Source organism: Plecotus auritus (assembly GCF_963455305.1).
Source record: "Plecotus auritus genome assembly, chromosome: 2".
Taxonomy (NCBI): domain Eukaryota; kingdom Metazoa; phylum Chordata; class Mammalia; order Chiroptera; family Vespertilionidae; genus Plecotus; species Plecotus auritus.
Genome location: NC_137771.1, coordinates 71,980,671 through 72,124,849, shown reverse-complemented (window position 1 = coordinate 72,124,849; position 144,179 = coordinate 71,980,671). Strand labels below are relative to the sequence as shown.

General features: G+C 38.6%; 2 protein-coding genes and 2 pseudogenes across 4 annotated transcripts; 2 read left to right on the top strand and 2 right to left on the bottom strand.

Annotated features, from left to right (window-relative positions):
• Positions 1 to 27,826: 27,826 nt before the first annotated feature.
• HFM1 (helicase for meiosis 1) lies at positions 27,827 to 122,127 on the top strand (the record flags this gene model as incomplete). The annotated part of the gene is made up of 38 exons (XM_080655944.1): positions 27,827 to 27,897; positions 34,650 to 34,762; positions 36,116 to 36,425; positions 38,694 to 38,959; positions 39,200 to 39,247; positions 47,352 to 47,422; positions 47,869 to 48,001; positions 48,899 to 49,050; positions 49,625 to 49,702; positions 49,921 to 50,079; positions 53,379 to 53,579; positions 53,663 to 53,751; positions 54,876 to 54,919; positions 55,026 to 55,127; positions 55,519 to 55,664; positions 56,575 to 56,669; positions 58,489 to 58,622; positions 59,374 to 59,421; positions 64,054 to 64,134; positions 72,314 to 72,405; positions 74,293 to 74,399; positions 74,495 to 74,542; positions 83,603 to 83,700; positions 83,783 to 83,914; positions 86,637 to 86,722; positions 87,209 to 87,292; positions 87,420 to 87,577; positions 89,388 to 89,491; positions 90,683 to 90,829; positions 104,709 to 104,789; positions 105,234 to 105,349; positions 107,374 to 107,453; positions 108,386 to 108,489; positions 117,843 to 117,953; positions 119,463 to 119,553; positions 120,959 to 121,070; positions 121,226 to 121,380; positions 122,058 to 122,127. The coding sequence occupies 38 exons, from the start codon at positions 27,827 to 27,829 to the stop codon at positions 122,125 to 122,127; spliced, it is 4,317 nt and encodes a 1,438-aa protein (XP_080512070.1).
• LOC308242169 (small nuclear ribonucleoprotein E-like) lies at positions 70,594 to 70,868 on the bottom strand (annotated as a pseudogene). The gene has a single exon. The product of its transcript is annotated as a small nuclear ribonucleoprotein E-like (transcript).
• On the top strand, positions 101,897 to 102,550 carry LOC308242074 (PRELI domain-containing protein 1, mitochondrial-like; the record flags this gene model as incomplete). The annotated part of the gene is made up of 1 exon (XM_080655945.1): positions 101,897 to 102,550. One exon carries the CDS (start codon positions 101,897 to 101,899, stop codon positions 102,548 to 102,550), a length of 654 nt encoding a protein of 217 aa, XP_080512071.1.
• On the bottom strand, positions 111,031 to 111,421 carry LOC308242075 (chromatin accessibility complex protein 1-like; annotated as a pseudogene). Its single transcript has one exon. The product of its transcript is annotated as a chromatin accessibility complex protein 1-like (transcript).
• Positions 122,128 to 144,179: the final 22,052 nt, after the last annotated feature.

Below are 144,179 nucleotides of genomic sequence, written 5' to 3'. Positions count from 1 at the left end.
GATGGATTGTGACAGTGTGACACAAGTCCCCAATGCTGCAAGTCCTTGCCCACCCGCACCTGCTGCTCACGCAGCCTGCTGATCAGTCGTTATGCGTGAGGGCATCCTGGCCATTTGCATATTACCCTTTTATTAGTATAGATAACCAACTTGTGAACATGTTTCTAATATGAAAAGAAATACAAATATAAGTCACGTAACTTTATAAGAAGGAAAACACATCCATAATCAGTGTTAACTGATTACATTTATACATCAAGATAATTAAGTTAATAACCATAATCTAATTTTGTTGAAACAGAGAGAGTATTCTAAAAGATAGGAATGAAAACACACACACATACACGCACATACACACACCATGTTTAAAAACATCCACATAAACTTTCAATTAATAAACATTTAGGGCTTTAGTTCTTTGACTTGCATTAGTGAAATGGAGACTGTGGCTCTGGCCAGGTAGTTCAGTTGGTTAGAGTGCCATCCCCATATGCTAAGGTTGCGGGTTCAATCCCTCTCAGGGCACATACAAGAATCAACCAATGAGTGCATAAATAAGGGAACAACAAATCAATGTTTCTATCTCTCTCTCTCAAATTAATAAATAAAAGTAAAAAAAAAAAAAGGTGACTATGGTTCTTAAAACCAAAAGATCAATGGAATTTAAAACTGAAGGCTGAAACTACAATAACATGGCTTTGCTACAGATGCCTCTCAATAGACAGTTTCATGAAACATATTTTAGAATGACAAGGAATGTGCTTGCAAAAGATCAGAAGTTGTAAGTACACTGTGGGTGACATTAATTATATTTTAGATTTACCAGTGATTGTTTTGATAATGGCTTTCTTATATGAAAATTATAATTTGTTTTCTGTTTCTGAGAAATAATAGTGAAGACTTGATTAATTAAACATTAGCTTACTTCTCTGTGTGCCAGGGACTCTACTATGAATATAATGCAATGCCTTCCAGGGACAGATATGTGTGCCGCGCCAGCACAGCCAAGGGTTCAGCGAGCCTGAGGGAGGGCTGGTGAAGGATGAAGAAAAAGATAGACAAAGAGAATAAGCTGGGTCTAGGTGGATCTTCTGAGGCCACAGAACAGATCCACACTGCAAGCTGATGGTTTATTTTATAGTCAGGGGTAAACAAGGTAATTTACAATGTTCTTGTGAGTTTCACTTGTTTTGGCAGCACTTGCTGCCCCTCCCACAGCCCATTAGCTACTCAGGAAAGATCTAGGGAGCAGTCACAAGATCAAACTTAATTATGCTTAGAGGGCTGTGCCCTCCAAACTGGGACTTGTTTGCGACTTTGCCAGCAGGTCAGTCCGAGGCTTAACCCTATAACTGCTCCCTACAGATATCTAAGCAAATCATAACAGCACAGTACAGGATGCTACAAGGATGTTTGAGCTCTATGAGAAGAGAAAGGGTGGATGCACCCCAACTCAGGGAAGTAGAGTGGAGGGAGGAAACAAAGGCAAAGTAGTGGAAGACTTGCCAGAAGCAGTGAAGAATATTAAAAAGAACAGAATATTGAAAAGAAATTATTTACCAGAGAGATGAGTGGGGGAGAAAAAAGGCATTTAGCTAGAATGTTCAAAACATGTAAGAGCTTGAGACCTTGTCTCTCATGGCAAGTATGAAGAGTGACACATGATTAGTATGGCTCGGGTATGGAAGATCTATATTGAGAGGTCAGTGATTAATTTCACTTTGTTTCTCATCCTCTACATCTTCATTTGTCAAGTCCCCTTGTTAATACCTCAGAAATATCTCTGGAGTATGGCTAACATCTCTAATTCTTTTTTGTTTGTTTGTTTGTTTTGTTGTTAATCCTTACCCAAGGACATTTTTCCATTGATCTTTTAGAGCTGCCGTCACCAACTGCTGGTCCGTGAGAAAATTTTGGTGGCCCGTAGAAAAATCTGGATAATATTTGCATTTTTAATGTTTTATTAATCCTAATAAATAATAATAAAACAAAAAATATTCTAAGAAGTTCTTATATTCTGACTGAATGACAATTTTCGCCTTTACATTGCAATAAATTCACAAAATGTCTAGTACATTTCATTAATTCCCCTTTCTAGTATCTGGAGACGGGGAAACAAGAGAGGTGCAAGCAGCTTCAGTATTGTTTCAACCATTACAGCAGTCACCCACTATGCGATTACCGATTCTCATCCCATTGTTTTATTTTATTTGTGCACTAGTATTGTATGCAACTGTGTATTTCCTTTAACTGTTATATTTAATGCATCAAATAGTTTGCCTTTAATAACTATCATTTCTTGTTTGGTTTTAGATTCGAATGAAATAAACCCATAATGAGTGAAAAAAAGCAAAGGAATATTTTGCATTTCTTTAGTAATACAAAAAGATAATGTAACTAATGATAATAGTAACAATGATAATATGTGTACTTCACTTAACCGTGAGCTGATCAATGAATCAGAGTCCCCACAGTCCTCGTCAGGCACCATTAGGAGGGACATTCGAACTGGAGGAGGAGAGAAGAAAAAACTCAACGTATCAAGAAAATATGATTCGAACTACTTGAAATTTGGATTTGTTCAAGAACCTGGTAGTGAGCTGGATCCACAACAGCTTTGTGTTGTGTGTTCTGAGAGTTTATCCCAGCCGTGGGCAAACTACGGCCCGCGGGCCAGATCTGGCCCATTCAGCTGTTCTATCTGGCCCGCGGAACCGAAAGAGCAGAGGGTTCTCTTGCTCTCCCCTCCGCTCCTTTACTTTGAATTTATATTAGTTCACACAAACACTCCATCCATGCTTTTGTTCCGGCCCTCCGGTCCAGTTTAAGAACCCATTGTGGCCCTCGAGTCAAAAAGTTTGCCCACGCCGAAACCGGTTTGGCTCAGTGGATAGAGCATCGGCCTGCGGACTCAAGGGTCCTGGGTTGGATTCCGGTCAAGGGCATGTACATTGGTTGCGGGCACATCCCCGGTGGGAGGTGTGCAAGAGGCAGCTGATCAATGTTTCTCTCTCATCGATGTTTCTAGCTCTCTATCCCTCTCCCTTCCTCTCTGTAAAATATCAATAAAATATATTTAAAAAAAAAAAAAGTTTGCCTACCCCTGGTTTATCCAATGATGCCATGAACCTTCGAAACTCAAAAGACACTTGCAATCAAAACACCCGGACTTAGCTAAAAAACCACTTGAATATTTTCAAAGAATGCGTGAAAATATGCAAAAGCAAGTACTTGCTCTAACAAAAATGACTGTTGGAGATAAATCCTTGTTAAAGGCTTCTTATCTAATAGCACTTCAGATCGTGAAAAATAAAAAGCCGTATATGATTGGAGAAGAATTAATTCAGCCTTGCATATTACAAGCCTGCAAAGAGGTTTTGGGAAAGCAGGCTGCCCAGAAACTGAAAGCAATTCCTATGTCTGCTAACACTGTCAAACGCAGAACTGAAGACATGGCTGAAGATATTGAAAATCAAGTTATAAAAATGGTGAAAAATTCTCCGTTGTATTCAATTCAACTTGAATCAACAGACTTAAATAACAAGGCACTTCTTTGTTTTGTGAGGGTTGAGTGTACAGGGGAGTTGCAGGAAGAACTGCTCAACTTGCCGGTGAACAACGAGCTCTGAGATTTTTGAAGCACTTAATAGTTATTTCCTGGAACACGGAATTGAATGGAAAAAATGTATTGGAATATGTGCAGACAGTGCCGCAAACATGACTGGACATCTTCTAGGAACTGTTGCAAAGGTGAAAAATGTTGGTCACCCAGACATTTTGTCTACACACTGCATTATACATCGTGAGCAACATGCAGTGAAAAAAATGTCCCCAGAACTACACGAAGTATTGTCAGATGTTATTAAAATTATAATGAAATTCGGCACAAAGTGCTCCATTCTCTAATATTTGAGGCACTTTGCGAAGAAATGGGTTCCCAGTATACTCACCTTCTTCTTCACGCTGAGGGGAGATGGCTGTCGAGGGACAAGATACTAACCCGACTGTTAGCCCTGCGCGAAGAAGTCAAAATATTTTTCCAGCGGCAAAATAATCCGAAATGACAAGAACTCTTCTCTGACGATGAGTGGGTAGCCAAGCTTGCATACCTGGCAGATAGTTTTTCGCTATTAAATGAACTAAACATATTCTTGCAAGGACAACCTAAGGACGTGTTCACACTACGAGGTAAAGTGGATACTTTTCAAAAGATAATATTACTGTGGCAAACACGGTTGGCTGAAGACGATCTGCAAATGTTTTCAAACTTTGATGAATATATGAGAGAGAAGGATGTCAACCTGCAGGTGGTAACCATTGTTTAACAGCACTTACAATTACTCAGAGAATCTTTTGGTCATTATTACCCAAAGAAAGAAGATTCCAGACATGGCAATATGTGGATAACAGATCCATTTGCAGCAAACATTGAAGATAGCATTTTAAGCATGAATGAAAAAGAAAGCCTCATCGATCTATCATCCAACGACAGTCTCAAAGCTAAATTCCATTCATCCTTATCAAGACCTCATTTGTGGATCTCCATTAAAAGTGAATACCCATTGCTGAGTGAAAAAGCAATGAAAATTTTGATTCAATTTTCAACAACATATCTGTGCGAAAAAACATTTTCATCTGTCACAGCAACTAAAACTCGGTACCGGTCTCAGCTTGAAATAAATACGCTCTCTGTCTTGCAGTAACATCATTGGAGCCAAAAACCCATAAACTTATTTCAAGCAAACAGGAGCAAATATCATACTCCAAAAATGTTTGATACTTAAATAAGCTTCAATTATTTCATAAAAATTAAACTTACTTTAGTAAATTTGTTACAATTAAACAACATTTGAAGATTTTGTTATGGTTAAATAAGTATTTATAATGTTGTTATATCAAACTAGGGCCCAGTGCACGAATTTGTGCACCTTAAAAGGAACTGTGGGCCGCGCGCAAGGCTGCAGTGGACATAGGGGCAGGTCTCAGCCCATCCTCTGCACCCCCACCCAGCCCCTCACACCATGGCCCCTGGCCCCCTGTCTGCCAGAAGCCCCACTCCTGCTGCCACTGCTCCCACGCACTGACAGAGCCAGCCCCACTCACACCTGCTGACGACCAGCAGCGGGTGCAAGTGGCGGCTGCTGCCCTGATCACCCCTCAGAAGCAGGGGAAGGTGAAAAAGACCACAGGGGCAATCAGGGCCGGCAGCCACCGCTCTCACCCGCTGACTGCCAAGCAATCAGGACCAGCACCAGGTGCCGACAGCGGTGTGAGCGAGGACTCTGGTGCCAGCTACGGATGTGAGTGGAGCCGGTGCCGGCAGTGGGTGTGAGTGGTGGCTGCCGGCCATGATTGCCCCTCAGGAGCAGAGGGAGGTGGAGAAGCCCTGAGGGGCGATCGGGGCCAGCAGCCACCACTTGCACCCACTGATGGCACCGGGTGTGAGTGGGGCCGGCACCGGCAGCAGGTGAGAGTGCCCGGCAGGACCACGGCATGCGGGAGCAAAGAATTTTCAGTGACCACCAGAGGTTCACCCTGATGACAGCGACCAGTGCCCCACATTGGTCTGGCGCCCCCACTCACCTGCTCCACCATCCTGCTGCAGCCGATGCCCACCATGTTCTTCGCGTGTCCCCTGGTGGTCAGCGCATGTCATAGTGACCGGTTGTTCAGTTGTTCCACTGTTCAGTCTATTTGCATATTAGGGATATATATATATATATGTGCATATATATATATATATATATATATATATATATATATACATATACATACATACATACATACTAGAGGCCCGGTGCACAAAATTCATGCATGGGGGCAGGTGTCCCTCAGCCCAGCCTGCACCCTCTCCAATCTGGGACCCCTCGAGGGATGTCCGACTGCCCGTTTAGGCCCGATCCTGGTGGGCAATCAGGAAGGCAGGCAGGCAAGCAGTTGGGAGCCAGCAGTCCTGGTAGGATTGGGCCTAAATGGGTAGTTGGACATCCCTCTCACAATCCAGGACTGCTGGCTCCCAACTGCTCACCTGCCTGCTTCCTGATTGCCCCTAACCGCTTCTGCCTGCCAGCCTGATCACCCCCTAACCACTCCCATGCCAGCCTGATTGATGCCTCACTGCTCCCCTGCCAGCCTGATTGCCCCTAACTGCCCTCCCCTACAGGCCTGGTCACCCCTAACTGCCCTCCCCTGCAGGCCTGGTCACCCCTAACTGCCCTCCCCTGCAGGCCTGGGTCCCCCCCAACTGTCCTTCCCTGCAGGCCCTGTCACCCCCAACTTCCCTCCCCTGCTGGCCTGGTCACCCCTAACTGCCCTCCCATGCAGGCTTGATCGCCCCCAACTGCCCTCCCTTGCAGGCCTGGTCCCTCCCAACTGCCCTCCCTTGCTGGCCATCTTGTGGTGGCCATCTTGTGTCCACATGGGGGCAGGATCTTTGACCACATGGAGGCAGCCATCTTGTGTGTTGGAGTGACAGTCAATTTGCATATTACTCTTTTATTAGATAGGATAGGTGTATTTCATATTAATAAAATGGAAGTTCTCTGATCATTTTACAAATGTATTTATCTTTTTTAAAAAAATCATATTAGTGGTCTGCAGGATTTAAAATTATGAATTTAGTGGTCCATGAGGTCCGAAAGGTTGGCTACCGCTGTTTTAGAGAGAGTGGAAGAGAGAGGAGGGAAAGACAGAGAGAAACACATTGCTTTGTTGCCTTCTGCATGCACCCTGACCAGGACAGGGAGGAGCCTGCAACCGAGGTACATGCCCTTAATCGGAATTGAACCTGGGACCCTTTGGTCCAAAGGTAGACGCTTTATCCACTGAGCCAAACTGGCTAGGGCTAATATCTCTAATTCCATCTTCACTACACCAGCTCAATCCAAACCACTGTTATCTCTAACCTGAACTATTGCAATAGCTTCCTTAATTGACACTTCTGCTCCCATTTTTATTCCCACTAAGAAAAATATTTAAAAAATAAACAAACAAAAAGAAACTCAGGTGGAGTTAGTTACTCCTTACTATGGCTCTGTTTAACATAGCTTCTGTCTGTCCAGTATTCATGCTCATCCTAGCATTTATCTCAGCTATAATATCTAATTAATTCTTTTGTTAACTTTCCATTTTTAGTTTTCATCTCTAGACTTTTTTGTTGTCATTGCTAATCCTCACCTGAGGATATTTTTTTCCCAATGATTTTTAGAGAGTGTGGAAGGGAGGGAGGGAGGGGAAGAGAGAGAAAGATAAACATCAATGTGAGAGAGACACATTGATTGGTTGCTTCCTTCATATGCCCCACCAGGGCCAGGGATCAAATCTGTAACCCAGGTACGCGCCTTGACTGGGAATCAAATTTGAAACCCTTCGGTGCACAGGCTCACACTCTAACCACTGAGCACATTGGCCAGGCCCTCTCTAGACTTTTTAAGGAAAAGCTATGTTTGTTTATATGCCCACAAGCAATAAGGAAAGAGAAAGAAAAAGGAAAAGGGGAAAGCGATAAAAAGAAAGAGATATGATGACTTAATGTGATATGGTATCCTAAATGAGATCCTCTGACAGAAAATAGGGAAAAAGAAAAAGAAAAGAAAGTAAATCTGAATAGTGAATGGGCTTTAATTAATAATAATGTATCAATACTGGTTTGTCAACTGTGATAAATATGTTACACTAATGTAAAATGTTAATAATAAGGAAAAACTGGGTTCACATATATGGGAACCCTCTATACTAACTTTGCAATTATTCAGTAAATTTAAAAGTATTATAAAATTAAAAGTTTATTTAAAAAAAGAAAGGAGAAAAGCGAGAAAGTAGGCAATATACAGCTGGAGAAACAGACAGGAGTTAGTTAAGAAATTCCTCATTGTCATGCTAATAAGTTTGGGTTTTTTGCTGAAATAAAGGACTAACATGATTTGTACTTTAGAAAAGATGACTCCAATGCAAGGGTCAGCAAACATTGTCTTCAAGGACCAGATAGTGAATATTTTAGAATTCTGTGTTGCATTAATTTCCTAACACTATGATAAAAAATTCCCAACCTTGGTGGCTTAAAATATCAGAAATTAAATTTCTCACAGTTCTGGAGGCTTGATGTCCAAAATCAAGATGTCAGAAGCGCTATGTTCCCTCCAGTGGCTCTAGGGGGCAGATTTTGTTCCTTGTGCCTTCCAGCTTCTGGTGGTGCAAGGCATTCCTTGCTTTCCTTGGCTTGTGGCCACATTATTCCAATTTCTGCCTCCGTCCTCACATCACCTTCTCTGTGTTTTCTTCTCCATGTGTCTCAAATAAGAACACTTGACATTGAATTTAGGCTCACCTGGATTATCCAGGTTGATCTCATTTCAAGATCCTTTATTTAATCAATCACATCTGCAAAAAGGTAACACTTACAGGTTTCAGGGATTTGGAGGTGAACATATCTCTTGGGGGCCCATTATTCAACCCACTACACAGGCTGTATTGTCTCTTTCAAAACTACTCAGTTCTGGAGTTGTAGCATCAAAGCAATCGTAGACAACATGTAAATGAAGGAGTGTAGCTGTGATCCAATAAAATGTTATGGGCCGGCCTTGGCCCATGAGCCATAGTTTACTGACCCCAGATGGTAGTGTGAAGGGAGAATTGGAAGGCAGCAAATGAAGGCAGTTAAGTCAGGAGGGAATGGAACAAGACAATGGCAGCAGAGGTGAAGGGGAGAGGACGGAATTGCACATTATAGATTAGAATGAACAGGATTGGGTGATAGACTACAGGGGAGGGATTATTAAAGTTCATTACGGAGGAGGAAGTCATTCTTTCACCTAATAGATTAATATTTTTTTAGTTTTTGAAAGAACAACTTGAGACTTTTCTACTTTCATTACTTGAAAAAATATTGTTTTATCAAGGCAAGTTTATGTAACCCCTACAGACGAGTAGTGAAAAATAAACAGGCTCAAAAATGCTAAGAGAACCCAAATAAAAATAAACAATACCCATATACTGTGACGTAAAAAAAAATGTTAAGAGATTTTACTGTTCAGCCATAACTACATGTATGGGACATTTTGAAGTCAAGGAGACAACAGTTAGCCAGTTGACTTATTTCTTAGAAGGAACAAAGCAGTGTCAGGGAGGATGTCCTTTCTCATCAAACACCACACTGTGTAAATAGTCCCTCCCATCATACAAATAGTTGAATGGTTGAGGTTATAAATTATAACTAATACTTATATATCCATCTATAGTTTATAAAGTTCTGACATGATACATGATGTTATTTGACCCTCACAACATTTCTGAGATAGGGATGGCAGGTATCATTGTACCTGGAGTGAAGAGTGACATTTTGAAGGTCACACAGACAGCCAATTGTGGTTTCCCGGTTTAAAATTCCCTAAATCTTGGGCTATTCCCTTTTTACTGTCTCTGAAGTTGGACCAGAGAGCTGTGACAGTGTGTGGCCTCTGTAGCCCGGGTGGTCAGCATGACCAGAAAGATAAAGCTGTGATTAACGAGGTTTGTAACTAGGCAGTCAGGGTGGCCTTCCAGCTGTCCTTGAAGGGCAGATGGCCAAAGAGAACATGCAGCCTTGAGAGCAGAAGCAGAACACACATGGGCAGGGATGATGAGAGAAACGGGACCCAGAGCAGTGTTACAAAATCATGGAGTGCAGAGAGATAGAAGCAGCAGTGTCATGAATGTAATGCAAAGAAGTGCACCAAACTCATCACTGCACCAGTTACTCACAGAGTTTCTTAGCAATGCAGCCTCCTGAGTTCCGTTTTAGTAGAATCTTCTGATTCAGCCAGTCTGGGTAAGGGTCATGAAGGACTCCCTCTCTACCCCACGATATCTGATAGGAAATTTCATCAAATAATCCAGAGGATGAAAGCAGAAAGCATCTAGAGAGATTTTTTGATGTTATGATATCAAAGCATTAGCCTATAATAACTTCTATTTTTAATAAACAGTAGAGGGAGTCTAGGCCTCTTTTAGAAAATAACTTCATTTTTTTTTTTTTTTTTTTTTTGGCACTTGCCTGTGCACAGTGCCAGGCCAGGTAACTTCCAGTTACCTGGAAGTATAGCAGTGAATAAAATTGTACTCACAGAGTTTACATTCTAGATGGGAGATTGACACCAAATAATCATATAACATTGTGTAATAATTATTTTTGTTGTATAATAGTATGTAGGTAAGTGCTAAGAAAGAGAAGTACAGGATGTCATAACAGGGGACTGATAAGAGGGAGGCCTGGCCCAGTCTGGACATCAGGAAAAAGTTCCCCCGAAGAAGTGGCATACGATTTGCAATTACCAAGGAAAAGAGGAAAGGAAGATAAGTGGCATTTCAATAGAGTATTAATTAACTACTTCAAAAAATATTTATCGAGAACCTACAATGTGCTAGCTTTTGGGATGGAGCAACAAACAAAATAGATAAAATTCTTGCTCTCATGGAACTAATATCACAATTCACAAAACAAAGAAAATATAAATTAATAAACAGGAAATCACCGTATAATAACAATATTGTATGATTTCCATTTTCTCCGAATTAATCTATCAATTCAATGCAATGCTAATCAAAATCCCAGTAGCATGTTTTTGGTAGAACTTGACAAACCAATTATAAAATTTATATGGGAACACGTATAAAATGGAAGTCTTAAAGATGAATAAAGTTGGAAAACTTTTATTACCAAATACCAAGAATTATTCTAAAGTGATAATTAAGACAGTGTGGTCTTATCACAATGATAGACAACTAGTCCAATGGGAAAGAATAGAGTTCAAAAATAAACTCACACTTTGTGTATGGCAAAGGTGCCACTGCAGGGCAGTGGGAAAAAGGATGCTCTTTTCAATAAATAGTGCCAGGACAATGTAATATCCACACAGAAAATCAATACACAAAAATCAGTTCTTGTAGAAACCAAAGTAATAACATTTCTAAAGGATAACATAGGGGAATATCTTTATGAACATGGAGTAGGCCAAGATTTCTTAAACTGGGCACTAACCAAAATGGGAAATATTGATAAATTGAAATCATTAATATTAAGAACTTCTGTTTATTAAGAGTCACTGTTAAGTGGGTGAAAAGACAAGCTAAAGAGTGGGAGAAAATATTTACAATATGCATAGCTGATAAAAGACTCATGCCTGGAATATACATACAGAATGCCTACATCAGTTTAAAAGAAAAGGAGGGGGTAAAAAACTGGGTTAGGCATTTCACATATGCAAAAAATAGATGATATAAATGGCCAATAAACATATGAATAGATGCTCAGACTCCTTAATCATAAGAGAAATACAAATTAAAACTGCAATGGGATAATATTCACACCTATCAGGATAGTTGACATTAAACAATTAACAATGAATTAGCTAGGATGTGGAGCTATTATAGGGAAAGTCAATTGGTATAACTGCTTTGAAAATGGAGTGGCAGTATTTGCTAAAACTGAACATGTGCCAAACAGGGAAATGTACCAAACAGAGATACATTCATAAGTACACCAACAGACATGTATATGAATGTTCATAGCAACACTATTAGTAATTGCTTCAAAATGGAAACAAATAATGTCTGTCTTAGTCTGTTCCATATACTATAAAAAATACCATAGACTGGATGGCTTAAAAACAGTATTTATTTCTCACAGTTCTGGAGTCTGGAAAGTCCAAAATCAAGGTATGGCATATTTGGTGTCTGGGCTGCTTCTTGGTTCAATATCCATCAACAGAAGAATGCTTAAAGAAATTTGGCATATTCTTAAAATGGAATACTAGACAGCAAAAAACTCAACAAATTTACTACATGCAACAACATGGATGAGTCTCATAAACATAATATTGAGAGGAAGAAGTTAGTCACATAAGAATACATATTAGCCCTAGCTGGGTTGGCTCAGTGGATAGAGCATCGGCCTGCAGACTGAAGGGTCCCAGGTTCAATTCCTGTCAAGGGCATGTACTTTGATTGCGGGCACATCCCCAGTAAGGAGTGTGCAGGAGGCAGCTGAATTGGTGTTTCTCTCTCATCGATGTTCCTAACTCTCTATCCCTCTCCCCTCCTCTCTGTAAAAAAATAAAATAAAATAAAAATATTTTTAGAGGGATAAGAAGACAGAGAGAGAGAAACATTGATCAGTTGCCTCCCGTACAAGTCCTAATGGGAGCTCGAACCTGCAACCTAGCTATTTGCCCTGACTAGGAAATGAACTTGTAACCTTTTGGTATATGGGGCAACATTCTAACCAACTGAGCCACCCGGCCCGGGTGCTCTACTTTTATCCAGAAAAAATTTTTTCTAATTCTCCATATTATACATATATTATAACTTACAAAATAATTTCTTTAGTCAATAATTTCTTTCTATACATATATTATAACTTACAAAATAATTTCTTTTTTTAAAAATTCCTTTATTGATTAAGGTATTACATATGTGTCCTTATTCTCCCATTACCCCCCACCTCCCATTCATGCCCCCACCCCCTGTGATCTGTGTCCATTGATTAGGCTTATATGCATGCATATAAGTCCTTTGGTTGATCTCTCCCCCTTTCCCCCACCCTCCCCTACCTTCCCTGAGGTTTCACATTCTGATTGATGTTTCTCTGTCTCTGGATCTATTTTTGTTCATCAGTTTATGTTGTTCATTATATTCCACAAATGAGTGAGATCATGTGATATTTATCTTTCTCTACCTGGCTTATTTCACTTAGCATAATGCTCTCCATCTCCATCCATGTTGTTGCAAATGGTAAGAACTCCTTCTTTTTTACCGCAGCATAGTATTTCCTCGTGTAGATGTACCACAGTTTTTTAATCCACTCATCAGTTGATGGGCACTTAAGCTGTTTCCAAATCTTAGCTATGGTGAATAGTGCTGCTATGAACATAGGGGTGCATATATCCTTTCTGATTCATGTTTCTAGTTTCTTGGGATATATTCCTAGAAGTGAGATCACTGGGTCAAATGGGAGTTCCATTTTTAGTTTTTTGAGGAAACTCCATACTGTTCTCCACAGTGGCTGCACCAGTCTGCAATCCCACCAGCAGTGCACGAGGGTTCCTTTTTCTCCACATCCTCGCCAGCACTTGTCATTTGTTGATTTGCTGATAATAGCCATTCTGACAGGTGTGAGATGGTACCGCATTGTTGTTTTGATTTGCATCTCTCTGATGATTAAATGACTTTGAGCAGGTTTTCATATGTCTCTTGGCCTTCCTTCTGTCTTTTGAAAAGTGTCTATTTAGATCAGTTGCCAATTTTTTGATTGGGTTGTTTATCTTCTTTTTGTTAAGCTGCATGAGTTCCCTGTAAATGTTGGAGATTAAACCCTTATCGTTGATATCATTGGCAAATATGTTCTCCCATGCAGTGGGCTTTCTTGTTGTTTTACTGATGGTTCCTTTGCTGTGCAAAAGCTTTTTATTTTGATGTAGTCCCATTTGTTTATTTTCTCTTTAGTTTCCATTGCCCTAGGAGCAGTATCAGTGAAGAAATTGCTTCGGCATATGTCTGAGATTTTTCTGCCTGTGGATTCCTCTAGTATTTTTTTTTGGTTTCCCGTCATATGTTTTAGTCCTTGATCCATTTTGAGTTTATTTTTGTGTATGGTGTAAGTTGGTGGTCTAGTTTCATTTTTTTGCATGTATCTATCCAATTTTCCCAACACTATTTATTGAAGAGACTGTCTTGACTCCATTGTATGTTCATGCCTCCTTTGTCAAATATTAATTGAGCTTAGTGATTTGGGTCAATTTCTGGGTTCTCTATTCTATTCCATTGATCTATATGTCTGTTCTTGTGCCAGTACCAGGCAGTTTTGAGAACAGTGGCTTTGTAATACAGCTGGATATCTGGTATTGAGATCCCACCTACTTTGTTCTTCTTTCTCAGGATTGCTGTAGCTATTTGGGGTCTTTTTTTATTCCAGATGAATTTTTGGAAAGTTTGTTCTAGGTCTGTGAAATATGCCGTTGGTATTTTAATGGGAAGTGCATTGAATTTATAGATTGCTTTGGGTAGTATGGACATTTTGATGATGTTGATTCTACCAATCCATGAACATGGTATGTTCTTCCATCTGTTTATGTCTTCCTCTATCTCTTTTTTCAGTGTCATGTAGTTTTCCGCGTATAGGTCTTTTACCTCCTTAGTTAAGTTTATTCCTAGGTATCTTAATTTTTTTGGTGCGATGGTAAATGGGATTGCTTTTTTAGTCTCTCTTTCTGTAAGTTCATTATTGGTGTATAGAAATGCCATAGATTTCTTGGCATTAATTTTGTATCCTGCTACATTGCTGAATTCATTTATTAAGTCTGTTAGTTTTTTGATGGAGTCTTTAGGGTTTTCTATGTACAGTATCATGTCATCTGCAAATAAGAACAGTTTTACTTCTTCTTTTCCAATTTGGATGCCTTTTATTTCTTCTTCTAGTCGGATTGCAATGGCTAGTACTTCCAGCACTATGTTGAACAGGAGTGGTGAGAGTGGGCATCCCTCTCTTGTTCCTGTTCTTAGGGGAAATGGTTTTAGTTTTTGCCCATTGAGTATGATGTTAGCTGTGGGTTTATCATATATAGCTTTTATTATGCTGAGGTATGATCCTTCTATTCCCACCTTGTTGAGAGTTTTTATCAAGAAAGGGTGTTGGATTTTGTCAAATGCTTTTTCTGCATCAATTGATATGACTATGTGATTTTTATCTCTCAATTTGTTTATGTGATGTATCACGTTTATTGATTTGTGGATATTGTACCATCCTTGCATCCCCGGGATAAATCCTACTTGGTCATGGTGTATGATCTTTCTGATGTACTGCTGGATCCGATTTGCTAGAATTTTGTTGAGGATTTTGGCATCTATGTTCATGAGGGATATTGGTCTGTAATTCTCTTACATTGTCTTATCTTTATCTGGTTTTGGTATTATGGTGATGCTGGCTTCATAGAAGGAGCTTGGAAGTGTTCCTTCCTCTTGAATTTTCTGGAATTGTCTGAGGAGGATAGGTTTTAGTTCTTCCTTGAATGTTTGGTAAAACTCCCCTGTGAAGCAATCTGACCCCGGGCTTTTGTTTGCTGGAAGCTTTTTGATGACTGCTTCAATTTCTTCCATAGTTATTGGCCTATTAAGATTTTTAGAATCTTCCTGATTGAGTTTTGGAAGGTTGTATTTTTCTAGGAATATGTCCATTTCCTCCAGGTTGTCCAGTTTGTTGGAATAGAGTTGTTCATAGTATTTTTTTAACAATCCTTTGTATTTCTGTGGGGTCTGTTGTTATTTTGCCTTTCATTTCTGATTTTGTTTATTCGGGTCCTCTCTCTTTGCTTCTTGGTGAGCCTGGCTAGAGGTTCATCAATCTTGTTTATCCTGTCAAAGAACCAGCTCTTGGTTTAATTGATCTTTTGTATTTATTTATTTATTTATTTTTGGTCTCTATGTCATTCATTTCTCCTCTGATCTTTAATATTTCCTTCCTTCTGCTCACTGTGGGCTTTTCTTGTTGCTCTCTTTCTAATTTTTTGAGTTGTTGAGTTAGATGATTTATTACCATTTTTTCTTGTTTTTTGAGGTAGGCCTTTAGAGCTATAAACTTCCTTCTCGGGATTGCTTTCATTGTGTCCCATAGTATTTGCATTGTTGTGTTTTTATTGTCATTAGTCTCTAGGATGTTTTTAATTTCTTCTTTGATCTCATTGATAACCCAATCATTGTTTAATAACATGCTATTCAGCTTCCAAGTGTTTGAATTTTTTGGAATGTTTTTATTGTAGTTTATTTCTAATATTATGCCATTGTGGTCTGAGAAAATGCTTGATATGATTTCAATCTTTTTGAATTTGGGAAGACTTTGTTTGTGACCCAATATGTGGTCTATTTTTGAAAATGTCCCATGTACACTTGAGAAGACTGTATATTCTGTGGCTTTGGGGTGAAATGCTCTGAAGATGTCAATTAGGTCCATCTGATCTAGTGAGTCATTTAGAATTGCTCTTTCTTTGCTGATTTTTTGTCTAGAGGATTTATCCAGTGATGTCAGTGGGGTATTAAAGTTCCCTACTATGATTGTATTGTTGTCAATCTCTCCCTTGATATCTTCCAGGAGTTTTTTTTTATGTATTTGGGTGCTCCTGCATTGGGTGCATATATGTTTATCAGGGTTATATCCTCTTGTATCGATCCCTTTATTATTATGAAGTGGCCTTCCTTATCTCTTGTTATGGCCTTTACTTTGAGGTCTATTTTGTCAGAAATAAGTACTGCTACCCCAGCTTTTTTTTCATTTCCATTTGCCTGAAAGATGTTTTCCCATCCCTTCACTTTCAGTCTGTGTGAGTCCCTTGTTCTGAGGTGGGTCTCTTGTAGACAGCATATATATGGGTCGTGTTTTTTTATCCATTCAGCCACTCGATGTCTTTTGATTGGAGCGTTTAGTCTGTTTACTTTTAAAGACAAAATAATTTCTTTAGGTGACTTGTGATAAAAAGCATCCTGCTGGAAAAAGCAGTGTTCTACTTGTCATTCACCAATTCCTACATGGGTGAGTGGAAGGGAAAGTGTGAACACAGGCTATGGGGTTGGGCAAGACTTCTTTTTAGAGTTAATTCTGTAATTTCTTTTTCTTAAGATAGCATGTTTTAAATGTTCTGTCAATTAAGGACATAAAATCCTATATAATAAAAACCTACTATGCAAATTGTCCCCCTTGACATGCCCTGACCCCCAGGGGGCAGCGTGGAACATGGCAGGCATCGGGGACATGGCACTGGCAGCAGGCGGCAGTGGAGGTGCTGCAGGCCCCATTGGGCCCCTACGAGAGCGGAACTGTGGCAGGATGGTAGAGCAGGTGAGTGGGCAGTGCCAGGCCAAGGTGGGTGCCAGCAGGGCCCGATTGCCCTACCAATCACCCCACAGACAGTGACCAGCGGCGGTGGGGGGGGGGGAGGGGCGCCGTCTAGTTCCCAGGTGCTGAGGGAGCCGGGCAGGGGCCTGATGACTCAGCGGAGCACATGGGGGCCCGGGGACCCAGGTGCTGCCCAGGGCCCAGAGGTCAGCTGGGACCTGCCCTTCCATGCCACACGCTTGTGCTTTGATCACCGGCCAGGCCTAGGGACCGCACCCATGCACTAATTTCGTGCACCGGGCCTCTAGTAAGTGAATAAAATTCCTAATATTCAACAACACCTTACAGTTTGACAGCTTTTATTCCACAGTTATCTAGAAAATTTTCTAAAAATACACATTAACTTGTTTCACTTTCATGTTAATCATTCTCTTACCTTATGTGCTATTTCCTAGGCTTATAGGGTTTTTACTTCCCTCTCAATATTCATGTATTTTCTTTAGTCTGTGGTCTTCACCTTTTGGAGTGTGTTCCTGGCCAGAATGCTTTCATCTGGATGTGCTTGAACCCACACTACTATATTTACTAGTGGAAGGACAATATTCCTTCGGCTTAAATATATAATTTAGTCTCCTTTCATTTGGTCCCACTCTACCTTCCTCATAGTGCACATATATAATGCATCTACTCTCTCACCCCCTCTCTCAGACATGCACACACACCATTTGTATGAGTTTTCAGACATTTTACTCATCCATTAAATTAACAAATATTTGTAAAGTGTAGAGTGCTATATGCATTATGTTGTGACACTGGTGTTTCAGAGACCACTAATCTGAGTTAGACAATGCAGGTAACTCTTTCCCCATCTCCCATCAAAGACAACAAAATAAATGATTACTCTGAAACCATGCCCCCTAATGGCTGGAATCCCAGTTTCTCTGGCACCCCCCACCTAATAATTATCTCTCCTATTTCCCAGCTGACAACTGGAGGATGAGGCTTTATCAACTCTCCTGCCTTGAGTAATCAGTCCAATTAACTTTTATAAATAGCATATACTTTTATAAGCCAGGCTCACTTCTGCAGCCCCTTTCACCACCTTTGCCTGGGCAATGTGTTGCTCTGAGTCCAGCAGATCTCTCCCAAGGCAGGATCTTTCATTCTGGAAGGCTAAGTGGGACTGGGCCCAGGAATGGTCTCTGAGCATTGCTTAGCTGCCTCTCCTCCAGAGCCTGGTCCATACAACTTCTCTTGCCGCTTCTTGCTGAGTCTGTTGATCCTTGGTTGCAAAAAAGTCTTTCTTAGGATGCCCTGATTTGGGGGTGAGGGGATCCCTAACCGCACCACTGAGCTAACTTTATTACTTATGCATGCCCACTCAATATGTCCACTCTTCCTTCAGAAAGCTATCTCCTGTTTACAGGCCTGGCCAGAGCCATGAACAGCCAACATTTATAGAGAATATTTTTAGATTTAGCCCCTTCCCTTCTCTGGTGAGTGTTGATGGTGGCAGCTGTTGTGAGAAAATTGACATGTCTATTTCTCTTTGTGGTGGCTTCAGACTCTGGGCAGACATGGATACAGCTCTTCCAACTATGTTCCAGGGATCATAAAGAAATTTAAAAATATATGCTATTATATGCACTGTCCTTTCTCAATGCTTTGACCTATTTAAACATAAGATAATCCATTCTTAAATGTATCCTAACTCAATGCATATCACAAATGAATGAGTGCTATATGCATTAGGTTGTGACACTGGTGTTTCAGAGACCACTAATCTGAGTTAGACATATCACAAATGAATGATTCTCTGCAAGTTGCAATAGCATCTCTCATGACTCCCTTCCGCTTCCTGGGAAGGATTCTAGGCAGATGCATTATACCTGTTTCTTCCTGGTGTTTCTTACCTCCATTATTCGGCCCATACCCCAATCTCTCCAGTATATTAACTGGTTACTTTGTAACATTGCAAATCTCTTTATTAACTACAAAATTATATCACCTCAAAAACTATCTTATATCTAAACAATCTAAACTAATAAAAACCTAAGCCCTCGTACCCTCGCACGATGCCCTAATGTCATCACAAGATGGCCACTCACATGTCGTCACAAGATGGCTGCCACAAGATGGCCGGCAGGGGAGGGCAGTTGGGGGCAACCGGGCCAGCAGGGTAGGGCAGTTGGGGGTGACTGGGCTGGCAGGGGAGGGCAGTTGGGGGCAACCAGGTTGGCAGGGGAGGGCAGTTGTGGGTCAATCAGGCTGGCAGGGGAGCGGTTAGGGGCAATCCAGCTAGCAGGCAGGCGAGCGGTTAGGAGCCAGCAGTCCTGGATTGTGATCCCTGTGGGATCAGGCCTAAACTGGCAGTTGGACATCCCCTGAGGGGTCCCAGATTGGAGAGGGTGCAGGCTGGGCTGAGGGACAACCCCCTCAGTGCACAAATTTCATGTACCGGGCCTCTAGTATATAAATAATATTAATTAGTCTTTGATCATATTACTATAAGATTTAAAAAACAAAACAAAGAATGCCTGTTCTTAAATTCTATTTTATATTCTGATTCCTGACACGTAAATATCTTTATAAATGTCTTTCAGTGGCTTTTAAAAGTTCCTTTAAATATTTTTTGCTAATGTAATGTATTCAATGTTTCATTAAGATAGTCTTATGTAAGACTAGAGGCCCGGTGCACAGATTCGTGCACTAGTGGGGTCCCTCGGTGTGCCTGTGGGGTTTGGCCAAAACCAGCAGCCCAATGCCACCTGCCACTCCTGCCTGCCGCGTCTGCTCATCCTGGCCCTGCTGTGCTTGCCACCGCTGCCAATCAGTAGGCTGCTGCTGCTCTGCTGTGGTCTCTGGGCTGGCACCTGTTGGTCAGCAGAGCGGTGCTCCCACTGTGGGAGTGCACTGACCACCAGGGGGCAACTCCTGCATTGAGCGTCTGCCCCTTGGTGGTCAGTGTGCGTCATAGCTACCGGCCGGTCGTCCAGTTGTCCTGTCACTTAGACTTTTATATATGTAGATTATATAAGATTCTGTATGCCCGAATCTTGATTATAATAGTTATAAAGTATACCACATTTAGATACTAACCACTCAAAGGAATATATTAATTCCTATTTACACAGGGACTTTATAATAATGGCAAAAGAATTTGGTAAGAATGTCTAAACCTAATATACTCTGTAAGGAGATGTGTGTACAATTTGTTACATAAATCTAAATACAACTACCATAGAGAATATATACTGGTGACCAGTCAGTCTCCACTTACTCCTGAAGGAACTGATATTAATTTTTAATTAGGAAATAATTATATTCCAGTATAGAATATTGCTCTTGTCCCAAAGTTTCTGTTCTGGGATGTTTGCTTTTTACTTCAGGGTTTGTATTACCATATTTTAGACATATGTAATTACATAAGCCATTGAATACTGAATCTTTATCAACTGATTTCTATGGGAAGCTGGTACTCTTTATAATAATACAATCTGTTTGGCTGTGGCTGTGGGGTGCTTTGGTCTGGGTCTAATTGGAACACACTGTCTGGCAGTCCCATTAGAATCAACATTCTTGGCTTTGGAAACAGAAGGTATTTTAAATTCATGTTGGCTGGAGCAGTCAATTTCTGCCTGAAAAACAAACATGTTTTCTGAAATATAGATAACAAGTCTCTTCTGCCTCATCATTAAACATACTCCTGCAACTGGAACTCAAGGAATTACTTTGTAACCAACTTATGTCATTAATTTTCTTGGTTACATAGAGAATTACTAAGTGTTTCCCTAAAGAAAAATGTATCCTTTGATTTTCATTCATTCATCCATTTGCTATTTAAGCATTTACTAAATACATCGATAACATTGGACTCTTCCACAGAGAATTGTGCATAACTCTTTAAATTTTTCTTTCCTCCCAAGAATTCCACAATACCAGATTTAGGCTTCTGTTTCTCCCTCTTCTTTTCTTTCCTTCCCTCAGACATTAATTCTACAATTTTCAGAATTGATCTTACCTTTCTTTCTTTTTTTTTAAATCTTATCTTTCCCCAAAGTCTGACAGCAATTACACAACACATTTCTGGCTGTCACCCAGAGAGAAATAGTCCTGAAACTTCAACATTTCTTGGTTCCTGCTTATCTGGGGTCATCAGCACTAATTTTTCCATATTTATTCTTCCTGATCAGAGTTTAAAAGAAGGAGATTAGAAAGCAGAAAAAAAAATTGGCTATGTTGAAGTTATGAGCCAGAATCCATGGCCGCAGTTGTATTAGCAGAAGCCTATCTTGTTCCTGTGTCATGAATACCTATTATATGTCTTGCAAGCTCTTCCAGTCTTTCTGGGAACTATATATCTACACACACACACACTTGATTTGAAATAAACACACTTTATTGGTCCATGAGGTGCCCCAAATGAATCATAGATCTAAATGCAAGAGCTAAAACTGCAAAATTCTTAGAATAAAACATTGAAGAAAATCTTCATGATATTGAATGTGGCAATGATTTTATAGCTGTGACACCAAAAACACAGGTGACAAAAGAAAAATAGGTAAATTAGACTTAATGAAAATTAAGAATTAAGAACTTTTGTGCATCAAAGGATACTATCAAGAAAGCAAAAAGGCCCTGGATGGTGTGGCTCAGTTGGTTGGAGCATTGTCCTGTATACAGAAAGGTTGTGTTACCATTGTAATTAGCTAGCTAATATTACTCATAGAAAAGGAACACAGTGGGTGGCAGACATTATAAGCATGGTCATCTGGGCAGCTTCACCAGGAAGTGCAACTTTACACTTCCCAGGGAACCATCAGTCCCTTCCCATAAACCACTAGGGGAAGGGGTCCAATAAAGGGGAAGATGGGCTCATGCACAGTGAAGTTGGGGTGATGTAGGAAGGTGCTTGTCTGTCAGTCAAACCTGGGAACAAAATCATTGGCTAGAGGGGGAAGAGCCAGTGCAAGGAAAATCCTGAAGGATTCATTGGATAAGCTTCCAGCTAAAATCCCCAGAGACAAAGAATTCTCCCTCTCCCCGCCCCCTCTCTTCTACTTGTGCTCCTGTTTCTCACTTGCTCCATGACCCGAACTCACCGTGTCATGTGGCCCTAGAAGCTGCATGGCCCAGGGTCATCCAGGCCCTACACCCAATGGACTGCAGCTAGGAACCCACCATAAGCTAGCCAGATGCTAGACTGGATTGTGCTTCAACATGGAATGGAAACTCTGGGCAGTGGCTTTAATCCTACCTCTGCCGAAGACCAAAATGGAACTTTTTCCATGGTGGAACAGAAGGAGATGGGACCTTGAAGGGGAACTCCTTTTATGTTGTCTCATCAATAAAGCTTTCCGTGATACCTCATCCTCCTTGGGGCGGGGTGGGGGGTGGGGTGGGGACGGGGACTCAGGAAATTCTTGTTCCCATGGCATCCCAAGAGCTTCATTTTCACCAGCAACAGGTGGGGACACAGAGGACACGCCACTGATAAGAGTTGCGGGCTCAATTCCCAGTCAGGGCACATACCTATGTTATGGGTTTGATACCCTGGTTGGGGCACATATGGAAGGCAACCACTTGATATTCTTTCTCACATCAAAGTTTCTCTCTTTCTCCCCTTTCCACTATCTCCAAAATCAACAAGCATATCCTTGGGTGAGGATTAAAAAAAAAAAAAAAAAAGCAAAAAGATAACATATTGAATGGGAGAAAATATTTTCAAATTATGTATCTGACAAGTGATTAATATTGAGAATATTAAAAAACCACAGTTCAGTAATAGATAAATAACACAAAATAATTGCAAAGAACTTGAACAGACATTTCTCCAGAGAAGATATTCAAATGGCCATTAAAACATGAAAAGATGCTCAACATAATTAGTCACTCACTGTAAATTCCCTTCAGTCAAAATATGCTCAAATCAAAACCACAATGAGATACCACTTCACATCTACTAGGATGGCTATAATTTGTTTTTTAAAAAAGGAAGATAATAAATGTTGACAAGGATGTAAAGAAATTGGAACCTTTCTGCTCTACTAGTGAGAATATAAAGTCATACAGTAGCTGTGGAAAACAGTTCAGTGGTTTTTTTCAGAAAATTAAATTTAGAGTTACCATATGACTCAGCAATTCTCTTAGGTATATAAGCACAGAATTGAAAGCAAGGCCCCCAGCAGAGCAGATATTTGTGCACCAATGATTATAGCAGCATTAGTCACAATAGCCAAAAGACTAGAAACAACACTAATGGCCATCCATAGGTGACCGGACAAACAAAATGTGGTATATACATATAAGGGAATATTCAGCCTTAAAAAGGTATTCTCACACATGCTACGGCATGGATGAACTTTGAAAACATTATACTAACTGAAATCAGCCAGACACTGAAGGACAAATGTATGATTCCACTTACGAGGTACCTAGGATTGGCAACTTTGTAGAGAGGGAAAGTAGGATAGAGGCATTACAGAACTAAAGGGGTTCACCCCGGGGTGTTCCATCCAAGAACTAGATGTGGTTGTCTACAGCATCGATTGTCAACTGGTGTGCTCCAAGAATTTTTAAAACATGCAATACTTGACTGTTTAGTCAGAGGCACGGACCTCTTTCCCCTTAAATTATTAAAAAAAAAAAATGACAACAATAGCTGTCCAGTGTGAATGAGTCAAAACTATACTTTTCTTTTTGTCAGATTGGCAAAAAATAGGTGCTGCAGAATTTCAGTAACTCGTTTATGTGTGTCAGGACATGAAAAAGGTTGAAAATCCTGATAATTTTATTTACTTGCAGCAAGTAAAAAAGAAGGGGGTTTCACATTAAACAAAGCTCTATCTCCTGGAAGAGAGGCTTAGCCATTGCTTACGGTATATACACTATTCGGTTAATTACATGTTCATTTCTTCTTTGCAGTTGGCTACAGTTACCCTGTTGGGTTCAGGTTCTGGCCAAGCTCATCCCGTTACAGCTGCTCCACAAAATGCTGTGCTACATTGCAACATTTAGCAAAATAACATTTAATAAGAACCGCCCAGACCTTGAGAAACCCTTGTCCTAACGAAGTTACCAGGGTTAAAAGCTTTATTTAATTCGTGCTGTAGCCTTATTTAACAGGCTACCTTTATGCTGCCAGCGCCATATTAAAGACTAATTATAAACTTTTGGAGTAAAAAGGAAGAGGTGGGAAGGGAGGGCTTGGGGAATCTCCAGGATCCATTGTTTGGAACTGGGCTTAGCCAGGCTGGGGGTCTTGATGGGCCGGGGAACAGGTGCTCCTCTGTGAACTCCTGCGGGAGTGAGACCTAGGAGCCCGGATGTCCCGGGGTGGGAAGAGAACTGAGGGAGGGGGGAACTGAAGGAGGGGGGATCTGAGGGAGGGGGGATCTGAGGGAGGAGGGAACTGGGGCCCGGATATCTGGTGGGCAGGTCAGAACTGGACAACCCGACCCGTGGGCAGCCTTCCTGGTAGGGGTGGCCCTTTGAAGCGGGCTCCTGGGCTGCAGCGGATGCGGAGGGGAGTTGTAGCCGGCAGACTTCCGGCCCCTGGCCTGGTGCACCTCAGCCACGGTCCAGTCAACGGCCCACGAGGCCTGGGCTTCAGCTCGCTTTCGCGTGGAATCTGGCCGCGGCGCACCCACGGAGCTGGCTGCGTGGCGGTTTTGGTGGCTCCCGGAGCCCCTAGTGTTTACTTCCAGGTGTGTTGCCCCAGAGCGAGAGCTGGTGGGGCCTGCGTGTGTGGTGTAGCCATTTTGTTTGACGCAGTGGGAACCGAGGCCCGCGGGGGAGTGGAGTGGCCCGCGCCACGCTCGCTCAGGTGTTGGACCGGGCCCAGAAGGCTCCTGCCTTGCGGCCGCGAGTCTGCTGGGGGCTTGCTTGGATATAAGGTGTTCCTCAGGAAATCCGCAGGGGGGTTTTTGCTTCAGGCCCTGATTCGGTTCTTGTGGGTGCCCCAGGGGCGGTGCTGGGGACCAGGGGCCCCGACTGTGTGGATCTCTCCCTGCCCGAGACTTAGAGACCGTCTTAATTTGTTCCATGTTTATTCTCTTACGTTATCAAATTCCCAACCATGAAATTCATTTGTGATGGTTCAGGTTTTTCCAGCGAATGCTGGTCTTGGCTTCTTCGGTGACTAATCGATTTCTGGCACATCGATATTTTATAAGAGGATTTTTGCACTCTTGAAATAAAGAGTATATTTCTGAGAGTAGAAACTGTAAAAGATAACTAATAGATCTGAACATTTTATTCAGTTAGGATTATAAACTGTAAGAAAGTTCTGAATTGTCATTAAGATAGATAAGGTACGGGTCATCTCACCAGACAAAAATTATGTAGTCACAGAAAGAGTTTAAGTATTTTAAGAGCGACTAGAGGCAAAGCAAACACAAAAACATAAAATAATTGTTACAATATAATTTTATACCACATGCTGGAATGAAAACTTTGTAAAAAATAATCCAAATGGAAACTTACTCAGAAAATCTGACTGTAAACCTAAAATTTTAATGAATTCAAAATCTAGGGTCTCCTACAATTACAAACTCTTAGAAATGTGCTAAGGTCCCTTGTAGGGCCTGTGTTTTCAAAAAATATTTATTTACGTACTGAAAGTTTCAAATTCATGGTCTTTTAGAACCTTCATCATTTGATTACATAAATACTGAACTAGAAAAAAATTCACATTTTAAAACTGAACATTAAAGGTTTGGGGGTAGAATTTTGTTTCAGAGTTGATGGAAATTATTTTTATTTAAAATTATTTTTATAAACCGATCATTGCTAAGGCATTTATTCCACACTAATTCTTATGGACCTCTTACTATGTGCCAGGCACTGTTCTGGGTTATTGAAATACATTGAGCAAAAAGTCCCTGCTCAATCTAGAGAAAGCAAAATAAACAGTTAAACGTATAAGATCATTCCAGTTATCAATTAGTGCTATGAAGAAAAATAATGCACATCATGGGGATGGAGAATTTTAGGTCAGGGGTGTTTTCTTTAATAGGGATACATCAGAACTAAAATAATGCATAACGTTTTTATTCTGAACTCAAACAAATTATATTCTCTTTTATGCTAGAACTAGAAAACAAATCACAAGGGTTTTGTTTTGTTTTTTTGTTTGTTTGTTTTTTGTTTTTTAATATTTGCTGTGCATTTAGGGGGGTTTTCAATTTATGAAGTAATTTTTTTCTGAAACAAGTATTTTTAATTTGTAGTTTTATCATTGTTTTGCACTTTCTTTTAGAATAATAAATTCAAACAGATATGGTAGCCTTAATATTTCTACTTAAATTCTGAGGTAGCAAAACCATATAAAAGTGGTCTGGTGAATTTTAATTTTGCAAAATTTTTTTTGTTATTTAATATTATGTAGTTCTCCTAAGACTAGAAAGGGAACGTTTTTTAGGTTACTTTTTGGATAAAAAAGAAACAGGATTAGCATTTTCATTTATACTTTATCAGGTAATTATTTTCAAGTTCTGAAATTGTTTACTTAAATAGATGCTAAAGACTCTGTTAGCATATTTCTGACTCCCTTCTGCCTCCCACTTTGTTATCCTAGGCTTCTATTGTTCATCTAGTCAAAAATTATTTTAGACACTTAAAGAACCATGCTAATTTGTTTCTGTTTTACTATTTCTTTTTGTTGGTGACTACATGATTAATACCTTGAGAAAAATGCAGAATTAAGTCAAACAGATGGAAGTGTGGAAAACACAATAACTAAAACACTGAAAAACCTCACAACTTACAGAATACACAAATGTAGCCCTCTGTGTAATGTGTTGTCAAAAGGTGCATGTGTCTACATACTCCCACATGTGTCTCATCCCACATCAGGGAGGACTGAAAATTGGAGGGACATTATTTGGTAATGTGGATTTCTCCATGAGATGGCACTCATATAGTTTCTTTGATTTTAGCTTCTATTCTAAGCAAAGATTTGCAGTGTACATATTATCACAGAATAAATAGAATTGTGATTTATGTTTTATGATTAGTGTATCTGATTCATGTTTTGTTATATAGAATTTTCTATCATGTTTAGAATTTAGAAAAATGGGATGTAGTGTTCATGTGCAGGGGTAAGAATGGCAATGTGAAGGAAGCAACATATGTGTGTAGAAATGGTTCTATTTCCTATCAAATTTGAGGCTTTTTGTGCCCTATATTTTTATTCTATTCCCAGGAGCCAATGCTGAATGTTTTTAGCCTTTAGATAACATTTCTGAATGTAAAAATTATATTTTAAAAAGGAATGTAAACATTTATATATGTTATGTAATATGAATGTAAATTTAAATCTATATGTTAAACTTGTAAATTTTTTTTATATTGGAAAAGTTCAAACATACATACCTAGGCAAAACAGAGCATTATAATGAACTCCACATACATATTACAGAGCTTTAGCAATTATCAAATAATTGCCAATCTTGTTTCATCAATACCGCTCTACCTCTCCACCTATATTTTGAAGCAAGTCCCTGCATATGTACATAGTATTACTGTTAGAGACATACACATTCACAATATAATGCACTATCCTAACTGAAAATAATGGTATGAACAAAGTATTATAAAAGCCCTAAAGGCATGATTAATTCTGTCTTGGTAAAGAGGACAAATTTAGAGAAGCTGTTGAAGGATAAATGACCTACACTGTGCCAGGTGGAGAATGAAAGAAAACACATTCTAAGCATTGGTGCAGTATGAAGAGAGAGGTACAAGTGTGAAATGCATGAAAGAGTGGAGAACAGAGAATAATGTATTTGAATATTGAGGTGCTTTGGAGGAAGTTGCAGGAGATGCAGCTAGGAAGGTAGTCTGTGGTTATTCTGAGAAATTTATGATTATAGTTAATGTGGCCAGAAATGTTTTTCTATATTTTTGTAAGTAAAATATAAACTTCTTTTTCTATATTTTTTAGATTTATGACAAAATCCAGTTTTTGACATGTCGAAATCAAATGACTCCTTGTTTTCTTTGGATAATTTGTTTTTTGAAAAACCAGATGAAGCTGGAAAGTAAGTCTGCCTTTAAGAATGATAGCACAGTATATTGCTTTAGGCTTTTTTGATGTTTAAGGAATTATAATTTTCTCTCTGGTAAATATGTACATAAAAATAAGGGATAAACAGAGTAATGTCTTAGGTATATATTTGGTAAACATGGAATTCAGATATAAAGAAGTAACTAAAGTTTAACATCTTACATATTATAATTTAAAAAATAGAGTAATGTCTTGCCTATTTGGCTTTTATTTATTTGCATTTCTGTTTAAATTGTTTTTGGCTAAGGTAAAGATTGGAAGTAATGGTCAAAAAATAGCTCACTACAAGAAGTACTGATGATATCTTTTGGAAATAGAAAAGGCAGTGTACCAAAAACCAAGTGGCATAGGCAACTTCAGTGCAGGCAGGAAGTACAAGGGGAAATAAAGATGTGGTAATAGGGGAAATAAGAATAGAGAATAGGTAGTCTGTTTATGGATTTTCACATATGTATTATTGCTCTTAAATTGTAACATTTCTATGCATTTGTTCTATTATCCTTTTTAAATGAAACATTGAATAAATTGCATACTTCATTTATTCTTTTTTTAAAATATATTTTTATTGATTTCAGAGAGGAAGGGAGAAGGAGAGAGAGATAGAAACATCAATGATGAAAGAGACTCATTGATCAGCTGCCTCCTGCACACCCCACACTGATGATCAAGCCCACAACTCAGGCAAATGCCCTGACCAGGAATTGAACCATGACCTCCTGGTTCATAGGTCGACGCTCAACCACTGAGCCATGCCAGCCTGGCATTTCATTTATTCTTTCATTCATTCAAATATTCAATTATTGACTGAATGCTGAAAAGGATATAAAAAGGTTAACACAGACTTTTACTTAAAAAAAAAACACCACTAAAATTTGCTTGAGGAAATTAAGCACAAATATGGGAAGTTCATTAATAAATTATGTGACCATGTAATTCATCATTTAGATTGGGATAAAAGAGTTGCAAACTGGGGCAACAGGTGTTAATCAGGACTGGCTTAGATAAATTGGGACATATGTTTGACCTTCTAATAATACAAAGTCAAAAAAGAGTGCAAAACAAATGATAAGCTTGAGAGTGAAAGAGTTGCATCCAACTAACTGGGACAACCAGTATTAATCAGCACTGGCCTAGGCAAACTGGAACGTATGTTTGACCTTCTGACAATACAAAGTGGAAAAAAAAAGAGTCAAAGCAAATGATAAGCATTTATGTATACGCAATGAAATTTTAGATTTGGAAGGACACTTGGGCTACACTGATCAGGTCACACTTTGTAGAAGTGGTGGGAGACTTCAGGAGGCTTTGAAGGATTTGCTAATTCTGATACAGAGAGGAAGTGGGCATTTAAAGGCAGAGTATAACAGCAAGAGAAAAAGAATGGACATGGATGATTCACAGTATTTTTAGGGGCTAGTATCCTATGTAATATCCTATATAATAAAGGACTAATACGCAAATAGACTGAACTGCGGAACAACTGGTTGCTATGATGTGCAATTACCACCAGGGGGCAGACACTCAACGCAGGAGCTTCCCCCTGGTGGTCAGTGTGCTCCCACAGGGGGAGTGCCGCTCAGCCAGAAGCTGGGCTCATGGCTGGTGAGTGCAGCGGCGGTGGTGGGAACCTCTCCTGCCTTCACAGCAGTGCTAAGGATGTCTGACTGATGGCTTAAGGCCACAGAGAGTGGGCCTAAGCCATCAGTTGGACATCCCCTACGGCTCCTGGACTGCAAGAGGGCACAGGCCGGGCTGAGGGAGCCCCCCCGCCCAGTGCATGAATTTTGTGCACCGGGCCTCTAGTATAGAATAGAAGATTCATAAAAGGATTAAAAAACAAACAAACAATGGGATACAACATTAGAAAAGTAAGTTAAGGATAGATTGTGGTGGAGGTTAAATGCCAGAATAAGGATCTTGGACATGACTGTTTATGTGTTAAAAGTCATGTAATTGAATCAACAAACATCTATATATATAAAAGCCTAAGTGACCAAATGACCAGTTGCTATGACATGCACTGACCACCAGGGGGCAGACGCTCAACACAGGAGCTTCCCCCTGGTGGTCAGTGCACTCTCACAGTGGGAGTGCTGCTCAGCTGACCGACCCATCCGGGCGGCTCACCACCCCAGTAGCAGCCACTCACTCCCTCAGTAGTCCTGCAGGTCCAATCTCCAGAGAATGGGCCAGGCACCAATGGACCAGCGCCGCCGGCATGATCTGGAAGTCGGCCTCAAGCACCATGGCTGCTTCCCCTTCCTAGATGCTCCGCAAGGAAGAAATAATATAAAAGCGGCTGCCAGGTGGCTTCCAACAACCAGTGCGAACGTCAGTGGGATGGATCCAGGTTCCGGTCCCGCAAGGGCATCCCACTGCCTGCCCGCCCAGAGGGCTGATCGCGTCCCAGCTTCCCCCCAACACCCTCCTTGGGATGGGTGTGAAGCCACGGCCCATGTGGCCTCGGGTTCAAAGACTTGGAGAAAGGGCTGATGTGCAAATTAATACACAAGACGAGATATAAATTTGGAAGTTATGAGGGAAGCCAATTGTGCACTTGGTACAAGGGACCAAGTTCCACTGAATCTCCGTTCCTATCTGCTTTTATTTACTAGAGTACACAATTGCCTTTCAGGAATGCAAACAGACATATTAAAGGTGATTGTTTAGTAAATAGTAGGATTATCAGGTTGGGGGAGTTTGCTTTAGGCCACTGAGTCATCAGCAGTAGGTAATCAAATGCAGATATTCACCCTGTGAATATCAAAGAGCCCCATTCAGCCTTCTGACCAGACTTCTGGCATTTATATTAATTACTGTTGGTATTGGTTCCCAGCAACGGGCACCAAACGCAGGGCTCATGGCTGGCACCAAATGCAGGGCTCACGGCTGGCGAGCACCACTGTAGCAGTGTGAGCCTCTCCTGATCAGGACTGACTGGGTGAGAGCCCGTGGCAGGCACAGCGGACCAGGATGAGCAGTAGTTCCAGGCAGGAGCGGCAAGCGGTGTTGGACTGCCGGTTTTGCCCCAATCCCTGCAGGCCACGCCAAGGGATCCCACCCGTACACTAATTCATGCACTGGGCCTCTAGCTTATTGTATAATATGCCTAATTATACAAAGCACTGTGCTCAATACTATCAATGTAAATGGAAGTAAAAACAAAACCCTTAGGTGTTTACAATCTAGAGGGGATAGCAGATCTATCTATCTATCACCTTTCTATTGTCAATACAAGGAGGACTGTGATAAATACATAGGTTCAAACAGTACTTAAGAAGAGGGAGGAGAGCCTCTGGCCAGTGTCCTCAGTGGTTAGAGTGTCGGCCTGTGCATGTGAGAGTCAACCATCGATGTCTCTCTGTCCCTCCCTCCCTCTCTCCCTCCCTCCCTCCCTCCCTTCTCTCTAAAAATCAATGGAAAAAATATCCTCAGGAGAGGATTAACAAAAAATAAAGAAAAAAGGGAGAGGAGAAGAAAATCTTAGAGAACCAAGGGATTTCATGAAGGTAGGACTTGAGCTGGAATTTTTTAAAATATATTTTTATTGATTTCAGAAAAGAAGGAAGAGGGAGAGAGAGATAGAAACATCAATGATGAGAGAGAATCACTGATTGGCTGCCTCCTGCACGTCCCCTACTGGGGATCAAGCCTGCAACCCAGGCATGTGCCCTTGACTGGAATCAAACCCGGGACCCTTCTGTCTGCAGGCTGACACTCTATCCACTGAGCCAAACCAGCTAGGGCTTGAGCTGGAATTTGAATGGATATAAGCTCTAGTGCCTGGCACACAGTTCTTAGTAAATAATTGTTGAATGAATTCATGAGGAATAAAACAGTTGAACAATAGTAGAAATGGTGCTAGGGTCAGGTATAGGGGAAATCTGAGTAAAGGAAATGTTTCTGAACAAAGATGAGGTGGGACAAAATGCATTACCTATCACTTTAGTCTGGACTATAAGATACATGTAGGAGAGTTAAAACTATAAGGTGGTCTCTAAACACTTGGAAGTTTGGCATTATTTGGATACCACTGAAGGATTTTGAATGGAATAATATGATGAAAACAATTCTAAATTAATGTGATAAGAGTCAATAAAGTATATTAGAGAGAGAAAGCCTGGAGCCAGTGAGACCAGTTAAGACACCATTGTTCTCAACCAAACATAAGTTGATTAGATCCTTGATTAGGAGAATGACAGTAAGAAAGAAAATGATGAATTCAAGAAAATTTATAAGATGCAATAAGACTGGTTAGGTGTCTGGGTATACTGAGGAAAAGATTATACTATGGTTTAGATTCTGGGTGACTGGGGAAATTATGGCACCTCTGGAAAATAGGGAAATCATAAGGAAGATTTGACTTTATGGGAAGGCTGAACAGTAGAGCTAAATGTGTGTTTTTTGTATCTTGTTAACATCTTTCTTGGATTTTCTAGAATAGCCTCTGTGCAGAAAAGAGTTAACATATTAGTTCTATATATAGAACTGATCAGTTCTAAAGGCCAGCTGCTTGCAAGGTTGGCCTTTAGCTGGACTCTGACAACTTAGATTTTAGGAAGTTTTTCACCATCTATATATTTAAAAGCCTAAACTACCATTACTACCGAACGACTGGTCACTATGACATGCACTGACCACCAGGGAGCAGATGCTCAATGCAGGAGCTTCCCCCTGGTGGTCAGTGCGCTCCCACAGCCAACCTCCCATGGCCGGTGGCCAGCCAACCTCCCGCAGTTCCTCCCCCAGGCCGGCCAACCTCCACAGCACCCCACCCCCAACGCCCTACCCGGCCTGATGGACCCCAATTAGGGGTGGGGCCAGTCGGCCAACCTCCCTCGGTTCCTCCCCCTGGCCAGCCCTGCCAGGCTGGCTGGGCTGAGGGACCCCACCCATGCATGAATTCGTGCACCAGGCCTCTAGTTAACTGATAGAGTGGCTCACAGTGCATAAAATGTTTATACAAGTAATATTGTTTATGCTGAACATCTTCCTTTGTTTCTGGGAATCTGGAATGTGCCATAGAAAGTATGCCCATATGATTAGCCCCAATAAAAACCCTGGGCATTGAGTCTCTAATGAATTTCCCTCATTGGTATCATTTCATGTGTGTTGTCACAACTCATAGCTGGGGGAATTAAGCACATCCTGTGTTATTCACTAGGAGAGCACCTTTGGAAACTTGTGCCTGGTTTCCCCAGAACTTCACCCCATAGTCATGAGTTCTTTGTATCTATGAGTCTGTTTATATTTTGTTTGTGTGTTTATTTTGTTCTTTAGATTACACATATAAGTGAAATCTTGCAGTATTTGCCTTTATTTGTCTGACTTATTTTGCTTAGCATGATACCCTGTAGGTCTATCCATGCTGTCGCAAAAGGTAAAATTTCATTATTTTTTATGGCCAAGTAGTATTATGTTATTTATATGTACCACAACTTTTTTATCCACTTGTCTATTGGTGGCCACTTACATTGCTTACATATCTTGGCTATTTTAAATAATGCTGCAAAGGGGTGCAGATAATTCCCTTAAATTAGTGTTTCGGGTTTCTTTGAATATATACCTAGAAGTAGAATTGCTGGGTCATAAGGCAGTTCCATTTTTAATTTTTTGAGGGCCCTCCACACTGTTTTCCTTAGTAGTTGGATCAATCTGCATTTCCACAAACAATGCAAACTAGGATTCACAGAACAAACTAGGGTTCTCTTTTCTCCACATCTTCGCCAACATTTGTTCGTTGATTTATTGATGCTAGCTATTCTGACTTGTTTTGTTTTGCAGCAGATGCTTTGGCCTTTTGTCAGTCTATCGACAACGTCAGATAATGTGTTGTAGATTTTTTATTTGGAAAATATAGCCATAATACCTATGTTTTAGGTGCTGTAAGATGCAGAAAAGTAAAGAGTCTTTCATTTCCAAGAGTTTGAAATCCTAAATGAAGAGATAAGAAACAAATAATAAAATCCTTGGGACTTGGCATAGAAAATACATGTGGTGCTATTCTCAATTTTATTGCCTGTCACCTACGGTAGTACTTAACATTTTGTTCTAAGGAAGGACAAGTCAACTTTGGAAAGAAAACATTAAAGCATTATCTGTTAATAGGATCACAGCTGAAAGATAAGGAGATTGTTAGTTATCAATGCTAACAGGATGGTAATAATCTGGTCAGTTGCTATAGGTTTACAAAAAGATTGTCACTTTCAACTGGCTTCTTGGATTTTCTGTGTTTTTTTGATGGTTCTGGACCAAGAATATTTGGATTAGGACATTAATTTGTAATAATGCTTTCGGAATACTCTAGAATATCAGCAATTGTGTCATTTACACTGATGACCCATGATTAGTTATAAGGTATGTCAAAAGTAATTTGTCACTTGTAATAGTTAAGGTACTAAAGTTTCAGAATGATTTACTACTACTTTTTAAACAATATTGGAACATATTTAAGATTCCTGTCACAAGAATTTGAATTGGAGAAAAGGAGATGGAGATATAGCCATTATTCAGGTAGCATATCTCACATAGCAATGTCATTAATGTTATGACACATAAGGAAAAATATTGAGAACACTGCTACATAGGGATAAATCAAAGTTACTATTACTACAGTCAATTTATAGGATGTATAAGAGTCTGTGATAATGTTTAATTGATAAATACATACTTTCTGATGTTATATCATATTAACATGTATATTTACATTTTTTGTATTTTATATAGCTATCCAGGTAGTGGAAAATCATTGGATTGTTTTCTCCCGCCTGCTCCATTGGTTTCGGAAATTCCAGAAACTCAGGCATTGGAAGAAGAAATAGAAAGTCATAAACTGTTAGGTAAATTATCACATACTGCATCTGTTATAAAGCCAAACCCATGCAGTTCATGTCAATGTAAAAACAATTTAGTAACATTTTAATTCCTTTTATTTTTAATAGAATAAAATGAAAGTTAGAGACTGCTCTTATTCAGATTAGTGTTCGCCAAATCTGAAAATCTAAAACATTTTCCTTCTCTATATATACATATACATACATATACATATCACATGCACACAATATACTATCACATATACGCATTCTGTTGTTCTGTGAATTTTGTTTCCTCTTACCATCAAAACTATCACTGCTATTTAGTTTTCGCCTTGCCCTTTACTAAAAGTAGGATCCTCTGGTTTAAGGAAACAGATTTATTGAGTGAAAACAACAAGAGGCAGATGATCATATATAGTTTGATACTATCATTTTGTAAAGCTAAAAAACAAGCACACTCAAACAGTATATGTGATCTAATGTAATATTGTTGGCATAATTTTCATTTTTAAATTGGGCGGTAGGTTCATGCATTTATATTTAATTAATTAAGCTTCATAATTTATATATATTTATAAATGCAAACATATATGTACTACTGCATGTACCAAATAATATACAGATTATACAATATATACGTATACCATAGTGCATATATATGTGGACATATGTGTGTGTGTGTGTGTGTGTGTGTGTGTGTGTGTGTGTATATATATATATATATATATATATATATATATATAGTAAAGTAAATTCAAACCCTGCTAAAGCCTCCAAACTCCTCCCAAACCTCCCAAAGATGCTTATAAAGTCTCTGTAAAGAAACATACAATTTTGTAACGCTAATGAAAGCATTCCTTTATCTTAATTTTAGAGGCAACTTTACAAAGTTAAAAGCATTGTATCATGTATTTTAATACTGAATCATAATCAGTAACATTTTATATGGTGGGTCATTGTATTTCTGTGTATAAATTGTTTATGTAAGTTTTAAATCTTTATAATTACTTGTATAATTATATCATTTGTAGTAGATAAAATACTTAAATATTACAAATATGGTTATTTCTATGGGTCAGGAATTAAACCTATTTTATAATATCTATAGATTTTGTATAAATTTCAAATTTAATTTCAAGAATTCTTAATTTCTGAGGGCCCTTCGGTGATATGATATACTGTAAAGTGACAGTCACCTATATTTCAAAACCTCACATAATATTTCAGATTATCTTATTATTGTACTAATACTTTTCTTTTTGCTGTCATATTTACCCAGTAAACACTTTTGAAAATTTTTATTTAATTTTTCATCATGCTTTTGAAATTTTATTTTCATGGAGAACATGTAGTAATTAATACATTCTATTTTTGTAGGTATGGAAAAGAGGCAAACAATGTTAACATCAAATTTAAAGATAACTAATGAAAACACAAATTATATTTCACCAGTGCAAAAATTCCAGTTTGCCTTTTTCTCTAATAAGTCTGAAGAAGATGATCTAAATTTAGGAGGGACAGGCAACAATGGCTTATTGCATGTTTCTGGCAAGCTGACATATGGTTCTCAGAAATTCAGAAATCACATTGGCACTGACATAGCACCTGAGAAAAATATTCCAGATGATACAAAATTAGTTAATTTTGCAGAAGAAAAAGGAGAGAGCACATCAGCCTTCAGAAAAAGGTAATTAATTAAATGAAATAAATAACCTTCAGTGATAAAGTTGAATAGTTATGTATATGTCCAAAAGTATGAAATATGGTAGAATCTGAATGAGAAAAACATCAACAACAAATAGAGTCTATTATGTACCAGACACTCCATTAACTTTGGGATTCTAGTGATAGGTTCTTGCCTTAGGAGAACTTACAACTTAATAGGGGAAAAGACTGATAGTAAATAACTAAATATAATAGTACAACAGTTATTTTTGCTGAAGTATATGGTTAGATTAGAGGTTCTCAAACTTTTTGTTGTTAGAACTTCTTTACACTTAAAAATGATTGAGGATTTTCAAAGAACTTTTGTTTATGTGGGTTATTTTTAATATTTAAGTATTAATGTTTAACCATATTAGAAATTAAAACAAAATATTTGAAAAATATTTATTTACTAATACATCTACACTAATAAAACAGAAAGATGCAAATTGAGCATACCTTCGTGACGCCCACTAGCCAATCAGGAGTGAGTATGCAAATTAACCCAACAAAGATGACAGGTTAATTTGCATACACAGGCGCTGAGCGGCCGGGGGCGGGGCGGGACGCTTGCGTCATCACCATGGTGACGATGCAGGCATTCCGCACCGCCCCAGCAGCTCCAGGCCTCTGGGCAGCATGGGAATGCTGAAAGGCGGCTCTGGGCAGGAGCAAGGAGCCAAGGCAGAAAGGTGGCTCCGGCCGGAGCGAAGGCAGTGCCAACAGCCAGGGGAAGGAAGGCCCATTCTTGCATCAGTCTTCGTGCATCGGGCCTCTAGTTTAAAAATAATAAATATATTTGTTAAATTAAATAATATATTTTTATTAAAAATAATTATTTTCTGAAACAAAAAATAATTCTGTGAAGAAGAGTGATTTTTTTATGATTTTGCAAATGTTTTAAATTTCTAACTCATAAAAGATACTTGGGTTCTCATATATGCTTTTGCATTCAGTTTGTTGTAATATCACATGACTTGGAGCCTCTGGAAAACTCCATGTTAACTAGTGAGAATAAGAGAGAAAAGGACAAATAATGCCTTAGTAGTATTATGAAAATAGTTTTGATTTTATGAACTCCTTGAAATAGTCTCCACCATCCTTTGAAAACTGCTGTTAGAGCATATAGCATGGGGACCTAATCTACTCTGGACTGTCAGGGAATTCTGGCTTTCCTGAAGAAATGGTATTTAAGTTTAACTTTAAGGAGGAATAGAATAAAACTAAGTGCAAATAACGGATGTCAGCAGTGGGGCTAAAAGTTTCAAACCTGTAACCACGTTTTTGTCTTTCTGGCATCGTCCCCATCTTAGAAGGGGCCCTAGAAGAGTCACTTCATTAGCATAAACTCAGATATGATGGAAAGGGGCTTCTTATAAATAATGAAAGATGCTTCTATCACACAGGAAATTCCAAGGGTTCCTCTGTGCCAGGAGCTGGGAAAAAGACCAAATTTATGTTTCCTATTATACCACATAAAGGTTTATTTCTGAACTCTCAATTCTATACCATTGATCAATATTTCTGTACTTATGCCTGGCATAAGGATATATCCCATACTGGCATATCCCACATATCTTAATTGCTCTAGCTTTGTAGTAAGGTCTTAAATCAGTAAATGGTGAGTCCTCCAACTTTGTTCCTTTTTTCAAGATTGTTTTTGGCTATTCTTGGTTCTTTGCATTTTCATATGAATTTTAGGGTAAATTTCTGCAAAGAAGCCAGCTGGGATTTTGATAGGTATTGTATTGAATCTGAAGATCATCTTGAGGAGTATTGCTATCTTAATAACAGTAAGTCTTCCAATCTATGAGCATGGGATATCTTTCCATTTATTTAAGTTTTTACATTTTTTTTCAATGATGTTTTATGGACAAGTCTTATACTTATTTTGTTAAATTTATTCCCAAGTATTTATTGTTTTTTATGCTTTTATAAATTTGGATTCCATAGTACTCTACTAGACACACAGCTAGTCCTGATTTGAAGTAGGAAGCTACAGAAAGGTGTGAATACCAGGAGACAAGGATCAGTGGGGCTATCTCAGAGACTGGCTACCCCAAAAATTTATCTGAGTTTTAGGAAAGTGAAAATACATAATTCAGAGGTAAACTTACAAATTATGTTTTAGGATAATGATTAATTTTTGTGTTTGAATAATCCACAATTTACAGGTATTTTTAAAGAGACCAATTTTATGGTAGTTTTTCACATGCACACATGTTTTTCCTTTTTTTTTTTTTTTTTGCAGATTATTTAAAATATCTGACAATACACATGGGAGTGCTTATTCCAGCGACAGTGCAAACTTGGATTCTCATGTTGGCTCAGGGAAAATTGCCCAAACAGAAATGAACAAAGGGAAATCCTGGAAATGTAGCAATAGTAAGCAGAAACCTCAATATTCAAATGTTAACATGTTTACAGCAAGTGATGCTTTTTCTGCTTCTGAAATCAGAGAAGGCATATTCAAAGCACCATCTTTTTCAATTGCACCCCAGCCTCATGAAGCTCAAGGTAATTCCTTGCTTTTTCACTTGGTTTATAAAAGTACAAACTAGTCTGCATTTCTTAGCATAGTGAAGAATACAAAAATATAGTAAATTTGAATAGGTAACACTCTATGTGCAATTGCTGCATTTTCTAATTATATTGCATTATATTCTAAACTGTGGGGAGCGGGCCTAAGCCAGCAGACACCCTTAGCACTGCCGAAAGGTTAAAAAATATCTATATACACATGGATTTTCTTTTTAGGGGTAACAGGAAATGATTTAGATTCCTTGAAGGCTGTCACAGAAATTCGTATCCTTTAAATTATTGTAGTACAGTAGCTTTTATTTGAAATCATAATTTTAAAACACTTTGTTTCATTGTGTCTGTTTATTTTGGTTGACAAAGAAAAAGAGGGAAAAGTGAATATTTTGGCTCATGTAAGAGACCCAGTGTGCGTGATAGTGCTATTCAAAGTGTGGTCTGCAGTCTGGTGCCAGTTTGTAAACTGCTTGTTACCAGTCTGGGACAAGATACGTACAGAAATGAGTTTGTATTATTGGATGAACTCTGAGCATATTTACTTACAAATTGATACAATTTCTTATACTTTGGGAAGGAAAACATATTGGGATCAACATGGGAAGGAGAAAAATGAATGAGAATGGGGCATACAGTGGATTGGGGACATTTTTCAAAATCTAGTATTTTTTGAAAGAACCTAATTAGTGGTTTATACTTATAATCTGATTTACATATTTAGAGTGCATATGTATGTTCTGGAGATAACATCTTTTTTTGCTTCTTTGATACCCTGTGTTATGTCTATAAGAGTGTACTTATTCTATTTCATTATAATTCATTAGCTGTTTTTATGACTATTTCCCTATGATCTATGGACTCTATGAAGGCAAGGACCTTATTTATCTTCCTATCTCCAGATGTATACATACTTTGAATAAATATAAAGGCAGTGTTTATTAAAATACTTTTCATTTTCAAAATTGAGTTATCAGCTGTTAAAGTATGTATACATTTTTTGGGGGGGACACCCTATACATTGAAAGGCCGATTAACAAAGATGTTCTTGCAAAAGTGTATCCATGAGCAAGGATGGGAGAGGGTAAAAGTGTGGAATGTGTTTGAAAGAGCAAGTTTGGCTGAAATGAAAGTTTTGATTAAGTCGGTAGGAGGAAATAATGTTGGATACGTATCTTAGGATCAAAACATTTACTGCCATAAATACCAAGGTCAAAAGTTTTTATTTTTATTTTTAATAAATTCATTAAGCAATGAGGAGAAACCATGCAGAATTTTTGAGCAGGTTAAGTTATATCATCAAAATTGTGCTTTAGGAGTACAAAATTAGTGACTCAAAAGCTGGGGAAAGGTACTTAAAATCCACAAAAAGTTATGATCTAGTTGTCAAAACAGAAAGTAAATTCCAGATATTGGGCGGTTGAGCTAGAGAAATCTGGGGGAGAGTGATTCTAATCCTGAGTACTCTGAACATTGAGATAATTCTGAACTACTAGAGGCCCAGTGCACGAATCGTGCATGGTTAGGGTCCAGCCAGCCTGGCCCCATTTGGGGAGGATCAGGGCCAGGCCTTTCAGGAGGAGGAGAAGGTGGGAGGTTGGCCGGCCTGATCGGTGCCCAACCATGGCCGGGTTGGCTGTGGGGAGGGGCTGTGGGTGATTGGCCAGTGGGCCCCACCCCCAATTGGGGTAGTGAGGGTTGATTGAGGGTCAGCCACTGGGGGAGGCGCCATGGGAGGTTGGCCGGCCAGCCACACCCCCAACTGGTGTGTGTGGGGCCGATTGGGGGTAGAGCTGGCTGGGGAGAGGGGCTGCGGGCTGATCAGGGTGGTGGGGGCTGATTGGGGGTGGGGCTGGACATGGGGAGGAGCTGTGGGCAGTGGGCTGGCTGGCCCCGCCCCAGAATGAGGCTGGCAGCCTGAGGGAGGGGCCATGGGTGGTTGGCTGGCTGACCCTGCCCCTGATTGGAGTGGTGGGGCTGATCGGGGGTGGAGCCTGCTGGGGGGAGGGGCTTCTGGAGGTTGGCCAGCTGGCCCCACCCCCTATGGGGGTAAGGAGTGGCAATCAAGGGGGGGGCCAGCCGGGGGGGGGGGGGGGGGGGGCTCTGAGTGGATCTGGGTGGTGGGGGCCCATGGCGGGGTGGGGTCATCTGGAGGGAGGGGCTGCAGGAGGCTGGCCCGCCAGCCCTGTCCGCTGATCAGGGTGGGAGAGGCCAATCAGGGGCAGGGTGGCTGGGGGGAGGGGCTGTGGGAGGTTGGCCAGCTGACCCCACCCTCTGATTGGGCCAGTTGGCTGGCTGCAGTGTGCGTCATAGCAACTGGTCATTGGCATTATGGTCACTGGATTTTTATATATATATATGGTTAGAAAATACTTGCCTGGCCCTAAACAGTTTTTCTCAGTGGATAGAGCATAGGCCCATGGACTAAAGGTTCTCAGTTTGATTCCGGTCAAGAGCATACCTTGGTTATAGGCTCCATCCCTACTCTGTCAGGGCGCATACGGGAAGCAACCAATCCATATGTCTCTCACAGTGATGTTTCTCTCTCTCTGTCTCTCCCTGTCTCCCCTGTCTCTCCCTGTCCCTTCCACTCTCTGAAAATCAATGGAAAAAATATTCTCTGGTGAGGATTAACCAAAATGAAAAAAAGAAAATACTTGCCTGATCCCTTGTGAAAAGTTGCGTCCAATGCAGATAACTGAACTGTGTTAGAATGAGGGAGGGAACGATAAGAGGGTTACATATGATGATGTAATAACTTTAAACATAGCCAGCTTTTAGTGCTTCTGTTCAGTGTGTGGTCTCATTCCTGCTGTGCTTCCTTCTCTAAGGTGATCTAAATAGGGTGGGAACATAGGAAATAGGTTAGCAGTAAACACTTGAAGTTAGTTTTATTGTCTGTGTGATGGGAAATTCTTCCTATCCCTTACTGGAACTTGCCATAATATGACAGTAACTTTTGGAGAATTTTAGAGATTTTTTTGGGGGGGTAGAAATAATTTAATATTAATAGTGTTAAAATTTTGACATTTAATTGTTTTGTTGCCCTTATTTTTTCTATTAAATATAGTATTCTTTTCCTTCCTCTTTTTTTTCATGTTATATTAGTATATATAGCTCAGTGATCGGCAAACTCATTAGTCAACAGAGCCAAATATCAACAGTACCATGATTGAAATTTCTTTTGAGAGCCAAATTTTTTAAACTTAAACTTCTAATGCCACTTCATCAAAATAGACTCGCCCAGGCCGTGGTATTTTGTGGAAGAGCCACACTCAAGGGGCCAAAGAGCCGCATGTGGCTCGTGAGCCACAGTTTGCCGACCACTGGTATAGCTGAAGTGATTCTATTGTTTAGGTCTCTTTGTTGATTAAGACTACTAGCTACTATTGTGTCCATTGTATTGTTCAAAAAGTTCATTTGCTGTCAAGCTCACTGAGTTGCTACACTTTATTGTTTCCAAACATATCTATATATATATTAAAGCCTAAGAGATTGTACGACCTAATGACTGGAATGACCAGAACGACCGCTTGACCAGTCGCTATGATGCGCACTGACCACCAGGGGGCAGATGCTCAATGCAGGAACTGCCCCCTGGTGGTCAGTGCGCTCCCAGAGCCAACCTCCTGTGGCCCCTCCCCCCAGTTGGCTGCCCCCCCCCATAGGCCTCCGATGGCCCGCCAGGCTGATGGACCCCACCCATGCATGAATTTGTGCCCTGGGCCTATAGTATTCAAATTACAGTTGAGTCCAGCTGGTGTGGCTCAATGGTTGAGCATGGACCCATGAACCAGGAGATCACAGTTCAATTCCCAGTCAGGGCACACACCCAGGTTGTGGGCTCAATCCCCTGTGTGGGGCGGGGGGAAGGGAGAGGGCAAGCAGGAGGCAGCCAATTGATGATTCTCTCTCATCATTAATGTTTCTATCTCTCGCTCTTTCTTCTCTCTGAAATCAGTAACAAAAACATATTTAAAAAAATAAAGTTGAATACTGAAGACTATTGATGATAATTTTAGAGTTTGGGGATACAACTTATGTTCTGCTTCTTTTCCAATATTTTACTGTATTTGAATCCTCAGGACAATAGAAGTTTGGTCAGATTGATGTTGCCACAGTAATTTTGTCATTTTCAGTTCTGCAGACATTTTCCTACATGTATTAACATAATGGCAGTGACAACTGCTGAGAGTTTGTTGAATGAAAGGAAAAATTTGATATCAAGTGTTGATAGATAGTGATGATAAACAATGTTAGTAGCTGAGTTTTCCCATGAGTAGAAAACTGATTGTATATCTACTTGGAATTAGAGATTCATTTTTGTGAATGTGGAACTACCTAATGAGAGAAAAACCAGCATGATGGCCCACATGTGGGCTTGTTACAAATAAATATTTTATAGGAAGAGACGTCTTTTGAGGAAAAATGAGATTTCTGCAAAAGCTGCTGGATTAACAAATTCAAAATTACATTTTGTTTTGGCACAAATATTCTGACACTGCAAAACTAAAAGTAAAATGAAAATTTGTAAATTATTTGCTTGACCTAATAAATGCAAATTTATATTAATTGGCTGCTTACTATGTGCCAGGCACTGTGCCAGGCACTGTTCAGGTATTTGGGATCTGTCAGTTAAGAAAACAGACAATGAATCATTGTCTTTGAGGACTTAACTTTCTTTGGAAAGAGGATAGATTTGAACAATTATAAGTGTATAAATAAGTCATATAGTATTTTAGAAGGTGATGAGTAATAGGGAGAAAGGAAAAAGTGGAGCAGAATAAAGTTGATTAACTTGGCAATGCTGGGATCAGGGATTCAGGATTATAATTTTACTAGAAGCCCAGTGCATGGATTTGTGCACCCGTGAAGTCCCTCAGCCTGGCCTGTGGGGATCAGCTAAAACTAGCAGTCCTACATCCCCCAAAGGATGTAGTAGTGCCCAGAGTGGCAGGCGGCCAGGGAGGAGCCTGAGCCTGGGCCAGGTGCGCCACTCCCGCTCATCCCAGCCCCCCTGCTCCTGCCTCTGACACCGCTTGGTAGGCGCGCTGCCACTCCACTGCAGTCTTCATGCGCCTGTCCTAGGGCGATACTGGTACACGCATGACAAAGCAGCAGCCACGGACTCGTGCCCAGTCAGTCCTGATGCCAGTCCCCATCCCAGTCCCAGTCTGGATGGGGAAGGGGCGCACAGGGGGAGTGTCCAAGGGAGAGGATCATGCTGCCACAGCTGCACTCGCCAGCCATGAGCCTGGTGTCTAGTGCCCATTGGTCAGCTGAGCGGTACACCCACTGTGGGAGCGCACTGACTACCAGGGGGCAGCTCCTGTGTTGAGCGTCTGCCCCCTGGTGGTCAGTATGTGTCATAGCGACTAGTCATTCTGCTGTTGACCAGTCACTTAGCCTTTTATATATATAGACTAGAGGCCCGGTGTATGAAATTCTTACACTCGGGGTCCCTCAGCCAGGCCTGCGCCCTCTCGCAGTCTGGGAGCCCTAGGGGGAGCAGGCCTAAGCCGGCAGTCAGACATCCTTAGTGCTGCCAGCCGTGAGCCCAGCTTCTGACATCCTTAGTGCTGCCAGCCATGAGGGACTCCCGCCACTGCCGTTGCGCTCACCAGCTGTGAGCCTGGCTTCTGGCTGAGCAGTGCTCCCCCTGTGGGATCGGGCCAAAACCGGCTCTCTGACATCCCCCGAGGGGTCCCGGATTGAGAGAGGATACAGACCAGGCCAAGGGACCCCACTGGTGCACAATTGGGGGTGGGGAGGGAATCTAAAGAACTTAGCATAAATCTAATTAGTTCTGAATATGGTAAGTTCATTGAAGGAATGAAGACATGAATGTAAAGAATATGATATCATTTAAAAATTATTGCCTTTGTTCTGAAACAAAACTATATGTAAATGATATTATATAAAATAATTGATTTAATTAACATGAATCATTTTAAAGGAAATTTTATGTATTTAGTTATGTAAAAGATAGCATGGACTAGGACAGTGATCGGCAAACTGCGGCTCTTTGGCCCCTTGAGTGTGGCTCTTCCACAAAATACCACAGCCTGGGCGAGTCTATTTTGAAGAAGTGGCGTTAGAAGAAGTTTAAGTTTAAAAAATTTGGCTCTCAAAAGAAATTTCAATCGTTGTACTGTTGATATTTGGCTCTGTTGACTAATGAGTTTGCCAACCACTGGACTAGATAACAAAATTAAATTTTTATCTGTTCATTTATACATATGTTATTTTCCAAGGTAGGTAAATATCAATTATTGTGGAAACATTGTTTTTATTTTTATGCTCATGCATAAATTTTCACTTTTAAACTTTTTTCCTTTGCATTTTTCATTCCTGGGCTTATTAGACCTTTTAGTTCAAAAGGCATAAAAGTATAAGAGATATAAGAACAAATAAGTGATCTCATGTATGGATTTATGTTACTTAAACTAAAGACCTGGTGCACGAAATGCATACACTCAGGGAAGCGGGGGTTGCTCAGCCCAGCCTGTGCCCTCTCGCAGTCCAGGAGCTCTTGGGGATGTCTGATTGACGGCTTAGGCCCGCTCTCCCAAGGGGGGAGAGGGCCTAAGCCGTCAGTCAGACATTCTTAGCACTGCTGTGGAGGTTGGAGATGCTACCGCCACCACTGCTGCGCTCACCAGCCATGAGCCTGGCTTCTGGCTGAGTGGCGCTCTCCCTGTGGGAGCACAATGACCACCAGGGGGCAGCTCCTGCATTGAGCGTCTGCCCCCTGGTTGTCAGTGCACATCATAGCGACTGGTCATTCTGCTGTTGGGCCGAAACTGGCTCTCTGACATCCCCAAAGGGGTCCTGGATTGCAAGAGGGCGCAGGCCAGGCCGAGGGACCCCACCAGTGTACAGTCAGGGCTGGGGAGGGACGCGGGAGGTTCAGCCGGGGAGGGACCATGGGAGGGCTCCAATTGTGTCCGCATGTCTCGCTCAGTCCCGATATGCCGGACCCCAGCAGCAAGCTAACCTACTGGTCGGAGCATCTGCCCCCTGGTGTTCAGTGCACATCATAGCAACTAATCGACCAGTCAACAGTCTGCCCCCTGGTGGTCAGTGCATTGCATAGTGACTGGTTGACCGGTCAACTGTCTGCCCCCTGGTGGTCAGTGCACGTCATAGCAAGTGGTTGAGAGGCCTTATCATATCATTAGCATATTACACTTTGATTGGTTGAACTGCTGACTGGTCAACCAGACACTTAGCATATTAGGCTTTTATTATATAGGATAGACAGAGTAATTATATAGGTCTTTCTAAGAAGGTGAAATGTAAGCAATAGAAGGAAGTGAAAGAGCCAAGGAAATATGAAAGGAAGAACAGTCTGGACAATAGTCTGGGTGATGCTTTTGAAGACCAGAAAAGAATTCAATATATGTAGAGGAGATTAATCAGGCAGGACATGAGGTCAGAAACACAAAGGTGGAGGTGAGGAGGCAAGATTATGTAGGGCTTTTTAGCCATACACTTTGAGAGAAAGGGGGGAATTTGAGCAGAGAAGTATATGCTCTTATTTATCTTTTAACAGGGACACATCACAATCCAGCAGGTTTTGTATGTCTTCATAAAAACATAATTGCTTAAATAACTATGTATTTGTGTTATGATTAGAAGCTAGAATCTCAGGCAGCAGCTGAGAAAGTATGCAGTTATATTTCTTCCAGGGAGAAACTGAAGATGAGCCTGTCCCTTCTGTATTGAGCTTGGATGTGTACCTCCGTGTGTGAGTGGGGGGGCCAGTGTGTGTGGGGAGGGGCCAGTGTTCCTGTGCCCATTTAAAAAGTACTTCTTTGCTATGGTCCTGTGGAATGCAAGCTCTATTGGTTCACAGCAGTGGGTGTTTTGGGGGACCTTCAGGTGGGAGTCTTAAAAGTTGATCACTAGATGTATGTTTTAAACCCCTTGCTCTTCAGGGAAAAGGTGGGGGTTGGGGGTTCTTTCCCACTTGTATGGTGCTGTGCTAGGGGTAGGATTTGTGGTGAGAGTTGTTTTGGCCTTTCCTATCTATTTTAATTCATGTTTTCTCATTCATCCAATGTATAGGAATCACTCAACTTGAAGTTTCAGGATCTCTCTCAGAGGGAAATGTTCTGTGTGTAGGTACAATCATACTTATTGCTTGTAGGTGTGTATTTGGTGGATCTGTGGAAGGGGAAAGTTCATGAGCATACTATGTTTCCATCTTGGTCCCTTCCTCTATTTATGTTGATTCCTTTCTTATGATGTCAAAATAGCAAGTATTAATGGCGCATCATTAAATATTGTCAGTCAATATTAATTCAACTTAATTTTTAAATTAAAAGTAACCAATTTTTATAATTCCCAAATATTTCCTTAATGTTATTTTAAGCGGCAAAATTTAGAAGTATTTTCAAAGAATTCCCATATTTCAACTATATACAGTCCAAAGCCTTTGATGATGTAAGTATTTTATTATAATTATTTACTTATCTGCTTGTTCTTACTAGGTTGTTTGCCCTCTAAGGGCAGGGACTAGATCACATTCATCTTTATGATCCCAGTGCCACACTCAGTGACATAGGAGCTCAAAAAATGTTTGTTAAATGAATGCATGTGATTTTTATAGGGGGGTTGGTTTGTATTTATTAGATTTATGAAACTTTCTCTGGAAGCTAAAGAAATCATTTTCTTCTAGGTCTGGCATATTACTTTGACAAATAAAACAAGATGGTAAATTTTTAATAGTTATTTTATGAGGGTGGTAACAATTTTAATAAATTTAAAGATGAAAATGTTTGAGCTATTTATTATTCCTTAGAGTCTTCCTATGGCATAGTTTCTAATAAATTGAGAATGGGAGTGAAAAATTCTCTATATCCCATGATTGATCAAATTTTATATTTTAGCTTCTTTACACAGATAGGAATTTTGTGATTTGTGCTCCAACTGGTTCTGGGAAAACTGTAGTGTTTGAACTTGCAATAACAAGATTATTAATGGAAGTACCATTGCCATGGTCAAACATTAAAATTGTTTACAGTAAGTATTTATAAATTTAAGAGTAATAATTATAATAATGAAAAACCAGTGAGGATAAAGTAAGAAATAAATTCAAATTCAACCCATAGGCCGTAGTATTTGGTTTTCCATACTTTTTCATAAAAACATACCACATTTTCTGTCATCTGTTACATTAAATTCAAAATACATTTTCTCAGTTACACATACAAAGTAATATTTGAATTGAGAATTTGGCCTTTACAAGTTTATTTTTTAAATATATGTTTTATTATTTCAGAGGGGAAGTGAGAGGGAGAGAGAGATAGAAACATCAATGATGAGAGAGAATCATTGATAGACTGACTCTTGCACACCCCCTACTAAGGATCTAGCCTGCAACCCTGGCATGTGCCCAGACCGGAAATTGAAGTGTGACCTCCTGGTTCATGGGTCAGTGACGCTCAACCACTGAATCACCGCAGCCGGGCTACATGTTTATTTTTAAAAAGACAGGCAAGATGAACAAATAAAATTAAACATTTTGTAATTCTAGAAATTTCCACATGAACTCTTCTTTCTTAAGTATATATATGTATATATATATTATAAACTTTTCATCAAATTAATTTATGCACATGGTTAAAAAAACAAATTATTACCAAAGGGATTTATAATGAAAAACAATAATCTCTTGTCCTACCTCTCTTTACTCTTAGTTACAATTTCTTAAGCAGTCACTTCTTTTTCTATTTTTAGTTTTGTTTGGTGATTATGTTTGTAACGCTAAATGATATGCTTCTATTGTTAATTTTTAATTTATAAGTATTAGGTAGCACCTAGATATGTTATTTTTATCATAACTTTATTAACCAACATTTTTTGTGAAAATTTTAAAATTTTACTGACATTCAAAATAAATATCTTACATTATTATAGTGGCACCAATAAAAGCCCTGTGTAGTCAGCGTTTTGAAGACTGGAAAGAGAAGTTTGGACCAATAGGATTGAATTGTAAAGAACTCACTGGTGATACACTAATGGATGACCTATTTGAGATTCAGCATGCCCATATTATTATGACAACTCCAGTAGGTGTTATTTATACTTTATTATTTCCTTGGTTTATTAGAAAATATCTATTTATATTCATCAAGAAAAAAGTTAAAAGAAAAATACAAAGTAGAAGAATAAACATATTTGCATTATAAAAACAAACAAAAGGTAATAGTATTCAGGGTATATAAGGGATATTTACAAATTAATAAGCAGAAGACAACTAACCAAATAGGAAAAATAGACAAAAGATATGAATAGGCTATTTGTTACTGTAGATAATTTGTAATCATACTTACTGCTTATATTCTTCTATCCAAGTATTATGTATTACAGAGGGAGGATCTTGCTAGAGCTTAAAAGAGGTAATTAGACTATAATTTTGAATATTTTGGTTAAACTTAAAAATAAATGGGGTCCATTTTTTAAATACTTGTATGACTGTCATAATCCTTACAAATTTTAAAAATATTTTTTCAGGATACTTATAAGATGTTAACTAAAACACTACCAATTATTTGTCACATGTTAGGTTAAAAATTTTATTGATATATCTTAATAACATTCATTATAATCCCTTACATTAAACCACTTGCATCTTTTCTCTAGGAGAAATGGGATAGCATGACTAGAAAATGGAGAGACAACTCTTTGGTCCAACTGGTTCGACTGTTTCTCATTGATGAGGTAGTGAACACATTATTCATTTTCAGAGATAAACATAAAAAGATGACTAGAATGAATAGACAAAAGCAAGATATTTCAACCAAACTATATGTTTGTTTTATCCCTTCAATTGGAAAATGCTTATTTTCTTAAAGAAGAGTGTTAATATTCTTTCACATTTTAATTGATTAGATTCCTATTTTTGTTGCTAATGATTTTTTCCTTGATTTCTTTCTTAGGTACATGTTGTAAAAGATGAAATTCGTGGACCAACTCTTGAAGTTGTAGTCAGCAGAATGAAAACTGTGCAGTCTTTATCTCATACTTTAGAAAATACCAGCACTGTTATTCCAATGAGATTTGTAGCTGTGTCTGCAACAATTCCAAATGCTGAGGATGTGAGTTAGAATTTTAGTTTATAATATTTTTCATAACTAGTGAAATAGTTAGACATTTTAATCTTAGAAAAAAGTGAGGGTTTTTCTTGTTTGTTAATCACCTAGCCAATTAAATAGGAAAGTATGTTGTAGAAGGTAATGATTAAAGTTCATAGGGAAGGCAGAATTAAAGCCATAAAATTTGGATGATTCTTTTTAATACAGCATTTTTGGTACAAGTCTGTTGTTTACTAGTATCTAAAAGTCTTAGTTTTATGAGTTTCAAATACCTTGTAATAACTTGGCTAATAATATGTTATGGTTGTTGTAACCAGTTGAATTCAATTTTATAACAAAGTATGGTGGGAAATAAAAATAATTGGTTAGATGATTACCATCCACCTCCCCTAATTCTGTGTGCCTAGCATTGTGGTAAGATAAGCACTAATGAGAGATACAAAAGTGAAAACATATAGACCCTGTCCTTGAGGATAATCTTATGGTTACTGGAGTTTACGGACATGAAAATAAATAATTATATGCATTTTTTATATTTTCTATAATGTATATGTGGCCTGTTTCTTTCTTGATCCTTTTTGGAAACTTAAAAAATAGTACAGTCTCGCCCTAACCGGTTTGGCTCAGTGGATAGAGCGTCGGCTTGCGGACCCAAGAGTCCCGGGTTCCATTCCAGTCAAGGGCATGTACCTTGGTTGCAGGCACATATCCAGTAGGGAGTGTGCAAGAGGCAGCTGATCGATGTTTCTCTCTCATCGATGTTTCAAACTCTCTATCCCTTTCCCTTCCTCTCTGTAAAAAAATCAATAAAATATATTTAAAAAATAGTATAGTCTCACTGCTTTCTTACTCCTATTTACTTCTCAGCCCACTATAATGTGACTTATTCCTCTTGCTACTTCTTAGAAATTGTTTTCACAAATAGCTGTTTTAGTGCCTAATCCAATGGAAAATTTTGTTTTTATCTTTAATTTGACACAATTAATCATTTTTGTTCTTAAAATGATAGCTTATTTTGTTCATATTCAAGAGAATATGAACAAAATAAGCTGTTCATATAGAGAAAATTATAAAGCATATATAAACAACAAAAATCCAGTGTTTGTCTTTCCAGATATACATGTATAGATGGAATCATAATATATATACTCTTTTTGATTTGCATGTCACATACAAATGTTTCCATGTCATTAGTTTTCTTTAATACAATTTTTGCAGTTTTATTATAATTTATCCAATGTTTTAATGTTTTCACTTTTTGCTATTATAAATAGTGCTGCAATTAATTTATCTTTAAAAACATCATAAGTAGAATAACTAAGTCCAAGGGTATATAAAACTGTAAGTACACAGTGCTTTCAATAAATGTTAAACTCATTTATACTTCTACCTTCAGCCATTTCTCTGTGTTCTAACACTGGACAGTATAATAATGAAATTATTATTACTTTTGAATAGTTGTCAAATTTCTTGTTTAAAATGGTACTTTATTTGAAAATTTTTATTTCATTTCTACTTTAATAAATATTTTTAATATATTCTCTACTACTTTAAGTTCTTTAGTTCTTTTTTTGAAATTTGCTAAATTATGTCCTTTACCTTTTTTTCACAGTGGGATACTAAATTTTTCTTATTGATTTGTAAGCTATTATTAAATATCAAAATCCTGTAATTTTTAAAGAAAATTTTTATGAGTTAATTTAAGATAAACTGATGACACATGGCAGGGAGCAAGATCATAAATGCTCCCAATATCATGTGATTCCTTTTTAAAAAAAATATATTTTTTATTTATTTCAGAGAGGAAGGGAGAGGGAGAGAAAGAAACATCAATGATGAGAGAATTATTGATCGGCTGCCTCCAGCATGCCCCACACTGGGGATTGAGCCTGCAACCTGGACATATGCTCTGATCAGGACATATGCTACGTCCTCCTGGTTCATAGGTCGACACTCAATCACTGAGCCACGCTGGCTGGGCTATCCTGTGATTCTTGAAACTCTTCCCTGTTGTGATAATCACTACTTCTGTGAAAACTATTTCCCTATCTCTTCCTACAAGTCCTCTTTCTCAATTTCCCCGTAAATTACGGTCTTCATAATTGGCCTTTTGCTACTTTCAAACTGTAAGTTCTTATGTGATCTCATTCCTAACCATGATAACCTTGAAAATGTTTTAATAATTCCTTCCTATGCAACTAGAAACTCATTAATTTATCTTTCAGTCAAAGCAATGGTCAGGTTCATACAGGGCATAAAGTCCGATTGCTAAGCAGGCTATATGAAGATAAGATTGCTCACCACAGCTCACCATTGCTCACCACAGTTCCAGCTAGTGACTCTAGCATTTAGTCTGACATGCTTTTGGCCCTGCCATCTCTCAAGTATTTATTTGTTCTTTGTTTAGTCCTAACAAAGAACAAATAAATACTTGAGAGATGGCAGGGCCAAAAGCATGTCAGACTAAATGCTAGAGTCGCTAGCTAAAGAATAGCAAAGTAATGGTTGGCTTAGATTGGTAATTGTTCTTTGTTTAGTAAGTCCTAACAAAGAACAATTACCAATCTAAGCCAACCATTACTTTGCTATTCTTTAGCTAGTTACTTAGGACAACACCAAAGTGTCAGCTGTATCTAGACATAGTTCAGAAAAAATAGCAAAGAAATTACAATGATAGTGAGAAATTCAGTTTCTCTTCCAAAATCAATTTAATTTTACTTTGGACTCATAAGAAGGAAAATAAAACAAAATAATAATAATTGGAAGTTTATCATGGTGAAAAGTGGGTATAATCTTGAAATACTGCTATGGATCATATTTACCAAAATATTAATAGGATAGTGTCAATGAAATATGTAATATTGAAAAAAACTACCTACAGTAGGTCCTCGGGTTATGTCGGAGATCCATTCCTATGGTGTGATGTAATGCGATTTTCGTTGTAAGTCGGAGCCCACCTACGTAAGCACCTATGTCAACTCACATGGAGCACATACACAGCAGTAATGAAGTGAAACAGTAAAAAAAATTTAAAAGAAAGATAATTCCTGACCTTTATTTATGGTAAATAAATAATAAAAAACATAAAGCACATATGTACATACGTAGAAATGATGGAACTTTTTTTTTTTAATAAATAAATGGGAGATGGCGACATAACCACAAAACGACGTAACCCGGGGACTGCCTGTATTTGATTAAATATTTTTATACTTTTACTTTAGTCTATAATTTGGGTTATATTTAGCCATAAAACTTCATTAGAAAAAAACTTTTACTGCATATATTTCTATTATTTCAAGATTGCAGAATGGCTTTCAAATGGTGAAAGACCTGCTATATGTCTGAAAATGGATGAGAGACATAGACCAGTGAAACTTCGGAAAGTGGTCCTTGGATTTCCCTGTTGTAGTAACCAAACTGAATTTAAGTTTGATTTAACCCTCAACTACAAAATTGCCAGTGTTATACAGGAGTACTCTGATCAGAAACCTACACTTGTGGTATGGATTGTTGTTTGCTTATTATTTAGTGTAATGCTCAGCTTTTTATATGAGTAATACAAAAACTATTCATTCATTTTTAGTTTTGTGCCACAAGGAAAGGTGTGCAACAGGCTGCTTCTGTTCTTGTGAAAAATGCTAAGTTTATTATGACTGTGGAACAGAAACAGAGGTATATTTTTTCATTTTTTTTCTTGGAGGTAGAAAGACTTTTAGGGATTATCTAGAAGAGATAAGAAAATTGGGTTCATTTTGTAAACTTTTCAAGTGACTTGATCTCTCCAAGCTTCAGTTTCCTCATCTGTAAAATAAAGATAATACTTATTCAGAGGATTAAGTGAAATAATGAATCTTTGTGCAGCTATGATTCTGTCTTTATTTCATAGCTAGGTTTCTTGAAATGTTATTTATATTGCTGTTTTCATTTTTTAAAAATCCACATTCAATCCCACATCTGTTGTAATCTCTCACCAAAAGATTAATCTCTCGGGAGTTTCTAACACATTTGAACCCTCCAGTTTCATCCATGTTATTGAAAAAGGTAGAATTTCCTTCTATTCTAAGGCTGAATAATATTGCATGTGATATCTATATCTCTATATATCTATATCTATATTTATATCTATATCTATATCTTCTTTATCCTTCATCTGTCAATGGACACTTAAAGTTGTTTCCATACTTGACTATTGTGAAATAAGGCTGTAATGAACATGGAATACAGATACTTCTTTGAGATACTGATTTTGTATCCTTTGGATATAATCCAGAAGTGCAACTGCTGGGTCTATTTTAAGTTTTTAGTAATCTCCATACTATATTCCATGGTGGCTGTACCAGTTTATATTCCCACCAACAATGCACAGGGCTCCCATGTCTCCATATGGTCTCCACCATTTATCTTGTCTTTTTGGTAATAGCAATTCTAACAGGTATGAGGTGCAATCTAACTGTAATTTTGATTTGCATTTCCCTGATGATTAGTGAAAAAGGAAATTTGCATTTCCCCTTTCATCTACGGGATTGGCCATTTTGTATGTCTTCTTTGGACAAATTTCTGTTTAGGTCCTTTGCCCATTTTTAAATTAGGTTATTTGGTTTTTGGTGTTTTTTTTTTTTGCTGAGTTGTAAAATTAGGGATTTTTGACTATGAAAGTTAGATGTTCTCTACTTCTTAAAAATGGTTTTCAAATAATGATATTGTGAAAATATTTTTATATCTGTTAGCCTCAAAATAAACTATTTAAGAGGTTTTTCTAAACTAACTCACAATAATTTTATGGTATTTTAAAATAGGTTACAGAAGCATGCGTATTCCATAAGAGATTCAAAACTGAGAGGTAGGTTTAAAGGTAATTTTTGAATAGTATTTCAGCTGTAGTTAAAAAGAGTCAATTACTGATTAAATCTTAACAGTACATAACAGGTGATATATTTCTATTATAGATATCTTAATACATGGTGTTGCTTATCACCATGCTGGTATGGAGCTGTCAGATAGAAAAGTAGTTGAAGGAGCTTTTACTGTTGGAGATCTACCAGCTCTTTGTAAGTAAAGTATATTCTTGTGGGTATTATTAGATATTTTGGAAAATTATTTTTAAGACAATAAAATAAAAAGCTCAAGTATTCTGACTTATTTATGCTTTTTTCTCAAGTCCAAAATTATGTAACTATTCATGTGCTAATACATGTTATAGCTAAACTTGTTGCCAGTTTTAGTTCTTTATCATGTTACTGCACATAGTGCAATTTGAAAATTGAGAATTTAATAATTTTAAAAGATGTATTATTTTACATTATAGTGTTTTCTTCGTTTTTAAATAAATTCCATATGTATGAGTCTGCTACATTTATAAAAATACATCTTTTATAAGAAAATACCTACCTGAGCATTAAAATTATTGGCTTGAATGTAATATTTTTTAATCTGATGCAGTTACTACCAGTACTTTAGCTATGGGAGTAAATTTGCCTGCTCACTTAGTAGTTGTAAAATCTACAATGCATTATGTTGGAGGAATGTTTGAAGAGTACAGTGAAACAGATATTCTACAGATGATTGGAAGAGCTGGTCGACCTCAAGTAAGTGACAGTACTTTACTTTTTGTAACTTAGTTTAAAGACAAAGTAAACGTCCAAATCCTTTTTTTGTGTATTTTTTGTTAAACAAAAGATTAAGATTTCATATTTGGATTTTGGATTAGCTTTAAAAATAAATGTAACTTAGACAATCTACTTTAATGGAGGAGTAGAAGTAAAATAAGTCTCACTAAAAAAGACATACTCCCTCCACTCCATCTAGCATTGGTTGGTAAATGGTTGGGTTTATGAATGTGTATGTTGTTAAAGTTTCTTTGTTTGGTTTTTTTACTCTAAATGGAGATGCTATTGGCATTTTGTATGGGACAGTTTTTCATTGTGTAGGACTGTCATGCATTGCAGAACATGTAGCATCCCTGGATCCTAGCACACAATGCCAGTAATGGTCTCCAGGTATTGTGACAATTAAAAATCAGCTCATACATATTACCAAACATGCCTCTGACAAATACTTGAATAAAGAAGTCATTCATATAGGTACTAAGGGAATATTTAGGAAGAATATCTTTTCAAAGAGTATTAAAATACTGTGTTAAACAAATCTCTAATTTTATAGGATAAATTAGATTATGTATGAACAACAAATACTACAACTTTTATATAGTTACCTAAGATTGTTTTAATTTCACCACTACCAAAATTATGTTATATTGAAACCAAAGTGGTATTTTTATATCTATATTCTTAGGAGATTTTGAATTAAAATTTCAGTTAACATTCAAATTCAGAAGTATTTTTAAGGTCATTTTGACCTGTTATTTAATACAAGGGACTGTTTAATATAGAATCAAAGTCTTGAGTTATTGAAAAGGACTGGTATCAACACGTGCTCATGTTTATTAAATTTCTCTCTCTCTTTGTGTGTGTGTGTATGTACGTTTTTCTCCCCCAGTTTGACACTACAGCTACTGCAGTTATTATGACTCGGTTAAGTACAAAAGAGAAGTATATTCAGATGTTAGCTTGTAGTGACACTGTAGAAAGCAGGTAATAAAATATTCCAACAAGATATTGTTACTATAGCCAATATTTTAAAAATATATTAAAGGGAAATTTGAGTGGGCCATTTGCTTGAAACTTTTCAGTATCTTAACTAGAAAATGTATGTCCTTTTAAGAAATTTAATAGTTAAAAAATAATACAATATTTTTATTCATCAGTGTTTCTTAGCATGCAGTATCATGTGTCCTTGTTATAAAAGTCTAAATTAGTCATATGAAGAGGAATATAATTTTTACTTCTCTTTACATATTTAAAATTTGTTTAATTATAGAGAGATAAGCAAGCTGAGTCCTTTTAGTAAAGTATTTGATTATAATCCTCTTGGAGGGAATAGGATATAACTCACACCCTAGCTTTTTTTAAAAAATATATTTTATTGATTTTTTTACAGAGAGGAAGGGAGAGGGATAGAGAGTTAGAAACATCAATCAGCTGCCTCCTGCACACCTCCTACTGGGGATGTGCCCACAACCAAGGTACATGCCTTTGACCGGAATCGAACCCAGGACCCTTCAGTCCACAGGCCGACGCTCTATCCACTGAGCCAAACCGGTCAGGGCCACACCCTAGTTTTTTTTGACATTTTATTTATTTATTTTAATTTATTGATTCAAGAGGAAGAGATAGGGTTGAGAGAGAGAAACATCTATTTACTTTTCCACTTATTTATGCATTAATTGTTTGATTCTTGTATGTGCCCTGCACAATTGAACCCACAACCTTGGGGTATCAGAATGATGCTCTAAGCAACTGACCTATCCAGCCAGAACAGATTTTATTCATTTTTTAATTATAGTTGCCATGCAACATACAATATTATATTAGTTTCAGGTGTACAACAGTGATTCAACATTTATATACCTTACAAAGTGATCAACACAGTAAGTTTAATAACTATCTGTCACCATACATAGTTACTGCCATATTTTCAACTCTATTCCCTATGCTATACATTACATCTCTGTGACTCATTTTATAACTGGAAGTTTGTACTTCTTAACCCCCTTCCCTTTTCTGCTCAACTCCCCGGCCTCCTCCCCTCTGGCAACCATCAGTTTATTCTCTGTATCTATGAGTTTGTTTTTGTTTCATTTTGTTTTTTAGATTCCACATACAGGTATAAGTGAAATAATATATTTGTTTTTCTCTGTCTGACTTATTTTACTTAATGTAATACTGTCTAGGTCTATCTATGTTGTCAAAAACGGCCAGATTTCATTCTTTTTTCTTGCTGAGTAATGTTCCATTGTATATATGTACCACATTTTCTTTATCCATTTATCTATCGATGGACACCTAGGTTGCTTCCATATCTTGGCTATTGTAAACATAAGAATGCATATATCTTTTCAAATTAGTGTTTTTTGCTTTCTTTAGATAAATACTCAGAAGTGGAATTGCTAGGTCATATGGTAGTTCTGTTTTTATTTTTTTGAGGACTCTCCATACTGCTTTCCATAGTGGCTGCACTAGTTCACAGTCCCACCAACAGTGCACAAAAGGTTCACTTTTCTCCAGGTCCTTACTAACACTTGTTATTTGCTGTCATTCCCCACTTCTTTTTAAAACAATAATGTCTTCTAGAACTATGGAATAGAGAGAAATCTATAATATTTCTAAAGGTGGAACTGACATAATGGTTTTCTCTTATATTTTTGAAAATTAAGTTATCTTAATGAATTATTAAAGTAGTAATAAGTATATTATTCAGTTATTTAATTATTCAAAATATTGAAGTTTAAAACAGCAAGAGCTATGGCTTTGAAATACGTATTATTAATGCAAAAATTCTTTTTCCAATTAGTTTGCACAGACATCTTATTGAACATTTGAATGCAGAGATAGTATTGCATACCATCACAGATGTAAATATTGCTTTGGAATGGATACGATCAACTTTGCTTTATATCAGAGCCTTGAAAAATCCATCTCATTATGGTTTGTTACTTTTACTTGGAAAAGTAGTAATTTTTCAAACCAGTTGGAACTATATTTATTTTAATAGGTCACAAAGTAGATTACAAAAACTGATAGGTAGCAGAAACAGAAGTAACAAGAGTCATAAATATATTAGGCAAGAATAGACAAATGTGAAAAATCATTATTATTTCACCTCTAGTCTTTCAGTAAGGTTTGAAATCAGACATTTTAGGGAAAAAAAATTAACTCAAGTAAAAATAACAAAAATGCCTAAAATTATTTAAAATAAAGTAAAAAATGTCTTGAATTTTATTTGAACCAGCAATCATATCAAAGTGTATAGTACTACCATTGCTGCTGGCATTTTCATTCTGCTTCTAAAGGTAACACACATCTGGTTATGTTGCTTCTAGAAGGTTCTTTCATGTGGTACAGGTTATAAAATAAAAATACTTGAGATTGTTGAATATCAAATTAAAACCTGACTTGTTGCAAAACATTCAGATCTCTAAGGAAAAATATTATGTAGAGTATTCCAAGTCACTGTTATACAATCAAGTAAGCAAAAGATAAGCCATTTGATATTGAAAGAATTTCAACACTGGTTATTGTCTATAGATGTAAGTTTTGTTTAAAATCATAAGCTATTTTTTAATTTAATATTTAATTGGACTACACTTTTCTAGTTAACTAGGGTATAAACTGAGCCTATAAAGATGAATTCAGTCCATTCTATTTTATTTTTCACACATTTTCATAACTTATACAGGTTTTGCATCTGGTTTGAACAAAGATGGAATTGAAGCAAAATTACAAGGTTAGATGTATTTTCCTCCAAAAAAAATTATATTCTATAAACTTTAATGAAAAAGGTCAGTTATTGTGAAAGTAAGAATACTCTTTGGGAATTATTTTTTTAAAGTAACCTATTGTTTGAAGAAAAAAATAACATGAGTTATTTCTTTTTCACACCAAATTAAGTTCAGCACATACACCTTTTTCTTAATCTATGTATTAATTCCATCAGAATATCTTCCTTTCCTTTATTTGTTGACCAATTTTGTAATGGAATTTTTAAAGCATATATCATAATCATGGTGATCAAATACACAAGAAATCATAGAGTCCAAGAAATAATCTTGCTATATTCTGGTAACTGTAATGATTTAACTTTTGTTAAATTGGCAGAATCACATTTTATATTTGCCTTATCTTCAGTCATTATAGAGTAGCTAAGTTTTGTCTATATTTGAACTGAATATAATGTTTTGGTATCCTTGGAGGTCTGCCTTAATTCTCTTAAGAAGGCTCCTTAGCATATAATGTGCTGTTTCTAAATTTGGTTATACTTTCTTGCTCAGTTTCTTCCAGTAGCTCCCCATCACTCTTAGAATAAAATACATACTTTCACCAGAGCCCAGAAAGTCCTACTTGATATCTTGCTGCCTATTTCTCTGACTTCATCTCTTGTAATTTCCTCTCTTTTATTCTATTCTCTTTCCCAGTTGGCTCCTTTGCTGTTCCTTAAACACACCAAACTTGTTACCACTTCAGGTTTTTTACTATCTGTTCCTTATTCTTGGAATACTTGTCACATATTTTACATGGCCTGCACCTTCCTTTCATTTAGGTCTTTGTCCAAATAATCTGCTACTCAAAGAGTTTCTCCTGGACTACTAGTACTTTAGTTAAACCCACCCTTAAGCGGGGAAGGCAAAATGATTTCCATGTTGTTATTGCTATTTTTGTGTTCTTAGGAAAGCTGATGTGTTTATGTATGTTGAAAATTAGGATGACTATACCCTTACTTTATATCAGAAATTATGTAGCTTTGTATCAGAAATACACATAAGCTTTAGTTAAAAGCTAAAATCTGTAATTCACTAGGTCCTTTCTCAGCTTTATTTTCCTTCATAGTTAGTACCTTTCAATACCTGAAACTGTATTATTTATTATTTGTGTATTGATTGCTTTCTTCATTAAAAAGTTCTATAGAGAAGGAACCTTGTCTTGCCCACTGCTATAAACCTGAACCTTAGAATAGTGCTCAGCATTAGTAAGCATTCTTCTTTAGCAGATTAATTTTCTGAAGGTTAAATTAATAGTGGGTAATTAAGAAAATTAGCAAAACCTTCCAAAGCCTTACTTAACAGAACAATTAAAATGATCAAGCTGCCTAAGCTTGAACAGGTTGTGGCAATCCCAGGCTCTGCTCTGAACTGTTTCCAATCTCCTGGGCCTTTATAGCATGGGACAGAGAGGGCACTCTAAGCAGTGGCCTACTACTCTGATCCCCATCCATCAGTTCAAGTGACTTGCATTGCTTCCTATCAGAGGTTCCTTCCAAGTAGTGATAGTGCCATAGTCAGATAAATACCAAAAGCATCAGTTAAAATAATCATAAGTGGTTGCCCTAAGAGTGGCAAACTCAGAGAAGGGGAAAGACTGGTGTTTTTTGGAACAATCTTTTAGAACTGTTTGACTCTTTATCTTTTAGAACTATTTGACTCTATACTTTGTGTGTATATATCTTTTTTTTTAAAGATCATTCCAAATTTATTTATCAATTTAACACAATTTCAAATTTCATTTTAAGAATACATTTTTAAAATTTCTACTCATGTATTTATTTTTACTTTTACTTTTTCATTTTTTTAAATAAATCTTTATTGTTCAGATTATTACAGGTGTTCCTCTTTTTTCCCCCCCATAGCTCCCCTACACCTGATTCCCCACCCCACCCCATGCCCTTACCGCCTGCCACTGTCTTCATCCATAGGTGTAAGATTTTTGTCCAATCTCTTCCCATCTCTTCCCGCACCCCTCACACCCCCTTCCCCCTGAGAATTGTCAGTACACTCCCTTTCTATGTCCCTGATTCTATTATATTCACCAGTCCATTCTGTTCTTCAGATTTTTTTATTCACTTGATTTTTAGAATCACTTCTTGATAGGTATGTATTTGATGTCATTTTGTTGTTCATAATTTTTATCTTTACCTTTTTCTTCTTCTTCCTCTTCTTAAAGAATACCCTTCAGCATTTCATGTAATTCTGGTTTGGTGGTGATGAACTCCTTTAGCTTTTTCTTATCTGTGAAGCTCTTTATCTGACCTTCAACTCTGAATGATAGCTTTGCTGGGTAGAGTAATCTTGGTTGTAGGTTCTTGCTGTTCATCACTTTGAATATTTCTTGCCACTCCCTTCTGGCCTGCATAGTTTCTGCCGAGAAATCAGCTGACAGTCGTATGGGTACTCTCTTGTAGGTAACTAACCGTTTTTCTCTTGCTGCTTTCAAGATTCTCTCTTTGTCTTTTGCTCTTGGCATTTTAATTATGATGTATCTTGGTGTGGTCCTCTTTGGATTCCTCTTGTATGGGGTTCTGTGCGCTTCCTGAACTTGTAAGTCTATTTCTTTCACCAGGTAGGGAAAGTTTTCTGTCATTATTTCTTCTAATAGGTTTTCAATATTTTGCTCTCTCTCTTCTTCTGGCACCCCAAAAATTCGGATGTTGGTACGCTTAAAGTTGTCCCAGAGGCTCCTTACATTATCTTCATATTTTTGGATTCTTTTTTCTTTTTGTTTTTCTGGTTGGGTGTTTTTTGTTTTCTCATATTTCAGATCTTTGATTTGATTCTTGGGGTACGTTGATCTACAGTTGAGTTTCTGTATATTCTTTATTTTAGACAGTGTATGCTTAATTTCTGACTGGTCCTTTTCCATTTTTTTTTTTTTTTTGGCATTCTAATTAAGGTCCTTGAAGGTCTCACTAAGCTCCTCGGAGGTCTCATCAAGTTTCTCGGCGGTTTTTAGAAGATTCTTGAGTAACCTTATAAATGTGGTTCTGAACTCTATGTCGTCCAGTAGTTTGCTTTCCTCCATTTCTTTCATTCGTGACATGTTTCTTTGTCTCCGCATTTTGCTGCTTCCTTGTGTTGATGGAGTGGCTTTGTGTGGTAGGTGACCAGTAGCTCAGGGGCCAGTAGCTCAGCCTCCCCAATGACCTGAGGTGGACGCCTTTGGTACACCCCTTTGTGGGCTGAGTGCAAAGTCTTGGTGTAGTTAAGCCTTGATTGCTGTTGGTACACTGGGAGGAATTGACCTCCAGGCCAATTGGCTGTGAGGACCCGCTGTGTCTATAATGGAAGAACTGCTGCGCTGGAGACACACTTATGGTGCAGGACTTGTTTCAGTGGGGCTTTGGTGCTCACTGAGTCTGCCTCTTGAATGTGTCACTTATGGATGTGAGGAGTTGAAATCTGGTGTCTCACACTGACCACTAGGTACACTGGCTTCTGGATCTCCAATGGGGTGCAGGTCAGCTACTGTCTGAGGCTACCAAGCAGGCGCTACAGTGAGAACTACAGTTTTCTCCTCTTTGCTTGGGGTTTGGAGGTTTTGGAGCTGTCTGACCCGGGCTGCAAGTTTGCTAGGTTAAGCTGCAATAGGGCAGGCCATTCATATGCTAAAGCCGCTGCTTGGAGCTTGGGTGGGTTTGTAGATTGTGCGGAGCGGGGTCTCAGGGCATCACTAAGCTAGGGCGTGGCAAACAGTGATGGCTGCCAGTTAGCCGGCTCTGCGTCTCCGACTGCACCCCAGCACAGTAAACAATTAATTCTGCACGCAGCCCTGCAAGCAAGCCACCCTCACTTTCCGACCCCATGGCAGACAGTCCAGCTTCTTCCCATAGGAGTTGGGGTCCCCCGCATCTCCCCAGAAACTGGAGTTCAGAAAATTGGGAGCTTGTCTCCCTTTGGGTTGAAAAAAGCAGCACTCCCAGTCACCCGCCGCAAGCCCGATTCACGCGCCTCCGTAACTCAGCTTTTCAGCACTTGTGCACGTCTCACTGCTCTTTTCTCTTTCCTTCTAGTTGTAGAACTTCCACTCAGCCAGCTTTCCCGTGGTTCTGGGTGATAGACGTTTTGTCTTTTAGTTGTAGTTTTGAAATTGTTGTGCGAGGCAGCAGTTTAGGTGTTTACCTACGCCCCCATCTTGGATCCTCTGTGTGTATATATCTTTGATAAAAGTTAAAAAAGGAGACCAATGCCTTTTTTAAAGTCATATAACAAAGTGGTTACTTAGACCTACAGCAAGTTACTTAGCCTATTTTCTAGTTTCCTTTAACTTGTACAGGAAATAATATTAATATACCTACCTTATTGTGTTATTTTGAGGATTAAATGAATTAATACATATATGTTATTTTAAAAGCTCCAAGTTGAAAATGCTATTTTATCACTTGTTATTTGTTTCATTGTTACTATTAGAAAATCTTTTTAGCATATTATCAACTCTTTTATTAAAATAAGCTTTTTATTACCACTTAAGTAGGGATTACAGTTCTTCCCAGAACAATTACAAATATAACTTTAGCATATTTAATAATAAATTTTATTTTGTGCTGCTTCCTTATTTTGCTAAAATAAAAATGTTTTCTACAATTGAACAGATTTATGTTTGAAGAATCTGAATGATTTATCATCTCTGGACTTGATAACAATGGATGAAGGTGTTAATTTCAAACCAACTGGTAACTTTTCCATCATTGCTAATAAATTTTTTTAAATAAATCTTTATTCAGATTATTACAATTGTTTCTCCTTTTTCCCCCCATAGCTCCCCTCAACCCGGTTCCTACCCCACCTTCTGCCCTTACCTCCCCCCTCACTGTCCTCATCCATAGGTGTATGATTTTGGTCCAGTCTCTTCATGAACCCCCCATACCCTTTTCCCCCTGAGAATTATCAGTCCACTCCCTTTCTATGCCCCTGATTCTATTATATTCACCAGATTATTCTGTTCCTCAGGTTTTTAATTCACTTGATTTTTAGGTTCACTTGTTGATAGATATGTATTTGTTGTTCATAATTTTTATCTTTACTTTTTTCTTCTTCCTCTTCTTTAAGAATACCTTTCAGCATTTCATATAATACTGGTTTGGTGGTGATGAACTCCTTTAGCTTTTTCTTATCTGTGAAGCTCTTCATCTGACCTTCAATTCTGAATGATAGCTTTGCTGGGTAGAGTAATCTTGGTTGTAGGTTCTTGCTATTCATCACATTGAAAATTTCTTGCCACTCCCATCTGGCCTGCATAGTTTCTGTTGAGAAATCAGCTGACAGTCGTATGGGTGCTCCCTTGTAGGTAATTAACTGTTTTTCTCTTGCTGCTTTTAATATTCTCTCTTTGTCTTTTGCTCTTGGCATTTTAATTATGATGTGTCTTGGTGTGGTCCTCTTTGGATTCCTTTTGTTTGGGGTTCTGTGCGCTTCCTGGACTTGTAAGTCTATTTCTTTCACCAGGTGGGGGAAGTTTTCGGTCATTATTTCTTCAAATAGGTTTTCAATATCTTGCTCTCTCTCTTCTTCTGGCACCCCCATAATTCTGATGTTGGTACGCTTGAAGTTGTCCCAGAGTCTTCTTACACTATCTTCAACTTTTTGGATTTTTTTTTTGCTTTTTGCTTTTTTGGTTGAGTGTGTTTTGCTTCTTTGTATTTCAATTCTTTGACTTCATTCTTGTGTTCCTCTAGACTGTTTTTGGGTCTCTGTATAATATTTTTTATTTCAGTCAGTGTATGTTTAATTTCTAGTTGGTCCTTTTTCATAACTTCGAGGGTCTCATTATATTTATCGGCCTTTTCTAGGATATTCTTGAAAAGCCTTATAACCGTGGTTTTTGAATTCTATATCCAGTCATTTGTTTTCCTCCATTTCTTTCTTTTGTGATCTGTTTCTTTGATGCCGCATTTTCACTGCTTCCCTGAGTTGGTAGGGTAAATTTGTGTGCTAGGTTTCCTATATGGCCCAGTGGGTCGGCCTCCCCAGTTAACCTGAGGTGGACACTCTTGGTGCACTCCTTTGTGGACTGTGTGTACAGCCTTGTTGTAATTAAGTCTTGATTGTTGGTATCACTGGGAGGAATTGACCTCCAGGCCAGTTGGCTGTAAGGATCAGCTGTGTCTATGCTGGGAGAAGTTCGGTGCTGGAGACAGCCTTATAGGATTAGACTTGCCAAATTGCAATAGCCTCTGTGCTCAGCTTGGATGGGGTGGAGTCTCAGGGCGGAGCAGACGGTCTTGGCTTCCAGTCAGCCTTGCCCTTGCGTGCACGCGCGTGCCTTCAGACCTCTGCCTTCCCCGGCTCCTAAGTCTCGGCCCGAGAGTCCAGATTCCCCCCACAAGAGTGTGGGTCCCCAGGGGCTCGCCTGGAACTGGGGTTCAGTGTAGTCAGAACTGGGGCTCAGTGCAGTCAGGAGCTTCTGACTCCCTTCCACTAGGGAAAGCCTGTGGCAACCTCTGCACCCTTTGTGCGCACTGGCACGCGCACGCCTTCAGACCTCTGCCTTCCCCGGCTCCCGAGTCTCCACCCGAGAGTCCAGATTTCCCCCACAAGAGCGTGGGTCCCCAGGGGCTCGCCTGGAACTGGGGTTCAGTGCAGTCAGAACTGGGGTTCAGTGCGGTCGGGGGCTTCCTTCCCCCTTCTGCCAGAGAAAGTCAGCCAGGCTCTCAGCTGCCCTTCCTCTCTGCATGCACAAAGACCCTTTGCCGTACCTCCAATTCTCTGTGAGCTTTTCTCTTTCCTTCTAGTTGTAGAATTTTCACTCAGCCAGCTTTCCTGTGGTTCTGGATGGTGTCCGTTCTGTCTTTTAGTTGTAGTTTTGAAATTGTTGTGTGTGGCAGCAGTTTAGGTGCTTACCTATGCCGCCATCTTGTTTTCTCTCCCATTGCTAATAAATTTAACAATTGCTTGCCCTAGCCAGTTTGGCTCAGTGGATAGAGCACTGGCCCACAGACTGATGGTTCACTGGTTTGATTCCTGTCAAAGGCACGTACCTTGGTTTCAGGCTCAGTACCAGCCCCAGTTGTGTGTGGGAGGCAACCAAATCAATATGTCTCTCTCACATGGATGTTTCTCTTTCTCTCTGTCTCTCCCCCTTCCTTCTACTCTCCCCCAACCCAAAAAAAAATCAGTGGATAAAGGTCCTCAGGTGAGGATTAACAACAAAACACACACACACACACACACACACACACACACACACACACACACACACAAAACAACAAGAAAAACAAAATTGCTTACTTAAGACTAAATACGAAATTTTGTTCTGCTAAACTTAGGTGATGGTAAAATTAAATTGTGATATGAGTTCTCAACAGGGTATCATCATTAACATGATAAATTAATACAAGAATCCTATTTATAAAATTATAGAACTTCTTTTTGACCGGCATAGAATTTGTCTTCACTGAGTCTGGTAACTTTTTGCAGAGGAATGAAATGCTCAAATCTTTTGGTTGTTTCAAACCTGCTATAACTTGTAGACATCCTTTTCCCAGTTCTAAATTATTCAAACATTGATTATTTATGCTCTCACTTTCATTCTACTTAGAGTATAATAGAAGAGGGAAAGAATGTTTCATAGTTTTAGTACTCATGATTAGAAGTTTCTTGGGATGTAATATTGACTTCATTATTCCAGCAATTTAACATAAAATATGTAAATCCAGCTGAATGTACCTGAATTCTCAGAGGAATACAGTACTGTACATGATGCCCATTTACCTGATCCTCCTCTGGGCCCAGGTTAGCCATGTATGTTGCCTTAAAAATATCTGTTATACAATGCCCAGTCTTTGGACATTTTGTTCTTGGTGTTTATAACTCAGCAGCCTCTTGTTACACCCACTGTCATCAAGCTAGTTAAAAAAAAAACACACGCAAACTGTTATATGTATGTATGTACAGCTTTATGAAGAATTTAACATGTCTTTTTAACTGTGGTAGCATTTTTATTAGGATTATTATTTAGGTTAGTGTTTTGTTACAAGGTTGCATGGATTCTTTAGTTGTTTGCTTCAGTACTTTTTTCATAAACCCTGTTCTATTTAGTATGCAGTTCTACAGAATGCAAGAATTTATAGGAATGCATCTATAGTATATTTTCAGGAAATAAATATGTATGTAAGTATTCAAGAATAGTATATATTTATTTAAGGCTAATAATTTTTATTAGCTTTGATTTGTAGTATTTTTATTATTAATCAGTTTGTTATATTTTTGTATTTCCATTATGATTTCTTTTTTGACTTACGGATTATTTGCAACTATAGTTCCTAATTTCTGTACCTTTTTTTTTTTTTTTAGTTATCTTTTTTTTCTAAAAAGCTTTTTGTTGTTTTTGTTTTTTTATTACGGTTGCTTTGTGATCAGATAACATTTTCTGTATGATTATGATCTTTTGAAATTTGTTGTGACTTGGTTTATGGCCTAGTATGTGATCAGTTTTTGTAAATATTTTGTGTACTTACCCTTTTGGTTTTAAGCCCTCTTCTAGATAAATATCTTATTAGTTCTTTGATGCTTTGTAAAAAATACTTCTTGTATTCATTTAGCTATTTTAGTTGCCTTCAGCAGGAGGGTTGATTCATACTTAGCCTGCCATTAATGTAGATGGACATTCTTACATAGTATTTCTAATAAATTCTTTTTTTTACTTCTTGTTCCCACATATTACTAATATTTTCTTTTACCTTTTTCAGTATTTACTTTTTAAAATATATTTTTATTTATTTCAGAGAGAAAGGGAGAGAGAGAGAGAGAGAGAGAGAAACATCAATGATGAGAGAGAATCATTGATCAGCTGCTTCCTGGGGATTGAGCCCACAACCCAGGCATGTGCCTTGACCGGAAATGAACCTTCAGTCCACAGGCCGGCGCTCTGTCCACTGAGTCAAACCAGCTAGGGCAGTATTTACTTTTTGTATTTAAATTCTTAGCCTCTGTGTTTTAATTCTGCTTCATACAGTTTTTTATTTTTAAACTAGAGGCCCGGTGCACAAAATTCGTGCATGGGGGACGGGGGGGGGGGTCCCTCAGCCCAGCCTGCACCCTCTCCATTCTGGGACCCCTCAAGGGATGTCTGACTCCCCGTTTAGGCCCGATCCCTGGGATCAGGTCTAAATGGGCAGTCGGACATCCCTCTCACAATCCAGGACTGCTGGCTCCCAACTGCTCACCTGCCTGCCTTCCTGATTGCCCCTAACCACTTCTGCCTGCCAGCCTGATCACCCCCTAACCACTCTCCTGCCAGCCTGATTGATGTGTAACTGCTCCCCTGCCAGCCTGTTTTCCCCTAACTGCCCTCCCCTGCAGGCCTGGTCACCCCTAACTGCCCTCCCCTGCAGACCTGGTACCCCCCAACTGCTCTCCCCTGCAGGCCTGAGTCCCTCCCAACTGCCTTTCCCTGCAGGCCTGGTCGCCCCCAACTTCCCTCCTCTGCCGGCTTGGTCACCCCTAACTGCCCTCCCTTGAAGGCTTGATCGCCCACAACTGGCCTCCCTTGCAGGCCTGGTCCCTCCCAACTGCCCTCCCTTACTGGCCATCTTGTGGTGGCTATCTTGTGCCCACATGGGGGCAGGATCTTTGACCACATGGGGCAGCCATCTTGTGTGTTGGAGTGATGGTCAATCTGCATATTACTCTTTTATTAGATAGGATAGAGGCCTGGTGCACAGGTGGGGGCCAGCTGGTTTGCCCTGAAGGGTGTCCCGGATCAGGGTGGGGGTTCCCTTGGGGTATGGGGCGGCCTGGGCAAGGGGCCTGTGGTGGTTTGCAGGTCGGCCACGCCCCCTGGTGACCCAAGCAGAGGCCCTGGTATCTGGGGTTTATTTATCTTCTACAATTGAAACTTTGTGGCCTGGAGTGGAGCCAAGCCTTCTGCTTGCTCCATGGCGGCAGCCATTTCTGTTTGGTTTTATGTATCTTCTATAATTGAAACTTTGTAGCCTTAAGCGGAGGCCTGGGCTGGCCAGGGTGTGCGGAAAGCTTGGCTTCCTCCATCACCGGGGGGCAACCCTAGCCTCTCCCAGCTCCGTGGCTGCCGCCATTTCTGTTTGGGTTTATGTATCTTCTATCATTGAAACTATGTAGCCTTGAGTGGAGGCCTAGCCCAGCAAGGGCAGGCGGAAAGCTTGGCTTCCTCCATTGCTGGGGAAACCCAAGCCTCCCTCCTGCTCTCTGTGGCCGTAGCCATCTTGGTTGGGTTTATTTGCATATTTGCTCCTGATTGGCTGGTGGGCGTGGCTGGTGGGTGTGGCTTGTGGGTATAGTGGAATGAGGGTTAATTTGCATATTACTCTTTTATTAGATAGGATTTATCATCATAGTACTGAAATATCTAGGTATTTTCATTTGTATGCTTATGTTCTTGTTGAGCTTTTTAGTTATTCTACCTGGTAATGTGTAAAATTAGAAGAGCTCAAAAGGCCAAGTCTTAGTTTGTGTGAATTTAAGAAGGGTTAACCTTCTTAAAATGGTGTGTAACTGCAAGAGGCTTGAAAAGTTAATGAACTGGGTTGCATCTTGATCCTCTGTAGGAGGGAGGGTGAGAAGGAAGGAAAGAAAAAATTTGCAGTCCTAAAACTATTTGGCAAAGCTGATGGGGAATCTTTAAGTCAAAATTGCCCATTAGAGGAGTCCCTTGTCTTATGGGCCTACCTTAATATTCCTGCCATGCTCAGTCATTGGTTTGGAGCATCTTTGAGAAGTGTGATGGATTCAGAACATAGTAGCTGGGGTCATCTCCAGTAGGAGATGTGAGAGGTGCAGTCTCATGTCCTCTACCTCCACCCTAACCCCCAATTGTATAACTTTTAGTTTGAATTATCCTGGATTTGCTACTATGAGAATATTAATCACTTAGCTATATTGATAGCAAAGTTGCCTCATTTGTTTTCTTCACTTGCATATCCTTTTTAATTCTTTCTGTTTCTTCTACCTTGAGTCACTTTCTTCATGGCTTCCTTTCTATGTTATTAAAAAAAAAAAACACACAATTCAACATCATTTATTGTCATCTGGTAGTAATATAAGGGTATTGTAAACCAATATGAATAAATGTGTAAGAACTATTCTCCCAACAAAGGACACCTAAAAAACACAAACTGTATTGCTTCTCAATAATTTCTCACTTCATTAAGTCATTTCTAGGTGGAGACACTTTGATGCAGAGTAATATTATCTCTTTTTAGCATGATCCGCTCTAATTGTTTTCTAGACTTTTAGATTGAATCTCTTCTGCATCATCTACTATGAGGTTCATATACTCATCAAAACCAAAGATACAGGCTTCTAGCCACATATTCACTTGCTCATAAAGCCACACCTAAATCTGAAATCTATTTTACAAATATCTGAAGATAAGGTTGATGGGCTGCACCAACTTCTTTCTGCACTTTGGAACCTGGCCATGGTACGCCATGGTGGAAGCTAACAAAGACCACACTAAGTCATACGCTCCCTCAGAGAGCCACTTCTGGAATCTTTCTATGTTGTTTTTATACTTTACTTAGGAAACCTTCATCCTTATTAAAAGCCAGCAAGTATCAAGTCTTTTACCAAAACCTTTAATTTTCTCTAACGGGGAGATAGCCTATATTAATTTATAAACACTTAGGATAAGAGCAGCATCTTTAAATATGCCCTAGTTATATTTAGTTTCCTTGATAACCATATTTTTGATATCTGACACACTGCTCTCAGAAACATCATTTTATGAACCACTGAATTACTCACATTTTTGCTGAATATATTCACTAGGCTCCTAATTGAGAAAGGGGCTTTTAAGATGCCCTTGTTATTTTTCTGTTCCTGTTTTATCTTCTGTACCATGGAGTATCTAAGTCTAAAGGAATGTCAATTTTTTCCCTTCTTCAGCAAAACCTGTAGTACATACATACACGCCAACCCTTTTCTTGAAAAGCAGTATGCCATTTTCCTGTTCCCAGCCATTTTCTGTTTCACATGGTTTGAAATTATTTGTAATGTTTTTGACAACTTAGAATTGAAACCAGTAGCCTTTTAAACGAATTCCATTTCATCAATTATTTACCCCCCAATAAACCCCCCTACTCCAGTCAATCCAATGATGTATTTCTAAAACAATTTATATTCTAACTCCAATTTAATTAAATTTTGCTCAAAAATTTTAAGTGTTACTTTTATTTTACAAATCAAATCCAAAATCTAAACTCTTTTAATAGCATTTCAAGGCTCTTTCAGGGCCTCTGTAAGTCTATCATTCATCATGTTTTGATAATGAAAGTGGGCAACATTTAATGTTAGACCCTATGCTAAATTCTCTACATGTATTATTGCATTTAATCTTTACAATAAATGTATGAGATATTATTTCTATTATTCCCACATTATGTAAAATAACCTACATATGACCAAGCCATATGTTTATCAAGCCATACATCTCTCATTACAGTATTCTAATGATAATCTTTTTAACTTTACTTTTTTTATTAGCAAATCTTGATTTTTCCTGAGGTCATAATGGCTTTATTTCCTTTCTGCCAAGGCATATTAGTTACTTTTAAATCCTGCTCTAGACCCATTATCTCTATTAGGCCATCCTACATTGACCATTCTCTTAAGCTTAATTTCCTCTGTATTTAAGTTTGTATATGTAAATGTTATCATTAACTGGACTTTGTTCTCTAGTCCAGTTATTTTCATCTGGTTGTCTACCTAGCCAACCTATAAGTTCAGAGAGTACATCTTCTAGATTTGTTGGTGTATCTTTTGTTCTTGAAACAAAAGGCACAGAATAGATGTTAAAGAAATGTTTATTAAACTCATGAAAAAGCAAGTTGTTTCAGCTGATGAAGTAAATGTTTATTTTTCCATCTTTTACCACAGAGACAGGAAGGTTGATGGCTTGGTATTATATTACATTTGAAACAGTGAAGAAATTTTGTACAATTAGTGGAAAAGAAACTTTACTGGATCTGGTAAATTGATTTTCATTAGAAAATAAATACAGACTAATACAGTATAAAATAATATTGGGGAAACAACTAATTAGTATATCATGTAATTTAAGAATGAATGAGCAGAAAAGAAAGCATTTCTAATAGTGCTTATGTCTCCTCCATCCTTACGTACATTTGATCATGAGATATTCAATATTACGTCTTAGAATGTATTTTCAGTTGTATCTGTGTATCAGGGCTAAGAAAATTTATATACATACTCAAAATAGGGCTGGCAGTAACCCTTCAACTTACACGAGAATGCCAATTACATTGGTAGTAGCTTCTAAGTGCAATATGTTGAGAAAGACCCCAAATGATGTGGCATGTCATATTAGGAAAGTCTGCCATGAGTGAGGGACAATAAGGGACACATGTGCCACATACATGCAACTCTTCCCTAAATCTTTTGCAACAGAATAACAGTAACAGTAGAAATAGAATAGTATTGATGATAGACTAGAAAAAAGGAACTGATTATAGGGAAATGGGAGTAAAAACAGATTATACTAAGATATCAACAGTGGTGGCAACTTTGCAGCTATAGCAGTGAAGAGAACCATAGTCATGTTGTTGGTACCTGGTAACTATATTGGTGCTTTCTCCCTTTACTGGGGACATGACTATAAAACAAGGTCTTTATATTTATTCTTAAATTTAAGCCATTCATTTTCATTTAAAATATCTAAGTTGACTATTTTAATAGGATTATTATACTAAAAATAGCACAAAAATTGGTGAAAAGTAGGCTTTATTTACATGTAAAATTATTTTTAAGAAGAAATCAAGAGTAGAAAAATCTTCATGTTAACAATAATTCATCTGGTTTTGAGTTCAGTACATGTGTAAGAGAATTAGAATAGGTATTAGTTTCATTTTACAGATGCAAGAAACCAAAGCAGAGAGAGTTCTTTGCTCAGTCATGTGGCAGAACTATGATATCTAAAGCATTCTTTCCATTGCAAAGTTAGCCTCAATAGAGATAATGGTTTGCAAACTACAGAAGGGTGAATCTATACTAATAAGGAGCTAATATGCTAATGGTCGATATGCCATAATGGGTAATGACCAGGTTATTAGCTTATTAGCTGGGGTGTTGCTCCAGAGACAGGGTAGCCCAGAGGAGGCGGGACCATCCCATGCCAGGGAGGGAAGGGGTGAGAGCTCATAGCACCCCCCTCACCAGTCCTTCACCACCCACCGCTTGCACTCTGAGTGCCCCGCGGCCCACCTGTCAGGGGAAGGAGCACAGTGCAGCAGATGGAAGGCTTTCATGCTCTCCTCCGGTGCCATGATGAGGCTGAGCCACCGCGTTGCTCCAGAGATGGGGTCGAAGCGGGGAGGTGCCCCAGAAGGCGGGACCAGCCCGAGGCGACTCGAGGGACTGAGGGCAGGGCTTGAAGCGGCCAGAGAAAGCCAGAGGGTTTGGGGCCTGAGCCAGGTGCACTGGAGCTCTGCATGGACAAGTTTGGGTGTCAAGGCAGGGCTGCAGGTGGGTGGGCAGCACCGCACGAATTCGCATGCTGGGCTCCTAGTAATAATATAATAGTAGTAATAGTAGTAGTATTAAGAGCAACATTTACTGAAGGCTTACTATGTGGTAAGTACTGGGTGAATATTTAAAATTTTATTTTGTTAATCTTTATAGTCTTAGTCCCAGTGTCTAGCACAATGTCTGACATATAACAAGTGTTTGTAAACTTTTGTTAATGAATGAGTGAGTGAATCCTTAAAGAAGCAAAATGTATAAAGCAAATTTTTAACTCTATTATGCCAAATGAAGGCAATCTGAGAAATAAGTATAGAGAAAGTGGATGACAGGAAAGAATGGACATAATTAAATGGACAAATGCTGAAATTTTATAGGTCAAAATGATAGCCAGCTGCACGGAATTTCTAGATGTACAATTAAGGATAAATGAAAAGAAAACTTTGAATACTTTGAACAAATGTCCAAATCGAATAAGTATCAGGTACAGAAATTAAATACATTTTAAATAATTTTAAAAAGTTTTATTTTGTTAAAATAAGTAATAATAAAAATTTTGCCTTGTGTTTTTATTTACAGATTTCCAATGGAAGGAAAAATTAAAACAAGAGAAATGAAAGTAAATTGGTAAAGATAATTCATTGTTGAATGTCTTAAAATATTGACTACCTGTTCATGATTCATATTTATACACTTTTTAAAAATATATTTTATTGATTTTTTACAGACAGGAAGGGAGAGGGATAGAGAGTTAGAAACATCGATGGGAGAGAAACATCAATCAGCTGCCTCTTGCACACCTCCTAATGGAGATGTGCCCGCAACCAAGGTACATGCCCTTGACCAGAATCGAACCTGGGACCTTTCAGTCCACAGGCCGATGCTCTATCCACTGAGCCAAGCCGGTCAGGGCTATTTATACATTTTTTATAGTTTTAAAATTTATTTCATATTTTTCCTCAGTACAAAAAAAGAACATATTTACATAAAAATGAGTCAAAATGTAGGTGAGAAATTAATTTCTAAAAGTTCAGACTTAAATTTAAACAGATGATTTGTGAAAAAGTTTAATCAACAAATATTTATTGAGAGTGTGTTCTGTTCAGGCAAGATATTTGATAGAAAGAAGATATGCTTATCATCAGGAGCGTTTAAGTTAGCTTGAATGAGAACCATATGTATAAAAATAATGGACAGTATGAAAACACATGTAATAAATGTCTGTTGAATGACAGTGGCATTCTGAGAGAGCAAAAGCATGGGTAAAGGAATATATGACAGTGAGATGAATATTCTGCCAAGAATGGGAAGTTTATAATGAGTTGTAATTGGAAGAGTAGACAGATTACATTGTAAATTGTAGTGACTTTTATCCAGTTTACAATCATAAATGCAATGATGTGCTATGCCAAGTGCTTGGTTTTCTGAATATTTAGATCTTAGTGTTAAAACTTTTGATTTCAAGTATACAGTTTCAGGTAAAAATGATATTTGTATGTACTCAATTAAACCAGTTAGCTAAAGAAATTTTTTCCCTCCCTAGCTAGAGGAGGTCACTCTTTCTATGGGATATTTCATGATATCTCATTGAATTTTATCTCCCAAATACCTTGATGTCTCAGAAACAAACTTCTCCCCATTATAAATAATTAATCAGGCCGACCTATAGCTTACACAACAGAAGTTATTGTTCTGCTTCTTAGCTGTATTTCTCTAGAAATTCTAATTCTTTAGAGGTCATTATCTCCCAATCCTCCCATTTTACAAATGAAGTAAGTGGTGCCTAGAGAAGTTGTGACTTGCCCAAGGTTATGTTGCTATACTTGGGACTGAACTAGAACTAGAACCTAGATCTCTTGTTTTGTTTTTTTCTGATATACTCTGTAGCATCAACTGTTGAGTCAAATCAAGATGTTTTTCCACAAGTATCTTCTTGAGAACTCCCTATTTGCAATTTTAATTTTATCTTGCCTTAAATTGGGTCAAACATTCTTTTGATTGATTTAAAACTTAAACTTGATGACTTTATAATTGTTTTTATGCATATAGCAATTTTGTTTCCCATTTTTATTTCCCACCTTTATGCAACTACTTGAGTTTGGCCAGGGAGAGAGAATGTATAGTCTTTTGGTGGGTGATGATGGCTAATGGTTACCACTTTTATGTCTCCTTCTCTTCCCTGTTACTTTGTTGAATTTCAGATGTTAATCATCTTAACTTAAAATTTTTATCATTCAAGTTTCTGCCCTTTATTTTAAGGCTGTTTTTTATTTTTCATAACTTTAATTTCCAGGTCTTTCACTTTCAGCCCTAGCTGTTTTCTTTAACTGACATTTTCCAGTGAACTCAGTGATTTGTTATTAATTTGTTTCTTGTTATTATATTTTGAAAGTAAGACATGGATTCATTTTGAAAGAGTCAAAAATAAATCCTCAACAAAATTCTAGCAAATAGGATCCAGCAGTATATCAGAAAGATCATACACCATGACCAAGTAGGATTTATCCCAGGGATACAAGGATGGTACAATATTCACAAATCAATAAATGTGATACATCACATAAACAAATTGAGAGATAAAAATCACATAGTCATATCAATTGATACAGAAAAAGCATTTGACAAAATCCAACACCCTTTCTTGATAAAAACTCTCAGCAAGGTGGGAATAGAAGGATCATACCACAATTAATAAAAGCCATATATGACAAACCCACAGCCAACATCATACTCAATGGGCAAAACCTAAAACCATTTCCCCTAAGAACAGGAACAAGACAGGGATGCCCACTCTCACCACTCCTGTTCAACATAGTGCTGGAAGTACTAGCCATTGCGATCAGACAAGAAGAAATAAAAGGCATCCAAATTGGAAAAGAAGAAGTAAAGCTGTCCTTATTTGCAGATGACATGATACTGTACATAGCCCTAAGGACTCCATCAAAAAATTATTAGGCTTAATCAATGAACTCAGCAATGTAGCAGGATACAAAATTAATGCCAAGAAATCTATGGCATTTCTATACACCAACAGTGAACTTACAGAAAGAGAGACTAAAAAAGCAATCCCATTTACCATCGGACTAAAAAATTAAAAATACTTAGGAATAAACTTAACTAAAGAGGTAAAAGACCTATATGCAAAAAACCACAGGACACTGAAAAAAAGAGATAGAGGAAGACATAAACAGATGAAAGAACATACCGTGTTCAGGGATTGATAGAATCAACATCATCAAAATGTCCATACTACCCAAAGCAATCTATAAATTCAATGCACTTCCCATTAAAATACCAACGGCATATTTCACAGACCTAGAAAGAACTCTCCAAAAATTCATCTGGAATAAAAAAAGACCCCAAATAGCCACAGCAATCCTGAGAAAGAAGAACAAAGTAGGTGGGATCTCAATACCAGATATCCAGCTATATTACAAAGCCACTGTTCTCAAAACTGCCTGGTACTGGCACAAGAACAGACATATAGATCAATGGAATAGAATAGAGAACCCAGAAATTGACCCAAACCACTATGCTCAATTAATATTGGACAAAGGAGGCATGAACATACAATGGAGTCAAGACAGTCTCTTCAATAAATGGTGTAGGGAAAATTGGACAGATACATGCAAAAATATGAAACTAGACCACCAACTTATACCATACACAAAAATAAACTCAAAATGGATCAAGGACTTAAACATACGACGGGAAACCATAAAAATACTAGAGGAATCTACAGGCAGCAAAATCTCAGACATATGCCAAAGCAATTTCTTCACTGATACTGCTCCTAGGGCAATGGAAACAAAAGAGAAAATAAACAAATGGGACTACATCAAAATAAAAAGCTTTTGCACAGCAAAGGAAACCATCAACAAAACAATAAGAAAGCCCACTACATGGGAGAACGTATTTGCCAATGATATCAATGATAATGGTTTAATCTCCAACATTTACAGGGAACTCATACAACTTAAAAAAAGGAAGTTGAACAACCCAATCAAAAAATGGGCAACTGACCTAAATAGATACTTTTCGAAAGAAGACAGAAGGAAGGCCAAGAGACATATGAAAACCTGCTCAAAGTCATTAATCATCCGAGAGATGCAAATCAAAACAACAATGCAGTACCATCTCACACCTGTCAGAATGGCTGTCATCAACAAATGACAAGTGCTGGTGAGGATGCGGAGAAAAAGGAACCCTCATGCACTGCTGGTGGGAATGCAGACTGGTGCAGCCACTGTGGAGAACAGTATGGAGTTTCCTCAAAAAACTAAAAATGGAACTCCCATTTGACCCAGTGATCTCACTTCTAGGAATATATCCCAAGAAACTAGAAACACGAATCAGGAAGGATATATGCACCCCTATGTTCATAGCAGCACAATTCACCATAGCTAAGATTTGGAAACAGCCTAAGTGCCCATCAGCAGATGAGTGGATTAAAAAACTGTGGTACATCTACACAATGGAATACTTCGCTGCAGTAAAAAAGAAGTAGATCTTACCATTTGCAACAACATGGATGGAGATGGAGAGCATTATGCTAAGTGAAATAAGCCAGGCAGAGAAAGATAAATATCACATGATCTCACTCATTTATGGAATATAATGAACTACATAAACTGATGAACAAAAACAGATCCAGAGACAGAGAAACATCGATCAGAACGTCACACCTCAGGGAAGTTAGTGGAGGGTGGGGGTAAGAGGGAGAGATCAACCAAAGGACTTATATGCATGCATATAAGCCTAATCAATGGACACAGACAACGGGGGTAAGCGCATGTATGGGGGATTGTGGGGTAATGGGGGAATAAAGACACATATGTAATACCATAATCAGTAAATTTTTAAAAAGTCAAAAATAAAATTTATAAAGCAAAGACTAAGATCACCCTTGACTACCCCCTATTTCTCTTCCCCAGAAGTAGTATGATGTAAATTTTTTCTATTTATTTCCTTTCTGTTTATTTCATACATATTAGTGTGCTAATAAACATTTGTAATGTCTATATAAAAGCAAGCTCATGCTATAATTATTGCTTTAGTAATGTCATAAAGATTCTATATCAACTTCACATATCAACTTCATTTATTATAATAGCAATATATATTTTAATAGCAATGTATTCTATAGTATGAATATACTATAATTTTAACCACTTCTTATTTGATGAATAGTTAGATAGTTTATAAATATTTGCTAGTAAAATTGGTGCTAAAATGAACTTATACCATATTTTTCAAGGATTTCTGGATAAAAGGGTTTATACATGAAAAGATTTAATGTATAATGCCAAATTGCCTTTGAAAAGGCTTTTTCTGACAGTTCCCATCCACAATGTAAAAAGAGTGACTATTTTCATACATTTTCCCAATACTGGTTTTGCATCTTTGACCTTTTGCCAATTAATGAGTAAAAAGTTATATTTTAAAATTAAGAGAGAATATACATAATTGGTTTTATGCAAAAGGGAATATGATTTTTATTCAGTTTGCAATCACAAATGCAATGATATGCTATGCCAAATGCTTGGTTTAGGATATAGAAGGGAATGTTATTATTAGGAGGGAATAATTACTAGGAGGGAATATACATGTTATTTAAATTGCTATAAAATCATGTTAGGAAGGTCTTTTATATCTTGTATTTCTTAGAATAGCTTCAACTACATCAAACAGCAATAAAATGAATAACAATAGCTTAAACAAGATAGGCTACTTGTTTATCACAGAATAAATAACTCAAAGTAGAGAATCTGAGGAAGATATGGTGGCTTCATGGTGTTATCAGTACTTGGGTTCCTATCTTCTGTCCAGCCATTCCACACCTGACTTTTATTTCAGGGTCACCTCATTGTCCAAAAAGACTGCTAGAGCTGTAGCCATTACATTTGAGTATCCTCTCTCGGTTCAGTAGTTTTCTTGGAAGTCCCAAACTCACTTTTGCACCTAGTTCCATTTCTGGAAAATGTCTTGGTGTTATGTGCCTAGATTAAAACTGGGATTCTGCTTGTAAGAAGGAAAGTGAGAATAAATGTTGGTAGGAAAGCAGTCTCTATACTGCATTCTAAAATCATAGGACTTTTCCTATCATTTCTTCTAATACTTTAAAATCATTTTATTTTTATTTGTAGGCTTTTCATAAGGTATCTGGAATTAATTTTTATGATGGTATGAGTTAAGAATTAATTATATTTTGTCTCCCAAAGATAGTCAGGAGTATTTGATAAATACACTGAGTGGCCAGATTATTATGATCTCTGAAGGCATAATAATCTGGCCACTCACTGTGTGTGTGTGTGTGTGTGTGTGTGTGTGTGTGTGTGTGTGTGTATACTTGAGGCCCGGTGCGTGAATTTGTGCATGGGTGGGGTCCAGCCAGTCTGGCCAGGGGAGGGGACATGGGCGGTTGGCCAGCCTGCCTGCTGGTCGGACTCCTGGTCGAGGGGACAATTTGCATATTAGCCTTTTATTATAAAGGATATACACTGAGTGGCCAGATTATTATGCGTTCGGAGATCATAATAATCTGGCCACTCAGTGTATTTACTGTTAGTCTATTTAGTTGCTGTGACAATACAATATTGTTTTATTTACTCTTCTTTTATTGCATGTTTTGTTATCTGGTAAGGCAAGTCCCTCCTTATTGTTCTGTAAAAGATGTTTTGGTCTATTACTGTAGTTTTCTCCCTATGACCATTATGAACTTTAGATTTCTATGGACTTTATTTTTATTATTATTATTTTAATTCTCACTGGAGGATATGTTTTTCATTGATTCTGGAGAAAGAAGAAGGGAGAAGGAGAACTAGAGACATCATCTATTGGCTATCTCCTGCACCCCAGCCCTTACTGGGGATTGAACCTGCAACCTGGGTATGTGCCCTGATTGGGAATTGAACCCATTACCCTTCACTGCACAGGATGATGCTCCAAGCAACTGAGCCACACTTGCCAGGGCTAGATCCCTGTGAACTTGAGAGTCAGTACATCAAGGTCTATAAAAAGTCCTGTTGAAATTGGCTTTATAGATTAGTTTGGGGAAGAATTCTTCTTACAGTTTTGAAATCTTTCTATTTAGATATATGGTCTCTCTTCATCCATTCAGATCTTTATGTGTTTCTGTGGTATTTTATATTTAATTATTTAGGATTTATATCTCTTGTTAGGTTTATTTTTGATATTTTACGTAGTTTGACAGTGTGAATGGAGTCCTTTTTAAAAATAAGTTTTCTTTAATTGATTTTAGAGAGAAGAAGGGAGAGGGAAAGAGGGATAGAACATCAGTGATAAGCCCTGGCCCGCATTGCTCAGTGGTTAGAACATTGGCCTACAGATTCTATTCCCAGTCAAGGGCATGTGCCTAAGTTGCAGGTTCGATTCCTAACCCGGGTTGGGGTGTGTTCAGGAGGCAACCAATAAACGTGTTTCTCTCACATTGATGTTTCTCTCCCTCTCTCTCTCTCTCTCTCTCTCTCTCTCTCTCTCTCTCTCTCTCTCTCTCTCTTCCCCCCCCCCCACCTCCCTTCCATTCTCTCTAGAAATGAATGGAAAAAAAATATCCTCACTCTTTGGGTGAGGATTTAAAAAAAAAAAGAAACATCATGATGAGAGAGAATCATGGATTGGCTGTCTCCTCATGCCCCCCACTGGCGATCGAGCCTGCAACCCAGACATGTGCCCTGACCAGGACTCAAACCATGACCTCCTGGTTCATGGGTCAACTCTCAACCACTGAGCAACACTGGCCGGGCCAGCATCCTTTTTTACATTGAATAACATATAACGTTGCATTTTATAAATCATTCATTGATGATATATAGGAAGGCTACTGTTTTTTGAATTTTGATTGTTTTATTTGGCTATCTCGCTGAACTATCAACAGTACTAATAGTTCTTAAGTTGGTTTGCTGGAAGTTCCTAGATAGATAATTATTTTATCTATAAAGAGTGATTTCTAATAGTTATTTTTATTTCCTTGATTTCTAGTTTTTTTAAACTGTGTTTTCCTTAACTTGTAGATGAAAACTTGTCTTATTACTGTTTTTAGTGGTCAAGTTTCCTATGTTTCACCACCAAGGGATTTCTCACACTTTTTGGATTAGGTTCTGGGATCCATCAACCTTCTTCTCACTTATTTGTAAAAACAGGTTTGGGTTCAGGGTAGAGAAACAGCAACCCCTTTTAGTTCACCACAGTTCCTGGATCTGAAAGTTGGGTTTCTCTAAAATTTCTTTTATGTTCTTTGTTTTTTACAGGATTTCTAACTTTTATTGAGTCAATTTTTGTTAATTTATATGTTCCTGAGCTATCATTCATTTCATCTGCCTTGCTAGTTTTTATGGTATAAAGTTTTGTTCTCTAATAAGTTAAAATGTTCCTCTAAATATATAATGTCTCCTTTCTAGTTTCTAATAATATTTGTGTCCTCTTTTTAATAATCAGATTTGCAAGAGGTTTCTATATATATATATATATATATAATTTTTTTTTTATTGATTTCGGAGAGGAAGGGAGAGGGAGAAAGAAATAGAAACATCGATGATGAGAGAGAATCATTGATTGGCTGCCTCTTACACATCCCACACTGGGGATCGAGCCTGCAACCTAGGCTTGTGTCCTGACCGGGAATCGGACCATGACCTCCTGGTTCATAGGTCAATGCTCAATCACTAAGCCACCGCAGCTAGGCTATATTGTGATCTTTTTAAGCCATTTATTTTGCTGAATACAGGAAGGCAGTTTGTCTATGTTTGCAATTGACTATGTTTAATAGTTCTAGTCACTTTAGTTTTTTTAAAAAATCTTTTGCTTTCTATTATTTTCTATTTCACTAATTTCTGATTTTGTCTTTATTTTCTTCCTTCTATCTTCTTAATTGTACATTTGCTCCATTTGTTTTGTTTTTCTTATTTTCTATAAAATATTTAAGACTACAAATTTTCTAGAAAATACCCCCCAAGAGAGTAATACAAGAGAGTCTAATAATGTTAATTATATCCATAGAGTTAATTGTGTATCAATGTCTGGTTAGATAAGTAAACGGTAGAAACAAGTAGCAAAAAACCTGGGATATAGGCACAGTGGATGGTAGGTTCTTTTTTCCCCTTTTACTACACAGCTCTCAAATTTTGTAGCCAAGCAGCTGCTGATTTCTAATAATTAATATGATACTGACCTTCGTATGTTGAACAGAATCATCAGCACCTAACATTATGCTTATTACTCATGGGCATTTAATAAATATTTGTTGATTATACAGTTTATATTGTTTTTCTATAATACTTACATATAATAAAACCCAAAGACAGAACTGTATTGAAGGAGAATATGACAAATAGTTTAGATGTGTTGAGGTTAAAGAAAAAGTCTAAGTGACAGTGCCCTATAAGCATTAGAAATTTATCAGTCTAGAGATAATGAAAGTCTTGAGAAGAAATGAGATTGAGAGAACGGTGAATAAAGAAGAGAAGGGAAGTGAGAACTGAACTTCTGGATATTGGGGAAAAGAAGTAAAAAATACTTGCAACAATAATGATATAAAATATAGATCATGTAGTGTCACAGAAATAAAGGCAGAGAGGAATTTTAAAAAGGGGATACTTCAGTCAATGATGTCAAATACTGTGAGATAATAATTTTTAAAAGTAAATAATGATTTTTTTTCCTCCCCAGTCTTATTCAGGCTCAGTTAGGATGCATTCCCATACAAGACTTTGCTTTGACACAAGATACCTCAAAGATTTTCAGAAGTGGCTCACGAATTACAAGATGTATGTTATAGGATTCTTGTATTTTCAATATTTTTTCAGTTAACTAGTATACTAAATTTAATATTGGAAACTTTTATTTTAGGGTTGTCAGAGTTTGTGGCTCTTCAAGAAAAGAAGTTTGCTGTACTGTTGAACAGTTTGATTTTAGCTAAATGTTTTCGATGTAAACTTTGGGAAAATTCTCTGCATGTATCCAAACAGCTGGAAAAAATTGGTAGGTACTGAATACAGGCAGGCAGTTTGTCAATGTTTGCAATTTATTTTGTATTTCACTGTTAGGAAAATTATTCTATGATGATTAAAGACCTATAAAGGAAAACTATGTTTATAGGCCTAAATGAGGTACTATACTTTACTCATCTTGAAAGTCTGATTTTTGTTTACTCTGGCTTAAAGGATTCCATTTTAAATTAATTAGGAAACCCAATAAAAACTATTGCTCTTATTTTAAAATTTGTTTTCAAATCAAAAATGAAATTTTGTTTTAGTAACTAGGTAACTATGAGTTGCTCTCTCTTCCATTTTTATGACTATTTTGTTTTGATCTCAGTGACAAGGTACAGAGCTAGCAGTCTTGGCCATTCCTAATTCATTATAGAAAATTATACCACTTATTTATATCTCAACTTTATTTTTTTCAATAACAGCATGATATTAGTACTAATCTTCATGAAGATTCTGCAGACAAAAGATTATGCCTGATTATTTCCTATCTATTGGGATCTAGTTCAGGGTGTGAACTGAAAAGCTCTAGAGGGGAACATTTACAAAGACTGGGATATGACTAAAGCACTCTGGAGTTTTCCAGTTTTCTGCCTTTGGCTTTGTGACCCTCCTCCTTCTTAGATAGAACTCTAAAAAGAGAGTTGTTAGCCCGTGACTAACAGTCTAGTTAGCTTTACAATTTTAATAGAGGCCCAGTGCATGAATTTGTGCACTGTGGGGTCCCTCGGCCTGGCCAGCAATTGGGGCCAATCAGGACCATCTCGCCCAGTCCCAATCAGGGGTGATGGGGGCCAGCCTGTTGGGGAGGGACTGCAGGAGAGCTCCAGGGTGTGTCCAGCCCTCTCACCCAGTCCCGATCAGCTAGACCCCAGCAGCATGCTAACCTACCGGTCAGAGTGTCTGCCCCCTGGTGGTCAGTGCACATCGTAGTGACTGGTCGAGCGGTCAACCGAATGGTTGACCAATTGGTCGGACACTTAGCTTATTACACTTTTATTGTATAGGATATGCATCTTGGGACATGAAAATCATGTAAGGGATCATTAGGGATTGTCTTATTCCTTAGAACAAAGATCTCCTACTTTTTTATTTCCTTGAAATTTGAAATCAGTTGGTAGCAGAGAACTGACTAGTTCTGGGAGCTGGGGTGAAGGTGGGGATTGGCTGGTGAAAGTAAGGTCCAGTTCGAGGAGAGATTCCTGAAGAAAAGGGTCACCTTCCTACAGAAGTTCTGGCAAACCAAATGCCACACTCATCCCACAAAGACAAGAGTTTTGAATTGTGAAGGAGGTTCCATATAAGATTTAGGAAATAGCAATTTATAGAAAAAATTGAAATTAGATTAAATGGTTACTAATAAAAGTTTCATTGTACTTAAAAAAACCAGTCTTTCTGACCTTAGAATATTGTTAGTCTGGGTGTTGGCTGAATTCTGTACCTCCCAAATTGTCGAACACTAACATTTTTCTACATTTAATCATAGAAAAGTGAGAGAATCAAGCAAAAAAGCAAATCTAAGCTCTTATAAGAGCATCAGGAAAGAAATAAAGAATACACATTGATTTTCAACAATGTTTATAAACTGAAAAATGAAAATTCAGGAGAAGTTTTGAGGGAAAATGAAAATGAACATTAAGGAATTGTGAATAGTAGTTGTGTCTTAAGAATACGAAAAATTCCCATGAAAGAATAAAAATGTGAGTAAGGAAATAGGAGTGTCATATCATCATCAGTAATATATGTGTGTAGATAGAGTGGCAATATTTTGAAATTTTACACTTCTGACAATATCGTCTATTTGGGGATTTGGTTAAATTCATTCATGAGTATAATAATTTAAAATTTTAGTTTCTTAAAGCATAAAGAAAATGAAGAGGTCCAAAGATGGAAGTGAACTTGATATATTTTAGGAGCAAAATATATATTGTGGCTGGACAATATTCAGCAAGAGGAAAGGGTAGAAAATTAGATGGGAGAGGTAGGCTGTGGTCAAGGCATATAGGTAAGGGAGGTTGGCCATAGTAAAGAAATTGTCATTTTATTCTAAATGCAATGGAAAGGTATTGGAAATTTTAAACAGAAGAGTAAAATTATCTTATTTAGGTACAGACAAGAGAGAACTCTAAGACAGAAATGCTCAGAATACCATAGTTTCATAAAGCAATATTCTCATCCCTGAATCATGTTGCCTTTTTCAAACACAAGTATAATAATAGGTGTCTCTTGGTACTTGCTTTATGGATGATATATGATAAAACTAAGGGCTGAGCCATCATGTGAACCAAAGAGTTCCTCTTTCTTTTGTAAGTAAGCAAATGAATGTTTTATTTCAGTTTGAAAAAAGATATAAACAACTGAATAATGTCACTGCCCAACTAATTTAACTGAAAACATTTTTAAAAACTTTAAAAAATGAGCCCTAGCCAGTTTGGCTCAGTGGTAGAGCGTCGACCTGCGGACTGAAGGGTCCCAAATTTGACACCAGTCAAGGGCACATGCCCAGCTTGCAGGCTTGATCCCCAGTAGGCGGTGTGCAGGATGCAGCCAATCAATGATTCTCTCTCCCTCTCCCTTCCTCTCTAAAATCAATAAAAATATAAATCAGTTATTAGTCTGAATCTAACTTTTTTACTAATGTAGTTAAATATTTAAATATACATTTTGTTTAAAATAGATTGTTTAAAAACTGTTACTTGATTAATTTTCCACAGGTATAACATTGTCAAATGCAATGGTTAATGCAGGTTTGACTTCCTTTCAAAAAATAGAAGAAACAGATGCAAGGGAACTTGAACTGGTATTTAACATTCACTTATTCCTAATATTACTTCTATTCTTAATGTACATTCTAAAGCTAACTTTTATATATTTATTTTTAGTAAAATGATTTTTCTCCTCATAGTCATAAGTATTTTAACTTAAGGTTTTAAGTAATAAGCATTACTCAAACTATTGGCTAGCTCTGGCCGGTGTGGTCAGTAGTTAGAGTGTTGACCCGGGCACCAAAGGGTTGATGGTTTGATTCCCAGTCAAGGGCAATGTGCCTGGGTTGCAGGTTTGATCCCAATCTCTCTCACAATGATGTTTCTTTCTCTCTTTTCCTCTCTCTCTCTCTCTCCCTCGTCCCCTTCCTCCCTCCCCTCCACTGTCTCCAAAATCAATGGGAAAAATATCATCAGGTGAGGATTAACAACAATAACAACAAAAACCTATTTGTTTATAAAGTATTTTACTAAAAGAATTTGTAGTGTGTGGTCAGAATATAATGATATGAATGTTTTAGATTTTAAATAGGCATCCTCCATTTGGAACTCAGATAAAAGAAACAGTGATGTATCTTCCAAAATATGAACTCGCAGTCGAACAGGTAAATATTTCGCTTTCTAGATATTTTGATTGTCTTATTAGGAATAATGCTCCTCATAGCTGAGTTGGAGCTGAGTATGAGTAGTAAGGCTATTTTTAATATTTTTTATCCCTATCCTTTTTTAAAGATTGCAAGATATAGTGACATGATGGCGGAAATATTAGTGACCATTACATTAAGAAACTTTGAACAGCTACAAACTAAAAGAACAGCACCAGATTTTCACTATGTTACCTTAATCATAGGTGATGCAGATAATCAACTGGTTTTTAAGCACAAAATTATGTAAGTGTAAAAATTTGTACTTCATTTTATTTCTAAGTCTATAGTATAAAAGAAAAAAATCCACTGAGTAGAAAAAGTAATATAATCACTGTAGGATTAATTAAATTAGATTTTTCTGATGCTATAATAGGGTAGTTTTTCTGTTTGTCTTTTAAAGAAGATATTAACATTGAGTCTGTTGTTTTAGATTATTATATTTGGTACTATAATGAACTTAGTTGGAAACAAGTGAATAGATAACCTTTAGGAGTATCTATAGTCCACTGTTGCTGAACTTTCTTATTTGTTGCTTTTCTTCAGTCATTCATGACCTTACTACTCACTTCAAAATATATCTTTTATTTCAACATTTAAATCTAACCAACTACTATAGCTCCATTATAGGATCCAGCCAACCAGATCATATATATAAAGGAGGTACTTCCCTTATACCTAGCATGCCATTCTGTAATTTTCATTTGAGTTGTTTTTTCTAATATTGCTCTTTTTCCCAAGATGTCATAAACAAACTCTAAGGATATCAATTATAGCTATAGCTAATATTTTTTGAGCAATTAGTAGGTTCCAGGTATTTAATTGTTTAATTTTTGTAGGGGACAAATGCTACTATTATTTACATTTTGTAGAAGAAATTGAGACCGAGAATTTAACCAGTTTGTTCAAAGACATATAGGTACTTTAAAGTCTAGATTTGAACCCAAGCATTCTAACTCCAGAGCCTATGCTCCTAATCATATTATTGTATGTACTTGTAAATTCAGGAATAGCAGTGACTCTGAAATGGGAATCTCTTAATTGTTGCTAGTGTATAGAGAATACCTTCCTAAAATGTCCCATGCAAGGTTCCTAAAGAAACTGCAGTGACCGATAGAATATCCCTTTCACTGATAATTATGTTCCTGCAACTAACCATGGCACACTTATAGAGAATATCCTACCCTCCTATATAATAAAAGGCTAATATGCAAATAGACCAAACAGCAGAACGACTGGTCACTATGATGCACACTGACCACCAGGGGCCAAATGCTCAATGCAGGAGCTGCCCACTGGTGGTCAGTGCACTCCCACAGGGGGAGCGCCGCTTAGAAGCCAGGCTCACAGCAGCAGTGGTGGCAGGAGCCTCTCCCGCCGCCGTGGCAGCACTAAGGATGTCTGACTGATGGGCTTAGGCCCGCTCCCCACCCAAGCCATCAGTCAGACATCCCCCGAGGGCTCCTGGACTGCGAGAGGACGCAGGCTGGGCTGAGGGGACCCCCCCCCGCCGAGTGCACGAATTTCGTGCACCGGGCCTCTAGTATCATTAACAAATCTTTATTCTCTCTGACAACAAAATCTAATGACAACCTTAATTATATAAGGCTAAAATAAGTTCAGTCACAAAATTGGTTGTTGATTTGTTTGTGTTGTTATTAAATACAAACTATTTTAGATCAATCTTATACTTTTGAAGTTCTCATAAAGTCATATAATTTATGTATAGCTATTTTTACAGTGATAGTGATTAAGGGATAAGCTCATGGGTTATTGATAGCAACAATATATCCAGGTGGCCTGAAGTGAGTCATTGCAACTTGGAATCAGCTGTTGGGTCAATGTGTAGTTAAGAAAATTATGGTAATGATAGTTCCTTTGACATTCCAGTTCCTCTTCCAAGAATCTGGGGAAAGTAACTTTCAATACTGACTTCAGTTTATTACCAGATAGGATATATCTTAGGATCAATCAGCTCTTGAAGGTTAACATATTATTTTATTTAGTGTTCAGATTATTAATTAAATGATACATTAATTAAAGTACTCTTTTTCAGGGATTCTGTTTTGCTAAAAGTTGGAAATTGGACTAAAAAGATAGATGTGAAGAGAGCTCTTAAATATGAAGAACTTAGCATAAATCTAATTAGTTCTGACTATGGTAAGTTCATTGAAGGAATGAAGACATGAATGTAAAGAATATGATATCATTTAAAAATTATTGCCTTTATGCTGTAACAAAACAATATATGTCAATGATATTATATAAAAATAATTGATTTAAGTAACATGAATCATTTTAAAGGGAAATTTTATATATTTAGATATGTAAAAGATAGCATGGACTAGGATAACAAAATTAATTTTTTATCTCTTCATTTATACATATTTTATTTTCCAAGATAGGTAAATATCAATTATTGTGGGAACATTGTTTTTATTTTTATGCTCATGCATAAATTTTCACTTTTAAACTTTTTTTCTTTGCATTTCTCATTCCTGGGCTTATTAGACCTTTTAGTTCAAAAGGTATAAAAGTATAAGATATATAAAAACAAATAAGTCATCTCATGTATGGATTTATATTACTTAAACTAGAGGCCCAGTGCACTAAATTTGTGCACTCGGGTGGGGGTGGGGAGTCCCTCAGCTCAGCCTGTGCCCTCTCGCAGTCCGGGAGCCCTCGGGGGATGTCTGACTGATGGCTTAGGCCCGTTCTCCCAGGGGGGAGCGGGCCTAAAGCCATCAGTCAGACATCCTTAGCACTTCCGCGGAAGTGGGAGAGGCTCCTGCCATTGCCTCTGTGCTCACCAGCCGTGAGCCCAGCTTCTGGCACCACCAGGGGCAGATCCTGCATTGAGAGTCTGCCCCCTGGTGGTCAGTGCACATCATAGCGACTGGCCATTCTGCTGTTGGGCTGAAACTGGCTCTCTGACACCCCAGAGGGATCCCGGATTGCGAGAGGGCACAGGCCAGGCCAAGGGACCCCACTGGGGCATGATCGAGGCCGTGGAGGGATGCAAGAGGTTAGCCATCTGGGGATGGACTGCAGGAGGGCTCCAGAGCGTGTCTGGCCTGTCTCGCTCAGTCCCGATCAGCCAGACCCCAGCAGCAAGCTAACCTACCAGTCAGAGCGTCGGCCCCCTGGTGGTCAGTGCACATCATAACGACTGGTCAGCTGGTTGACTGTCTGCCCTCTGGTGGTCAGTGCACATCATAGCGAGTGGTTGAGCGGCCTTAGCATATCATTAGCATATTACTCTTTGATTGGTTGAATGGACGACCAGACACTTAGCATATTAAGCTTTTATTATATAGGATAATCACTTATATGCTTTTTTCCTTTTTCCAGTTGGACTTGATATTCAGCGAAAATTTACAGTCTTTTACTTAGGACCCAAGAGGCTTGGAAATCAAATAATTATACGAAAAAAATCAGTAACAGAGATTTCCCATTCTAAACATTCAGATAGGTCTACTGTAGCAGAACCCAATAAAGGTAAGTAGCTATATATATTCCTGTTTTGCATTAAAGCGAAGATATGGCTGCAGAGGAATATAGGTGTAGATTAGTGGTTGACAGGAACCAAGAATAAGAAAAAATGAGGAGCCACTACTAATAGTATGTGATTTATTTTTGTGGTGATGACAGTGTTTTGGAATTAAAGTATGGTGGTAGTTGCACAACCTTGGGAATATATTAAAACAGAATTGTATACTTAAAGGAATGGATTTTATGGTATGAATTATATTTTAATTTAAAAATTAATTGCATTATGGGGAGAAACCAAGATGGCGGCATAGGTAAGCACCTAAACTGCTGCCACACACAACAATTTCAAAACTACAACTAAAAGACAGAACGGACACCATCCAGAACCACAGGAAAGCTGGCTGAGTGAAAATTCTACAACTAGAAGGAAAGAGAAAAGCTCACAGAGAATTGGAGGTACGGCAAAGGGTCTTTGTGCGCACAGAGAGGAAGGGCGGCTGAGAGCCTGGCTGACTTTCTCTGGCGGAAGGGGGAAGGAAGCCCCCGACCGCACTGAACCCCAGTTCTGACTGCACTGAACCCCAGTTCCAGGCGAGCCCCTGGGGACCCACGCTCTTGTTGGGGGAATCTGGACTCTCGGGCGGAGACTCGGGAGCCGGGGAAGGCAGAGGTCTGAAGGCGCGTGTGTGCCAGTGCGCACAAAGGCTGCGGAGGTTGCCACAGGCTTTCCCTAGTGGAAGGGAGTCAGAAGCTCCTGACTGCACTGAGCCCCAGTTCTGACTGCACTGAACCCCAGTTCCAGGCGAGCCCCTGGGGACCCACGCTCTTGTGGGGGGAATCTGGACTCTCGGGCGGAGACTCGGGAGCCGGGGAAGGCAGAGGTCTGAAGGCGCGCACATGCACGCAAGGGCAAGGCTGACAGGAAGCCAAGACTGTCTGCTCCGCCCTGAGACTCCACCCCATCCAAACTGAGCACAGAGGCTATTGCAATTTGGCAAGTCTAATCCTATAAGGCTGTCTCCAGCACCGAACTTCTCCCAGCATAGACACAGCTGATCCTTACAGCCAACTGGCCTGGAGGTCAATTCTTCCCAGTGATACCAACAATAATCAAGGCTTAACTACAACAAGGCTGTACACACAGTCCACAAAGGGGTGCACCAAGAGTGTCCACCTCAGGTTAACTGGGGAGGCCGACCCACTGGGCCATATAGGAAACCTAGCACACAAATCTACCCTACCAACTCAGGGAAGCAGTGAAAATGCGGCGTCAAAGAAACAGATCACAAACGAAAGAAATGGAGGAAAACAAATGACTGGATATAGAATTCAAAACCACGGTTACAAGGCTTTTCAAGAATATCCTAGAAAAGGCCGATAAATATAACGAGACCCTCGAAGATATGAAAAAGGACCAACTAGAAATTAAACATACACTGACTGAAATAAAAAATATTATACAGAGACCCAAAAACAGTCTAGAGGAACACAAGAATGAAGTCAAAGAATTGAAATAAAAAGAAGCAAAAAACACTCAACCGAAAAAGCAAAAAGAAAAAAAAATCCAAAAAGTTGAAGATAGTGTAAGAAGACTCTGGGACAACTTCAAGCGTACCAACATCTGAATTATGGGGGTTCCAGAAGAAGAGAGAGAGCAAGATATTGAAAACCTATTTGAAGAAATAATGACCGAAAACTTCCTCCACCTGGTGAAAGAAATAGACTTACAAGTCCAGGAAGCACACAGAACCTCAAACAAAAGGAATCCAAAGAGGACCACACCAAGACACATCATAATTAAAATGCCAAGAGCAAAAGACAAAGAGAGAATATTAAAAGCAGCAAGAGAAAAACAGTTAATTACCTACAAGAGAGCACCCATACGACTGTCAGCTGATTTCTCAACAGAAACTATGCAGGCCAGACGGGAGTGGCAAGAAATTTTTAAAGTGATGAATAGCAAGAACCTACAACCAAGATTACTCTACCCAGCAAAGCTATCATTCAGAATTGAAGGTCAGATAAAGAGCTTCACAGATAAGAAAAAGCTAAAGGAGTTCATCACCACCAAACCAGTATTATATGAAATGCTGAAAGGTATTCTTAAAGAAGAGGAAGAAGAAAAAAGTAAAGATAAAAATTATGAACAACAAATACATATCTATCAACAAGTGAACCTAAAAATCAAGTGAATTAAAAACCTGAGAAACAGAATAATCTGGTGAATATAATAGAATCAGGGGCATAGAAATGGAGTGGACTGATAATTCTCAGGGGGAAAGGGGTATGGGGGGGTTCAGGAAGAGACTGGACAAAAATCATACACCCATGGATGAGGACAGTGTGGGGGAGGTAAGGGCAGAAGGTGGGGTGGGAACCGGGTGGAGGGGAGCTATGGGGGGAAAAAGGAGAAACAATTGTAATAACCCGAATAAAGATTTATTTTTAAAAAATTAATTGCATTATTATATACAAGTCAAATAAAAGAGATAGAAATAATAATTTTAAAACTACCATTAAAAATTACATCAGAAATCTCAAATACCTAATAATACAGTAGCAAAAGATATTCAAGACCACTACATGAAAACTAAAAGTCATTACTATAAGAAAATTAAGGAATCAAATCTACAACCCTTAGGTCCAAGATCCGATGCTCTAACCACTGAGCTCACCAGCCTGGGCTACTTTTCTTTATACTTTTTGGTGTATATGAGCAAAATCAAGAACTTCAATTCAGCAATATAATCCTTTCCTTAATAAATAAATAACAAAATTATAGTATAATATTTGACAAAAAATGAAAAGATGTTCTCATCCTATACTGACCACCAGGGGGCAGACGCTCAATGCAGGAGCTGCCCCCTGGTGGTCAGTGTAATCCCACAGGGGGAGCACCGCTCAGCCAGAAGCCAGGCTCATGGCTGGAGAGCGCAGCTGCGGTGGTGGGAGCCTCTCCCACCTCCACAGCAGTCAGACATCCCCTGAGGGCTCCCAGACTGCGAGAGGGTGCTGGCCAGGATGAGGGACCGCCCCCCCCCCCCCCCCAGTGCACGAATCTAGTTTATAAATAAACTAGTTTATAAATAAAGTCACTCTGTGCATAAATCTATGATTAACATGAATCAGAAACTGCAAAAGTCTAAGTAATACTTTTAACAATATTAATTCCAGTAGCTTATGTACAGACCAAATTATTTGAATTTAAAATTAGGATGTTAGGCTAAGTTTGTCATGGGTGCCACTATTTCAATTTCTCTGATTTTTTTTTAAGCAACTGACCCTTGTTCCAGCAACCATAATTGGCCCTGTTAAAATAATTTTAAATATTTTGCTTAAATACATTTCTAGTTGACATTAATAAATTTATTTTATGGAGAAACCAAGATGGCGGTATAGGTAAACACCTGACCTTGATGCCTCGCACAACCACTTCAAAACTACAACTAAAAGACAAAACAGACATCATCCAGAACCACAGGAAGGCTTGCTGAGTGGAAATTCTACAACTAGAAGGAAAGAGAGAAGCACACTGAGACTCAGAGGAGCTGCGGAAGTAAAGTGCAGAGGTATGGAGGCGTGCAAGTGGAAAGAGCTGGCAACTGAGTACACAGCTGTCTTTTTCAATCAGGAGGGAGACACAAGCTCCCGACTGCGCTGAACTCCAGTTCCGGGCGAGACTCTGGGGACCCAGACTCATACAGGGAGAAACTGGACTGTTTGGCATCAGGCGGAACTCGAGAGCAGCTTTCTCTCAGAGGTGCTTGCAGCGATTACCAAGGGACACTGAGACCCAGGGGCCTCTTAGGGCAGGGCTGATGGTCAGCCATTGCTGTTTGCTCCACCCTGAGACCCCGCCCCACCCACTCTGTGCACAGAGGCTTTTGCATATGAATGGCCTGGTCCTTTGAATTCTAAACTTACCTAACAAACTGCAGCTGAGTCAGAGAGACCCAGAACATCCAAAAGAAGGCCCAAGGCCCCACAGCAGCTTGCATTGCTTCACAGCTGGGCCTCATCTGGGCACCTCCAAACCCCAAACAAAGAAGAGGAATCTGCAGATCTCTCTGTAGCTCCTGCTGGGTGGCCTCAGGCAGAGGCTAAATTAGCACCTCCTTGGAGATCCAAGAGCCAGTGTACCCAGTGGTCAGGGTGGGACCATCCAGATTACAACTCCTCAGATCCATAAGGGACACACTCAGGGGGCAGACTCAGTGAGCACCAAAGCCGCACTGAAGCAAGCCTTGTCTCATAAGGGTGTCTCCAGCACAGAAGTTCTCCGATCATAGACACAGCTGATCCTCACAGCCAATTGGCCTGGAGGTCAATTCCTCCCAGTGATATCAACAACAATCAAGGCTTAACTACAACAAGACTGTGCACACAGCCCACAAAGGGGTGCACCAAGGTAACTGGGGAGGCTGAGCCACTAGGCCCTATAGGACACATAGCACACAAAGCCACTCTGTCAACTCAGGGAAGCAGCCAAAATGCAGAGACAAAGAAACAGGTCACAAATGAAAGAAATGGAGGAAAGCAAACAACTGGATATAGAATTCAAAACCATGGTTATAAGGTTTTTCAAGAATTTTCTAGAAAAGGTCAATAAATTTAGTGAAACCCTCGAGGATATGAAAAAGGACCAACTAGAAATTAAGCATACACTGACTGAAATAAAGAATAACATACAGAGATCCAACAGCAGACTAGAGGATCGCAAGAATCAAGTCAAAGATTTGAAATACAAAGAAGCAAAAATCACCCAACCATAAAGCAAAAAAAAAAGGAATAAAAAAATATGAAGATAGTGTAAGGAGCCTCTGGGACAACTTCAAGCATACCAACATCTGAATTATGGGGGTGCCAGAAGAAGAGAGAGAGCAAGATATTAAAAACCTATTTGAAGAAATAATGACAGAAAACTTCCCCCACCTGGTGAAAGAAATAGACTTACAAGTCCAGGAAGAGCACAGAACCCCAAACAAAAGGAATCCAAAGAGGACCACACCAAGACACATCATAATTAAAATGCCAAGAGCAAAAAACAAAGAGAATATTAAAAGCAACAAGAGAAAAACAGTTAGTTACCTACAAGGGAGTACCCATACAATTGTCAGCTGATTTCTCAACAGAAACTATGCAGGCCAGAAGGGAGGGGCAAGAAATATTCAAAGTGATGAATAGCAAGAACCTACAACCAAGATTACTCTACCCAGCAAAGCTATCATTCAGAATTGAAGGGCAGATAAAGAGCTTCACAGATAAGAAAAAGCTAAAGGAGTTCATTGCCAAACCAGTATTATATGAAATGCTGAAAGGTATTCTTTAAGAAGAGGAAGAAGAAGAAAAAGGTAAAGATAAAATTTATGAACAACAAATATCTATCAACAAGTGAATCTAAAAATCAAGTGAATAAAAAATCTGATGAACATAATAAACTGGTGAATATAATAGAATCAGGGGCATAGAAAGGGAGTGGACTAACAATTCTCAGGGGGAAAGAGGTGTAGGGGGTGCAGGAAGAGACTGGACAAAAATCATACACATATGGATGAGGACAGTTGGGGGGGGGATAAGGGCATGGGGTGAGGTGGGAACTGGGTGGAGGTGAGCTATGGAGGGAAATAAGAGGGACAACTAATTATCTGAACAATAAAGATTTATTTAAAATAATATAATGACAAAATAAATTTATTTTACTTTAAGTACTTGGAACTGGGGGCTTTAAAAACATACATTAATTATATGTAATTTAACATAATATGTGACAAAACTAGAAAAATATGAATTTCAGATTATGATAGTGATGAAATACGCAATCTCTTTACAGTATACCTGAGAGTACAGCTTAACTTAGGTCAGTTATCTCTTTGAACCTTATTTTTCGAGTTATCCATCTCTGTAAGCTTTTATTTGTTAAGACGAATTCAGACAATTTGCAGGATATAGGGAGTGGAGTGGAAGCAGGGGAGCACTTATATTTCCTAAGTGCCATTTCTAACAGAAATATAGTAAAAAGTTTTTGTCACTTAGGTGATATCCATATACTATAATTCTATAAAAACACTTGTATACAGTCTTAATTCCAGACAAGACTTGCTAACACTGGCTTGAAATTTTGGGGAGTTCCAGAATCTCTAATTAGACTCTCAGGTCCTACTTAGTTTTCACCACTGGGAACAAATGTGTGTAGTCATTGTGCACCATCTTGTGGTAATGTTTAGAAATACATCTATTAAAAGTCCTTGGGTTAAGGGATGAAGCATTCTCTATCCCTTATTGTGAAACAGCCATTTCCTCCTAGTCTTCCCACCCCCAAAACAGTAGATTCTTTTCCTAAATAAAGTAAATGCATTTTCTGTGGAGAACTAAGGCAGCAGAATAACTAGGAAGGCAGGGTGGTTGAGTGATCAGGCTCTGGAATTAGACTGCCAGAATTAGAGTCTCAAATTTGCTATTTATTATCTGTAGAGTCCTGAATGTGTTACTTAATCTCTGTATGAATTAATTTTCTCATATGTAAAACGGAGCTATACTAGGACTGCCTTATAGACAGACAGCCAAGGATGAAGAGACACTTGAGGAAAATCTGGAACATATGAAAGAAAGCCCAAAATAAAACAGAAATTGGATGAAAGAGCAACAGGATATTTCAGGAATGTAATAAAATATAACATAAACTAATTAGTAACCTCAGAGAAATTAAATATTAAATTGCAATCATAAAACAGAATAGGATGCCATGAAAAAAAGCTATTAATAAGAGTGAGTACAAGGAAATAAAAACTATGATTGAAAAAAAAATAGCCTAGCTGGAGGGCCAAAAGATAAAAGTCAGTACAAACTAAATGAAATCAAAAAGACAAGGAGACAAAAAATAAAAGACAAAGGGGGGCAACCTAGGAGTCTGATGGCTGACTAGTAAGTTTACCATAGAGAAGAAACAAATCAGAAGACATAATTTATGAAAATTTTGTAGACTTGAAATGAAACAAATCTGCACATCAAAAAGACTTGGTGCTAGTTAGGGTGAATGAAGGAAGATATACAAAGGAGGCTTAATTGTAACATTTCAGAACATCACGAATAAAGAGAAAATCATAAATGCTTCCAAGGAACAAAAATTAAAGTTGTGTTAGTCTTTTTATTAGCAACACTGGATGCTGGAAGACAATAGACTTAAAAATGCAGGGGGAAATGATTTTGAACCCTGTGTCCTATACCCAGCCAAACTTTTAATTAAGTTTGAAAGAAAAATAAAGATACTTTTTAATACATTCAAGGATTCAGAAAGTTTAACTGTCACACATCCTTTCTCTGGCAGTTTGGGGATGAGCACAAGAAAACAAAGCAGTTAACCAAGAAAGGAAAAGTCAAAGAATCTAGGAATAGTAGAATCAGTCTAGCAGTTTAATGAAAGGAAGTTTCAGGATGGCAACTTTAGGACAGGCCTAGATTGCATTAGGAGGAAGGTGGAGGCCTCTAGAAAGGAAGTATCTATGAAGGAAGAATAAATGGTGAAGTGTTTCCATGTATTTGTCTTTATATTTGAAATATTAAATGAACTTAAACTTAAGGTAGATATTGCTGGACTAAAAGGAAGGCAATAAAACTTAAGGACAGCAATATGCTTAATTCTCCATAAAATATATTTTTACCTTCTATATATCTCTCAAATCAGTTCATTCTCTTTGTATTTCTCCCACCACCTAGACTGAGTCACTTTCATTTTTTTTTCTTAAATGACTGCAGTAACTTCTTAACTAGTTTTATTTATGTATTTATTATATTTTTAATTACAGTTTACATTCAGTATTATTCTATATTAGTTTCAGATGTATAGTATAGTGGTTAGGTAATTATATACTTTACAGAGTGGTCCCTCCGATATTTCAAGTACCCACCTGACTATGTACATAGTTATTACAATATTATTGGCTATATTCCCTATTCTGTAATTCACATCTCTGTGACTATTTTGTGACTACCAATTTGTACTTCTTAGTTCCTTCACCTTTTTCACCCAGCCCCAAACCCTCCTCCCCTCTGTCAACCATCATCCTCTTTTCTATTTTCAATTTTGTTTTTTAGATTCCACATGTAAGTTAACTAGTTTTCTTGTATCCACTCTGTCCTCTCTCAAATCCATTCTCCTTATTGTACTCCATAGATGGATTTTCTTTTTCAAAATGCAAATTCAATCATGTCCCTTCTTTGGTTAAAACACTTCAGTGGCTCCCCATAGCTTTTAGAAATAGAAGATTCAAAACATTAACAGGTTCCATACTGTCAGGTGGTCAATCAGTCCCTAAGTAGCAGTGTGGTGACAGCTGCTATGTAGACTTGCCTCACCTCCATAGAATTGGCTATTTAAGGACACAAGAGACCCAAATAGATTTAGACAGTTTATTACTTAGACAGTAAAACAAGATCAGCAAGGTATCAACTGCTTGCTGGGAGGGGCCAGGTGATGAGAATGGTAGGCTGCTTTGTTTTTATTTTTTATTTTTATCTATTTTTTTAAATATATTTTATTGATTTTTTACAGAGAGGAAGGGAGAGGGATAGAGAGTTAGAAACATCGATGAGAGAGAAACATCGATCAGCTGCCTCCTGCACACTTCCTACTGGGGATGTGCCCGCAACCAAGGTACATGTACTTGACCGGAATCGAACCTGGGACCTTTCAGTCCGCAGGCCAATGCTTTATCCACTGAGCCAAACCGGTTAGGGCAGGCTGCTTTGTTTTTAAAGAGTCAACCTTAGGTTGCAGCTAAGTGGTTTTATAGGCTGCAGCTAGCTGTATCTGAAAGGGGTAAGGTGAAAAGTCCTTATGCCTTACTGGAACCAGAAGGTAGGTGAAAACTGCAAGATAGCCTCCTTCAAGCTAAGGAGGCAGATGAAAAATGACCTTTAACTTCTCACAAGACTGCCTATCTTGACATGGCCCAAATAGAATCAGAGGGCATTCTGTAAATAGTTGAGCTTTGCCTATATGGCCTATGTGCAATTGCCAGGGTGCCATGGTGGAGCTGTTTCCCTACAAACACAGGTTGACCTTTCTATTACAGTTTCATCTCTTACACTCTCTCTCTCTTACCTGAGCTCAGCCACATTGACTTTCTTTCAGTTTCTCAGTGCTTTCCCTTGTCATAGAGCTTTTGCACCTGTTACTCCCTCTGCCTGAAACACTCTTTCTCCTATCTTTTGCCTTGTTAACTCCCACTTTTACTCCTCAGCCCAGTTGTCACTTCCTTAAGGAACTGACCAGAACAAATCCCCCTGTTAACAAATAGCATTGTACCCCTCTCCTTTATAGCATTCAGAACAATTTCAATTTTATAATCCTATCTAATAAAAGAGTAATATGCAAATTAACCATCACTCACCTACACCCACCAGCCACGCCCACCAGCCACGCCCACCAGCCATTCAGGAGCAAATATGCAAATAAACCCAAGCAAGATGGCTACGACCACAGAGAGCAGGAGGGAGGCTTGTGTTTCCCCAGCAATGGAGGAAGCCAAGCTTTCCGCCTGCCCTTGCCAGCCCAGGCCTCCACTCAATGCTACAAAGTTTCAATGATAGAAGATACATAAATTCAAACAGAAATGGCAGCAGCCATGGAGCTGGAAAGAGCAGGAGGCTAGGGTTGCCCCCCGTGATGGAGGAAGCCAAGCTTTCTGCACACCCTGGCCAGCCCAGGCCTCGCTTAAGGCTACAAAGTTTCAATTATAGAAGATACATAAATACCAGTAGAAATGGCTGCCACCACTGAGCAAGCAGAAGGCTTGGCTCCAGGCTACAAAGTTTCAATTGTAGAAGATAAATAAACTCCAGGTACCAGGGCCTCTGCTTGGTTCGCTAGGCAGCATGGCTGGCCTGCAAATCACCACAGGCCCCTCTCCCAGGCCGCCCCACACCCCAAGGGAACCCCACCCTGATCCAGGACACCCTTCAGGGCAAACCAGCTGCCCCCACCCATGCACCAGGCCTCTATCCTATCTAATAAAAGAGTAATATGCAGATTGACCATCACTCCAATACACAAGATGGCTGCCCCCATGTGGTCAAAAATCCTGCCCCCATGTGGACACAAGATGGCCGCCACAAGATGGCCAGCAGGGGAGGGCAGTTGGGAGGGACCAGGCCTGCAGGGGAGGGCAGTTGGGGGGGACCCAGGCCTGCAGGGGAGAGAAGTTGGGGGGGACAAGGCCTGCAGGGGAGGGCAGTTAGGGGTGACAAGGCCTGCAGGGGAGGGCATTTAGGGGAAAACAGGCTGGCAGGGGAGCAGATAGGCATCAATCAGGCTGGCAGGGGAGTGGTTAGCGGGTGATCAGGCTGGCAGGCAGAAGAGGTTAGGGGCAATCAGGAAGGCAGGCAGGCGAGCAGTTGGGAACCAGCAGTCCTGGATTGTCCCAGATTGGAGAGGGTGCAGGCTGGGCTGAGGGACACACACCCCCCGTGCACGAATTTCGTGCACCGGGCCTCTAGTTACTATTTAATCTTTAATGTAATAGTAGTGATAACATATACACTAATATATTTATCCCTTGATTTGTAAAGTGCTTTCACATATTTGATTTTATCTTTTCATCTCTGTGAGGTAAACAGAACAGGTATTATTTTTAATCTCTATTTTTTACAGATAATAGTCCATATTAGAACTCATGTTCTCTTACTCTAGGATGCCCTATACTTTTCCACTGTGTTTTTTATGTAAATACATTAAATATAAGGCAGCATATAGTAAGCAGAGAGGGACAAAGAAAATGCCATAGGTGCTCAAAGGAAAATGAAATCAGATGGGGTGATTAGGATAGAGCTCCATGATATAGTTGTGGTTTGAATTGGCCTTGTGAGAGATGAGATCAAGAAGTAGGGCAGGTGCCAGAAGTGGCAGGCGGCCTGACAACTCCTCATGGCAGCGGCTGCTGTTGGGGTGCAGTGGGGCGGTGATTGAGCTGTTGCCTAGCGGGCGTGCGCGGAGCCCGGGCCTGGCCTCGCCTCCACCTGACCCCCGGGCTCTGCACCCCTGATGCTGCTCAGTGCTGACCCCGCCCGGCCAGTACAATGGTGAAGTATTTCCTGGGCCACAGCGTGCTCCAGAGTTCCTGGGACCAAGTGTTCGCTGCCTTCTGGCAGCGGTACCCGAATCCCTATAGCAAACATGTCTTGACGGAAGACATAGGGCACCGGAAGGTGAACCCTGACCAGAAGCTCCTGTCCCGGAGACTCCTGACCAAGACCAACAGGATGCCCTGCTGGGCCGAGCGACTATTTCCTGCCAATGTTGCTCACTCGGTGTACATCCTGGAGGATTCTATTGTGGACCCACAGAACCAGACCGTGACCACTTTCACTTGGAACATCAACCACGCCTGGCTGATGGTGGTGGAGGAACGATGTGTTTACTGTGTGAACTCTGATAATAGCGGCTGGACCGAAATCCACCGGGAAGCTTGGGTCTCCTCTAGCTTATTTGGCGTCTCCAGAGCTGTCCAGGAATTTGGTCTCGCCGGGTTCAAAAGCAATGTGACCAAGTCAATGAAGGGTTTTGAATACATCTTGGCTAAGCTGCAAGGTGAGGCCCCTTCCAAAACCCTTGTTGAGACAACCAAGGAAGCCAAGGAGAAGGCAAAGGAGACAGCACTGGCAGCTACAGAGAAGGCCAAGGACCTTGCCAGCAAGGCAGCCACCAAGAAGCAGCAGCAACAGTTTGTGTAGCCAGCCCAGACCCTGGTGTGGCAGCACACCACACCACCTGCTGCACTCCCTCTGTCCGCCCCCCTGGATTTTATTATTAAAAGTCAACTTCCAGCCTGATCTACTCTCTGGGTAGTAGGTTGGAGGTGGTATCTGTTTGGCATCTACAATGCATCAGACATGCTATCCATGTCTGAGCCAGGCCTGCTTCTTCCTGCATTGGATAGCTGAGGAGAGATTTGCCCAGGGTCACAGACAGCATGCAGGCAAAGTGGTCATAAACACTAGACTGTAAGCTCCATGAGGGCAGGGACCTTTGTTTTGTTCTCTGCTGTGTCCCAAGTATCTGGAACAATCTATCTCATAATAGACACTCAATAAATATTTGTTGAATTCAAAAAAAAAAAAAAAAAAAAAGAAGAAGAAGTAGGGCAAAACTTTGCAAGCCATAGCCTTCCTTATAGAGTATAATGTCAAAACCTTTAAACCAAAGATTTCTGGAAGCACACCTGTATTTGAGGAAATTTGGTGTTGGAGAGCACAGCAGTGGCAGAACTGTGAGTCATCTCGGGGAGTTGAGGAGTTTGAGGATTTCCACTTGTGCTGGGTGATTCTTAGAAGGGTTTAGAGAAAGCAGGGGTCAGTTCTGTATTGGGTGCTCTCAGAAAGTGGAGTGTTGGATATCTGGGTATTTTTTATCTTGGAGATGGAAGGATTAAAGAAACAGTAGTCATTTGTGTCAGCCAGAAGAGGGGGATGTTTAGTTATTTTTGTGGTTCTTGAGGGTCCTTACTAGTATCTCCAGTTTTAGAAATAATGGCACTGTAGTCTTATCTCTGTCTTCTATAGTCAGTGTGGCCTTATCTGAATATTGTTTATATTCTTCCAAAGTTGTTTATGTTCAGTTGGGAACAATATTGTTCAGCTATTAGCTTCCAGTTGCCAGGGATGTTTTATTACTTAATCGGTACCTAATACATTGACCTGCTTAGCCCTCAAGGTGTCTGGCCAGTTGCCTCATATGGTGGTGAGCAGGTTATTCATTTACTCTAGGGCAGTGGTCGGCAAACTGCGGCTCGCGAGCCACATGGGGCTCTTTGGCCCCTTGAGTTTTTAGCAAAGGCCAGCTTAGGAGTACCCTAATTAACTTAATAACAATGTACCTACCTATATAGTTTAAGTTTAAAAAATTTGGCTCTCAAAAGAAATTTCAGTTGTTGTACTGTTGATATTTGGCTCTGTTGACTAATGAGTTTGCCGACCACTGCTCTAGGGCACTATACGTACACAGTATTATCATTGAAAAAGGCTGATGAAGCAAAGACACTAAAAATGAAGAGTAAAAGGTCAAGAAAGGTTGTAAAGGTTTCAAAGCTCTTTACTATCTACATTTTTAGTTCACTTAAAATCTATGCTCTAGCAAAAGTAAACTGATTTTGTTTCTACCATTTGTAGTTTGCTGCCTTTGGATAACATGTCCTTCCCCTGGGACATCTCCCTTTGTTCCCCTTCTCAAGTCCAGATCCTTTCTGTCCTTCAAGGACGAGTTCAAATGTTTCTCCCTTCCTCCTTGTTACTAGTGAGAACTAAGATCAAGAAAAAGCCTATTTAAAATATAATAAGTGAATAAATTACATATTCATATATATTAATTCTAGTTTGGGGGATCCGGTTGGAAGCAATCTCTCCTTTCTATGAATTTATATAAAATTTCTCGTACCCCTAAAGCACTTATTTCTAACATCTATTAAATATGTGTGGTGTCCTATCTCCTAGCAGCTATCAGTGATGGCATCAAAATGCCACGAGGTTTGCTTCTTTCCTAGTTCTTCAGGCTTACATAAAAGCAGCACAAGTTTCAAAACTCCACCCTTATTCTTACCTCATTCAGGACAGGAAGTGCTGATTTACTCTATTTATTTCAGGGAAATTAACAAAAGCTTATAGATGGCTCAGTGCTGCTTGTGAAAAGCTGAGTTGCCACTAATAGTGGGACAGGACTATTATCAGAACTATCTTTTTAAAAATTACATATTAAATGGGTTAATATTGGAGGAAATGTAAAAAGTCATAGTCTTTTTGTATTTTTTGAAAGGAGAGACTAGTTATAACTTAATTATATTAAATTCATTATAATAGATGTAGTAAAAATGGGTTTGTTTATCTTATATTAATTTAGGAATGACTATCTGCAAAAAACCTGGGAACCGAGAATGTAATCATCACTGTAAAAATAAACAGACTTGTGGACATGACTGCTGTGAGTTCCATAACACAAGTTTATTTCAGGTTTTAAAAATTGAAAGGTTTTTGATAAATAGTAATTACATCCTAATTATGTGTGATATTTAAATTATGTATTTTGTAACAAATAATTTTCTTTCTCTTGTGGGCAACATGAAAAAAGTAAATATTATATTAGAAATTTTAAGGAAATTTGGCTTTCTATGAACAATACCTAAAGTTTAATCTAAAGAATCTATAATTTCTTTTTTTAGTATGAATGCTCTTTATTTCTTATTTCAGTTTATTGTTTAAAGTATTACAAATAGTAGTACATATGTCTCCTTCTTTTCCCTATTGACCTTTCCCTGGCCTCCCCTAGACACTGGGGCGGGGGGCGGCTGGCACATGCCCTCACCGCCGCCCCCCGCCCCAGTGTCTTGTGTCCATTGGTTATGCTTATATATATTTCTTTTCATAGGTAAAACTGGAGTTGCACAGAAGTCAGAAATGAAAGAGTCAGCAATTTCTTCATATTTATCTGATTTAAGAAACAGAAATGCTTTTTCATCTCTTCCTCCAGTTAAACGTCTCAAGGTTTAGTTTTAATAGCATTTATCCCTTGTTCTGTAATTAAATGTATGTGAATATTCCTTACTGAGTATCAATTAAGTAGGTAGCCACAGTGTACTTGAGGGCTTGACTAGGAATATGACCATTATTCATAACACTGTTTTTAAAGGAAAAGGTATTATAGTTCTTAATAATTAATCTGTAAGTACACATTTGGGACATATTTACAGACTTCCCTCATTAGTTTTTTTGGTTTTTTTTTGTTTTGTTTTCAGAAAGGAGGGATATGTAGCTTGGCTTGGTTCAGTAATTAAAACTAGACACTCTTGCCCTTTCCTGGCTCAGTCTATGCTGTACTGGGCTGGGAAGTCTGCGCTGATTTTGATTCATGCACCTAGATGAGTACTGAGCAAGAGCCTCCCTTCCAACTAATGAAGAAATGGGAGTTCCTACTGCTGGATAGGCTAGTCACTAGCAGATTTATTCTAAGCCTAAGTCATCATAGCCAAGGCAAAGTAATGGGTCAGGCCGCAAAATAACCAAGTCAAGAAAATGGCAGAGTGGCTATTTCTTTTCTAGGGCTTGTATAAGAATGAAGATCCTAAATCATGAGGCTAAATCAAGAGGAATATTGGGAAACAGGGAGAGGCATGCAGTTTGAAATGACTACCATCTGAGAGAATTTTTTAGCTGCTCAAGTTTTTCCTTCTTTTCTTTCATATTTATTCCATATTCTTTTTTTTTCCTTTCCATAGTCGTTGAGCACCAAAAATATGCCAAGCACTATAATAGGTGCTAAGATACAGTGGTGAATAAGATAGTTTTAGCCCTAGTTCTCATAGAGCTTACAATTGAGTGAAAGAGATAGCTAAGTAAATAGGCTTTTCCAGTATAGTATGATAGGTGATTCTGTGGCAGAAGTGTAAGATAACTTGCACTTAGATAAAAAGTGTATTTACTTCATACGTGCTAGGTCAGGAAAATATTCCTAATAAACATGAGTGAGACCTAAAGGATATATTGGCATAAGGCAAGTGAAGAGGTGGGCACCAGGGTGGTGGTAGAGAGGGATAGAAAAGTATTCTAGACGTAGAGAATATGCAGTGTTTCAGAGTTGAGAAAGAGATAGAGATCTCTTTAGTTAGAAAATTGAAGTAATACAATATGTCTGGACTTCAATTATAAGTGATGGGGGGAATGGAGAGAGATGAAGCTGGAAAAGTAAGTAGAAGCTAGATCATAAACATCTGTTTGCTATTTTAAGGATTTGGACTTTATCCTGAAAGTATTGGGAAGTCACTGAAGGACTTTAATCAGTGACATGATCAGAATTGCATTTGATAAAGTTTATTATGTATGCAATGTAGAGAACGGATTAGCAAATGATACAAAAGGAACATAAGGATTCATTAGGTGGGTTTTACAATAACGCAAACAAGATGACAGCCTAGTCTAGTGTAGTGGCAAGTAGCAACGGAGAGAAGTATAAAATATTTTCCATTGATAGAATCAACTAGCTTGGTACTTAAATGGTTATGAGGGGGGACAGAGGAATAGTTAAAGATAATGCCCAACTTTCTGGCTCAAGCAACTGGGAAAAAATGTAGGGCCTCATTGGGGTAGGAACTCTAAAGGAAAAGCAAGCTTGGAGGTATAGAGACACTATAAGTTCAATTTGGGAAATAGTGAATTTAGAGGCCTGCAATATGTCTAAAGTTTTTTTACAGACAGCTGGACAAAACTGTTTGAAAATTAGGAGAAAGAGCTAAGCTAGAAATATAGATTTGAGAGTCATTCACATGTAGATAATCAATGAAGCTATGGATGTAGATGAAATTTTTGAGAATGTGTAGAGTGAGAATAATGCCTAGTAAAGAACCTTGAAGAATATCAAAATTTAAGAAGGGCCTAAGAAGAAAATATGATTTGAGAACTAGCCTGAGTTGGTTTTTGGTCTTTATGTACCAGCAGGAATTTTACTATTTGGCTCATTTGTTAAAAGGTATTGATGTGAAATTGGTAGCCAAACTTTTTTTTTTCATTAATAGATGCAAATGAATAAATTTCAAAGTGTGGACCTTAAGGAGTTTGGTTTTACTCCAAAAGCTTCTCTTCCTAGTATATCAAGGTACAAATATATTTTTTAGTATTCATAATAAACTCTCTGTTCCTCCAAGTAGTCATTTACCCAGAGAAGGGTGGTCACTACTACTTTCAAATCATGGTAATAATTTGGTTACATAAGGTAATGACATCATAAGAGTTACATTATCTTTCAGACCCTAAACTACTTAGAACTCTACAGTTAAAGAATAGTTTAACATTCATTGAATAATCTCTTCCCTGGGAAACTATCCATTCTATATGTCATTCTATCAGGCTCTCTCTGCCTTCTAAATTTAACAGGAGACAAGAGTATAGTTTAAAAAGAGAATTCATGTTTGTGTACAAAGTCTAATCTTTTCCATTTAGTAATCCACTGTATATTAATAATACCTCAGATTTATAAAATACTTTATAATTAAAATTTTTAACTTTTATATATTATGTCTTTTGCCCTTAACATGAGGTATTTTTATTCCATTTTATAGATGAAATAACTGAAGCTCATATTCCTAGTTAATAAGTTAGCATTCTTTACCTGTGTTTTGATGCCTAGATGGCAATAATATATGTCATTTCCCATTCAGATAAGGGAATTTTATATGCAGGGATGATATTTAATATACTTAACTCATGTAGAACATGTACCAACACTACTTCAAAAGATCCTAGCTTTTTTTTCTAACAAAAAAATAGCATTAGCAACAGATTTTTAAGGCTATACATAGATAGCAGATAATCTACATATTTGGGGCATATAAAGATGACTAAGTATCTCATGATTCCATTAAAACCTGTTTTTACCCTTTACTATCCAAGCTGGTTCAGTTTATCATAGAAATGTTGAGTGAATGAACCATCCCTTTTTATTTATTTATATGAATAAGTATTTTTCAGAGTCAGATTAATTTCATTATTTTCTTTAGAATTTTTCCAGTTTTATTTATCTTTATAAAGGTCAGAATATTTAAATACACCTGAATTATCTATACTGGAGCAGAGGGATCAGCATGAAATCTGTTCAAATGTTCAACAAGAACCATCTGATTATCAAGACAAAGGTAAATTACCATTGATATTGACTTGAGAGAGAATATGATTTATCATTATTTTGGATTAACTAATAATGTTATTGAAAAATCAACATCTGAAATCATTATGATTATAAATTTAGCAACATTTTTCTCTTGGGTTACTGAACCAATTTTAAATTATTTGGGTCTGTTATTTCAGATGGTCTTACTATATCTGTCTGAGTTAAAAAAAAAAATCTTCCCTATATAGTATTGACTATTTTTATTTAAAGATAATATGATGAAAAGCTGAGGAAAAAGGGGTCTCTGGGTACAGAAGGTATTAAAATGCTGAACTATTACTTTTATATACCTTTAGAATTACTTAAAATAATTTTGTGTTTATAAAATTAGTCCAATTTTATAAAATGATTGTGTGACCTTGGGAAAATTATTTAATTTCTTTGGGCCTTGGCTTTAAAATTAAGTGATTAAATTGGGTGACCTTTAATATCTCTAAAACCTGTGATTCTTACAATTTCTGTGATATATGTGTATATATATATATAAAAGCCTAAGCGACGAGCCAACCGGTACCTATGACACGCACTGACCACCAGGGGGAAGACACTCAGCGCAGGAGCTGCCAAGCTGCGGTGACTTGGCAGCTGCGGTTCTCGGGTGACACAGCCAGAATCAGAGAGGAGGGAGTTCGATTCCGGGGTGCGTCACCCAAAAACCGCCCTCTCACAATCTGGGACCCCTCGGGAGATGTCGCAGAGCTGATTTCGGCCCGATCTCTGCAGGCCAGGCCAAGGGACCCCACAAGTGCACAAATTTGTGCACCGGGCCTCTAGTAAGAATATAATCTAATTTGTAGGATATAGCTGGTGTATAATCTAGGTTTGCCTTTTATCTGTGTTTGTTATTAAATTAATGAGATAATGCATATACATTTTTCAATATTGTGACTGGTTCATCATTAGTCTGGATTCTGCCATTAAGAGCATCATTTCTCTGGGTCATATTTAATAACCAGTCTGTTAAAACGTGTGAGAAATAATCCTGGCCATAGAGTTGTTTTTTCAGTAGCTGTATGTAGAAATGATAAGTGTAGGGTTTTCTGAAAATAATTACATGTGTGTGGACTTGGTATCTACTGCCACGCTTTTCTTTAAGCTGTCATTATGTTTCTTCTAGCCCTAATTTAAGATCTTAAGTAAGCAAGGGCTGGAGTGCCCACCACTTCTTATGACACTATGATAACCATTAGGCCCAATATAAGATTAAGAAGAATCCCCTGACCTCACCTAGAGCATTTATCCAACTTGTTCAAAGCCTGAACATCATTACAACATGCTTAGAAGGCATAAGATTTTCAACCCTCTTATTTTTATCTCCCTTCAACATATAGCCCTCTAACTTACTCCTTGTACTGCATAGCAGAGCTTATCCTTCCCTGTACTTACTTTTATGTTGTTTTCACAGAGCTTTTCTACTTTTATTTCTTTTCTACCCACTATTTCAAATCCAATTTATATATAATATAAAAGTCTCATCATGATACTTTAACCTCCAATGATAACTGTGTTGCTTAATGCTACCCCCCTTTTTTGGATTTAAAAAAATAAACTTTAAAAACAAGAGAGACAAAAAAACATCAGTGGTTGCCTGGGAATAGGGGGAAGGGTATGTGGGTATATTTGGGGTGATAAAATGACTGCTTGCTTACACAACCAATAGATGGAATATTAAGGATGCTTTTACTGGATGTAAATGACACAATTTAAAAAAAAAGAAAAGATTAAAAGGATAAGAGCCAGAAATTTACCCAATGTGAAAAAATATGGAGCTTATGGTTTTCTCTTGTGGATAGTAAAGTTACCATGGGTGTAAAGAAAGAAACAGTAAATGAGATATCTTCAATATACAAAAGGTTCTAAAATGTTTAAGAAGAATATGCTTATTCAGAGGTAATATTTCTTTTTAGATTTATGATTTGACTTGAAATTTTTCTCTGGGAATAAAAACACTAGAAATGCTTATTTTTAAGTTTCACAATTTAAGGCGTCACAGGTAATAAGGAAAGCATTAGAATAATAGAGGGTTCTAAAATTAGATCTATAGAGCATTTACTGCAAAAATACATACAACTTTAAATAAAAAAACTTTCTTTACAGTTCAAAATGCTGTATTTAGACAAATATTCAAATTTTTTTGAAATACAAAAATGTAAATGTAACATACTACATACAATGTAACAAAATGTAACATAAACTACATTGAGCTAAAACTGAATGTAGTTGTTTTTACATAACTGGTATTTAGAAGCTCTTCGAATTCTATCCCTAAATGAAAGTTAAGCAGAATTGTCTTTGGCTGTACAGACAGCTCTCTCTTTGTGCCCTCCAACTACATTGTGGGCCTGACAACTTTCCTTTTGGACATTTATGGTGTAGGTGCATCAGGCCCTGCATCCCAGGAAGGAGCATAGTATCTTCAAAACCTCTGAAAGGTGAGGAGACTGAAGGCTGGGCTAATCCAGGATCCTCCTCACTAGGTGGATTTGAAAAGCTTTTCGTTCTGGGTTTAGGATTCTGCTTCATCATCACTTTCATCATTGTTGTTATTCCCCTCCTCCTCTTCTCTCTTCTACTTAAGTATTTTTAGATATATACTAGCTGGTATCTTCTTTGGTAATATGTCTGCAAGAAACTGGAAAGTTTCTGATTCCTCTGCAGTATTTGATAAAACATTGTAAGTGCTTTCTTTTCTTTTCCACTGCCATGTCTGTAGGAATAGGTGGCTAGATATTGAACAAAGAGTTCCATAGCCTTAGCCGTGAGCAAGAGTGCTTCCTGCTTGATTCTGGACACCTCGGGCGGGGCGAGCTCTTCATGATGACCCAGATGCAGGACAGGGGCAGCGACAGGAGGCACTGCTCCTGGCACTTGTCTCTGCCCATAACCACATCCGCCATCTATCTGCCCCTCCCCTGCAGCGACTACCCCCTCTTTTGAAAGAAAGATCTATATAATATATTCTAGCTCTGCCATTTAGTAGTTGTGTAACCTTTCATAGTATACTTACCCATTTTTCTTGATACCTTCATCTGGTTATATTTTAGCATTAAATGAGATAATGAATGTAAAACTCTTATAGTATTTGGTACTATTATTACTAGTAATTGTGTAAATTATACTTTTCACACATTAGCCTTTGGTGACAAAATATACTATAAATCTATTCAAATACTGCTCTTAAGAATGTTTTTAGAAAAACATAGCAAGTTTTACTATCCGTATTTCAATTTCAAAAAGGGAAAAAGAAAAATGCCAGAAATTTTATGAGAAAGCATGTTGAATCATAAAATTTTAATTCTTCATTTTACCATGAAAGAAGCCAAGACTTTGAGAGTTTAAATGACTTGTCCAAAATCACATCTAATTAATGGCAGAACCAGAAATAGAATCCATATCTTTTGATTCCCAGTCCAATGCCATTTCTATAAATTGAAATTGACCTTTAGTTATCAGTGAAGAATTAAAAATTGAGCCAATAATATATGAACTCTTTCAACTTTCCACCCCACAACTCTGTATTTCTTTGTCTCTGTACCCATCATTAACTTTCTATTTGTCTTAAAAGAAAAGAATGATCTTTTCTTCTATTCAAGGTTTATCTCTCCACGGGCAATCTTAATCTTTTCAATCCTATCTTACTTGGGACTTAGAGACCATTTATCCTTCTCCTTTTCCCCACATTTTTACAAGCTCTCTTCCCTATTATCTCTTTCTCTTTAGCATATAAATATGCTCAAGTCTCTTTCCTCTTCAGCTCCATGTCCCATCCAACTAGTTAGGGCCTTTTTGATTGCAAGTGACTTCTAGAAATTCTATTCAAAAAAAGGAAACCAATTATCTCATGTAAGCTAAGTCCGGACAGGTATCTGGCTTTAATATTGCTAGATCCAGGCATTCAAATGATCCCATCATGCCTCTGGTTTTCACTCATTTATTTAGATATCCTGGTTACTAATTGGCTTTATTTTTTAAATGGGATTTCTCACATGGTAATATGCCCCCAACTCACATTTTCCCAGTTTAACAGCTTCAGTAGAAAAAAAATGCAGTGTTCCCTATTAGCTTTGGCAGACCAGAGTTCATCCCAACTGGCCTCATTTGAGTGTTGTGTTCATTCTGTAAGCCAGAAGTGGGGAACTTTTTTTTCCCCCAAGGGCCATTGGGATATTTAAAACATCATTCCCAAGCCATACAAAATTATCAACTTTAAAATATTTATTTCTAGTCTGCAGAGGCAAGATTTTTTAAAGGAAAGAAATGGGGGAAAAATAGATACAGAGGCAAAGAAGCATTGAACAGACTGTCAGACTACAGCGGGAAGGCAGGGGAGGTTGGGTGGGGGCTGTAAGAGATCAACCGAAGGACTTGTATGCATGCATACAAGCATAACCAATGGATATAAGACACTGGGGGCGGGGGGGGGGGGGGGCAGGTAAAGGCATGTACTGGGGGGTAGGGGAGGCCGGGGGGAGTTCAATGGGAAAAAAAAAAAGGAGACATATGTACTACTATTTGTAATACTTTAAACAATAAAAAAATTAATTTTAAAAAAATTAGCCTACTATATTTGGTCAAATGTTTAATTAACTCACCCCTAATCCCTTGGCAGGGCCAAACCAAATCATTTCTTGGGCCTTAAATGGTCCTTGGGCTGGACGTTCCCCACTCCTGCTTTAAGCATTCCCTGTACCCTGGAGACTGGGTCATGTGTTCCACCCCCGTGGTCCTGCAGAAGCCAGGGTGCAATGAATGACATCCTCACCAGCATCACATGGAATGTTGGAGGCAGTTTCCTCAAAGGACAAGAAAGATACTCCTACTAAAAGAAAGAAAAGCATGCTAGGCAGAGAAAAAACAGAATCACTAGTCTTTATACTCTTTATCTCTTTCTTTCCCATTGAAACAAAAATTCTTGAAAGAGCAATTTATACTTACTGTGCTCACTTCCTTACCTCCTTATCACTCTTCATTCACTAAAATTTGAGTTCTCCATCACTCCTTTGAAACTGCTTTTTCTCAGACCATTTAGTGACCTCCTACGTGCTGAATTCAGTGAACTCCTTTCAACTTTCATTTTCTTTGAGCTTTGTAGTATTTGATACTTTGTCTTGTCCTTCCTTTTGGAAATCTCTTCTTTGGTTTCGGTTAAACCTCTCAAAATTGGGTCTCCTGCTCCTTCTTCAATTTCTTGGGCTTTTCTTTCTGTTGAAGTTGCAAAAGGATTCTTTTTGTTTGTTTGTTTGTTCTCACTTTATAAACCTTTCTTAGGCAATGTCACCTAAGCCCATGTCTTCAATTACTAACTATATTTGGATGATTTCTAAATCTATACTCCCATCTAGATCTTTCTGTCTAGCCCCTGACCCATCTATGCATCACCTTTCTAGACATATCCACCTAAAAGTTAACATGTCAGTGTCTGAACTCTTTCTTTTTGTTTTCTGTATACCTCACTCTGCTCCTTTTTATTTTTCCTTAGCTGAATGAAAGAACTCTCTTATTTTCCAAGCTGCTAAAAGGCAGAAAAGAGTCAGCCTAAATATCTCACCTCACTTGTAATTAATCACCAAGTCCTATGTATATTACCACCTAAACATCTCTATATCTATTTTTCCTCTCTGTTTCTTCTGATACTTTAGCTTAAATATTCATTGTTTCTCACTTATTGCAGTGGCTTTCTTAACTTTTTTTCTTTGCTTCCAATCTCATCCTCTAATTCATAACTATTCCAAGTGATCTAACAGGCATACCTGATCACGTAAGCCTCTTGCTAAAATATTTTTAATATTCATTGCCTTTAAGAAAAATACAGTGAATTTCTTAACATGTCAAACAAGCTTCAACACAATCTCACACTTAACTGTCTGTGCAATCTCAGTGGGCCCTGCCTTCTCCTTCTACTTTGTGTTCCATAAAATCTGAAAACATACAGTTCTCCAAGCATTCTTTTGTCTCTCATACTGCTATGCTTTTCACATGCTGTTCTCCCTTCATGGAATATCTTGACTTTCTTTCTTACCCTGATCCATAGTCACAAAATGCTATCAAGTTCAAATTCCAATGTTACCATCTTACTATGTTACTATCTGAAAGGTGTTTACTCTGACTGCCGTTGCAGATTTAGGTTCTATTCCCTATGCACTTTGTACCTACTTCTATTTTTAGCACATATTATATTGTGAATGTATACCAATGTGCAAAATAATGTGAACTATAGTTGTAGGTGAAGTTTAAGGACAAAGTAGAAAAATGTGAACTGTAGTTGTAGGTGCAGTTGAAGGACAAAATAGAATTTGGAAAGGTGAAGAAGATAGAGAATCTTTAAAATGAAGGAAACTTAGCAGTGATTGGAGCAAGCTTGTACTGGCTAGTGAGAGATTATTATTAAAAGTTTAATTATAGCCCTAGCCGGTTTGGCTCAGTGGATAGAGCATCGGCTTTCGGACTGAAGGTTTCCAGGTTCGATTCTGGTCAAGGGCATGTACCTTGGTTGCGGGTACATCCCCAGTGCGGCGTGTGCAGGAGGCAGCTGATGGATGTTTCTCTTCATCGATGTTTCTAACTCTCTATCCCTCTCCCTTCCTCTCTGTAAAAAATAAATAAAATATATTTTTAAAAGTTTAATTATATATAAACTTTCAATTAAAAAACAAAGGCTATAAATACTCAAAACTAATCACATCCTATTTATTCTACTACATTTTATTATTTGTGTTCTTGAGATTCTTTGCATCTATATTTGTATCTATATAGTGAAAATATTATACAATAGGGTGCTATTAACCTTTTTTTTCAACTTTGCATTCAATTATGTTATGTTGATACCTTAAAATCAACCATAGTGGAAGTATTTATACCATGGAAATCAGCAAACACTACAAATCAAGGCTTGTTTTATTGTTTTGTTTGTTGTTTAGACTTAAGAAAGTGATGAAGAAAATGTTAATAGTACAAATTAAATTTAGAAGTGTATTGTGTCTGTAGCCATTGCATTGTGAATAGCACAAAAAAACTGAGGGAGTATTCATCTAGCATTTGAAAAATATAATCCAATTCAGCAAAGAAGTTGCTTGAGTCAGTGGATGAATGGGTAAAGTCCCAACATATGTCTTTGTTATTTAACTTTTATCCTACTTGTTAACATCAACAAAAATATCAAACAGCATTCATGTGAGAACCACATTCACTTGTCAGTTGCAACCACAGATGTAAGAGTTTGGCAAAATTTAATAAAAACATTCAGTGAGAATCAATTAGATATATGGAACTTATAATAAAGCATGCTGTATATTTTATTACTAGAGGCACTGTGCACAAAATTCGTGCATGGGGGAGGGGGTGTCCCTCAGCCCAGCCTGCACCCTCTCCAATCCGGGACTGCTGGCTCCCAACTGCTCGCCTGCCTGCCTTCCTGATTGCCCCAACCACTTCTGCCTGCCAGCCTGATCACCCCCTAACCACTCCCCTGCCAGCCAGATTGATGCCTAACTGCTCCCCTGCCAGCCTGTTTTCTCCTAACTGCCCTCCCCTGCAGGCCTGGTCACCCCTAAATGCCCTCCCCTGCAGGCCTGGGTCCCCCCCAACTTCCCGCCCCTGCAGGCCTGGGTCCCCCCCAACTTCCCTCCCCTGCAGGCCTGGGTCCCTTCCAACTGCCCTCCCTTGCTGGCCTGGTCCCTCCCAACTGCCCTCCCTTGCTGGCCATCTTGTGGTGGCCATCTTGTGTCCACATGGGGGCAGGATCTTTGACCACATGGGGCAGCCATCTTGTGTGTTGGAGTGATGGTCAATCTGCATATTACTCTTTTATTAGATAGGATAGAGGCCTGATGCACGGGTGGGAACCAGCTGGTTTGCCCTGAAGGGTGTCCAGGATCAGGGTGGGGGTTCCCTTGGGGCATGGGGCAGCCTGGGCGAGGGGCCTGTGGTGGTTTGCAGGCCGGCCATGCCCCCTGGTGACCCAAGCGGAGGCCCTGGTATCTGGGGTTTATTTATCTTCTACAATTGAAACTTTGTAGCCTGGAGCGGAGTGGCTGCAGCCATTTCTGTTGGGATTTATGTATCTTCTATAATTGAAACTTTGTAGCCTTAAGCGGAGGCCTGGGCTGGCCAGGGCTGCAGAAGCTTGGCTTCCTCCATCACCAGGGGCAACCCTAGCCTCCTGCTCTTTTCAGCTCTGTGGCTGCCGCCATTTCTGGTTGGATTTATGTATCTTCTATCATTGAAACTTTGTAGCCTTGAGTGGAGGCCTAGGCCGGCAAGGGCAGGTGGAAAGCTTGGCTTCCTCCATTGCCGGGGAAACCCAAGTCTCCCTCCTGCTCTCTGTGGCCGTAGCCATCTTGGTTGGGTTTATTTGCATATTCGCTCCTGATTGGCTTGTGGGCGTGGCTTGTGGGTGTGGCTTGTGGTGTAGCGGAGTGGTGGTTAATTTGCATATTACTCTTTTATTAGATAGGATTTGTAAATTGTGTGCTGCATATCCTTTGCTTATAATAAATATATATAATATATAAAACAAACATATATGTATGTACTAGTATATTCATACTTTTTGGAGAAGCAGTCATTAAACAATTATTAACACACTGGCATGGAAAACTGCACAAGAGAAGGCGGTTAGTCCCCATAACAATCTTGTCTTGTAGATATTATTATCATTCCACAGAGGAGAAAACTAGGCTTAGAGGGTTTAAATTTCTTGTCTAAGATCATACAACTAGTAAATGAGGAAGGTGGAATTTTCACCCAGGTAGTCTGGCTCTAAGCTCAGCCTTCAAACAATGTATAACACTAAAGATTTTTTAGCAGGAGAAAAATTAAGATATATTTTGGACAAATATATTTCATAAAAATACTCAAAATTAACCTGTAGGGAGAAGAGCTGGAGGGAGGAAGACCATTTTCCAATAATAACCCTAGCTTGGAGTGGGGTTATTCTCATATAAGAATTAAGATGAAAAATTTATTCAATCTATAAAAATCCATTAAAAATTAAAGTTAGTTCAACTATCAGTGTGTGTAATTGAGTGAATAGAATTGGTTAAACACAGTATTCACTAATGCTTGACCCAATGCTTTTGAAAACTACTATTCAAGACCTCTGTTTCATACTTAAAAGATATGTTTGATAGATCAGTAGATAATATGGTTTAAAAAGTACCTATACTCTTTTATACATACACATGGCAGATGTTTCTAGCTGGATCTATTCTACAACTTCAAATGAGAAAGCCCCTCAAGCAGTGCTGTTTAACAGAAATCTTAATGCATCGAAAAACCAGAATTTGATAGATGTGGATAAAAACAACTCTTCATTTTCAGAAGTTTTGAATGTGAACTTCGAATTGGAAAATGAAGTTTGGGATGATTTTGATGATGAAAACTTCATAGAAGTTACTAGCTTTTCAGCTGATAAGAACACAAAAACATCAGGTAAAATTGTTAGTATGAAATAATTTCTTGAGAAATTCTTTGAATGTTTTTCAGTTCAGCTTCTGGGACTAATTTTTTTGTCTTTTTTTATTTGCTTGCTTAATTAGCTTTGGTTTGTTAAGATTATAAATTTTAGCAGAACTGAAAATTTGACCCTTCCACAGATAACATTTCCTCCCCCTAAGGACAGGCATCGAGGTCATTCCATGAGGATAGTATGCAAATGAGCTTTTTCTATTCTGTTGTTACCCTATCTAGTTAAAGACCCTATTCAAATTCAGATTGCTTATTCAATTTTTTCTCATAAAACAGACTATTCAGCTCTCCATTCTAAGATCACACATGGTCTGCTAATATTTGGGACAAAAATATTTTCTTTCTAAAAGTATTCATCTGCTAGCAAAGAAAATAAAAGATAACTTTTATTTCTAGGAGAACTATTAACTTTATCAGGTATAAATAAATAGGAAAGGATTTGTTTCTCCTGCATTGAATATTGTATTTAAATCATATTCAATCCAAAAATAATGGGATTTAGTTCCTTGAGTTACTGGCAGACTTACTCCTGTTCACTAAAACAGTGAAGTGAAAATCTTGGTAAGTGTATGACATGACAGTGAGATGGAGATGCTCTCTCCCATGATGGCTGCAAGAAGGGAAATCATTCCCTCAGAATTATAATTGACTCTTAATGTATCCACCCCAGTCCTATTTTTAAAAAGGCTTTCTTAAGGAAGCAAATAGAAGTTGAAATATTGTTTCAGGGTTCTAAGAATTACCTAAAGAGCTAATACCACTTTCAAAAGGAATAGGATTTGACCACCTTCACAACATAGACCAGAAAAATCTCCAACCTGGGGTCAGTAGGCACAATTTCCTTTATTACAAGACAACTACTGGTCCCTACCTCAGAATTAAAAGTCACTGTGTACTGCAAGTTAAGAAGCAATTTTACTGATCATTCCAGGCAGCCTAATCCTATGAGGGCATAGCTTTGACACTGGGAAAATCAATTACAATATATGTTTCCCTGTGTATAGAAACATTTTAATTAACTTAATTACATGTAGAGCATTGAAAATATTTAATGAACTTTAATTTGATCATTTACATGAATTAAAAATCTATAATAATAAAGGCATAATATGCTAATTAGACTGGACAGCCAGACGTCCTTCCAGACGACCTTCCAGATGTAACTGGGGCTGCGAGGGCCAAGCCCCTTGCACGAATTTTGTGCATCAGCCCTCTAGAAAGTAAATAATAGTGATTTAGAGACCTTTTAATATAGTGACTAATAAACTACTCTACCTATTTTATGGTTTTACTCTCTTAGCTTTGTTCCCTTATTTCGCTATGCAAATGGAATTTTATTATTGAGAAGAATTATGCATTCCTTCCTTAGCCAGGTTATATCTGTTGCATAAAGTGAGCCCTTATAGATCTTGTGAAAAGCTCCATTCAGCTGTTTCCTGGCATTTTATTTCAAAATGTTGTCTCTTTATATAGGATTTGGAAACACTTTGAGTTCAACTACCAGGGAAAGTGAACTATGCCTCCAAGAGTCAAAGAGCAAATTCCATAGAGAAATGTCAAACAGGCAAGTTTTAGAACTTGGGTTTGGAATACAAGTTTGTACAACATTTTACAATTTTATATTCTCCTGACATGTAATTGGAGATGGGCATCAAGTTTTAAGATGTCAGAGAAGCTGTAAAGTATTAGCCAAACTAAATCCTCTTAATCTTAGAGCTGTGTTTTTCAAAGTGCTGTTGTCAGACCACTTGCATCAGAATCACCTAGGGGGTGATGTTTAAAATGCACACTCCTGGGCCCCACACTAAACTTACTGAATCATGGTCTCTGGGACTGGAGCCCAGGAATCTTCATTTTTCACAAGACTTGAAAGCTGAATAGGCGTTCAATAAGGCATTGCAAGTAGAAGAAGCATGTGCAAGGGATAATGTTTTAAAAGGCATCCTATGCTCAAGGGTCAATAAAGTGTGGTCTGTGTGGCCACATTATTAAGGCTGAGATTGATGAGGTCTGATTGTGAAGAACCTTAAATGCCATATTAGGCACCTTTACTGTATCTGGTAGGTTACAGACTCAACCTGACTTCACGACTTGGTGGGTCAAAGCCAATTGTGGAGTGTCCCATCTAAAGAGAGAAACCACTACTCATCTCCAACGAGTTGTTGCTATGCAGGAAATGAGTGTCTAGTGTTGTCAAATATTCTAGTTTAAAAAAATAAAATGCTTGGCATCTAAAATGTTATGTGACATCTCCTGACTTGTAATTTTGACAACTAATTTTAAAAAATGTGATAATCTCTAGCACCCTCCTCCAAAAGTAATAATTCTAATGTCTGTAGTTTGTATGTAGCCTAGGGGCCTCTAGTTTTTTACCTCCATAGTAGGCAGTAAGGTATCATCTAAGATTGTTAAGCACAGGATAAACAGTTTGATCACAAAAAAGTCATTCTAGGGATTTGTAGAATGATATGTATTTACTTATTGTCTGTTCCTCTACTAAACTGTAACTCCCTGAGGATTTCTTTACCACTTTATTCTCAGATCCTAGTACAATATCTGACATATGGGAGCAAATAACAAGTGTTTTTTAATGAATGAATTTAATACAGAAGATTAAAGGTGAATTTTAGTATAAAGTTATACAGAGGAAGAAACTAGAAATGCATGTCCACGCTGAGACCAGAATAAGGAAAGGAGATTAAAAGGGAGATCTAGAAAATATTTACAGACTGCTAGATGAAAACAATAAAACATGAGACCCAATTTTGTAAAGAAAACAGTTAAGTGATTATTTCTATCGCTCTTTAAAATAGTATTCTTAGTCTCCATGAGTCTAAGAAATAGGGCATCAATCTTTATGGTGACAAATATGGTAAATTTCAATCATATTCCCCAAAGAATCACTGATCTAAATTAGAATGGTTTATCTTACTTGACATATTTTACAGATAATTAACTTTGATTTTTAGTTTTGTTTCATCACATGAGAAGTCAGATATTTATTTATTAAATTCTGCTACATCCAAGTTTGGTGCATCCTCCATGACAACATTTCCTCAACAAGATGAAAATACAAATATTGTAAGAAGCATTTTTTATTTTTATTTCATTTATTTTATTTTATTTTTATTTGGGGCAAATACTTTTTTAAAAGTATTACATTGTTTTTCTTTTAAATTCTGTTTGAATAGTTAAATTTTCAATGATGGCTGTTTTATTTAAAACTCAAAATATAGGTCCATTTACAAAAAGGAAAACAACAAAGTCTGTCACCAGTGATTGAAAGCCTATGCTTTCCTCACTCTGAAAAAAGATCAAATTCTTCAAATTCTGTCAAGAAAGTGGATTTCTTTGTTAGAAACAGTGAATGTAAAAACAAAATTGATTTCAGGTAAGAGCCCTTTAAAGACATCAAGAAATACCAACAACAATTTTTTACAGATAAATTCAGCATTCTTTTTCCTTGGTTATTTTATTTACTTAAAGACATTGAAATTTTAGATCCCTGATGAGCTAGCTTCCTCATGGGGATGTAAAGTACAGCATAGGGAATATAGTCAATAATATTGTAGTAACTGAAATAAATAAATAAATAAATAAATAAATAAATAAATAAATAAATAAGAAATCCAAATGAGATCAGCTAATATTTCCAAAGTTCAAGTTATATTTTAGCCAACCAGTTCTTTCATAATTCTAAATGTTCAATGGGGAAAAAGCTACATTAAGTCTAATAAATGACCCACTGCTGCTCATTTTTATGAGTAACTCTGTAGCAGTTTCCCCACCTCTTGAATAGTCAGATTCTTAGATATATTGATTAAATGACATTATTTTCTAATATACTTAAAGATATATCTAAGAAACTTACCTGACAGTGTATGAAGTTTAATTTTCCACCACAAGACTTCCCACAAGGTTATGCATATTGAAGTTCACTTGACATATTAAGCTTTCAGCATTCTTCAAGTTTATCCATTTTGTATTTATTACATTATTTATTATATATTTTAAAATAAATTGTGTTACAATAATAGTTACATTTACATTTGCTTTTTTTTCCCCCAGTAGGTACCATCCTGATGATGAAGCTGATGAAATGAAGTCTTTTCTGGGAATATTTGATGGTATTTTCTAAAAACAAAAACAAGAAAGTGCTCCTTATATTAATAAGACAAATTACAAAGACACATAATTATAAAGCATGCTTTTTTATTTTTAAAAGTAGATAATAATTGTTCAGGTTTATTTCTCTTGTATTTGATCAGTTTTGTTGAAATTTCACAACAAAATATCTGGACTTATTTATTTTCCTATTATATTGTAACTTTAGGAAAAGTACTTTTACAGTGGCTTTGTTTCAGTAAGCTGACAATTAAATTTTACTTAGAAATAATTATGATATTAATTAGGGATTTTGAATTATAACAAGAACCAGTTTAAAATTTTAGTTTTATATTTTTTAAGAAGAAATGTATTCTGTTAAAGCAAAATAATGCTAGTTAGTGAATCTTATAAATTATTCACCAACGTTGTTTTGTCTTACTAAAGATTTTAAAGAATCCAGTAGCTATCTGAACCTGTTATTTAACTTCAAGCAATAAATTAGTCAACATAGATTATTGTCTCCTTTTAGCTTTTCAGTTAGTGAACTCATAAAACTTTATGTTGGCTTTTACTATAACAAAAGGTATTTCACATTATTTTCCAATGAATTATATCTCAATTTTATGTAATGACTAGAGGCCCAGTGCACGAATTCGTGCACGGGTGCGGTCCAGATGGCCTGATCCGATGGGGGCGATCGGGGCCAGGGTGGCAGGGGGGGCACTGCGGGAGCTTGGCCGGCCGGCCCTGCCACCGATGGGGGGGCAATTGGGGGTGGGGCTGGCTGGGGGGAGGGGCCAGGGGAGGTTGGGAGGTGCTGATCAGGGCCCCAGTTGGGCCAGTTGGCCGCCGCAGTGCACGTCATAGCGACCAGTCATTCCAGTCGTTCCATTGTTCCAGTTGCTTGGCTTTTATATACACTGAGTGGCCAGATTATTATGATCTCTGAAAGCATAATAATCTGGCCACTCAGTGTATATCCTATATAATAAAAGGCTAATATGCAAATTGTCCCCTCGACCAGGAGTTTGACCAGCAGGCAGGCCGGCCAACCACCCATGTTCCCTCCCCCTGGCCAGGATGGCCGGACCCCACCCCTGCACGAATTCATGCATATGCTGAGTGGCCAGATTATTATGCATTCAGAGATCATAATAATCTGGCCACTCAGTGTATATACTAGAGGCCTGGTGCACGAAATTCGTGCATGGGAGGGAGGTCCCCTCAGCTCAGCTTGCACCCTCTCCAATCCGGAATCCCTCTCACAATCTGGGACCACTGGCTCCTAACTGCTCACCTGCCTGCCTGCTTGATCACCCCTAACTGCCCCCCCTCCAGCCTGGTCACCCCTAACTGCCCCCTCTGCCGACCTGATCACCCCCAACTGCCCCCGCCTGCCAGCCTGGTCACCCCTCACTGCCCCCCCTGCCAGCCTGGTCACCCTCAACTGCCCCCCCCCCTGCCAGCCTGGCCACCCCACACAGCCTGCCGTTCAGTTGTTTGGTCGTTCCGTCCAGTTGTTTTGGTTGTGACGGCCCCTGACTTTTTATATATTAGGACTAGAGGCCCAGTGCACGAAATTCGTGCACGGGGGGGGGGTCCCTCAGCCCGGCCTGCACCCTCTCCAATCAGGGACCCCTCAGGGAAGTTGACTGCTGGTTTAGGCCCGATCCTTCAGCAGTCGGACATCCCTCTTGCAATCTTGGACCACTGGCTCCTAACTGCTCACCTGCCTGCCTGCCTGGTCATCCCCCAACTGCCCCCTGCCAGCCTGCCCAGTCGCCCCCCAACTACCCCCCTGCCAACCTACCTGGTTGCCCCCCAACTGCCCCCCTGCCAGTCTGCCTGGTCACTCCCCAACTGCCCCCCTGCCTGCCTGCTGGTTGCCCCCCAACTGCCCCCTGCCAGCCTAGTCATCCCTCATTGCCCCCCCCGCCAGCCTAATCGCCCCTGACTGCCCTCCCTCTGCTAGTCTGGTCGCCCCTAACTGCCCGCCCCTGCCGACCTGGTCACCCCCAACTGCCCCCCTGCCAGCCTGGTCGCCCCATGCAGCCTGCTGTTCAGTCATTTGGTTGTCCCTCCCTAGGCCCCCTGCCAGCCTGGTCACCCCACACAGCCTACTTGTTCAGTCGCTTGGTCATCCCTCACTAATCCCCCTGCTGGCCTGGTCACCCCACGCAGCCTGCTTGTTCAGTCATTTGGTCATCCATCACTAGCCCCCCTGCCGGCGTGGTCACCCCACGCAGCCTGCTTGGTCATCCCTCACTAACCCCCCTGCCGGCCTGGTCGTAGGCAGCCATCTTGTGAGGGCGCGAGGGTTAATTTGCATATTACCTCTTTATTATATAGGATTAGAGAAGTTGTTTTCAGGCTGCAGAGTACGTTGGAATTATAGAGGGCTTGTTTGAAAACAGATTGCTGGGTACCATACCTAGAGCGTCTGATTCAGTAGGTCTGGAGAAGGACCCAAAATTTGGCTTTCTAACAAGTCCCCAGCTGATACTGATACTGCTGATTCAGGGATCACATTTTGGAAATCACTGCAATAGAGGTTTGAAGAGCTGTGGGAGTTCATAGGAGAGAGAACATAGTCCTGACCCTGTGGTCAGGAAAGCCTTTATAGAGATGTTCAAATTTGAGTTGAGCCTTGAAAGATGAATAAGAAAAATCTGATGGACAAATATATGAGAGAAGGACATTCTAGGCAGAGGGAACAGCTTGAGCAAAGCTCTAAGGGAAAAAAGTATCTATTTGACAAGAGTAAATAAATAGATCATTTTAAGCACAGGTAAATGTTGTAGGAGATGTTTGAAATGTACTTTAAGGCCAGACTGTTGAGGACTTTAGATGCTAAGATGAAAAAAAAAACAAAAAACTTAGCTTTACTCGGCAGACTAATGTTTCCCAAACTTGCCTGATCATAAGAAATATATGGATAAAATATTAACTATATAAATTCATAGACCTCACCTCAGAGCTACTGATTCAGAAATTTCAAGTGGAGAGGACTGGCAATTCTATAATCTTCCAGGTCATTTTGATCAGGCCGATTTTGGAAACCCTTAGGAAGATACTAGGTTAACTTCCTAAGTAATCAAAATAAATGAAATATTGACAGTGTTATAATAGACATACCTTACTTTGTGCACATGTCTATCTGGGAAGTTATATGTATGCTAAATATATGTAACTCAGAACCCTGCTTCCTATACTGATGACTTAAAGCAGTATTCTCTTGATGAGATGTGGGAACCCCTTTTCACGTCCCACGTGGTTCAGGGTTCAGGTTCAGGGTTTGGGTTCTGAAGGAGGCCACACACAAATGAAAGAGACTAGAAAAGTATTAATTTGGGAAATGGGGGCCAGGCAGAAGCCCAAGAGAGGACTACACCCCACTCCGGCCTTGCTACCCCTTTTATTAAGGTTTGGGATCCACCCATAGAGGCAGGCAATGCCAGTAATAGCCAATCAGCAAGTATTTACATAAGATTGACAGGTGGAAGTTGCTTCAGCTACCACTGTCTCAACTAGATAGTGTGGGTGGCTCTGACCTTTCAGAGCTTCCAAGGTTAACCAACCTTTCGGGTTCCTTGTCCACACCTCTCTGCTAGTGAAGGCAATGGGCGGTTTCCGACATCTCCCCGTTTCTTTTCTTTAAAAAAATCTTGCATCTACGGACTAGAAATAAACATATTAGAACAAAAAATGAGACAAGCAGTAATGGTTATGCTGAGAGGCAAATGAATCAGTCTGTAGTAAGTTTCTTTCTGGGCCAACAGTTTTTTGAGTCCCAATTTCAATGTCCAACAGTTTTGAGTCCCAGTTTCAATGTCAAACAGTTCCTTATGTGTACATGTCAGCAATGATATCTGGATGGTGGGCACATGGTGGCAATGCAGGTCCGACCCTCTCTGGTTTGGTCCTGGGCAAGCTGCAGCGACGCACAGCTGTTGACTGCTAGCGTGGCAAGGCGTCGTCAGCTTCTTCCATCTCTGGACTGTTTCTCTTCTGTCTTCATGGCTGGAGCAGACCTGTCAATTCCTCTCTGTTGCAGGAATCCATATGGTCTTGGAGTTGTTTTCTGAAAATATACAAACATATTCTCGACCAAAAGTTAATAAAGGAATCTTTTCTATAAATTTTACTTGGGATTCTTTTTATTTTTGCCCAAACGATTTTCCTTTGTCTTATTTTTTTTTTAAATATATTTTATTGATATTTCACAGAGAGGAAGGGAGAGGGATAGAGAGCTAGAAACATCGATGAGAGAGAGACATCGATCAGCTGCCTCCTGCACACCCCCCACTGGGGATGTGCCCGCAACCAAGGTACATGCCCTTGACCGGAATCGAACCCGGGACCCTTCAGTCCACAGGCCGACGCTCTATCCACTGAGCCAAACCGGTTTTGGCAACCTTTGTCTTATTTTGACACCATGTGTGTTTTTCATGGGTGTCTTGCTGTTAGCATTACAAATGAAAATTAATTTTCTAAAGTAAAAATTTTCTAGATGTAATTTACTTACAGGATATTTTTCCTTACATGATATTACTCTACTATCCCCCCTTTTTTTGATTAATGGAGGCTTTTGGAAATTTTATAATGCAGTCTTAAAAACTTTAAATTTTAATTTTTTGCACAAAAATATGACTGCTTTAGGTTCATTGCATGTTAAGCAATTTTACCATGAGATGAACTACCAATAGAAATTTTAGTTAATACTTTAGGAACAGCTTTTTGTCCAGTACAATTAAATTTTCTTGAATATTCACTTATTTCAATTAGCCAATTTAATTTAATCTGAAAACTTGATTACTATTTTACTGTCAAATTTAACATTCTAACAACAATCTTAGTTTACCCTGTAAATATTAGTGGAAAAGATTATTTGCATTCTTGAGTAGGCCCTGAGCATTCCTGGTGCTAGGCTGGATTTAGATATAGGGCAGCTGCTGTTGGCCAAGTCTCTGTCTGTTACCTGGGTCCCAATCTGAGCTGGGCCAAGTCTCTGTCTGTCACCTGTATCCCGATCTGAGCTGGGCGTGGGAAACAAAGCAGCCATGGCGGCAGGAGACCTCCCTCAGAAGGGGTGAGGGTTCAGGCCCCTGCAAAGTTGGGGGGGTGAGGGTCTGTGCCCCACCTCTGTTGACCCCCAAGTTCTCTCCTGATGGCCCCTCTGCGACTGTGCCTGTCTTAGGTTGTTCCTTCCCTGAGGAATCTTACCCATCTCTGGCTAACCAGCCATCCTCCGGGGCCAAGCAGGGTGATGTGAGGTTCAGTATTGTCTCCTTGGTAGCCTATGCCCCCGTGGCCTCCACGCCCAGCACCTGCCTTGGGATCCCCTCACCTGCTGTCGGGGCCCCGGCACTGATCACATATCTTGGGGAACCCAGGTTTCTTCTCCAGGGAGGGCCCAGCTCACACCATTAGGGGAGAGACAGATCCATGGTACCAGCCACCACGAGGCTTCAAGCTCAGTATGAACAGAAAGCTCAGGCAACAGCTGTGGGCAATTGGATTGTGAGAAGAGGGTCTCTCTTGGCAAAAAAGGGCAAGAGGGGCCAATATAGAATGCTCAAGTGCCTTCCCAGGGGGCCCTATACACAGTGGAAGGGATTAAATCCTCTCATGTCCTTTTTAAATTGCTGCCAGACATTCAAAGAATTAGTTTATGTTTGTGATAATTGTACAATATGCTGTTGTAATTCTAAAATATCAAGAGCTGTGTTACCTTTGTCTCCAAGCACCAAAAAGATGATATTTTATTGATTCCCAAGGGTGTGAGGTACTGTTATAGGTAATGGGGGTAACACAAATCTGGGAAAAAATTATAATGACATTGTAGAATAATATCATGTAAGGATATTCTTTGCTCTAGGCCATGGCAATTCAATTTCAAACTGGCTGTCAATTTCTTTTTGTAACTTTATATAAACTTTGTCAGGGAGGCAAAAACACAAATTACTTACTTTAGTTCAAGAGGCCAAATATATTGACTTTCAATTACAATCCTTACGACATTTGAAGGAAACCTCTATTTCCTTCCAAAATAATTTTCAGGCTACAGAAAGTTTCATTTAAAAATATTTGTCATATGAAACAATTTCTTTTAAGGTTATGGTGACCACTAGTATGGATTAGATTTAATATTTTAATAACAATCCACAGTTTATCCTGTAAATACCAGTGAAAGAGATTTCAAAATTTTCAAATTTTTCCTTTTTATTAAGCTAGAATTTTATTTTTAAAGAGTATCCCCTTAGGCTAATTTGTATATATAGAAGGATCATGGGAAGCCTTCAGTAACTTTATTCAAAGGAAGGCGTTGGCCTTTATGGTTTCAAGATGGCAGCCCCCAGGGGAGTGGCAAACTATGTAGCCATCATGGCAGCTGTCTAATCCGTTCTTTTAAAGATAGACAGTCAAAAATATATTGCAGACAAACAGAAATCTTACTAGTGGTTTCTGGTCTTTATTAGAATGGTTTATAAAAATATTGGCTTTTCATTTAGCTGAAAACCTTGATTATAATTTAAAAAGCTAATGTTTTAAAGTAATTAAAGTAGGTATCTTCATTTAAAAAGCAAAGCAAATTTAGTAAATGTTTATGTCTGATTCACAAGCTGCAAACGTTGACCTGCTTCTAGCTTAATTAAGAATGCATGTGGCTACGGGCTTTTTGTTATTTTAAATTCTGCTGTTGGATTTGAAGAAATATTTTGCTATTTATTTTTGCCCTTCTTAGAGGCCAAAACTTTCATAGCATTTAAAATATAGTTATTAATTTTTATTTCATAAAGCTTTCCATGCAATTTCAAGTATATTAGATCGGTTAAATTTAAAGTATTTCCTTTAAGAAGAGAGAATAAAGTTCTTGTATTACTCCAGGCGCCCTTGGAGTTTTCCAAGAATCATCTCTCGGTTACAGCCTTGAAATTTTAACTTGGAAAAAGCCATCAAACAAATATCTATATATGATTTAAATATTATAATACTTTTTATAATTATCTTAAGATATCAATTAAACTCAAACTGGTTATTGCATTAAAAACCTTGGTTGGGAATCACAGAATTAATCCTTCTTATTTAATTAGACCAATAAACAACATATTTTGAATTCCTAATTATCAGAGAAAACACATTTTATTTTCTCAAAAATAAATTTTTATACTTTAGGCATTTAATTACCACAACCACATTTTCTCCCAATTTAATTTGCAGTTTGAACTTTTAAAGCTGGCAAGTCAAATATTTAGCAGTTCTTAGATTGATAACACTTTTATATTTTTAAGAAAATTTAAGACATAATCAATTAATAGATTCAATTCTGTCCTCTAGGTTTTTTATGAGGCAAATTTAAACTTTACTTTTTATTTGCCAGTGGCTCTGGAAAACCAGGTTTGGTCTATTGAAATGTAAATTACCACATTTTTCAAAGATGGCTCCTGGCGGGAAACTGGTGTACCCGTCTGCTTGTTCTGCTGGAGGAATCAAACATGTAGCCATTCAAATGCAAATTAACATTCTTTAAAGATGGCTGCTGGCAGGAAATTACCTGTCTGCTGGGGGAAGGGCGTCTACCCCTTCCTCCATTAACAAAGGGCGTAGCCAGTTTCCATCTGGGATACTTAGATTTTTATAATTAATACATTATCTATATTTCAACAATTTCTTTGAGATTCTAGAGTCAATTCTAATTATTTCAAAGCATTTACTTTGGATAAGTTTTATAAAAGAGACAAATTTACTTATTTTCTTGAAGGCCTTAAAAGTTAACTTTGACCAAGGTTCATTAACATTTTAAAAACTACTCTTTATTATGGAAATGCAAATCCTGCTACAGCTAGAACTAGCTTGAATTTCTTTCCCTGGGTCAACTTTGCCATTTTTCTTAGGAAAAAAAAACAGTTCTGGGTTTTTCCTTTCTGCAGCCCTTGTAGAGAGATTCCAGCTTAAAACCCTATCTAATATGTCCAAAAATTGGACCATGCACGCATTTGTTTTTAAGCCGGACTTCTCTCCCCACGAGTACGGAAATTCCAGACACATTTCTAAATTTTTAAAACTTTTTCATGGTGAGAAAGGAAACTTTAAATTAGCATACTGGGAGAGTGGCCTTCCATATTGGATTGCCATGTGTCTTTCTTCCTCCACATCTTGCTTGCTCTGGGGGAAGCATCAGTAACAGATCTGGCTGCATTTCTTTTCATGCTTAATAGATAAAGACAAATCTTAAATTTTTTCTTTGTTCTTTGCTTTCCCAAGTAATAACTAACACCCAATTTGGCCAAGATTTGCATTTCCCTGCAAGTTCTTCTATAATTTTTAAACAAAGCATTGATTAATCTCATCCAGGAGAGCAGATAGCCCTGTCCTCTCCTGCCACCTTTGAATTTCTCCACACCAGAGGCAGTCTCAGCCCCTGTGGAGTTTCATTTCTTAATACAGATTTTAAATTCCAAATACAAACTAAGATTTTAATTTGAACAAGAAACCACATTATTTTATAACCTAATCCTTCCCCATTAGCCTGGCTGAAAAAGACGTTCCCACCCTACTTACAGATCCGGTTTCTGTAGCTGGCCGTGGGCTTTGTGTGCAGTGAATTTTCCTCACCTTTTCTCGGTGTATTTTTTCCTTCCTTCGCTCTAGGCAAAAAATATCATCTCCTCCAGATGTTCCACATTCGGGCACCAGTTGTGGGAACCCCTTTTCACATCCCACGTGGTTCAGGGTTCAGATTCAGGGTTTGGGTTCTGAAGGAGGCCACACACAAATGAAAGAGACTAGAAAAGTATTAATTTGGGAAATGGGGGCCAGGCAGAAGCCCAAGAGAGGACTACACCCTGCTCCGGCCTTGCTACCCCTTTTATTAAGGTTTAGGATCCACCCATAGAGGCAGGCAATTCCATTAATAGCCAATCAGCAAGTATTTACATAAGATTGACAGGTGGAAGTTGCTTCAGCTACCACTGTCTCAACTAGATAGTGTGGGTGGCTCTGACCTTTCAGAGCTTCCAAGATTAACCAGCCTTTCAGGTTCCTTGTCCACACCTCTCTGCTAGTGCATGCAATGGGCAGTTTCCAACAATGAGGTGAATAATAAGCCTAAAGTTTCCTATTTTGTAAATTAAGTTTTAAATATAGTGGCTTTACTTATTCATATAAAACAAACCATACAAGAGAGCTTTTAACAAAAATCTTGGTTGGGTTAAAATTTTTCAAAAGTCTTTTTCAATTACTAGTAAAAAGGTCCTTAAAAACCAAGATGATAGCATAGGTAAACACAGTACTCACTGCTTCCCACAACCACATCAAAATTACAATTAAAATACAGAACAGCCATCATTCAGAACCACCTGAAATCTAGCTGAATAGAAGTCCTACAGCTAGAAAAGTAAATAAGAAAATACATTGAGACTGGTAGGAGGGGTAGAGGCATGGAACAGGTTGCTCTGACACCCACGTGGGGCATGGTTTTAATTGGGAGGGATATCTTGGCTGTAGAGCCTTCCTTTGAGGAGCAAGGGGTCCCAGACCACCAGCCCAGGGTTCCAGTGCTGGAAAGAGAAGTCCCCATAACTTCAGGCTGTAAAAAGCAGTGGGGACTGTGGTTGAGTGACACGGAGGCTGCTGGAGTCCCAGCAGTTCCTTAAAGGGCCAGTGCACAGATTTACTCAGATGGCTCCCTCTGCGCTCCTGCACTGGGCAGAGGCTTGGGGGGATTCAGGGGTATTTGGGGAGGAACTGCATTGTCTGGCACCCAGGCAATAACTCAGGGGTAGCTTTCTCCCAGATAGTTGTGCTCACAGAATTCATTGTTCCTGTGCTGAGACCTTCCCCATCGCAGAGCTGACTAGCAGGAGCCATATCTGAGTCTCCATCAACCTGGCTCACACTGTTCGACCCACCCTGGTGATTCCCTGAGACCACGCCCCATCCAATTTTCAGCCCCACCCAAGCTGTTGCAGCAGCTTTTCCATATGAATGGCCTGTCCTGGCTTAGGCTTCAGACTCTCCTAAAATCTCTCAAGCAGCAGTTGGTTTTAGTATGTCCCATGCCATTCAATATGAGGCCCAAGGCCAGGCACTAGCAGCAGCCTGCCTTACTTCACAGCTTGGCCTTGCCTGGGCACTTCCAAGGCTAACACAAGTAACAGCCATCTACAGATAGTTCTGTAGCTCCTGACAGGTAGCCCTAGGCAGTGGCTGACTTTGCACCTCTCAGGATGTCCCAGAGCAAGTGCACCCTGTGGATAGCTTCAGACCATGCCAGATTATAGCTCTATACATCCACGAGTGATACACTCAAGAGGCAGACTTAGTAATCACCAAAGCCCCACTGAAGCAAGTCCTGTTCCATAAAGGTATCTCCTGTACTGCAGCTCTTCCACTGTAGTCACAGCTGGTCCTCACAGCCAACTGGCCTGGAGGTCAGTTCCTCCCAGTGATGACAACAGCAATCAAGGCTACAACAAGACTTTGCACACAGCCCACACAGGGGCACAACTAGAGTATCGAGCTCAGGTGACTGGGGAAGCTGAACCATTGGGCCCTAAAAGACACCTACTACACAAGGCCACTCTACCAAATCCAGGAGACATAGCAACAAGCACAGGAAAACAGGAAAAATGCAGAGACAAAGAAACATGTCACAAATGAAAGAACAGAAGAAATCTCCAGAAAAAGAACTAAATGAAATGGAAGCAAACAAACTAGTAGATACAGAGTTCAAAACAATGGTTATACGGATGCTCTAGGAGAGTGGTTGGCAAACTCATTAGTCAACAGAGCCAAATATCAACAGTACAACAATTGAAATTTCTTTTGAGAGCCAAGTTTTTTAAACTTAAACTTCTTCTAACGCACTTCTTCAAAATAGACTTGCCCAGGCTGTGGTATTTTGTGGAAGAGCCACACTCAAAGGGCCAAAGAGCCACATGTGGCTCGCGAACTGCAGTTTGCTGACCACTGCTCTAGGATCTTAATGAGAGCTTCAAGAGGCTTAATGAGAATTTCAAGAATCTTAGAACATCAAAGACACGAAAGAGGACTAGTCAGAAATTATGCATGTACTAACTGAAATAAAGAATAATTTAAAAGGATTCAACAGTAGAGGATGCTAAGAATCAAATCAGCGATTTGGAATATGAGGAAGCAAAAAACACCTAATCAGAAGAGCAAAAAAGAAAAAAGAATCCAAAAATATGAAAATAGTGTCAAGGAGTCTCTGGCATAACTTCAAGCATACCAACATTCACATTATGGGAGTGCTAGAAGGAGAAGAGAGAGAGCAAATATTGAAAACCTATTTGAAGAAATAATGACAGAAAACTTCCCCTACCTGATGAAAGAAAGAGACTTCAAGTCCAGGAAGCACAGAAAGACCCAAACAAGAGGAACCCAAAGAGGGCCCACACAAGACACATCATAATTAAAATGCAAACAATTAAAGACAAAAAGAGAATCTTAAAAGCAGCAAGAGAAAAACAGTTACCTACAAGGGGATGCTCATACAACTGTCAGCTGATTTCTCAACAGAAACTCTGCAGGCCAGAAGGGAGTGGCAAGAAACATTCAAAGTGATGAATAACAAAGACCTACAACCAAGATTACTCTACCCAGCAAAACTATCATTTAGAATTGAAGGTCAGATAAAGAGCTTCACAGACAAGAAAAAGCTAGAGGAGTTCATCACCACCAAACCAGTATTACATGAAATGTTGAAGGATATTCTTTAAGAAGAGAAAGTAGAAGAAGAAGAAAAAAAGATAAAAAATATGAACAGTAAAATGGCAATAAATGCATATCTATCAACAATTGAATCTAAAACTCAAAATAAATGGATAAGGAATCTAATAAACAAAATAAACTGGTGAATATAATAGAACCAGTGGCATGGAAACATGGAACAGGCTGAAAAATCTCAGAGGGAAGTGGAGAGAGGGACTGGGAAGAGATTAACCAAAGAACTTAGAAACATATATGCATTACCTATGGACACAGACAATAGGATGTTGAAGGCCTGGGGTTGGGCAGGAACTGGGTGGAAGGGGACAAGGTGGAGGGAAAGGAAGACATCTGTAATACTCACAATAACAAAGTTGTGTGTGTTTTTTTTTAAAGGTCCTTAATAGGCTGTATCTTTCTCACCTGTAATGTTGGCATAATGACATCTATCTCACAGGTATGGAGTGAGAATTTAATAAGTCACCGCATAGGAAGCTCTTAGTTTAGGGGCTGATGCTCAATGAATGGTAGTTGTTTGTAATTTTTTAAAAAGTGTCCTTAACAGCACTTTAAATAAGCCATTAGTGATGAAATAATACAATATTTATTTGTCATGTTTGAGTTGCACAAAGTTTCATAGGACCTGACAAATGAACTGTTGACTTTCCACAGATGAATCATCCATGGGAAAAATTTTATCCTAGACTTCTCTTCTACATATACTTCCTCCTGCTTTCAGATGGATGCCCTCATCCCCATCCCCTCCTCACCAACATTCTTAGTTGATTTATGGTCAGAGCATACAAATCTATTTTAATATTGCCTTAAATAAAATGTAATTAGAAAATAAATCCTCTGCAAATTCTATTATATTTTAAAGCCAAATAGAAATGACTGCTGAATTATTCACTCAGGTTTTGGCACAATTTACTCCATAGTAGTGTCAGGTAAAGGGTCTCTTTATCATGACCCCATTGCTAAAAAATACCCCCATTAGGGACAGTAGGGAACCACTCTTTGAGGACCCCAGGCGTACAGGTTACATGGGTAACATTTACCCATGGCATCCTAGATAACTGGTTGTCTGTATGTAAGAACCTTCGCTTTTGTGGGAACAGAGAAGGCACCAGTGAAGAAGTCAGGGCAAAGAGGAGTCAACTAAGCTAAGATTAGAATTAAGCTAAGTAAGTAAGCTAAGAATTTCAGTGTGGGTTTTGGTTAGTTAGTGGGACAAACAAACAGGAAAACCCTGAACTTCTTGCCCTTTGGCATTTCAACTCCTGGCTTCTTGCTAATCAAGTCTGATTCAAATACCAGTAACATGGAAAACTCATGGGAACTGGTTAGGTCTCAGGACCTTATGTGTCAGAACCTACATTTTAACAAAATTCCAGGTGATTATGTGCACATTCAAGTGTGAGAAGCCTTGTTTACAGCGGAAACAAAAGGAGGCAATACCAGAATTTTAAGAGAATCCATTCCGGAAGACAAGTATAAGAGTAATGATGATTGCTTGATTTTCTGCACATATATTTCCTATGTTAAATGTAACATGGTGATAGAGCTCTTGTTTAATTGCCTTTCAGTAGAGGTTGTTTTCTTCACCAACTGTAAATTGTCTTTATAATTCTCATGCATCAACTGGGTGTTTGTTTGTTTTTTATGTAGCTTGAGAGGCACTTAGACAATTTATAGAGTTTTATTTTAATTAACATAATAAAAGCAGATGATTCAAAAGAGCCATCTTTGTCTTGCTTTTTTTTTTTTTACATTTCAATTTGGAAACCATTCCCCAAACTAACATATGCCTTAAAAATCCCTACATACTTCATCAAAACAAAATAAAACAAAACAAAAGCCAAACCCCAGAGTATTTAGACAAGTGTGCATAAACCAGCACTCACACATTATATATTGTAGCTATAAACGTTTTTACTAAAAAAAATAACATTCAGCTTTGCCTGAAAGTACTTCCTTATGACAGTAGATGGCTTTAATCCTCCAGAAACTACACAAACAATAAAGTCATTCTTTTCTTTTTTTCCATATTGATCAGTTTGAAAATTTAAACTTTTTATCATTTAGACTTTTAATAAATTGTTTTAAAGCAAAAAAGAATTTTACTTCAGTATTTTTTCTCACTTCAAGTTTATTAAAATTTTAGCAGTATAAATTATTCAGGTTGCAGATTATCAAAAGATCAACTCAGTGAAGGCCACATTAAAAAAAGGACAAACATAAAACAATACCCCAAAATGAAAAGAGAACAACATAAAGGTGATTCATCAGCAGACCAAGTAGATGCTCAAATGCTAAACACACCTCCTTTTCAAAAAAACATCTTACCGTAATAGCTACCAGTACTAGCTAACATTAGTGAATACTACTATGTGCTGGATCTTGTCCTAAGCCCTATAGATGGCATATTTAGTTTAATCCTTCTGATCGCCCTATGAGGTAAATTCTCTTATTGTGTATACTAGAGGCCCAGTGCACGAAATTCGTGCACTCGGGGGGAGGAGGGATGGTCCCTCAGCCCTGCCTGTGCCCTCTTGTAGTCTGGGAGCAGGCCTAAGCCATCAGTCGGATATCCCTAGAACTGCCGCTAAGGCCTAAGCCATCAGTTGGACATCCCGTCACCGCCGCTGCGCTCACCAGCCATGAGCCCAGCTCAGGGCTTCTGGCTAAGCGGCACTCCCCCTGTGGGAGCTCACTGACCACCAGGGGACAGCTCCTGTGTTGAGTGTCTGCCCCCTGGTGGTAAGTGTGTGTCATAGCGACCGGTTCCGCCATTCAGTCGATTTGCATATTAGCCTTTTATTATATAGGATCTTTTATTTCTAGAAGTTCCACATTGCTGTTTTCTTTTTTTTTTTTAATTTTACATATATTTTTATTTCAGAGAGAAAGGGAGGGAAAGAGATAGAAACATCAATGATGAGAGAGAATCATTGATTGGCTGCCTCCTGAATGCCCCCCCCCCCAACACTGGGGATCAAGCCAGCAACCCAGGCATATGCCTTTGACTGGAATCGAACCCGGGACCCTTCAGTCCATGGCCAACGCTCTATCCACTGAGCCAAACCAGCTAGGGCACATTTTGCTCTTTTCTATATCTTCTATTTATCTCCTTATTATGTTCATGCTTTCCTTTAAGTTCTTCAACATATTTATAATAGCTGTCTAAAAGTCTTGTCTGCTTTCAATCATTATTGGGGTTTTTTTTTCAGCCTATTTATATTTTCTGATTTTGATTCCCACTTTCCTGCTTCCTCCCAGTAATTGCTAAGTGTCTAAATTTTTTGTTCTTCTTTTAAAGAGCAGCTGTACTTGGAAGACAGCAGATCAGCTTTCAAGACTTGAATTTAAATTCTGTTGGTATGGACTTACGGTGGCCTTTAATCTAGGGCTATTTAGCCTTAATATCAAGGCATGGCCCTTCTGGGGTCTCTATTAATTGTACCAGATGTTCAAAAAGGTCTCATTACTGTGTGGGATCAGAACTCTACCATCTCTCAATTCTTTGTTAATGTTGGGACTTGTTTAACCTATAGCTCCTACTAGTTTGTTCTGTTCTCAGTAATTGTTCTTTGACCAACCACTTGAAATCTCATTCTAAGTATGCAGGGCACAGTATGCAGCTAGAGACTCAATGAGACCCCATGCAGATGTTTGGGACTCTTTATCTGGGCAATGCCCTTCTCTCTGATACACTGGCCCACAAATTTCAGCCACTGCAGCCTCCCTGATCCCCGATCTGTTTCCCCACCTCAGTGAGACCACCATGCTCTGTTTAGAATTCCCTTCCACGTACTCGGTATGATCCAGAAAGTTTCTCCAGGTAGAAAATCAGGGACATACATATTAGGGCTCTCTCCCTTTGTTTCCCTTCTCTCAGTGATCAAAATTCTGCATTGCCAGTTATCCAATGTTTGCAAACAGATGTTTCATAGACTTTGTCCATACTGTAATAAGTTCATTTCACTACTTTTACAATGAAGAAAGTCACCTAGGACCCGGGCTTCCCTCTGGCCACCAGCAGGCACCCAGGACCGGGCTTCCCTTGCAGCCCTGGCTTCGTCCGGAAGGACGTCTGATCTAATTAGCATATTACCCTTTTATTACTAGAGATATTTTATACATAAATAAGCTAACTACATTGCCAAAGGGCACAAAGCTTGAACTTGGTGTGATTTGAGAATCCTTTGCATAACCTGAATGCCCCTGTGGCTAGAAATGGATGAAATACTGACTACATCTAATCATCAATGTTCATGCTTCTCTTAATCTTGAGAGTTTTTCTCTTGAAGAATTTAAGGCAAATTCAAGAGAGTTCTTAGCCAGGACACATCCTACAACTCGGTCTCCAGTTTTACTCTAATTTCCAAAGAAGCAAGACTGCTGTGACCTTCTCCCTAGATTACCTGCTCATTGTGCTAGGCCTTTTACCTATAACCTTCGTAGACATCTTTCCATTTGGCCATGAACTCTCTGATCACTGTTTGTTTGTTTGTTTGTGTGTTCACGCATAAGCTTTTATATTTTCTGAAGACTATTTGTTTATTTTTCCTAGGTCAATTACTTTATCTGAAACTCAATATTTTGGAGAGAAAAAGAGAGAAGGAGGTTGTTTTCAACAAAACACTCTTAGTAAAGGCTGCGTGGCTTTGTGGGGGAGCTTCTCTGCTGCTATCAGTGAAGTTGGCCTGAGTAAGAGACAGAGGAAACACAGCTCCTTCTGACCTTTTCTGGGACCATGATACTTCAGTAACATCTGCTGTCAGATGACTCTCATCTTCCCATTCTTTTTGTCCTAATATATAGTTATATGTGGTCTTTTCCATACTTCTCATCTAGAAATAAATTGTTTTGAAGAAAAGTTTGAAAGTTAAACACAAATCATTACTAAGAGTATTTGATATCTATCTTATAAAAATATGACTGAACAAAGTTACTCTTGAAATTCTATTTTTATCTTAAAGTTTAAAGAAAGGAAGGGGATTAGCAGTTATTATTAGATTTTATGTTAAAAATTATTAACTTTCAATATATAAATTTCAGGTTTCCCCAATAGGCTTTATTACTTCTTCTGATTGTCTTTTCATTTTCCTGTGCTGTCCATCAACCGTTTTCTATCCTTTTGGGATTTTCCTCAATTTCTGTTTGCATTACAATGCCATATTTCTTTGTTTTAAATGATTTTAATTTCATTTTTAATATATAGTGAGAACATACTGTAATAAGTTCATTTCACTACTTTTCATTTTCAAAATAACTTTGTCTTTTGAAATGTTTGCCTCCTAAAATAAGTCAAGCATTTTAGAGTCTTCATAAAAAGAAATTTCTCTTTTCCCTTTGAATTTTCTGTATCTATAGAAAAGAGTTTCATGTGTCCACTTTTTTAAAGTAGAAGTGTAATAATTATTTCTACATTTGTATAGTATTTCCATTGACAAAATTATGTAAAGTAATGTATGGCTTTATGCTCTTTTGATAGAAGAAATATTGTTTTCTTTTTTCCCAATAAAAATGATTATTAGATTTTTTCTGATTATGGAAATAGCATATGTTTATTTATAATTCCTATACGATAAAAATATCAGTTATATGAAATAGACTAGTACTCATAGCAATATAGATCTAAAAAACAATACCAAGTGAAACATGTAAGAAACAGGAAGTGATACTAAGTAAATTTAAAATACCTGTACAAAAACAAAAAAAGACATTTTATAGGAATACATACAAACTGAAAGACTGATATCAAGTGCATTAGAATAATTGTCGTGTGTGTGTGTGTGGGGGGGAGAATTGGAATGATCTAAGTGGGAAATAGGGATAAAAGAGAATAAAAGAACTTTCAGATAATACAGAATTGTACAGAGAAGTTAAAATCACCCCCTGAATCCTGCTATTTGTGGGGCAGTGCTGTGTTATGGAGCTTCACAGTTAGCATATTTTGGGACATACCCATTCAGATACACACACACACACACACACACACACACACACACTTATAGTGGGATTATAATCTGTTTTTAAGCGTTATTTTAATTTAACAATCTACACTAATAAAAGAGAAACATGCAAATTGACCATCACTTTGCTATGCCCACCAGCCAATCAGTAGTGAGTATGCAAATTAAGATGGTGGTGACCCCGTCCCCCAACTGCTCCGGGCCTCTGGGCAGCATGAATGCAGGCATGGAGTGGCCGGGCAGGGCAGGAAGCCTGCTATGAGGGAGAGGGCAGGGGGCAGAGGGATATAGGAGTGGCGCTCCGCCCGAAGCGAAGACTGAAGGCGGTGCAGAGTGAAGGCCTGGGTCCCGGGTGCCGGAGGAAAACTGGTGCTGGCAGCCAGGGGAAGGAAGGCCTATTGCACGAATCTCTTCATGCAACGGGCCTCTAGTACAATATAAACATGTTGACATACATAATCATTTTTATGTAGCACATGCATGGATGTACATAACTTACTTAATGACTACCATAATGATGTGTATTTAAATCATTTCCAGTTTATAACTAATGTTACAATGAGCATTCTTACACATACATCTTTACCTATATGCCTTATCTTACAAATACATATTTAAATTATTGAAACAAATTGTCCAATTGCCCTCCAGAAATATAATTTTTACATTTCTCATATGAAACTTTCTGATTCTTACAAGGTTCTAAAATGTAAAACATTTGTAAAACCAACCAACCAACAAAAGTATCTTTAATTTCAGACACCCAAGTGTCCAGATCTCAACAATAGAGTAACCTTACTCACAGAATCCACTCTATTTGGTGGGAGATTGAAGACTAGCAAACATGTGATAGCAATAATGCACAACTGACAATTTAGTACCAGGGACTGAGTGAACTACAGCAAAGAAAGCATAAAAGGCACCCAGCACTTCTTCCAGTTACACATATTCACTTAAATAGTATATCAACTTCTTTTGTGCTTGTATATGCATTAGAATCCTGAAGTTAAAAAAAAAATTAAAGACTTTAATTACTAATGGTGGGACCTGTGTCCTAAGTAATTTGAGTTTTCTACTTTTCAACCTCATTCCTAAAGTGCCTTTTAAGTTTTCTTGAAGGTTCTGACTTCATTGGCAACCTTATGCTCCAAACAGTCGAAAGAGTTTCAAACATAGCTACCAAATCAGACAGCAGGTCCAATGCCACAGTTCTGGTGGGTGTGCAGAACCAAGCTGTGCAGCCAGTTAGACCCGGGCTTTGTCTAAACCCAAAGCTTTGGGCTGGTCACTGAACTCCTCCATCTCCATTTCCTCAACTATTACAGGTAGATGAGGATATCCACTTGGCTGTTTCTCAGTATCAAGGTAACAACTAGAAATAATGAATGTGAAATGTCAGGGACCTAGTAAATACTCATTAAGTGATAGCTATTGCAATAGTAAGATAAAATATGGGATTGTGGTTGAAGGAGAGAAGCAGAGAGCAAAAAATTTCAGATAATCCTGATGGCGGGTGAGAGTCTGAGCATAGGTGCCGGGGCCAGTGTGAGTCTAAAAATGCGGGAATAGTGACAGGTTGGAAGAAGAAAGGGAGTTGCTCCGAATTAGGCTCAGCCTTCAGGACTGCCAACAGCCTCTCTGAATGGAAAATACCCTTGTGGCTTTTAACAATGTGTGAATGCGAATAATCAACTCATCAAGGAAAAGTCCTTAAGCTTTTTCTACCCAATATCATTGCTATACCCAAGGCCACATTGCAGAAAAAAATTGCTAAATGTATGTTTTCCTAATGCTACTATGTGGCAGGAATTTAAGTTGATAATCTCTTTTCAAGGCACATCTTTATTAAAAGGGACTTATTCAAAGCCATCTGAGCAGTAATTACTATATAAAGGCTAATTGACCTAATTAATCTAAGGCGGGCCAGCGGCTTTATAGGACCTAAAGAAGAACATCTTCAAATGAGAAAAAAAGATAAAGAAACTCCAAAAGGAATTTCTTTAAGTGAACATCCTTAAATTTAGTGAGACTGATTTATTTCTTGCAGACAGATATGATATAGCTGCATATTGTATTGCTGGAGTGACTGAGCTTGGATAAAAAGAGATAGACTAATTCTCCAAGGATACTGAGGAATATTCTGTTCATTACTCAGGGGAAGGCACTATATAAATTACATTATAAAAATACTGCCTTTCTGATAACGTAGCACTGAAAGAAGAATTCAACATGACAAGAAGTCAAATTTACTATCATACTGTTTTGATTCTCCTGGTGATGTGATAAAGTGCATGCTGATACCTGCTTTTTATTTTATTAACTTCAGCTTCTATGAATGCCAAATTGTCCCATTTGAAGTATTGACTGCAAAATATAAACTGGGACTGATAATATCTAGGCCCTGTGACTAAGAAAGAAAGTATACTTCACATCTGTGGTAGACAAAATAAGATCCCCCAAAGATGTCCACATGTTAACCCCCAAATTTGTGAATATGTCATATTACAGACTTTGCAGATATAAAGTTAGGAATCTTAAAGTAGGGAGATTATACTGGATTATCCAAGTGGGCCCCCATGTACTCACAAACATCCTTATAAGTGAAGAAGGAAGCAGGAAAGTCAGAGAAAGAGATGTGAGGATAGAAGCAAATATCAGAGAAAGGAAGAGAAAGAGAGAGGGATACAGATTTGAAGATACAGCACTGCTGGCTTTGAATATGGAGGAAAGGGCCACCAGTCAAGGAATGCAGGCAAGCCTCTGGGAGCTAGAAAGAGTAAGGCCATAGATTCCCCACTCCACCTCCAGAGGGACTACAGCCCTGGATTTGAAAATCAAGCAACCTTGAATTTAGCTCAGTGACACTGATCTCTAGACGTATGACCTCCAGAACTCTAAGATAATAAAGTTGTGTTGTTTTAAGCTACTAAATTTGTGGTAATTTGTTATAGCAGCAATAGAAACTAATGCACCACCTTTGGGCTCACAGCACAGAGCTATATTCATGTCCTTTTGTTACCATTGTAATTAGCTAGTTATTACTATTAATAATGGAAAGGGAATAAAGGGGAGGCCAGACATTGTAAACATGGTCATCTGGGCAGCTTCACCAGTAAGCTACAGTTTCACATTCCCCAGGGAACCACTGGCCCATTCCCTGCAAATCACCAGGGGAAGAAGTCCAACAAAGGGAGAAATGGATGCATACGCAGTGAAGTCGGGGTGATGTAGCAAAGATGCTTACCTGTCAGTCTAACCTGGGAACAAAGATAATTGGCCAGAGGGATGGAGCCAATGCAAGACTATACAAATTTGGGGAAAAAAATCCCCAAAGGAGTTTTCTCTCTCTTGCCACTTGTGCTATGTTTCTTGCTTGTTCCATGACCTGTGACCGTGCTGACCCACCATATGGCCCTAGAAGCTGCACTGCCCATGGCCATGCAGACCCCACATGCAATGCACTGCAACTGTGACCACAGGCTAACCTAACCAGATGTTGGACTGTGCAAATGTGGAGTGGAAACTCTGGGCAATGGCTTTAATCCTAGTTCTGCTGAAGACAAAATGGGGCTTTTTCCATGGTGAGATGGGGGCGATGGGACATTGGAAACTCAGGCGTTAAATTCCACAAAAATAAAGCTTTCCACAATACCTCATCCTCCCGTGGGGGCCTCAGTTCCCGTGGCATCCCAAGAAGCCCACCTCTGCCAGCAGCAGGTGGGGACACAGAGAGCACCCGACCAATAACAACTTGAGTTGGATTGCAATGAGTTCCCCAAACTGTACCTATAATCCAAGACCAAGCTGTGACCATGAACCAGGACACACTGAAGCAGAAACTCCGGCTGTGCCTTTTATTAGTCAGAAGCTCACTTTGCTATTTCTTTTCAGGTCTTCTGAGACATGGAGTGTTAGGGTTCCTAAGCATGGGAAGACACCAGTCCTTTCATGAGTGAATTCCCCTCTCCCAGGTTTTTAAAATCCGAAGACATTTTCTTAAAAGATATTTATAATTACAAACAAAATCTATTAATCAACTTGGCCTCTATTCTGTGCTCAAAATTAAACAAGAGGGAACTTGGAGGATGAGGAGGATGTTCACAAAGACTTTAGAAAGTGGTTGTCTTCACAGGGAGTCACAAGCTCTGGGTATGCCTTCGGGCTAATGAGGCAGGCTGGGAAGGAGCTCTGGGCAATGGATCAAAATCTCACAGGAGCCAAGGAGTTGAATAATGATAATATTAACAGCCACTGTGCTAAGGAGCACTTACATCATATTAAGGAACATATGCATTATCTTATTATCCCATTCTTACTACCCCTACTTTCAATTGAGGAAATTAAGGCTTAAGGAGTGGCACTATCCTCACCATCC